This window comes from Falco punctatus (genome assembly GCF_963210335.1).
Source record: "Falco punctatus genome assembly, chromosome: Z".
NCBI lineage: Eukaryota > Metazoa > Chordata > Aves > Falconiformes > Falconidae > Falco > Falco punctatus.
The window spans coordinates 86364465-86505551 of record NC_137586.1 but is presented as its reverse complement, the minus strand read 5'-3'; the positions used below and the strand labels follow the sequence as shown (position 1 = coordinate 86505551).

Here is a 141087-nt window from a genome sequence, read left to right as displayed (position 1 = left end):
TAAGACTTAACCCTAAGTCTTAACCTTAAGACTTAACTTTAATATTCAAACTTAACACTCAACCTTAGGACTTAAACCTTAGACTTAACTTTATAACTTACCCCTAATACATAACATTAAGAGGTAACCATAAGACATAACTCTAAGACTTAACCTGACACTTAACATTAAGACTTAACCCTAAGAAATAATCCTAAAACTTAACCCTACGGGTTACCATAATGACATCACCTTAAGACTTGATCCTAAGACTTCCCCTTAAGACTTATCCCTAAGACATAACCCTAAGACTTAACCTTAATAGTTTACCCTAAGACTTAAGTCTAAGACTTAACTCTAAAGACTTAAGCCTAAGACTTAACCCTAAAGACTTAACTCTAAGACTTAACCCTAAGTCTTAACCTTAAGACTTAACTTTAATATTCAAACTTAACACTTACCCTTAGGACTTAAACCTTACACTTAACCTTATAACTTAAACCTAAGACATAACATTAAGAGGTAACCATAAGACATATCTCTAAGACTTAACCTGACACTTAACATCAAGACTTAACCCTAAGAAATAATCCTAAAACTTAACCCTACGGGTTACCATAATGACATCACCTTAAGACTTATCCCTAAGACATAACCCTAAGACTTAACCTTAATATTTTACCCTAAGACTTAACGCGAAAGCTTAAGCCTAAGACTTAACCCTAAAGACTTAACTCTAAGACTTAACCCTAAGTCTTATCGTTAAGACTTAACTTTAATATTCAAACTTAACACTCAACCTTAGGACTTAAACCTTAGACTTAACCTTATAACTTACCCCTAATACATAACATTAAGAGGTAACCATAAGACATAACTTTAAGACTTAACCTGACACTTAACATCAAGACTTAACCCTAAGAAATAATCCTAAAACTTAACCCTACGGGTTACCATAATGACATCACCTTAAGACTTGATCCTAAGACTTCACCTTAAGACTTATCCCTAAGACATAACCCCTAAGACTTAAATTTAGGACTTAACCATAAGACTTAACCCTAAGACTTCATACTAATACTTAAACTAAGACTTAACCCTGAGACTTAACCTTAAGACTTAACCCTAAGATTTAACTTTAAGACTTAACCCTAAGACTTATCCCCAAGACTTAACCTTAAGCCTTATTATTAAGACTTAAATTTAAGACTGAATCTTAAGACATAATACTGGGGCTTAACCTTAAGACTTATCCCTAAGATTTAACCCTGAGAATTTAATATAAGACTGAACCTTAGGACGTAACCCTAAGACTTAACACTATAACCTAACCGAAGACAACACTGAGACTTAAATTTAAGACTGAACTTTAAGACTTAACCCTAAGATTTAAACTTGAGAATTAAACATAACTCTTAACCCTGACACTTAACCCTAAGACGTATCCCAAAGACTTAAACTTAAGACTTAACCCTAAGACTCAAAGCCTAGGACTTAAGATTTAACCTTAAGACTTAACACAAAGACTTAACCTTAAGACATAACCAGAACACTTTAAATTTAAGACTTAACCGTACGACTTAACCTTAAGGTTTAACCCTAAGACTTAAATTTAAGACTTATCCTTAAGACTTAACCCTAAGTCTTAAATTTAGGTCTTAACCCTAAGACTTAACCCTGAGACTTAAACCTACGACTTAACCCTAAGACATAACCCTGAGTCTTAACCTTAAGACTTAACCCTTTAACCCTTAGGACTGATCCCTAAGTCTTAACCCTGAGACTACAGCTTTTAAAACATAACCTTAAGACTTAACCCTAAGACTTAACCTTAAGACAGAACCTAACGACTTAACCCTGGGTCGTAAGCCTAAGACTTAGCCGTGAGACTTAAATCTAAGACTTAACCTTAAGACTTAACCCTAAGACTTAACACTAAAACTTAACCTTAAGACATAACCATAAGACTCAACCATAAGATTTAAACGTAAGCATAACCAAAAGATTTAAACTTAAGATTTGACACTAAGAATTAACACTAAGATTTATCCCCAAGACTTAACCTTAAGACATAACCCTAACACATAAACCTGAGACTTTGGCATAAGACTTAACCTTAAGATTTACCATTTTGACTTAACCCCAACACTTAATCATAAGACTTATCCTTAAGACTTCACCGTAAGACTTAACCCTAAGACTTAACGCTAAGGCTTAACCTTAAGGATCAACCTGAAGACTTAACCCTAAGACTTAAACTTAAGACTTATCCCTGAGACTTAAACCTAAGACTTAATACCTAACCCTAAGATGTAACCTTAATATTTAAGATTAAGATTTAACCTTAAGACTTAAACCGAAGATATAACCGTAAGAATTAACCTTAAGACTTAACTTTAAGACTTAGCCCTATGACTCTAACCTTAGGACTCAACCCTGAGACTTAAACCTAAGACTTGTCCATAAAAATCAAGCCTAAGACTTAACCCTAAAACTTAACCTTAAGGCTAAACCTTAAGACTTGACGTTAAGACTTAAATATAAGACTTAACACTAAGACTTAACCTTAAGATTTTACCCTAAGACTTAAGCCTAAGACTTAACCCTAAAGACTTAACTGTAAGACTTAACCCTAAGTCTTAACCTTAAGACTTAACTTTAATATTCAAACTTAACACTCAACCTTAGGACTTAAACCTTAGACTTAACCTTATAACTTAACCCTAAGACATAACATTAAGAGGTAACCATAAGACATAACCCTAAGACATAAACCTGAGACTTTGGCATAAGACTTAACCTTAAGATTTACCATTTTGACTTAATCTTAACCCTGAGATTTACTTTGAGACTTAACCTTAAGTCTTATCCCCAAGACTTCAAATTAAGACTTAAACTTATGATTTAACCGTAAGACTAAACCCTGAGATTAAATCTTAAGTCTTTAACCCTAAGATTTAATAATAATACTTAACCTTAAGACAAAACCCTAAGACTTAACCCTAAGACATAAACCTAAGACGTAAACTTAAAGACGTAACTATAAGTCTTATCCTTAAGACTTAACCAGGAGACTTAAATCTAAGACTTAATCTTAAGTCTCAACCCTAAACTTAACCCTAAGACTTAACCCTAAGATTTAACCATAAATTTCACCTTAAGACTTAACCTTTAAGATTTAACCTTAAGACTTAACCCTAAGACATAACCCTGAGACTTAACATTGAAACTTAGCCTTGAAACTTAACCCTGAGACTTAACCGTAAGAATTATCCCCAAGACTTAACCCTAAGACTTAAACTACAGACTTAACCTTTAAGACCTAACCCTGACTCAACCTTAAGATTCAACCTTAAGTGTTAACCCTGAGATTAACCTTGAGACTTAAACCTGAGATTAAACCGTAAGACTTTAACCCTAAGTCTTAAACTTAAGACTTTAACTTAAGACGTAACCCTGAGATTTAATCTTAAAACTTTAACCCTAAGACTTAACCCTAGGACTTAACCCTAAAACTTAACCCTAAGACTTCACTGTAGGACAAGGCCTCAAGGACAGGAGTCCAAGTACTGATAGCCTGATGAATAGAGACTTGTTAGAACTTGTAGGGCACAAGCCCTGGGAACCAAGGAACAAGCTAACTGCAGACCCCTGAGCCGTTACAGCTGAGGAGGCAGCCAGACGGACAGAGAAACAAGTAGCCGGATAAGGGAACGGATGGCGCCGATATGTAACTTTGTTAATCAAGAAAGCCGCATAGAAAGAAACTCCCTAACTTTGGAATAGAAACTGTTGCTATGTCAAGGTAAACTAATAAGTTCCTATTATTTTAACGGTGTGCCTTAAATATCAACCAGTGTTTTTTATGCTTAAGATTTAAGCAATCAGTGTGTAATATGTAGAAGGTAGAAACGTATGCAAGTGTAAGAAAATCACTAATAAACCGACAACTTGCTTGCATCAAGCTGCGTCCTGTCTCTTCATTTGCCGCACTTCACCTTAAAATTTAAACCTAAGCCTGAACCCTAAGCCTGAACCCTAAGACTTAACCCTAAGACTTAACCTTAAGACTTAACCTTAAAACTTAACCTTAAGACTTAACCCTATAACATAACTCTGAGTCTTAACCCTAAGACTTAACCTTAAGACTTAACTCTAAGACTGAACCTTAAGACTAAACCTTAAGACATATCCCTGAGGCTTAACATTGAGCCTTATACTTGAGACTTCACCCTAAGACTTAACCCTGAGATTTAATCTTAAGACTTTAACCTTAAGACATAACCCTAAGACTTAACCCTGTCTTAACCTTAAAACTTAACCCTAGGACTTCACCCTAAAACTTAACCCTAAGACTTAAACCTTAAGATTTAACCTTAAGTCTTAACCCTAAGACATATGCCCTACAGAATAGGTTTTGTATTTGATGTTTTTTATATAAGTATTGCACTGATGACATGAATGAGAGTGGTATAAAAGCAGGAACCGTCCAATACACGAGGGCTGAGAAATGAAGATGCAGACAAGTGAAGTGGTTGGGGTTGGATTTATATGAAGCTTCTACAGAGGGGAAAAAATAGTTTCTTGTGGAAGAAGGGTTCGCCGGAGTCAAGATGACGCTCAATATGAGTTATGCATCTTGCTCAACTTTATTAGTTTCTAACACTACTTATATAGAACCGATACACATGCACATTCCTAAAGCAGAAATATAATTGGTTAGTAGTCTCTAAACGCGCACGGTTCTCACACCCCTAATTATCATGACTAAAATAAGCATTCTATCCATGTAGCTAATTGTGTTGCTGTGCTTCAGCCTTGTAGTTTGTTACTCCCTATTTTCCCATACCGCTCCCTATCTTTCTTGGCCTTGCACCTGCTTTCCCAGCAGCTGTAGCTTGTTACAGCCACGGCCTGTTGGCACAACATAATTACTTGGTCTCAGGATTCGAGAATAGCTCAAGGCTACCTTTCTTGTTAACTTCAGCACAGCAACTTCAGTACAATTCTGATTACAGGCCTGTTCTAATACCAGGCCTGGATTGTGCAGATCTTCAGAGATTCTAAGGCCACGCTTCTGCAGCCATTCTTCTACAATTCCCCCTTTTTTCTTTTGCACAAGCCAGGCCTGATTGGTTATGTTAAAAACTACTCTCTTTAAACAAGAAAAAGCACAGCTAAAAACTAAAAGCATTACAATAATGATTATGTCAAAGCGTATTCCTTCTGTCAATAATGTCTTTAACCAGCCTGTTATCCCCAGTCCTCTCAACCATTCATCAAAGGGATTATCATCAGCAAGAATATGCTTCATGTTTCCCTGTAGTTGTGACAACTTCTTGTGCATAGAGATGGAATGATCGGAAAAGTTCACACAACACATCCCTTCAAAATCCTCACAACCGTGTCCATGTGCTCATAACAAAAAATCTACTGCAGCTCTATTTTGTAATGTAGCATGCCTAACACTATCTACGTCAAGCGATAACGAACTTAAAATCTGCGATGTAAGATTAAATTGCTTCTCTCCCCAACATACTAACCTTCGTATATTCTTAGTGTTTAATGCAGTCATTGCTTCTGGCATAAATATGGAGGCTAAGACATTTGCTGTTACAGACTGCAGATCGACTCGGTCATTACATGTTTCATCAAAGGTGCGCAGTGCCCTCCGTGATCTATGAAATTGTGGAGTCATTTTCAATAAGCCTTTCATACGTGGAGCAAACAAAGTTAAACGCCCTAAATAACATGGTCCACCGACAGGATTCAAAGGAATCCCTGGCCATGCTCTATCTCCACATATCAAAAAGACTCCCTGTGGCACGTGATAGCCCCCTGATACATTTACATGTAAGCCTCCAGCTTTCCGTTCACCCCAATTAGGTGAACCAGTTAAATTTTGAAACCTTGTATCAAACTCCCACTCATTTTGATGTGCTAGCCACAATCGCCACGGTTCACCAAACTAAATTACTCCAGTGCCATTTACAGCTTGAAGTGGTGGTACCGTGTCCTCGCATTCTGGCATTCCCGTTGTGGTCACGTTAACGTATTTAATGGGCGTAATGCTACCTAATAGGTCTAACTCCTGAAATGGCAAATGATATGGTCGATTCAAATTCTCAATAACCGTTTTCTGCCACGCTGCATTACGCATAGAAGGCCAAACAAATTGCCCATTCAGATTCATACATGTACCATTCTGACTGGAAGTCAGATCCACTGTTTTAACATTTCAAAAAACCATCAAAATTTGTTTCATTCTCTTGCAGGGGAATACCAATTAAACAAGTTCTAAAGGGGTTGTCTGCTTGCTGCAAACTTAAACAAAAGTCTGTTACCCCTGTAATATTCGCCCACGTCACCCATATGTTTGTTCTAGGCAAGATGTTAAAAGTACTTTGGCCAATGGGTAAAAAAGTCATCAAGACCGTAAACCAAGTCCACCCCTTAAACATGTTTAGTCCTACAATTTCCACCTTTTTTTTTTTTTTCATTCCACCCCACAAATCTGTGCTTTCACAGCTTCTGACGATGTATACTGTCTCCAATCAGCATGGTATTACACTAGTCGTATGCTTTCTCTTGTTTCATGCCCAGTTACTAATCAAACACATACATTCTTTACACCATTTACATTTAAGCTTTGGCTTACAGAACCGTTTTACCCCACATAGCATACATCGGCACAATACCCACGGGTTACATCCGTTACAACATAGACAGTTTATTCCGTCTGCTTGCTCTGAGTCTTCTCTTCTGTCTTCTGATCTTGACATACAGGTCGCACAAACTTGCTAGGGACCCATATAGGTCCTTTACCTGTGGAGATACAAAAATAACCTCTACCGATAAATAACACCGGATTAGGTCCTTCCCATACACCTGAACCCCTATTTTTATACAGAACATTCAAACCAGGAACTGTAGTTGTTTGGTTCCCTCGTGCTGTTTGGTGATGTATAACAACAGGTGGTCCCTCTCTATCCTCCGTAAGGGATAGTTTAAGGTAAACAACACCTTAGTCAACCGTTTAGTTACGTCTATGTCCTGCAATACTTTCTGTCTCTGAAGATAATCCTTCAGGGTACGGTTTGCCCTTTCAACAACTGCTTTCAGTTCTAAGGTTTGAAGGTTGTCCCGTGGTTCACCGGTGATCACTTGTTTCTGCCACTGATAATCGGATTGCCAAACACACACAGCCTTCTTCATCTTTTGTCCTGCATCTGTAAACACCGTTGGCCCTTCAGCTGGTCTTTTTGAGCGTAACGGTCTCGCAATCCACTGATAATGTTCTAACATCTTCCAGAGAGGTCCTTTTGGCCGGTTGTTGTGTACAACACCTGTATAACCCATCAAGGCTTCCTGTATGGCTGTTGAATGTCTCAGAAGCCACTCATAATCATCACCACGGACTGGAATACTGATATCTGCTGGTTCAGTCCCATCAATTTCAACAATCCTGTCTCTTCCTTTTCTCACCAAGGCCGCTACTGCTTCAGGGCGACTTAAAATACGATGTCTGCGTTGCAATGGCAAAAACAACCACTCTAAAATGATCGACGTATTTTCCCTCTTTTTCTTTTGCCATTGCAAAATAAGGGCAAAAGGTGAAGTGGCAACATTACAAACCAAAAAAGATAACGGATGATTCACCATCCGGTGACCACACCAGCCAGTCTGAATCTTGCGGGATACAACACCTAGGGCAGCCGCTGTTCTGGTGAACAAGTTCGAGGACTGTTGGCTTTGGTGCCATGCAACCAGGATTGGAACGGCTGCAAATCATCATTAGTGAGTGTCATCAGGGTGTAAGGGAATCATGAAAAAGACAGAAAAAGTCTTTCAAGTCTATCACAACAATTTGCAAAATCATCATAAAAGGTGGAAGAGCAGGTTGCAACACTCCCATCACTAAAATCTGATCATTAATCTTCCATAAATCATGTCCCAGTCATGTGCATCAAAATTATTAATCAGTACTGGACAAGCTAACGAGCTGGTCACCTGCCATTCTCCCTCCAAAATAGCATCACGAGTAATACCAGACCAACACTGTAGAATTGGATCTTTTCTCGAGTTCAGCATCGGTGGGGTAGTTGGGCTAACTGGAGGAATTACAGGTATTGAAGTAGTAGGCAGGTTCATTTTAACTCGCTTTACCAAGTTTCTTAATTTATCTATTGCCTCCTGTAGGGATTTCTCTGTACTGTTATCACAAGGCTTCTCCCCGCCTTCCTCCCCAGACCCGTCCGATGACGTTCCAGGCCGAGGGGGTACATCACCGCACGGCGCCGCTGCCCGCCCTGACGTGACCTACGCGCTGCCGCCACCCGCCCTTTCGGCCTTGCTCCACCCACAGCTCCGATTGGTGCAGCAGGACTCGCTGCCCCGCCCTCCTGGGGGGGCTCGGCAGCCTCTTCCGGGTTCGGCTCAGTTACCGCAGGCTCCCGAGGAGGAACTCCCGGTCTGTCCGCTGTCTTATCTGAAAGCTCCGGCACCGTTGAACACGCAGGGCGGACATACCCTTCATAGGACGAGTACGCCCAACTCCGAAAAGTGTAGCCGAGAGAGAAGGCTTAGGTGAATCACCCTTCTGCTCCACCGGCTTTTCTACACATCTCTCCCCAACGCTTCTATGGCTGCCACCGCTACTTTTTTTTTTTTTTTTTTTTTCACTTTCATAATTTCCAGCTATCGGCCGCCACCCCAGAGGCAATTTCCCACTTCTCTCCATTCCGCAATACTAAACAATAACGCGGGCTCGGGGATCTTAGTCTTTTTTGTGACCAGCGAACCAAGGTCTCCACTTCCGTCTCTTTAACGCCCTCCCCTCTCCCAAGGAGGATGCCAGTTAACAGTTTAATTGCCGCGTCTAATTCCATCGCGGTCTTCTCAGAGCCCTCCCCTTTCACAGAAAGGGTATCAGCGCGGAGAAGCCCTGCCGCGATTTACTCATCGCGGCCTTCCGTGGTACCCCCCCCCTCCTCTCACAGAGAGGAATTTAGCGCAGAGTCCTGCCGCGATTTACTCTGCGCGGTCTTACCACCGGCGGGGGTGCGATCTGCAGCTCCACACCGAACTCTGGACTCCGCTTTTCGCCAGCAGCTGGAGGGATCCGTGGCGGTGGGTGGGTGGGCGAGCGGGGTGAGCCGCGGGGCACGGCACGGCACGCTGGCGGGGCGCGGGGAACTGCGCTGGTGTAAGAAGCAAACTGGCTAGCGAAGTACAGTCACTAAGTGTCATGATTTCAGAATCAAACAAGTAAGTCAACAAGTGTTTGACTGGTTCAGATTGTAATCCATATCGTGTAACGGCTTGTCGCAGCTGCTGCATAAATTTCCAAGCAAAAGGTTTCCACACAGCGGCTGCTGAACCAGCAGGTAAAGGAGCAGTCCGCACCGGACATGCAACAGCAGAAGCAGCTTCCACTCTCCCTCCAATATAGCGTCTCTTACAACACCAGACCAACGACTTTGGAGAGCGGCAGAGTGGAGGATAACACCTTCCTGGGTCAGGGTCTGAACATCACGACTGGCAGTAGGCAGATGGCATTCAGTCAATGGCTGCTGCAAGCGGTTTAGGGGCCGGACGGAGGGTTTGGTTCGGGGACGGGGGATCGGGGCAGGCGCAGGTGGGGTGGGTTCATTTTCTTTATCAGACTCCGTGTTCTCATTCAGAGGCGCACTCGGACCCGCCGTAGTACCCTCGTCCTCATCTAACAGGGGGGGCGGCTCTCCGTAGCTTTCAGGGCTGCGCAGAGCACCTGTTGCGGCGGCACCCTCCGGAGATGGTGTCGGGTGTAACAGCTCTGTGGCAGATTTTTTAATGGGCACAATTAGGCCTTTTGCAGACGGAGCGCCTAGACCAAATAATCGGGTAGACTGCGACTCGGTTTCCCAACCGAGGAGGTCTGAGGCAGCCATAGCCATTTTTTTCTCTGCAACCAGGGATCGTAAATGGTTTATGACATCCCGGCAGGCAGTCCCCAAGTCCTTGGCCAACTTGCTGCCGCTAAGGATCGCATCGCAAAGGGAATCCCCGACCGCTCGCTACTCAGTCACACTAAACAGCAGTTGCGGGTCTTTTAAGTGTCCGTTTTCAGCCGCCCACCTACAGAGCTCATGGAGCTTCTTAGTGCTCACGCTAGCCTCTCGCTTAGCAAGAATATCAGTTAATAGCGTGAGTGCCTCTTCCCTTTCCATTATCGAGGGAAAAACGGTCTTACCGGTGCAGGTCCATGCACGACATCAATGCCAGATTCAGATGCCTTTACTCCTTATGGACGTCTTCCTGCTCAAACTCTTCACAGCGACTCTCAATTTTGCAAAGCCCACCGTCGCGATGCAAAGGCAGAGTTTTTGCAGCAATTTTCAGCTTTCCCATCGTTCGGGCGCCAATTGTTGGAAGAAGGGTTCGCCGGAGTCAAGAAGACGCTCAATATGAGTTATGCATCTTGCTCAACTTTATTAGTTTCTAACACTACTTATATAGAACCGATACACATGCACATTCCTAAAGCAGAAATATAATTGGTTAGTAGTCTCTAAACGCGCACGGTTCTCACACCCCTAATTATCATGACTAAAATAAGCATTCTATCCATGTAGCTAATTGTGTTGCTGTGCTTCAGCCTTGTAGTTTGTTACTCCCTATTTTCCCATACCGCTCCCTATCTTTCTTGGCCTTGCACCTGCTTTCCCAGCAGCTGTAGCTTGTTACAGCCACGGCCTGTTGGCACAACATAATTACTTGGTCTCAGGATTCGAGAATAGCTCAAGGCTACCTTTCTTGTTAACTTCAGCACAGCAACTTCAGTACAATTCTGATTACAGGCCTGTTCTAATACCAGGCCTGGATTGTGCAGATCTTCAGAGATTCTAAGGCCACGCTTCTGCAGCCATTCTTCTACAGTTTCTCTTTTAGTGGCTATCTAGATTGAAGAGTATTAGTAATGTTCAGCTGTTAATTTCTGTACATGTTTTGAGGATTCTGAGGGGCCTGCCTGTTCCTCAAAGTTTATGTCAGACAGTGACCTTAAGCTTTCCCTTCTCTTTTATGATAAGTAGCCACATTCCAGCAGTACTGTCAATCATTTTAATCTGTGACTTGCTTTGTATTCTTACTACCAAAATAACAGGCTCCTTTTGAAGATTGTGTGTGTGTGTGTATATATATATATATATATGAGCTATCCAGAATTTTGTAAACCTAATCTATCAGTATAAAGGCATTTGTTATTCTAAAACGAGCTCAGTAAGAAGACTACAAGAGGATGTGATTCAACATACTCTTAAAGTGTATCTCAAACGAGCTTTCAGATATTTGCATTCATTTAATTGTATTTGTATAGTGAAGAAACAGAACAAAGAACAATCTAATACAAAGTCCTGCCTTCAGTTACCAGAGTAATATTTGCAGTCAAACTATGGCTCTTAGATCACAACAGATTTCTTTGGGTTTTGTTAGAAAAAAATACATGATTGCAGTGTGTGCTTGTGTATTGTTCAAGGAAGAACAATACTTGAGCCTTTTTTATGTGTTAGGAAACAGAAATCCTCATGAACAGCTGCTGATAGTTGAAGGTGCTCAGCTGAGAAAGATCACGAGAGGTTCATCATCTGCGCAGATGCCTGCTGGTGGCAGGCAAAATTTCATACCTTTGGGTTCAATCTAAAGACAGGTCTAATTGTATAATAAAATAAGTTAAAGGCGTATTTCATGTTCTTAGAACTTTCTTCATGCTCATTTAACTGTTTTGTTAGGGCATGGTTGGACAACTGCAGCAGGAGCTTGCTGATGCACTTAAAAAGCAATCTACGTCAGAAGCTTCACTTGAAGTTACTACACGCTACCACAGTGACCTGGAGAGAGACAAGCTGCACTTGCAAAAGGAGTTGGAAAAAAAGTTGAAAACTAAGGTACTTAATGTCTGTAACTATATGAAGAAATCTGACTGTAGCTGTTGAAAGTAGGAGCAAATGTTGTACTTTTGCACCATGTTTTGCAGTGCTCTTATGAAAACTGAAGTATAGAGGGAACCAGAGGAGCTTGGCAGGAAAGCTGTAGGGTGATTTTGTGTGTGCGTGGACATGTCATCTTGTTCTCCAAAGTTGTAACCTCATCCTGTCACTTCTAGAGTATTCCTTCTTCCCACCAGCTCCAGCTGCTCTTCTTGGTTATGGTTCCTAAGGTGTGTTTTACACTCCACATCAACCTTGGCCATAGGTCTTGGATGGGTGGAGGAGAGCTTAGGCCTGTTTCTGTGTAAGTTACTGCATTCTCCTGCACTCTTGTCTTTTCCGGCCACCTTACTTTTTTCTTCTGCCACTGTTGCTTTCACAGACGCAGAAGCAGAACATGCTGGCTCTGACATCCAAGGACTTGCACAGCACGTGGGAGGAGCACTTGAAGTCAAGATCCCACCTTGAAGAGCACGTTGCTCATCTTGACAAGGAAAAGGCTGAACTGTTGGAACAGGTGAGCCCAGAAAATTCTCCGGGCACCGAGCCAATACCCAGGAGAACCACATGCACCTTCTGGTCAGGTTCTTACATACTCATTGTTTTCTGTTATCCCTGCCATTCAGGCTGTGAGTACCTTATCGTTTGGGGGTCATGGAGGAAGCAAATAAAAGCTAGATGGGTATCTTTGTGTAAGTTCTGGAGTGGCTCTGTTGGGAAGAGTTCCCAGTTACTCCCTCTCGGAAGAGAGGGGAGTAACGCAACCATCACTCAGAACAACTCTGTGCAGTTGGCCTTGCCCAAGGTCACCCCCTGAAGCCTGTCTCAGGCACGAGTTGAACAGGAGGCAGGTGGGGGTTTGCTTTTCGGAATGGTGTCTTTGCTTCCCAGGGCACAATGCAGTGTGAGGTGATGCAGAAAAAATGAATGCAGTAACTTATTGCTTACTAGTAGCTGACTCAGTCCATCTTTCCTGGTCTTGGAGACCCAGAAGCAGATTTCCCAGAAGTGCTTTTGAGGTTGCTCTGGGTGATAGATTCTAGTTTTTAGTTTTGCATCCTTTCTGGCTAATAATAAACAAATAGTGCCCGTTGTGCCCATAATACTATATCCACAGGACCCATCAGCACCCTCTTATCTTCAAAGCCTGAAACTGAATTTCAGCCCAGCCAGCTACCAAGTCCTGCCAACTAAAACTGGGTAATCACGGGGGGGAGGGTAATACCATTCTGAAACATTTAATATTGCACAGGAACTGTAGAGTCTCCTGGTCTTGGCTGGGGAGTGACCTGTAAAAAACCCAAGTTTTTGTGGCTGAGCATGCGTGCACTTGAAAAAGGACTGGAGAAGAAATACTTCCTCCTGGAAAGAGCAGAGATGGATTGTGTTTACTCTGTATTGCCACCTTGTAAATAAAATCCTGCCTTTCTTCTAATGTCTGGAAGAAAACAAATACACTCAATTAAAAAATGCATTTTGCTCTCCATTCCCCCATTAAATGGTCAGACTGATTACAGAGGTACTCTTGAAATGGCTAAATGGCTGCTGCTGATAGCCATTTCCCAAAACTCATAGAATTCAGGTTTTGCAACCTGAATTTACTTGGATGTGTTTTCAGCAAAAGTCTTTTTTTGGTCTTTTTTTTTTTAAATATAATAATAATAATAATAATAATAATATTATAGTTCTTCCTTCTAGAGATCACGTCTGCAATAACGGAATGCTGCTAATATACTGAGCATCAACTAAGGAAAGTGACTGTACATCAGCCACTTTGGTCGGCGAGAACACTGCCAGAGCGAAGGCTTGATAAAGCTGTGAAGGCTCATTCCAGAAAGGAAAAGGAAGGTTCTAGAAGCTGTACCATTATTAGCAATGAAGGAAAAGAAGGTATTTCAAAGGGCTGAATCTCCTCCCTAAAAAGTGATACTAGATTCCTGTCCTGTTGTAATCAATATTTTCAGCGCTAATCACAGTGAAGTGTGTCCCTCTCTCTGATTTAGGTTTTCTTTGCCATCTCTCCCATTTTTCACAAACTCATTGGCAAGAGGCAGTTTCTAATAGGAAGTAGTGTGCTGGCAAGGTGTTCCATGAGTCAAACCATCTAGGGTATACTGGACTGTGACATCACCCCAAAACCATATGGTACTTATGGGAAGGTTTCACCACGCTGAACTACTTCGTGCCATCACCGCAGCAGTACAACACGGAGGATGGTTCCCAACTTATCTATACCAAAGGCACGACCTGTCTTGATTTCTGGACCGCGTTTCCATACACTCAGTGCACGTTTGTGTTCTTTTGTGGCAGTGCCAGCTCGGCCACGTTTACTGGAAAGTAACTTTCTGACCCTGTCCTGGCAAGGCAGGTAACTAGATGATGCCTACCGGCCCCCCCCCCGCCCCCCTCCCGCTATATTAACCCTTGCTGTTTGTTCCTTTGGCATCCATTTGCCCAGGGCTAACGATGGCACACAAGCAGGACTGCTCAACAAACTAGGAGGCGAATTGCGTCGAGAACTGTTTCGGCCATAACTCCCTGACGAGATTTCCTTGCCCTGAACGACAAGCGCTTTCCCAGTTTGAGCCATTTTCTTTTAAAACCAACTCGCCCGAGCCGCCCCGCGAGCTCACAGCGCGGGCCCCGCAGGGCCAGCGGGGAGCTGCTGCTGCCCGGTACGCCGGCACCCCCCCGGGCTTCCCGACAGCGGCCCGAGTGCTCTGCGGGGGGCGCAGCGCCGCCGCCACCCGCCGGGCCTCTCGCTGACCCCGGCCCCGCTCCGCAGCGCCGCGGCCGGGCACCGCGCGGGAGCCGCCGGGCACCGCGGGGCAGGAAGTGACGTCACTCGCGCTGCGACACGCGCCGGAGCAGACCCCGCCCCCGCCAGCAGAGCCCGCGCTGAGGGAGGCGCTGTCCGCCGCTGCCGCGCTGAGGAGCAGCCTGTGCGCTCGGCTTCCCGCCCTCTGGTGGTTCGCTCCGTAGAAAACCGTACCGGGCCGCTGCCCGGGGCCCCGATCCCCCGTCCCTGCCCCGGGGGCCCCCCGATCCCCCGATGCCCAGCCCCGGGACCCCCGATCCCCGGGGCCTGCCGCAGCCCGCCGCGTGCCTCCCGCCATCTCTTCCCTGAGGCGGGACCGTGCCGCGGGATGAAGAGGTTTTTCGGGTTCGGGAGGAAGAAGAAGGGGCGGCCGGCAGCGTCCGGCAGCTCCGCCAAGCCCTTCCCCACCGGTGCCTACGAGCTCCGGCTGAAGGACCTGGGCAAGCTGCACCGTGCGGCCGCCCGTGGCGACCTGGGTCAGGTGCGGCAGAGACTGAAGAAATGCGGCATCGACGAGCGGGACGCGGCGGAGCGGTAAGCGGCGGGGGGCAGCAGCGCCGGGCGGTGCTGGGGCGGGGTGTGGGGGGGTTGCGGGCAGCGCCGGGACCCGCAGGTGCAGCTCAAGGGCGCTGGGAGCGAACGGCAGCATCGCTGCGAGGAGCCTCAGCCTGGGCGGGGAGCCAGGCCTGTGCTGCCAGGAGCCCTTGGAGTCGGCCGAGCATCCCCCGTCTTGCCCCGGCCCCCTCCGTGCCCTCGTTCCCGGGGGTGTTGCCTTGCCTGGGGGCGCAGGAGCGGCAGGGGGCCGGCAGCAGCCTGGCCAGAGCGGGTTGCAGAAGGAGCCTCAGGGCCATTCTCCAGGCACGCTTGGAAGGCAGAGTGCATTGCACCTCGGAGGCCTCAGCGTGCGGGGTTAGTAGTTGAGCTGAGCAAGCTGCACTGCCTCAGCTGGGAGTAAAAGAGGGGTAAGCACTGCGTTTAGGAAAGGGTAAATGTGCTGTGTATTGGTGCTGTGTGGACGGTTGCCTGATGTGCCTTTTGTGACTGTGATGTTGCAGCCAAAAGCAACATCAGTCTGATTTTAGGTGGCAGTTACTTTGCTGTTTGCTCTGTGGCCTTGGTACAGCTAATTAGTGCCTTGGTTTGGAAGATCTGGGCAGTGCCATGCAGAGGAAGCTGCTGCTTCTGGCAGGTGTTAGGATGTGTGCTTTTGAGTCAAGCACAGCAAGTACTTGGCAGTTATATCTTAGGGAGAAGCCCTGGGCTGCAGCATAGCTCCTCATGATCCACCATAAGCGTAAGGGAATCAGCTGAAGTTTTTGGGTCTTGGATGTGTCGAGCTGTTAATGCCTTTTCTGAAAAGACTGAGTCAAAACATCCATGACATTCAGAGGAGATGCTGGTTTAATCAGAGTACTTCAGCATCCTGGGCTGTCTTTTCTGAAGACGGGACTTTTGCCAGCCAGCTAGCTTATTGCCCTGAAAACACCTGAAACTGTCTAGATTTGTAGGAAGGCAATGAAGAGTGCAGTCAGTCAGCACGTGGGCTGTGTGCCTGAGTGTTGCCAGCCAGTATTTGTTTATGCAGCTGCAGGTGGGGGATGCCATTTAAGGTGGCTTGAGTGCGCTTTTGTGCATAATTCAGCTGCCAGAGTCAAGGTGCCCGATGGCATTTATGGAAATAGTTCGGAAAGTTTCTCTCTTTTTCTTCTTACTGCTTACTGATTCACTCAGCAGTCAGTCACCAGCTCTTAGCAGACCCTGGTATGAAATTTCGCTAGTTTTTGCATTTCAAGTTCATCTTGTCTAGAAAGCTTTTTTTCCTCTGAAGGGTTTCCTTCTGTGTGCCAGGCAATTAGCAGTGTTATAACAGGACAAATACAGTCACAAACTAAAAAACAAGCCGGGGGCAGGGGGGGAGAGGGAGGGAAGAAAGAAAAGGCAGCATACTATGATGAGCACTGTGGTGGTTTTGCCATGATAATGCCCAGTGCTGAAAAGCGAGGCTGAGAGCAATTGGGTGGACAGAGCCTGCCTACTTGCTGCAGCCACTGCACCCTGTACCAGCCATGAGGGTTGCAAGGCCACCTGTGCCCTCTTAGTGCTTGTGGGTGTGATGTGTGTTGTGAGTGACCACCAGATGCAGTTGCATTTCAGGGCTTCGTGTTGGAAGACTTGGTATCATTGGAAATAGAGGTGAAGAATAGGAAATAATGCAAAGTAACGGCATAATGTGTGCATTGGTTGTATGAATATCTCAGTTTTGCTGCTCAGGATTTCCAAAAGCAAAATCCTGCACCAGGAGCATGGCAAGGATCACACCAACAGGTTCCTTCCATGAAGTGGGTCCTGTAGCCCATAAGACCTCCCGAAAGTGTGCTTGATACAGCATCAGTTAGGAGCAGGCAGCTTTCAGAGGTGGTCTAGCCAAACCTTCAGCCTCACTGACAGAGACGGGCAAAAGTCAGCACAGAGTTGGAAGCACTGTAGGCACAATGCCAGCTAGTCATGGATCCTGGGTCAGAGCTCATCGCTAAGGGAGATTTACCCTGTCAGCTGCCTGTCAGACTGAACTCCAGCACTTTCATTGCTTGGCTTGTAGCTGCTGGGTTGTCGGCTCAAGCGCCGTTCAAAGTGCGTACTGCCAACCTGCTGTTTCCCAGTGGGGTTGTTTCGTGGCGGCTCAGCATCAGCAGTTCTCTTCTACTCTGTAGGTGATCAGCGTAGCAGCAGCAGGAGCAGGAACAGAATCTGGGCAGTGTCCCCAGGGCTGGGTGGCGGAAGAACTTCGGTGTTACTGGAGGCCTCTTGCAGGGACAGGCAACCCTGAACACTGGTGTTCTCTGCCAGCCTGTTCCCTGAAGTGGATCTTCCGTGGAGCACAGCAGGCCTTGCTCCAAGCAGAGCCGTCTCCTGTTGACAGACTGAGAGGCTTGGTTGAGGAGGACAGCAACAAGTCCACAAGTTTTCTGAAGGCTTTTCTGTTTGCAGAGCTGATCGTGACTACTTCATGTCTGTCATGCTTCCTAGTGGTTGGTAGTAGCAGCTTTCAGATGATTGTGGACTCCTTCATAACCAGTCCTGGTTAGCTTTCAGATAATCTCAGTCAGTCATTTCTTCAGAGATGAAGAATCCTGCATGTTTCTGTGGAAATTTCTCAAAAAGTGGCGGTAGTTGCTCTTGAGCTACTCCTCTGTCAATGCTCCAGTCTGTTCCCTGTCTGTAGCAAGACATTACAAATTCTTTGAAGTTTTCTGTATTTCTCTCATCCTCATCTTTGTTGCAGTGGAGGAGGATGTCAGCTGCCCTGTAACAACTATCTGTGTTACAGATTACTGTGTTTCTGCATCACCTGCCACTGCATTTGTGTATCTCTCCCTTTCCATTCCCACTTAGCCAGGGAGCTGTTGTGCTCCTGTCTCAGCAAGGTACCAAAACAATTGCAAGGCTAGTTGAGCTTTCCTAAATACAGAGAAGGACCTACCTACAGCGATGTGGTTCAGAACCAGTGCTGGTGTTCCCCTCAGTTCTTGAGGAACTGTGGGATTGTTACTGCATCACCTTCAAGGGAGGAAGGTCCCAGCTGTTTTCTGGCTTGTCTTCTGCTCTCTTGGGACAGGTGTCCTGCAGAGCAGGAGGTGCTTTGCTTTTGCACAGAGTGAAGCTTGTGCTGATTTGTGCCTCTGATTTAGGGGGAAAACACATGCAAGGACTTTCTGGGCAATTTCTTTCAGTATAAGTAGGCTGGTTAATTGACATCAGACCTAAGATGTTCTGTGGTTTGAAGGAGTGTTTTGGTTTTTGTTGTTGTTGTTGTTGGTTGTTTTTTTTTCCCTCTGGCAAGGCTTTAACTTGAAGAAAAGAGTTTCATTTTCTTATGCTGGTCATGTATTATGGAAACACAGTATTCCCTCCCTGGAGAGGACTTCCTCTGTAGTAGGCTTATTATGACTGTTGTAGTTATACATATCTGAAGGATCAGGTATTACTTTCCTGTACTCAGGATTACAGTGTTCTGTCTGGTTTGCTGCATGTTATGGGGGGCACTTTGGTGCAAGTGAGTACTTGCTTTTGTTGCAGTAGTAAGCAAGCTAGAGAAAAAGCAGAAATTCTTGAAGTGTAGGGAAATGCTAATACTCTTTATATAAAGCCCATCTACATCTCTGATACTTCTGGCACATGAATAATTATAGAACTTAGAGGGTTGCTTGCCATAGTTCTCAGATTCCCAAACTTTGGTCTTTTTTGCTGCACCACAGGTGTAGTCCTGCTGGAGGCAGTGACCAACGCCTGGGCACAGGAATCTGTGCAGATTAAGTTCTAGAGTGAAGGAAATGGCACCTTACTAAGCAGATGCTGCAGAGGGGTTTTGCTGGCCAGTCTCGGGTGTTTGGTGCGCAACTGCTGTTACTGGTAACGGAATGAGAAATCATTTCTTAAGCTTGCTTTGTGCAAAGTGAAACTTGTGGTCATATCAATTTATCAGAGCCTGAAATTATTTCTCTAGTTGTCTGTTTGTGCTAATTTAATATGTTTAATTTTTAGGACACCTCTGCATCTTGCTTCTGCGAATGGCCATGTGAATGTTGTTACATATCTCGTAGAAAACAAGTGTAAACTAAATCTTACTGACAGTGATAACAGATCGCCGCTGATGAAGGTATGTGGAATATGTTATGCTCTTTCAAGTGGGGCTTGTCAACTGTGCATTAAATGAGAGGTGGCTGGTAGGATTCTTTACACAGCTCTGCGTAGAAGCATGCATCTGGTAATCAGCGTGGAATAGGCATATGTTAGCTCAGCTTTGAAGGTGCTCTTATTTTCCAGCATTGGGAAGCTGGGGCAATTGTAGCAGAGTGCTGGCAGTTCTTCCTTTTTTGCGTGTTGTTCCCAGGCAGTACAGTGCCAGCAAGAAGAATGTGTAGCTATTCTGCTAGAGCACGGTGCCAACCCACATCTGGCAGATGCTGACAGCAACACTGCCCTTCACCTTGCTGTCTGATCTCCTAATACAACTGTAGCGGGGCTGTTACTTGAGCATAATGCCAATATTGATGCTCGGAATAAGGTAAATTTTTGTGTTTGTTGAAGAAGTTCTTTCAAGAAGTTGTATTAGTCTTTCTCTTGTAGGGTTGTTTTTTTTTTTTACTTTTATTTTTAAATGTATTTATCTGCCCTTTCAGGAGGGAAACACTCTGCTTATTCTTGCTATCTCTGAACATCATGAAGATATAGCAGAGTTTCTTCTGCAGAAAGGAGCTGATGTGCATGCTCGAGATCACTGTGAAAGGTGAGTGGTTTGTCAAAACTGCATGGGTCTCTTTAGTATTCTTTAGGTTGGATTAATCAGAGGCATGAGAGTGAGCTCTGAAAAAAACCCAGGGAGCCACATAGCAGCTATTTCTGTGTGACTTGTGAAAGCACATCTGCTACTTGGCTGTTGTCATACCTCAGTGGGTGCTTTCCTCGTTGAGGATTACAAGAAGGCATTGTCTGTGGTGGCCCTTCTGGCAGGAAACATGCTGTTAGCTCAGCAGCGCTGCCTCAATTTGAAAAAACATCTCCTGCATAGTGGCATAGTTTGTATGTGAGTGTTGTCTACATGGAAGCTTTGTCTGAAGATTGAAGGTTTGGTTGTTTTGACTCCCTCTTGTATTTTATGGTTGCTCTTAATATTTAATGAAAACTTCTTTTTCTTTTGCTCATTCAATAATGAGGAAAGTAGTTTTTGAGAGCAAATAGGAATAAAAATAATTACAGTGTCTGTGTCAAATGATCTACTTCATAACATATTTTTGGTGTTTCAGAACCCCACTTATGACTGCAGCATCTGGTGGACAGCTTAATTTAATAAAAGTTCTTTTTCGATACGGTGCTGATCTTTTCCATAAAGACACTAACGGATGGACAGCTGAGGATTATGCTGTTACTCATGGATATTCTAGGTAAATTTTTGACTTTATTGTTAGAATAGGTTGTCAGTTGTCAGTGTGGCTTTTGAATGTTTTCGGTAATAGCAGCAAGGTTTAATGGTGTGTTGAAAGCTGTCCTGAAGCTGTGCTCAGTGACGTCTTCTGATACGTATCGTTCCCTGTGTCTAGTATTAATCTGGATGTTGAAGAAAATTTCCGCCCCGAATTGTCTGTTAGATTTCAAGTTTTGATGCTAAACTTGCACCTGCCCAATACAAACTCTAAAACATGTCTGTATCCTACAGTTACCCAGAGGTAGAACGTGGCAAACTGAAACGCATGTCAGTCCTCTCCTCAGACCAGCACCATTGTCCTTACTGACTTCCACTACAATCACCAGGAACTACCATCCTTTTGTTTTCCGAGATCTAACATATCCCTTTTGTTAAAATCTGGAGCGGTTTCACCCCTCTTATGGATAGCTTTGTACCTGTGCGTATCCCTTCTCTGAGGTGGTTATGTGGGCTTAACAGCTAAGCTGAAAATACTGTGCCGAGCTGGAGCTAATAGCTTCGTAGGTGTGGATATGCACCTCTGGAGTGAACATGACTGTAGTGAATATTGAAGTATGTAGTAGTCGTGCAGTAAGTTCTGTGTTACTCTCAGTGAATGCATACAAGTATATGAATTCATACGGCTATGAATACGTGTAGGGTGGATAAGTGGCTGTTAACTGTTCTATTAAACTGTATAAGCAAGTATGTGGTTGTTTTTACCAAATATGGTTCTTCTCTTTCCCTATATAGTCTTTGTAAACAACCGGTGGCATACGCATTCCGGGGAGGCAGAGACGAAGGTGGTGCACAAGGCGACACAGTACCTGGCATTCCTCACCGGGCCAGAGCTGCTGGCTTGACGTTGGGTGCACCTGCTGTGGACAGAGGAGGTAGGATCTTTAATCACGCAGGAGCTCACGAGGAAAATCACTGTGGCCTTTTCTTTAGGGGGTTTGTGTTGTCAGCGCTCACTGTGTTTGCCGTTGACTTTAGTGGAGGCATCAGGTGGGGTAGCGCAAGAAGCTTTGTGAATATGCTGACTTGTTGCTGGTTGGAGGTGCTTCTTGTCAGGGGTGAAGGCAGCTGCGGTTTGTGTGCTACGGGCCCACTTACCGGGTTGTTGTGTTCTGCCTGCCAGATTGCCCATCTGTATAGGTTTTCATACAGAGAGAGAAGGGGGACAGGGAAGGAACTAGGTGAGAGTGGTTTTGGTTTTGGGGTGTGTACTTGTACCTATAGATGGCCATTCAGATTGTGAAAACGAATTGCAAAAGCAGTAGGTTCATCCTGAGTAGTTGTTCATCTTCCTGTAGTTGGGAAGCAACAGATGAGTTAGCAGGACTGTACATGTCTTGTTGATATCCACTGAGTTTGTGCAGTGGTGTTCTAATATTAATAGTTTCACCTGCACTAAGCTGCTTTTAGTGAGTTGTCTTATTTCTCAGCATCAGTTACGATTGTTTCTGTGTAGGTGCTGTAGAGACATACTTAGGAAAAATCGTCTTGGAAAAGTCACTTTGTTAGAAACAATAATGCAACTTCTGTGTGTACTGTATCTTCATGGACGTAGTTTGATTTCCAGTAAAAATAAATAACACCTTTACTTCCAGTAATTTTATGAAATAAACGTTAAAAAGTCCACATTAACCTGTGATCCAGAAAAACAATTGAATTGCCTTGTTATCAAAAAATCAGCTCCTTCAGTGAGTTCATTTTAAATTTAAAAAAAACCAACCACTCCTTAATTTTTAAGATCCAGTCTATGCTTATGAGCTCATATAGCCCTAGAGGAATCTTAGAAAACTAATCTTTTAATATAGAATGAACTGTCTTGTACTTTACATCTCAGGCCCTATGGTGGGAAGTTCTATCCTTTCTGGTTTTTTTAAGGGTGTTACATCAGAACTTTGTGGCAAATGGGCAGCAGACAGTGTTCAAACACAGTTTATTACTCCTTTTTTAAATATCCCGTGTTTTGCTCATATTTCATGACATATTTTTCCAAATTCACTTTTCCCAGATAGGGGAATTTAATTTAGAGCCAAACTTCGTTCCTTTGACTTAGGAATAGTTATTTTGATCTAGTCAGCGATGTGTAAAGTTTCTTGATAGACCGAAGGAAGATGCGGAGGTTTTTATATTTTATTTTGTTTTTGGAAAGGGCTTGGTACAGGTAGTTTAATCAACAAAATGTTGCTTTTACCCAAACAGCACTCTGTGGCTGCCTCCTGTGCACATAGATAATTGCTGTGGTACCACATTGTGATGACTGACAGGCCTGGGTTATTTTAAAATATGTGGCTTGAAGAATAATACTGTTGTGTGATTCCAAAATTAATATGCCCTCAGGGAAATACGGGTTCTTGAACCAAGTAATTTGCTCAGTTCCTTGAAGACAGTAATACTACTAGCATAAGTCCACAATGTTATGGGAAATCCTCACTTGAAGAGGCCTAGTAAGTGTGAAGAGAATATTTATGTGGGTTAAGGACTTGGGAGGAGAAAGAGTGTGCTGTGGTCTCAAACTGTTTATAGTAGGGCTTGTTTTTCTTGAGTGGTACGAATCTTTTTCTCCTTGTGCTCAGTCTCCTAGAAAATGACCCCGGCCTGTTGAGTGAGAGGGATTAGTAGCATGCAGGGAGCACTTGGTGGCATTGATTCTGCAGTCTCTTGCTTGCACCCACAAAGCGCAGGTCCTGCATCCTGAGTCCCTTTGACAGGCTGCAGTAAAAGCTTTGAAGCCCCTGTTAGAGGAGAAGCTAGACTGATCTTGAGACAACGGAGGAATACCCACTTTGAATTCTTTGTTTTAATCTTGCTCTTCATTCCTGTTTTTCTGGGATCTTCAATGTAGTCCTTATTCCTTTTGCACTTGTTGAACATTCTTCAAAATACTCGCTTCTAGTGAGCAAGTCAGTATATTTAAGAGGTTGGCTCATGCTTATTTGAGTGTTTACTTTTTGTCAGAACATGAACCTTTTTGTTGATTGCAGACAGACTTGCAAAAACCTCCAAATGAATGGCTTCCACCTCTAGTATATCGAAAGACAGACTTTTCAGATTTGAAGTTGGAATTTCTTTGGCAAAAAGTAATTATGCATTTTTTCTAAAAGCGAGGGTTCAGATTTCTAGTATGTCTTCAGTGGCAGCTTTTTTTAGCTGCTGCACTGCGTATTGGTGTATTGTTCCTACAGAAACCATTGGTTTTTTGTCTTTGAGCTCTTGGAAAAGAAACGAGTTCTTCAGTGTGCTTTATATCTGCTGTATCACCTTTTAAGAAAATTGAGAAATGGAGAAGGAATGAGAAACAATCTTGAGGTCCTTTTTTTAACTCTTACATGTGTGTTTTTGATAGGAGTCCTCTTGCCACATCCATTCCATATATTTGTGGTAACATCAATATAAGCAGGACTCCCTGTTGCTCTGAGGCAAATGTTACGGCCTTGTCACAAAGACATGTGGTGTTGGGTAGCTGCAATAACAACCACACCATTCATTGATATAAAAAATAAAATTTTACTAAGTAGGATGGGTAGAGCAGGCGGATGGTGATTTATATTCTAAAGCTTCTGTTCCACAACACATAGACACGCGTACACACACAAGCACACATGCATGACACTCACACCAGTCAGTGCACCCGTTTTGGTCCAGTTGTGGCCTGCCCTATAGCCCTGGGGGAACAGGGTATTCACTCTGACTGCTTGTCATGCCTGCGTTCTGGCTGGTAGCGTAGCTTCTCTATGTGAACAGTTCAGCATGGTCAAATCAATATATGCAGGGCTTTTACCTTCAAACTGAGGTAGGAGGGGGCTGTGTTTGCATCCGGCACCATCGACACAACTGGCTAGTGTATCTCCAAAGTTTGTTGGCACCTACAGATTTTTGGGATGCTTAGACAGAGGGATTTTAAGTGTGCCGTACGTATAAAACACTCTACAAATATGAAGGAATTGCATTGGCAGTCAGTGCTGAGCAAGGACTAGTCAAGCTGAGAGAAATACAAAGTTGGCAGTACAGTAAACTGCCAAGAATCTGTTTCAGTGTTTCAAAAGATTGGAATATAGGTATTTTACAATGGAGCAAGTAAATTAAGTTACACTGTTTGACACTGTCCCTTAAGAGTAGAGTTCTGTAGGTTGTGATAGGTTTGGCTTCTACTTCTTGTAACTGTAGAGTAGGCTGATGGTCACAGTACATTCTCCCCTTGCTATAGCTTTGTTAATGTACTGGTTATGTTTTCCAGATTTCTGGGAATTCACATTTATTCTGGTGCCCTTGTTTGGTCTGTCCTTGACACGCCTTTCCCTAAATGGATATAGGAATGCCACAATCTCCTAGCCAGACATCAAGAACAGGAAAACCAAAGAAAGGTATTCTATACAGTAGCATTTCAACTATGGAACATGTTGTGTGATGTACATATACTAACACACCTGTGATGTTTATTATCTTGGAGGTCTCTATTCTGATGGTTTTGGTTTTATAAATTAGGTTTGAGAGCAGGCTTTGGGTGCTTTTTGTTTACGTGTTTTGCATGGGTCCTTTATTACTGAATTGAGTGATAGCTTTGTGTCATTAGTGATAGTAAATAATATTAAAAAAAAAATGCTCTTCTGCTACTCCAAAATGAAAATGGACTTCAATTAAAGCAGAAACAAGTGATCCCTAGACACTACTTTTCTAGATCCCATTTCTACAGTAGGGCATCAAGATCTGTCTGAAAACTAGCTCATAAACTTTCTCTCTTGCTTTTTAAAGGAGAATGGGAACTGGTTTTGATCATTGCTTAAAGTTACTATCCATGGAAAGCAAAAGTTCAGATAACTTACTCAACACGATATGCCCTTTGTTTTCTTTTCCTTTTAATGATTTTGTCTAAGACCTCGGTTTGGCTGTCATCATACAACTTTATGGAAGGCCACCAATCTCCTATTTATAAGCAACTTCATTTTGTGATGATAGTTAACGAGAACTAATTATCGAGGAATTGAGGAATGCTGAAATGGATACGATGTGGAGGCTCTATTTGGTTTTTTCCTTTCTGTCCAGGGAATTGAAGAGGCCTTTTATTTCATCTTAGTTGTTGATAATTGAGAGGTTTTCGCACTCTTCAGGCTGGATTCCTAGAGTTCAGATTTCTTTAGTACATCAGTGGTGTGCTAGAGTGCGCTGTCGTTGAGTTTGCAACATGTGCATCTGGGCCACGCTGCCATTCAGAGGGATCTTGACAAGCTGGGTAAATGGACTGTCAGGCCTGTCTTAACAGAATTCAGCAAGGGCAAATGCCAAGTCCTGCACATGGAAAGGAACAACCGTTTGCTACAGCACGTGCTGGAGCTGCCTGGCTGGAGAGCTGCTTTGCTGGGAATAGCCAGAGGGTCTTGGCAGAAAGTGAGCTGAGAATGAGCCAGCAGGGTGCCCTGCCGGCTGAGAAGGTTAACGGTGTCCTGGGCTGTATGAAGAGCAGCATAGCCAGGGGACTGAGGGAGGGGATTGTACACCGCTACTTGGCAGTCCCTGGGTTGTGTCCAGCTCCCTGGGTATAATTTTGAGCCCCCAGTGCAAGAGAGAGTGGTCTTTCATCCGTGAGCGAGTTCAGTGGAGGGCCATCAGACTCTGCCAGCAACAGGACTACTTGCCTTTTGGGGAGAGACTGGGGGAACTGGGCTTGTTCAGTGTAGAGAAGAGATGACTTTGAAGGGGACCCAGCAGCAGCTTCCAGTACGTGTAAAGAGAAGACAGAGACAGGTGCCTCCCAGTGGTGCGTCACATGAAGCAAAGGTACAAGAGGCATAAATGGAAACAAGAGAATTTCTAATGGAATGTGGGCAGCTTCACCATGGTGAGAACAGTAAAACAGAGAGGTTGTGCAGTCTCCCTCCTTGAATGGTTCAAGATCAGAGTGGAAAAAGCCCTGTGAGCCTTATCTGACCTCAGAGCCGAGTCTGCTTTGAGGAGGCGGTTGGCTGAGAAACTTGCCGAGGTCCCTTGTGACCTGATTTATCCTGTGATCCTATGGGCAAGTTGCTGTCTTAACATGGATGAAAGCTTGGAGCGTAGCATAGAATGCCCTGGTTACGCCTGTCTTGCCTGTTGAATACCCTTTTTGGTGCAGCGTACAGAACTGCTGGGGATTCTTCTACCTGAGGATAAGCTTTAGATCTTGGTTATGCTTTTTGATGTTTTTTACCTTTTCAGGATAACCTGTAAGTGGGTAGAGCACCAGCTAGTATAGTATATAAACCAGTAAAATCTCTGTCAATAGTGTGTGCTTGTGTGTGCAGTATGAGTACTTCAGCAGTTCATTTATTTACTGTCTTGCTAAAGCACCAGTATTTTGTTAACTGTTTATTAACGTAGCATATTCATGCTATGCTGTTTTTTTTTTAGTTTAGAGGTAGTTCTTAAACTTTTAGGTATAAAAGTTCAAAGGAGATAAAACTCTAGTCTTTTTTGTTTTGTCAATTCAGTGTGACTTGAAAAAGCAGTTGTTTGGAAATGCATGCATTCATTCATGCTGTCTTACGTTAAGTTGACTCCCCAAAGTTTCATTCTGTTATGACATGTACATGTTAATGACATGTCCAGGTTAAATGTTTCTATGTGCTGTTTAATTTTTAGCATGCCAAATCTAATTTCAACATGTCAATTTGTGTTTGAACAGCAATAGATGACTTGTCGCAAGGAGACTCAGGTAAGACTTTAAACATACCCAGCACATACCTGAGGAATGATTGGAGAGACACAGTACTCATTTTGCTTTACTTTTTAAGAAGCTTGGAGAAAGAGGGGAGTGATGTCTGTTGGCACACTTCTGAGGAAGAACTCGATTTTACTCCCAAGGTATGGTGTACTTACAGTAAATGTCCTATAAAAATAAGTGATCTGAAGGCAAGTTTTCTGGGGGATTGAAAGAAACTACAGTTCTAGCCAGTATTGTTTTCTCCTTAGAAGCAGTCTCTGACCTGCCAGCCTTTCTTCTGCTGTGAGTTTTTCCTAAAAGACCTGTAGCTGTGGCAGATCATGCAGTAGATTTGTGATTTGAGGCAAAAGAGCAATAGGCGACAAGATAAACCACCACAGTATTATTTGTTCTTGGTCATTTGTGTCGGATTTTAAGTTTATAAGTTACTAATATAACCTGTTCTGTTCTTCCCCAAACACTGTTAATGTTTCCTGTAAATTTTGTGATAGAATCCTAACTGATAAAGGGCACTTTTTAATGAAGTTGTACTGAAATCCTTCATCACCTAGTTCTCCTTTCCTTCTCATCAGGTTACTCAAGAGTGCTCAGTGGATGAGTTACTCAAATGGGTCATCTTTTTTTCTTCTATTGAGATGGCATTCTGTGCTTGCATGTAATTTCACACTGCATGTTTTCCCTCTTTTTTTGAATGCTTAGGTAGTATTCTTTTTGTCAGCTACAAGCTCTCAGGCCTACTTTTTTTGCTAGTGTTCTGAAGAACTATTAACTTCTGCAGTGATGTGTGGAGCATCTGTTCTGTTGCTCTGGGATTCTGCAGCGATGAGGAACCAGTGTTCTAGTTCAACCTACTCTGTAATACTGGAGGTGCAAGCATGTTTAGTTTTAACATGATTTCATTTTCTTGCACTGATTTAAATATAAATTATGCATTTTTATGGCATGTTTTTGAAATTTAAGGATATTCTGGTAAGTGTACTTGCAGGGACTAATTAATGCATTAAACCTAGGGTTCTTAACAGTTACTTCCCTTGTGCACACTTGCAAGTAAGCATCCAGAAGCTGCGATCTTAAATATAACTGAATTTTACTGAAGTACTACAAATACTAAACCCAGATTTTTAAAACTGCTATGCATGTAACCATATTTTTGGAAACAATTTTCAGAAGGGTGCCTGCATGGTATTTTGGGGGTGAAATACTTACTGAATTGCATATGTGAGGAGTGTTTTTGTAGTTAGAAGTATAGGATGGAGCCAACACCTGACCACTATCAAAAGGACAGCCTGATTACATTTAGTGTTCAAGATTTGATGTGACCAAAGGATTTGTTGTTGTCGTTAGTGTTCTAAAAAAAAAAAATCATTTATTTACAGAAGCTGCAGAAGCCAAATTTGACATTGTTAATGAATGTTTCCCAGCAGTTCAGGAAAAACAGTAAGCTATTTGGAAAAGATTGCATAGTATACTAATATATAAAAGTAGATTTGCTAAGTAGTTTCTTAAACAATTCTTTTCCTTTAGTAAATGAGAAAAGTAGCATTTTGAAAACACAGCACTTGGTCACTTCAGAAAAAATAAGTCATGTTGTTAAAATGAAGGTATTAATCCCCTCCTAAGCCTTTGTCCCTGGCCAAGTCCTTCCTCCATCCTGCCCATCCTTGACTTGGTTCCTTTTCCAGACATTCCCAGATTACTCCATTCATCTGGTAACATGCCTGTTGCCATTTACATAACTCCTTTTGTTGTTTTGACATAACTGCCATGTCTCCAAAGACGGTGAATAATGAAGTATCTTGCAAGTCAGTACCAAAGCAAACTGTCTTTCAAAATCTAAATAATTTGCAAGATAAACAAGAAAGTTGGAACAAGAAAAGCATGATTCAGGTGAAGTTTCACAGAAATGATGACTCCCTTTTTGCAGAATCTAAGATGACAAACTGGAAAAAAGACAAGGTGAAGTTTCACAGAAATGATGACTCCCTTTTTGCAGAATCTAAGATGACAAACTGGAAAAAAGACACTTCAGCTTCTCTCAGATAGTTGTGGTCTTAAGGAGAAAAAGTCAAGCTTCAGTAATGGCTTTGAAAGTGATAATAGTTCTTTGTCAGCAGGAAAAAACCCAAGGCTTGAAAGTCAAAGACCAAACTCTGTCTTTCTTGAACATGTGGATGATGAAGATACAGAAGAAGAGCAATGTGAAGTAGATAATAAAGTCTGTGAAGCACTGAAACAAGAAAGTGAAAACTTGTGCTTGAATAGGCATGAAGAAAATGTAAGAGCAGCATTTCACTCAGGCACCAAAGTAAGTTATATAAGGATGATTCAATCACAAAGGTATTTTCTAAGGGTGATAAAGGTAAGAACCAAAAGGTAAACTGGATTTCTGTTAATATTTCACGTATATCCATCTTTTGATCATCCTTTTTTTTATATTAGAAAATGCCTTTACTCCTAACCAAAGCAGTTTCTTAGGTATAAGAATAATATTGGGCAGTATTTTCAATATTATTTTATTGGTTGCAGTGGTTTTGCAGGAAAACAAATAGGCAGTATAATTTTTCTGAAATAAATTCATTTTTTCTCAGTTGTATGTACAGTTTTTATCTGTCAAGATTTATTGCCATTTAGTAAAATACCTGGTGTGATGGCTGAAAGTGAGGAACCAAAAAGTTTGAGTAAGATTGAGAGCAGGAAGTTAGTGATTTTCCTGGAGCAAAGTACAGGAAAAGGAGCGTGTTCCAAAACAATGTAACTGAAATGAAAGCTAGAATTAGGCTGACATGAAGAATTGCTTCTCAGGAGCTTTGCAGAGCCAGGGCTAATGACTTAGGGCTAATGTCATTGCTATCTCCTCAGAGATTCCCATGGAAAAACTGAAGGCCTTGTAAAACAAAGCTCAACAAAATTTCCCTGTTGTCTTACACAGGAAAAGCATTTTTAAAGTTGTCGATGGGTGGCTAAGAAGGTGCTTGTTTCTGCTATTTCCAGCTGTTTGGTCAATCTCTTTTAGGAAAAATCACCTGAACAGGAAGAAGAGGAGAAGGAGCAGGAAAAGGAAGACACTGGTGAAGAGCTACAAACTGCAGTTGTTGAGGGTGTGAAAAACTCTATTTGTAATGATAGCCATCAAGTCCACAGTGCTTCCAAAGACAACACTGGTGAGAGAAGTGAGTTAGTGAATACTGATCCCAGTTCTTCCTCTATAAATATTAATGCACAGTAAATGAACTGAAATGGTGATTGACTTCTGAAACAGTAAGTTTTTCCCTTGCCTGTGAACCCTAGTGGGCATTGGCAAGGAGGAAAGTAGCTTTTGTTCCTTTTCATTCGTTCCTGAAGAACAAATTGTGGCCTTGGATTCCAAACGATGCTACATGGAGCAGGTGTCATTCTTGGTTTTGTTGCTGTGTTCTCCTTGAACCAATCAGAACAAAACGCACAGTTGAAAAAGAGGAGGATTAGAGAGTCTTGGGTGTGACAGTAGTATTCCCCTTTCTGGCCCGTACTGTCAGACTGAAAAGTTGTGATTGCTCTTGGCTGAAGCCTGGGAAAGATTTGAGTCAATCTGAGAGAAAGCTGTTCTGTTCCAGTGCCTCACCTTGTCCAGTTTTAAAACGTAGAAAGTCTCTCCAGTGCCACGCTTGTGTGTGCTCGAAAGCATTGCCATGTCAGTCAGGGCTGAGCACTCTGGTACTCACCTCAGGTCTTGGAGCAGGAGGAGAAGGCACACTTTCCATCGTCTGTCTCCAGAGAGTAGAGTGGTGTGGTAGATGTTACCAGAGCGTGTGTAGCTGCTGATCGAATGCTACAGAGCGGGCCTGGCAGAACCTGCTGTATTCCAGGTGTTGTGCCTATACATGCTCTTCTGTCTGTGCATTTTGCCATAAGCCTGCATTTGGCACAGTGTGAGTAGTCCTAGCTGAGGCTGGAACCAGCAGTTCCCCTCTGCTAGGACGGGTGCCCTCGCTGGTCTCTAGCTCCTTTCCCGGTTTTTGTGTGCATGTCTCCACAAGAGCGAATCCTGAATCAGTTTTACCTAACGGACTAGCTTAAAACAGAGAAATGAAGATAGTTTAATCTGGCCAGGAACCTACTGAGACTGAGCCTTGCGTGTGCCTAGTAGAGAAGAGATTCGGATGTTAGCCCCCTGGGATAGAGACAAGTTGTGTGTTTGGGGTGAGTTTTTGGGCTGTGAGCCTCTCCTCTTTTTCAATGGCAATGCTTAGGTGTCTACCTTCTGGGAAGGTGCAGGGTAAAAACTGCTAGTCAAGGAAGGTCTTTTCTGGTAGTGCTACAAAAGGAGCATTGTTTCTTGGTGATTTTAGCGTGAAGATGTGTCGGGTGGTGTTTCTATGGTACTTCTTGTACAGTGGATGGTGGTAGTCAGTGGCCATTTCTGGAGCTGTGGACTGGAGAGCAGGTGACCTAAACTCTGTATGCCACAGGGCTGCAGCGTGCTGGAGCCTTTTCCTGAGTGTGACCCAAACACGTCTTCAGTGCTGCTTGTAGCTGTGTCAGCTGTTGTGCATAGCCATCTCCTGCTGGAGAGGTGGCGATCCAAAGGAAGTACCGTGGTATGTTGTGCGCTGGGTGTGAAGAAACCCTTGAATTCAACACTCACTGCTTAGTTTGTCCTCAGCAACAGAACCGCTGTGCATCTTTTGGGCGCAGGGGTGATGGGGAAAAGCAGAGTGAAATAGAAGGGCTCAGTGTCTCACCTCTTACTGCCTTTGTAGGTGCCCTGACTGCGGTGGGAGCAGAGGAAGAGGAAGATGCTGAATCTCCCTGGGATTCTGAGGTATTTCCCGTGAAGGACACCGGGGTTCCCAGTGGGGCGGGGGTGGGGAGTGAGATCCAGAAGCACTCGGAGCTTGGGCCCTGCCGTGGCTGAGGCTTATTTCCCCTTCTCCTGGTTCTGCTGTATGTTTGTAACTGGGGGCCCTTGAAATACTTGTGCTGTGTGCTAGCTGTTCAGCGAGGCTTGGGGTGAAGGTAGGTCGAGCTAATGATTTGGGTCTCATGGCAACTGGCCCTTGGAGTTGGGTTTCTGGTACAGTATTGCGGCAGTGAAGTTTCTTGCTGCTTAAAATAGTCTGAGCTCCTCACGGGGGCTGGCGGGATTGTTGCTTTTTCACCACACAACTCTGTTCCGCTGACGTGTTCAGTGGTTGCCCTTAGGGTCTGCAGCCTAGATGATGAGCTGCTTCGGAAAAGAGCCTTTCTACCTTTTTGGCCCTTTTTGAGAGTAGCGTTCAACAGAAATACCACACGTGCTGGCTGTGTTTGCCCTTTTAGTTCTGTCTGTGGTAATGGGTTAAGAAGAAAACGGGCAGAGTCTGTAGCTTACGCCCTCTGACTTTTCTTGTGAGGAAGAAGGAACTCTTCCCCATCTCCTTCTTAAAAATACAAGGCTAAAATATTATTGGGTGGTTTTAGGTAGCCTTGGTTTCCGTAAGCTTTGTCTTGCTCGTCTTTGTTCAGCCCAAATAGTCTTTGTTCAGCCCGTGCAACTGGGAGTAGCAATGTGTTCGCTCCCCACTGCAGGATGTGTGCCTGGGGACCACCAGCACAAATTTGAGTATGGGGTACCAGTTCAGTCCGAAAGTTGGGTCCCCCACAGACCTGCAGTTACAACCCACAGCTCGAGTTACCATGTTAATTCTCTCTTGCGGCTGTGCAGTTTGCCAGCGTGACAGAATAGTTTAGATGAGTTGTGAGTTTTTTGCCTAAGATCTGAAAACACACAAGTCTGCTGTGATTTTCCAATATACTGTGTCCTGATGTGCCCTTTCCAAGGGGCTGATCAAAGGCTTTTGTGATTCCATGCTGTGCAAGTTGGCTTAGCAGGAACATTTTGCATAGAAATGAGTTGAGAATTTGTACCGATGCTCACGCCCGTGTTTTATGTTACACAGACAGATTCTGAAAGTCCGGAAGAAGGATCACCTGGTGTGTTGCTTCCAGCTGCAGACAGACACGGAGCGCGCTCACGGATTGTTTCAGGGGAGCGCCACACTGGTAACTTCCTGGTGGACTAAATGTTTGTCTGTAAACACGTATAGGCTGAAGTGAGCTTTTATCGATGTCTGCCTTAAGAATGCACTTACGGTGTGGGTGCGCGCTATAGCAATGAAGTGCTTAGTATTTGTTAATGAACACCAGCTGTCACGGCGCTTTCTGGCAAGCTGTAAAGGAAGTTACCTTGTTTGCATGATGTGTGTTCTTTGGATGTGATTGTATTTTTTTGGATTCAGGTTCTTGTGGCATAGTGATGAAAGTGTATGTGGTTTAGGGCTGACCTGTCTGAACACCTAAACATTCTTGGATGATAATGTAGCAGGAGAAAGGTATGATCTGGCTAAGCATTTTTCCCCCTCGCCTTAATGTTTTTTATACCTTTCTGTTATGCTTTGCCTAGGAGCTAAAATGTGACTAAAAGTTCAGGGTTTCTGCCTGTACTTTGTGATGCTGTCTCTTGAGCATCTGCAGTGTAGAATGGCAGGGAAGTTTTGCTGTTGGGGTAGAACTCTTATCTGAAGGATTTCTTTTTACTAAATGGTCAGTCCTGCTTGTAGTGTAAGTACAATAGAATAGCTGAAGAAGCTAATCCAGTTTTAGTTTAGTAAGCTGGAAGCAAAACTTTAAAAGCTCTTGGGAGTTTGTAAATCTACTTGTCGAGTAGTTGTCATGAAAGTCTGCTTTGTATGAATCTACTAAGATGAGTTTAAAATCAGTGTAAAAAGGGGATAAAAGGTGACTATGATAATCTTGCTAAGGTATTTCCATACTGCTAGACCACCAAGTTTCCTGAAATCAAATGCTGTTTGTTTTTTAATTATTTTTTTAAATACAAAAGTTTTGCTATGGAGCCATTCTTAATAACATTCCATACGCTTCTTTCATGAGAGGACTCAAACTGTTATGATGACTAAAGCAGAGGACTTGAGAAATGTAGGTGGGCCAGTAGATTGTGTGGGTTTGTAAGTGATTTAATGTTGGAAAAAAATCTTTAAAAAAATGAAACTATTTGGAACTGTGCTATAAATGCAGATTACAACCAATTGTAATTTGGGTTTTTTCTTTCCTTGCAAGCTGAACCAGAACAACCTGATAAGAACTAGTTTGATTCTTCCTCATTGAATGATGTGTATGAGATTTCTATGTCTGCACCCATGTTTTCTCTGTCCTATTGATGGAAAGGAAAATATCCCTCAACATCACGGTCATAGAGCTGTTATTTTATATAACTTGTAGTGTTATTTTATGGTAATTCATTACAGCAGACCAGCTTTGGCTTTTGAAATAATCTTTGTAGAAAGCAGGATTCAGCTCCTCAAAATAAGTATTTTGATCTTGTTTTGTTAACAAGCAAATCCTTATTGCTGCCTATGGATTGTCCTAGTTCTGTGAGTATTATTTCTTAAATCCAAGGTCACGATGGGAAGCGTGCATTGTCCATTTCTTGTATACTGATACAAATGCTGGATGATGAGGTAAATTGAATGTTAAGTATTGCAGTCTCGATGAAATAATGCTTGCAACTAATACTTAGTTGTAGAAACTACTGATGTTGAATGGAGTAAAAATTTTATGAATTAAATAAAAATTAAATAAAATAACACTTTCTAAAACATTTTTCACTTCCAGGCTTTTTGGAGAAACCCAACAATTCCCAGGTAAGTATTTGTTCATGTCAGACTGACTACTTGTTCTGCTCATTAAATATTATGTAGTTACTTTAAGTGTGATATTTTTTTTTTGTCATTGGATTGTCTTTCATAGCTGAAGACCTCTGAATCTGTTTTGGAAAGGAATGAAACCTCTCCTAACAAAAAGCAACAGAAATCAGGTAATGTTCACTTCATGTGGTTCTGGGTTTAGCTTCATAGTCTTTCTAGATAGGAGTATTTATTAAAGCATCTGATTTGTTTTGCAGATCTATTGGAGGAATTTGGCTTAGGAGATGCAGAAGGTGTTGAAGGTATTCATAACAATCTCTTTGTAGTGTTCTTTTATGGACAGACACTTTGTACTTGCAATTTTCTTTCTAATATTAAATGAATGGCTCTAGCAAGGCATCCCGGGAGCAGAAGGAGTACTGAAATATACCTCTGTGTATGTGTTTGCTCCCTCCTCTAGTCTGCTGTTCAGCACTGTCCATACCCTTCCGTGATGTACGCTTCCTACACCGTACTTGCTGTCATTTCCCCTTTTCAGGCAGTCCTGAAGTTTGCTTTTCTTTCAGTTTCTCAAAACCCCCCCTTCCTGACTTTCCTGGTTCTCTGAGCATGTGCTGTGGCTGATTCCAGGCTAGGGATCTGTAGGCTAGGCTGTCCAGGAGCTGCAGGTGAGCCACAGAGGGTAATTCTTGGGCTTGTGCTGTAGCTGTAGTTTTCAGGAATTATTACTTGCCTGGCTTTTCTCTACCTGCCTGGCAGTTGTTTTGAAACATGTACAAACACATTCTTCTGAGGCTTCCCTCTCTTGTTTGATGGAAAATGACCAGCAGGCTCAGAGGCAGGGGAAGGAAGTGAGGAAGAGAGACAAGATGGGAGGAAATTAGTGGCAGCGTGTTTCAGGAATTCTCTTTTCTTCGGAAACAAGGCTAAAGTTGAAGCGGCTAGCTGGTTGGCTATGTATTGGAGAGAGGATATGTAACCTTAATGGGTTTTGAATGTCTTTGTTCTAATGTTTATCAATTTGCATATTTGATAATTTGTGTTGTATTTTGTATTAATCACACTTGTTAATCAGATGAGAAACAATTTGCCACTCAGGTTTTAGAGTTTCTACAATTAGCTATTGACAATATAAACCAGAGAGAGGTGAACAGATATGTAGACAAGTAAGTGGACTTGTAACTTCTAAGTATAGAATACAAATAGTTCCAAGTTCTTTGGCATCTTTGCTTTAGGGGAAGAAAAGAAAAGTGTTGTTGTTCGTTGGACAATAATAGAGATGCAACTTCTCTCTAGAAGTATCTCCCTCCTTCTCCTCTCGCTCTTCTCCCTTTCATGTGTTTGCAATGGGTAAGCAACAGGTCCCCTTTTGCCCTTTATTTTGCAGTGACGGTGTTCTGGTAAGACACAGATATTTGTTACAGGTTGTTCAGTTAAAACGTGAGTTTTGGTTATGTCTGTATTCCACAGTAATGTGGAGTGTAGCCCCATAATGGACCAGTACATTACAATTTTACAAACACAGAAAGGAAAGGTTGCCTTTTCATGGCTCGTTTCATGTCAGCTGTTTTTCCTGTGTGGCTTTATTCATTTGCGTCATGCTGGTTTTTACCCATATGTTATCTTGAAGGTCAGGTGCTAAGAAGTAGATGTAAAAATTTCTTTCTTTCAAACATTTTATGTTTGGATTTGGGTTTAAGCAATTTAGATTGCTTCAGCAAAGCATCGTGATTCCTGCAGCACAAATATTTCTGACTCTAAAGGGGTTGAATGCCATCCTTGACAACTTGATTTCATAAATCTGGAGAACAGGTACAGTATCTTGCATAATTAAATATCCAATGAGAGATGGAATTTCCTATTCTATTTACTTTGTTACTGACTCATAGTAATACATTCTTAAAATTATTTTTGAGTCAAAATAAAATAGCGGTGTTCTCATGTTTTCTGTATAGCAAAGTAGCTGCTGTCCACTGTAATCTGCAAAAAGTCGTTATGTAGATTATGTACAATTTATGAGGAGGGAAGTCTCAGAATAGAGTGGAGAGGTAAAGACTAATTGGAAAGAACTACGATGACTAGAAGTCATCTTTCAATGCTAGCTAGAGAGCAGACAGAGTAAAAGGTGGGGGAATGACAGGCAAAAATACTGGAATCTGGTTTACCCTGTGAATTTTTTACATACATTTTTTTGAATGACGGGCTCTTCAGAAGCCTTGGAGTAGGGTTCTGCCAGTGTTTTAACTAAGAATTTCTCCCTGTGCTAAAAGTGAAGAACTCTTGACAATGAAGAGTCATCCTCTTTCACAGTGTTGACAGAAGCCAATAACACAGAAAATAGACTCATGAATTACTGCTCCAAGAAAAGAAGAAATTTTACTTGCAACAGCTAATGGGAGAAGTCCTTAGCTTTTTAGTTGATTTTTTTGAGTTATTTTTCCAGTGGTTGGAAAAATAATTACTGACTAGAGTTACTGACAGGATGAGAACTGGAATTTTGCAGATAGAAGAACACTGTAGCCTTTCATCTTTCCTGCTTCTTCCTTGTTCTGTACCCATCATACAGAAATGTCAAGATTGATTAAACCCTATGGAAAAGGATTCTTAGGGGCTCCAATGTTATTAAAATCTTATCTAAAAAGGGAGACTTCAGACTCAAATAGCTGCTGCGGAAATCTTTCCTGTTGACCGTGATGGGCAAGGCTGAACAGGAGTTAGGGTTGCTTTTCATTCTAGCAGCATGGCGCCTAATTTTAAAGTGACTGCACTCTGAAACAGAATCCAAAAGACGAAGGCACCTATGTACTCTGAACAGAGAATGTGACTTGCATCCTTAGAAGGGCAGTACAAACCTCTGGGTGCTCGCAGGTCTGCTTTTATCCAGTTTTCAGGCAGATACAGTTGACCAGAAAAGCTTATTCAGTCTGTGTTGTGCAGACAGGAGAGGTGTCACAGCTCTCCTGCATACACAAAATATTCAAGTCTATCTTCTAAGCAAAATTGTGGTGCCCATGTTACATGACGGGGGTGATGACGCATATCAAATTATATGGCAGGAAGCTGCCTGCATTTTGCTGTTTGTGACCTGAGTGAGCATTGGTGAAGTGACAGAAGAAGTCTGGTAAGCGTACCTTCATGGAAGCAGAGTAGGAGCAGCCCCGTCTGTCTGACCGACTGACCACCTGCTGCTGTACTTGGGTGGAGAGGCTTCTAGGAGTAGCACATAGACAATGAAAGTTTGTAAAAGGAGTCACCTACAGGAGAAAATGCCAAGAGTGAGGTTGGCCCTGTGACTCATAAATAGTAAACCCTTTTGTATTTTTATGATTTTATCTATGTTCTTCCTGTCTTGCTTGCTTTTCTTGTGGGAAGAATGTTGTGTCCCTCTCCAGCAGCGAAGCTTTGTGTATTGAAAGGCTATTAGGTAGAAGCCATAGGATTATGGAGCAGGAAAGGAGATTAAGTGATTGAGGTGAAAAGAATCCATCTCTGGTTTTAGATGCCACACTTGACCTGCTGGGACTTGTTTCTTTCTGAATACTTGTTCCTTCAAAATGTTCAGTGTGCCTTCCACACAAACAATACAATGAGTTGCTGCTTCTAAATTGTGTCTGGAACTATCTGGAGTCCAGTTCTCAGATATAACAGAGATTCAAGGTAGGCACCCCATAATGGGGAGCCCAGACTGAGTGAGTGCCTGCTTCCGAGGAGTTTGTGACCTGTCCAGTATTACGTAGAAATTCTGAGAGAGGAGAGGATGGAATCCAGTTTTCAACAGTAAAAACATCCGGATCATGGGTTATTTCTCCACACTTCACAAGCCTGTCTTTCATTCAGTGGCCCGTCCATGTCTTCTGGAACAGATGGGGCAGCAGTTTGACTGAAATACTCTGTCTAGATCCGTGTCTAGAGACACATTTGTGTTGTGCAAGGAATAAAGCTGGGGTCTTCAAGATTTCAAGCCTGTGACTTTGTTGTTCATGATTTTCTGTGCGCAACACATAGGGAAACTGAAATTGCTGGAGGAATACTGTGTGGTGCACAGTGTGTCAGAGATACAGGGGTGTATATCTATGTATGAGAGACGTTGTGCGTGTTTAAGAAACAGGAATGGCCTAGTTGTGACCATATATAGTGATTTTCAGCAAATTTCCCTTATACATTAAAAAGTAGAATGCCTTGGAAGAAAGGAATTCACCCAGATGCATCTTAAATCTGTATTATGATAATTTTCTCTCGGAGTGCACAAATTTGAGGGGATTGATTTTATGTTAAGATTTTTGTCACAAGTAGGATGATTCAAGATGCACTCTAGGTGTAAATAAGTAGTATTAAGTCATGCTGGTTATAAAAATGTGTGGATTTTCACTGCAGGTGAGAACTCGGGGTCTACCTTTCATATGTCATCATCAGCTGAAAAAGACGACGTGAAGGATGCCATTGAATATTGTGGGGTGCAGGTATGTAAGCCCAAATATTTTGGATTACAGTCTGATTCAGTAAGTTGTATTATACACTAAGGTAAAGAAAACTTACCAGTCAGTGAATAATGCTGAAGGGAGAGTCCTGTAGGTGAAGGCTGCGTTACAGTCTGAAGGAGAGTTGGATACAGTCGTCTTATGGTGGGGTAAAATCCTTGTCACTATGTCGGATGCTTGCTGTTACACTAATTTGTTTTCGGTTGGTGTGCTTACATTTTGAGGGGTGTTTTTCCTCTTGTGCACTGCTAAGAAACAAATGTGCGGCCACATGTGGGGTTTTTTTGCCTGTGCAAAATGCACATTCAAGTGAAGAGGGAGATTTGTCTATAATATGCTGATCTGTTTGATGAAACATGCCGGTCTTCCTCTTTGTAAGACAAAGGTCAAAGAGAACACCTTGAAATGTGGTGACCTTTCTGATGCTTCCCCAGCCTCTGCAAAATGTGCTCTTGTTTGGCCACTTGAAGTGTTTGAAAAGGCTTTTCTCAGAGGGTATCCTGGAGGGGAATAAGGCAGGCGTCCTGCTTGTGGCGGGTGTGCGGGGCAGGGCTGCACAGCGGGGTCTGGCGTCCTCTGGAACACCCGAAGGGACAGCGTAGCAAATGATTTCCACCCCACAGCCGGGCATCATGAGAGAGGGACGTGCCTAATTCCAACAGGCAAAGCGCAGGACTTAAGCCTGTTGCAAGGTGGTAGTAGTTGGCCAGTGAGCTTGGGAAGGGGGAGGGTGAGACAGGTGGTGGCTGGCTGAGGTGCTCCTTCCCTCTTGTGAGCGGAGGGGTCTTTGCCGCGGGAGAACAGGGCCTGGCTGACAAGAGAGGAGCGCGAGGAGCATGACGGTCTCAGCCCGCTGGGACACCAAGGCTGCAGGCCCTGTTCAGGAGGCACCACGAGGGGAAGGGGCGTGTGGGCAGGACTGTGACACGGGGCAGAAGCAGTTGGAGCTGTTGAGAAACAGAGCATGGGGACTGGGACTTGAGGGGGCTGGGTAGGGTTAAGGCATGGTGCGGTTTTCCTGCGAGCTTGAGTTCCTGATTTCTGGGATGAGGGCAGGAGCAGGCAGGTTCCCCTAATAAATCCTTTCCTTTGCACCTTGGAGTGGAATTTATTATTTCTGAAGCTTGGGTGAAGAAATAATCCTCCCTTAGCCAGTTCTCTGTGTGGTGAATGGTAAGAAGCTTGTCATGTTCATTCCCGTTGGGTTAGCTTAGGTGGCCGGGGACTGTACAATGCCAGACGGTAGAGCACGATGGAGGGAGGAGGGTGGGTGAGAAAAATGTTGACAGTTTTAATGAAAAATGGTATTAAAGCAATAAAACATGAAAAATAAACATGCTTTCTGACAAGCGCCAGCAGTTACAGAAAGCAAGCAGGCTAAAAGGTAAAAGCAACCCTAATGCCTAGGCAAACCTAACCCAAGAAACTGCTGTCTCTGAGTCCTTCTCTTGTTAAGAAGATGGTGTGCAGTGAACCTTTCATTTAGTGTCCCTTGATTTTTCTTATAAAAATGGCTTTCAAAATGCCTTATTTCTATTATATGATGAGTTTGCAACAGAAATTGCATACATCAACAGTAATTTTTTTTTTCTTGATAATCTTTCTGTCTGTACCTGTTTACTTAAGGATAAATGTATTTTAGAAACTATCAACTTGATAGAAAAAACAGCACATGAAAATCACACTGATAAGGCAGAAATTTCACATCAGAAAATGAGGAATTGCACAGTGCTGACAAGCAGTTCTAAGTCCAAAACCTTGGAAAGAAAGAGATGCAAGAATGTGGGTTGAAAATGAGAAGAGGGAATTGAAAACAAGTTTTAAAAACGTTACAGCAGAGCTAAAGCAGCTGCTTGGTGAAATTAATGAAACTGGGAAAACTCCTTCCCTTGTGGAAGAAATGTCAGAAGATGCCTTCAGTGCTGAGCTGAAGAGTTCTCACGTTTCGTCTCATGCAACAGAATCAAGTAACAGCTTAGAAAGTAAAGGTGAATTTGGAGACATTAAACTTACGCTAGGTGGAAAAGTACCCAAAATGGAAACAGTAATCCGAGTCTTGGTGTCCTTTCTGATCAAGATAAGTGAAATGCAAACACGGAAGATACCTGGAGTACAGATGAAGGAGATTGCACAAATAATATGGATGATACAAAGGTGCCTCTAGCAAATGGAAGTAGTAGAAACGTAGTGGGAGGTCCTGAATACTCCCTGAGATACAGCTTAAAACCCAGTCTTTTGGATGACATTTCTAATATTATTCCTACAATAAGACAGTTTCTCCACGTTGTGAAAATGCACTTTTTGTAACAGAGAGGGAACTTGGAAAAGACTCTGGATTTAGTGATGATTTTCCCAGGGACTGCTTTATCAACAACAAAATAGGAGAAGCAGAAATGGAAAGTCTTTTTGCAAATGCTCAGCAATCATACGTCGTGCTGGTCTTGATGAAGAACTAAAACAAGATACGGGAAGATTTAAGGGTAAGGTAGGAATGCTGCAAATAGTATTCCTGGCTTTGGAGAAAGAGAAGGTACAGCTGCCAAAAGAGGTAGTTCACCTGCTACTCTTTAATCTCGCTCCAGATCAATGGTCCTGTTCACTTTAGCTATTCATCATTAAAGGAAGATGCTTCCTACAAATTGGGTTTTGTTCTAATGGAAATATGTTACTTGTGAACAAAGAGGGCAGTGGAGAGTTGTCTTTTTCCCCATTTTTGGAAAACGGAATGTGTTATTGCTCCAGTTTTACAGTAGGTGGCACTCGGTTCCAGTGCAAGTAGTTATCACTACATTGCCTTAAAAAGAAATCCATACAATTCTATCGGTTCTGATTCTGAATCAAAGAATGAAAAAAGATTCTGAACAGGGTCTTGACTAATAATTCACGTGCTGTGATATCTGCATGGTGTGTCTCCATTGCCTTTCACTAAAATTCCTCTTCTCTGTAAAACCATTTGTGTTTGTGGGATCTTTTTTTTTTTTTTTTTCCTCCCCTTGTTCAGGGAGCAGTAGCCCAGCACAGTTCCACTGGATATTTTTTCTGGCGGTGTTACAACTGACATTGTGCAGTCCTCCTAACTCTTTGTCCATCAGTAATGCTTTCACTTTTTTGTTGTTCTCATGTTTTAAGATATACTATTGTTTTCTTTCTAAGGGCTGTATTCTTGTTATCTTTAATCATGAGTGAATTCAAAGTACTTTCAATGACATAATACGCTTTGTAGTGTAATTTTGTGAAAATGCTTCTCTAATTTTATATTATTTCAGGGGTAAATCCTGAATTAATCAATCTTGGATGCGGTGTTTCTGTCTTTTAGAAATACTAAGAAATACATGAAGCTTAACTTTCTTTTTATAGGTTGAGAAGGAAAAAAGCAAACAAAGAATTTCAAAAGTGCAGGCGGTGGCAAAACAGGAATATCTTGGTAAATTAAATATACCATCAGACAACATCACTAATCAGCAAATGAAACAAAAGATTACTGTAAGGAAGAATGACTGTTTGAAAATGGAGAATGAAAACACTATAGAAGAAAAAGGCAAAAAGAATTTTTCATCTGAGGAGAGCTCAAAATTGATTAAAATGCCAATGAAATGGTAAGCTAAGGAAATAATCTCTAATTCTTATTTGTAGTACTATGTAAGTGTCTTAGGTTTTCTAATACTGTAGTAGTTGAAGTAGTTTCCCCAGTGGTGAAAGCCATAGTGAGTAGTCCACTGCTTCTCAAAAAGTGAAGAAAATGTCTTTTTAGAAAACATGATGCTCACGATATTCAAATTTATTGCCTGCTCTAAAAAAAGAAAAGGAAAAAAAATAAAAACCCCACCCCAATTCCTGTGATTTCCTTGTCAATACTGCGGCAAAATGCATCTTCACAACCAGAACTGAAGACTGGAAAAAGCAGTTATTTTTGTAGGAAATGGCCACCTAGAAAAGAAAAGTAGGAACTTGCAGTTTGCTACTACTCCCTTTTCTAGGTGATTTTAGTGATCTCCGTGCAGTTGGTGTTTATCTTTTCATTAAGATAATATGCCTTTTGTCAGGAGAAGATGATATTACCAAACCAATCTCAAAAGTCTAAAGGAGGCTCACATATTTTTATGTAAACCTAAGCAGGAGTTTTTTCCTGTCTGTCCTTCAAAGGAGTCTCTGCTCTAGATTTTCTGTAACATGGATACTATAGGTATTCCAGCTTAACCTGCATCTAGCTCAGATTCCAGGTGTCCCCCTCACTCCTAGGGGCAGGTTTTTTAAGTACTTGGGTATCTTCCACGATCTTTGCAGTCAAGTCTGTCATTTTATAGTAGATATTTTTTGTCTCAGTCATTTCTGGACATCATCTTAAGTATGTCTGTTTCACAGAAATATTTTTTGTAAGCCTACTCACTTGGTGATTTTTTTTTCCCCTTTTCTGTTTAATGCAGTAAAATTGCCCTGAATGCCAAAGTTGCAAAGAAAAGTAGAAGGCAGCCTTCAAAGCAGAAGGCTCATCATCAGATGAGCTCTTCCAGTGGCAATCATGGTCAAGTACTGGATGATAGCACTTCCAGTGAAACATCTCAGGATGAAGGAAGGTATGCATATAAGGAATGTTGAAAACAAAACTTACTTAATGATGCAAATTGACCTAAGAGCTAGAGGCAAGTTTGGGTTTTTGTTGTGTGTTGAGGTTTTTTGTAACCCTGATGCATATGAAGATTCTTGTTCTTTGGTGTGACCAGGCTACCTGGTGCACTTGGTGTTGACAAAAACTTCCCTTTTGTTTAGAGTGCTTTGAGCATGCTGGCCAAGTTACCCATAAGGTCACGTGCACAAATTCTGATTAATTACATGAGCATGTGCACAGGCATAGAAGTATTACCTGTGTTTAAAAAGGGCGAGGAGAGACTTACAGAAAAGCAACATCACTCTTTCACTGCAGGTATCTCGGGATTTTTTGCCCTGCTCCCCGCTCCACCTTTTCTCTTGCAGCTGTGTACCCTCCTGACTTCTTGCCCACCCTGAACTTACTTGTGTGGGTTGTGGCAAAGTGAGAAAGAGAAGTTGTTGACACTGTTCAGCACTAGCTAAAAATGTGGTGTGTTATCAACGCTGTTTTGGTCAGAAATCTAACACACAGCGCTGTGTGGGCTGCTGCGAAGCAAATAAGCTGCATCCCAGCCAGACCCAGGACACCAGAGAATCCAAAATTACAGTTCTTTGACCTGTAGGAGGATTGTCGGTGCTGAAGAGAGCTGAACCCCTGGTATTAAACAGGGAATGCACATAACCGTATAGCTACATATCTGTACCTGTAAGATTTCTGTCACTTTGTGTGAAGTTGAGAGAACAGTTATTTCAACTATTTGCTTAATATCTTGCGGAAAACTTAGCCTTCCAATAGACATAATAGCACACAATAATTGTTTCAGTCTTGAACTATATCTAGCAAAGTTACTATACTAGATTTTCGTTTAATTCACTTCTGAAATGAAGTTTTCAAACGAACTTCAGGTATTATTCATACTGCAATGTAAGCATTCCAGTACTGAAATATATTTCTGTTTTCTAGACCTGCAGCAACAACTGGGAGTGAAAAGAACAAGGTACTGTAAAACTAAGTTATTGATAAACAGTTTCTATCAACTTTTAATCACTTAGATGGGAGCAGTGTTTATGTAGTGATCAACCAGATGTACAAATTGCTGCTGGTATGCAGCTTTATTGTATTTGAGACAAATCTGTGGGCTGTGAAGGAGAGAATGAATCATTCATGCATTTGTAATGGTCTGTAATACTAGACAGTGGAATTACAGAAAGTACTGTATTTTTTGTAGGTCAGCAGACAAATGGAAGTAACTGATGACCCTGGTTTAACTCACTCATCTGACCCAACTTCAGAGAATGTGGAATTATGAACTTCAACCTACAAGGAGGCTATGCTGCGGTTAGAACAGCTTTGTGTGGATCATACAGGTATGTTTTCAAGTCACCGTCTTCAGCTGTTACAAGTTCCCCTTAAAACATGGTTTCTTTGCATGCACTCCTAAGTATTTTAGTTTCATATTTTGATATAATATCTCTTTATGATTAGAGATCCCCCTCAAAAGCTGTGAAACTGTCACCTAACCTGAGATGTTGCCTGCATTACCAGCCGATGTGCCTTACGTTATCATTGGTTCTCTGTCTAGTCAGAGCTGGAGAAGCAGTTTCTTGCAAAGTACAGTTCAGCTCCTTCTAATGGGGTCATCAAAAGTCAGCAAGAGCTTTTTCTTCTTTATATCCCCTTGATGTGGTTTAAGCCCAGCCACACCTAAACACCTAAGCACCACACAGCCGCTCACTTGTTCCACCCCAGTGGGGTGGGGGAGAGCATCGGAAAGGGAAAAGTGAGAAAACTCATGGGTCGGCATGATGACAGTTTAATAGCAAAAGCCACGCACGCAAGCAAAGCAAAGCAAGGAATTCATCCAGCACATCCCATGGGCAGGGGTGTTCAGCCATCTCCAGGACAGCAGGGCTCCGTCACGCATAACAAATACTTGGGAAGACAAAGTGCCATCACTCTGAATGTCCCTCCCTTCCTTCGTCCTCCCCCCAGCTTTATATGCTGAGCATGATGCCGCGTGGCATGGCACATCCCTTGGGTCAGCTGGGGTCAGCTGTCCCAGCTGTGTCCCGGCCCGGCTCCTTGCATACCCCCAGCCTGCTGGCTGGTGGGGTGTGGTGAGGAGCAGAAAAGGCCTTGGCTCTGTGTGAGCGCTGCTGGGCCATAAGGAACACATCCCCGTGCTACCAACCCTGTTTGCGGCACAAATGCAAAACATGGCCCGTACCAGCGACTGTGAAGAAAATTAACACTATCCCAGCCACAACCAGCACACCCCTCAACAGCTAATGACAAAGAGTACAGCAAAATAATGGCTTTGCTTAAAAATAACAAATAAATAAATGTATAACAGAAATCAAGATGCTTGCATATATGCACATAGCATTATATAAACATAAGCATCACTTACTAGGGCTATTAAACTATGCTAAAATTTCATTAGGCAAGTGTTAACCTTGGCCGAAGGCCAGACTCCCCCCCCAGTGCTGCCACTGCCCCTCCTTGACAAAACGGGGTGAAAAAGCTTGTGGGTCAGTGTGAAGGCAGGGCTGTCACTTCCCAGTGACCGTCACTGGCAAAACAGACTCCACCAATTAAAATACATTTGGATAGTGAGAAACAAAGACCCAAAAACCGAAAAGGACACGTCGGCACCCCCCCTGCTCAAGCTCTGCTGCGCTCCTTCCCTGCCACCTCCCCAGGCAGCACGGGGAGGCTGCGGTCTGCAGTCGGGACGTAGCAGTTTCTCTCTGCTGCTCCTTCCTCGTCCCTTTTCCCTGCTCCAGTGTGAGTCCTCCCCCAGGCTGCAGTCCTTCGGGGAAAATCTCCTCCAGACTGGGCCCTCCATGGGTCCTTCGGGAAAGATCCGCCTGCTCTGGCACGGGGTCCTCCGCAGCACTGCGCTGTGGGTATCTGCTCCAGCATGGTTCTCTCAGGGGCTGCAGTCGCTGACCTGGGTGTTCGTTTGCGGGGCTGGTTTTCGCATGCTTTTCCCCTTCTCTGCCCGTTTTGCCCTTTCCTACATTTGTTTTTCCTGAGGAGCTGCCAGCACGGCTGAGAGGCTCAGTTGTGCCCTGCGGTGGGTCCATCGAAACCGTCCATGTCCAGCACGGGATGACCCCTGGCTCCTTCTCACAGGGACCTTCCCGCTACCGAGACCTGCCACCTGCACCTAATGCAGCAAAGCATTGAACAGCTTATACATTGGGCAGTATTTGTGCAGCTTTGTGTCTTTTCTATCTCAAAACAGGTTCTGCTATTCTGTTGAAACTGCAAAACATACTTCTTGAATATGAACAGAGAATAGAACGTGGGAAAAATCGGTATACAGCTCTCTTGCGCAAAGTAAGGGAATTGGAAGATGAAAAGAGGGAGTCACGGTTCAGAGCGGAGAAGACTCAAAGATTTGAAATCCATATTGGCTCACCAAGAAGCAGAATGGAAAAGTGATATCCAAAGCCTTAAGTATGTAAACTTGTGGTCTGATAATGTATTATCTTGTCAGTGGTTTTATTCCAAAAGACTCTGATGGTGCAGGCAACAGGATGAGAAGTTTCCAGTCTTTTGGGTTTGGGTTTTTGGAATCCCGTGGGCCAGTTATGCTATGAAGTACATAATGTGAGAGGGGAAAATGTCCAGATATCAGCTCCATGTACAATGTTCTGGATGTTGTTTTAACTTTGTTTTCTAGCAAGAGAAGAAAACAAGAGAGTGTGTATGGGGAAATCAGATTTATAAGAGAGATTTGAGATACGGGTTGTTGCTGATTTTTCGTTTTGTCCTTGTGGCTTCTGATGGCCTATAATACTAGGATTTCTGGTAACTCCACCCAGTGCAAGTCAAACCAGAGCTTAGAGCATTTGTTTGCTTACCTGTTTGTTTGTTGGAAAGGTCAAGTTTGGGATTGCCCCTTTCCCCACACTCCTGAGCTAGACCCGGAGGCGTGAGGTTTCTCATCGCTGTTGACATCACGTCAGACAGGGGTGGCCAGCAGGCACCGTAGGCAGTTCAGCAAGGACAACTGCAGAGCCCTGGCCTGGGAGGGGAGATCTCCTTGTGGTGATCCCCGGTGGGATGGCGTGGCTGGGGAGCGGCCCAGGCAGAGAGCGAGCTCAGCAGGAGCCACCGTGAGCTGGCAGCTGGGGCGGCCCACAGCGGCCTGGGCTGTATGGAGGGCAGCAGTGCCAGGGCACTGGGGGCAGTGAGTGCCCACCCCTCCGCAGGGCTTGCTGAGCTGTGTCTCGAGCCCGGGGCCCGGTGTTTGGCCACCCAGCCCAGGAGATCTTGCCCAGTCCGTGTGAGGTCGGCAGGGAGATGCCGGGCTGGCCCGGGGGCAGGAGCACCAGCCCTGTGAGGGGAGGCTGCAGGAGCTGGGCCTGGGGGAGTTGGGCCTCCCAGCACGGGGGAGGGGGGTACGAGGAAGACGAGGCCGGTCCCAGCTTGGCCTGGGTTTGACTTCAGCAGGTGTTCAAAATCCTCAAACATCTATCAAGTATAAAGAAGTAATATTTTCCTTCTAAATGAATTCTCCAAGCAGCGTTAATTTATACTTTCAAAAGTTACACTTTTTATGAAATTACACTAGAAATTATATGTAAAGCTTTTTCCTTGCAATATACGCCATTCAAATACAAATGTTTGTCAGTCTTTCAAGTAATTTTAGTGGTGGTTGATTCTTGTTTTGCAGAATTTCTAAAGCAGGCTTTCAAATGGCAGTTCTTCCCTTACATTGATACTTGGTTTTTATTTTTTTCTTCATCATTGCAAGTATATCGGAAAAAATAGTCAAGATAAGGATCAAAGGCAAAGCTGCTTTCTTGTTTGGGTACCGTGGGTACACCATGGACCGTTTTTTACCATGTCAGTGCTCATTGCTGATTGTTTCAGTTGGTAAAGAAGCTGACCTTCCATAAGGCTTTCCTTATAAATCACCTTCAAAATGAAATTGCTGTAGTTTCTCCCAGAGGTAGATCCACTGAGGTTTAAAACTGGTTTTAATCGTATTCAGCTTAACCCCCATGCATTTCTGAATCTGGTTTTGAACACTGACATCCTTCTTGAGTAAACAGAAGCTGCTTGTTCTGTCTGTGGGCAGCCTTACAGAAGGCTTGCTAAAAAATTGTTGGGTCTGCCATAGATAAGTGGCGTGCTGATTCACCAGTATTACTTCTAGTCACTGAATCCGTAGTATGTAGGCTCAGTATACAAAGAAAATGTATATTAACCATAGTAAAAGTTTATGATGCTTTGATCTGATGAGACAAAAAACTCCTTTTTCAACAAAATGGCTTTAATATGAAGATGATTTATTTTTTTTATTATAGAAGTGTACACACTAGTGTGCATTTCCCTATGTAAACTTACAAAAACCTGGTAAATCAATCAATGGTTTATTTCCATATCTTGTACAACTGATACCATGGACAGTGGAATGAAGTTAGAATTCTTTAAAAAGTTGAAAAGTACAGTAAAAATATGGAATCTGAAAACATTTAACATTTTTTTTATCATTTGAGTTGTCTCTGCAAGTTCATCATGTGGAACATCTACTTTTATATCGGTGCTTTTGTTTCTCAAATACTCTGTTAAATCCCAGATGTTCTTTGAAACAAGAAGCAAAGAGACTTAGAGTAGAAGTGCTCTGTGAGAAAATGAGAGAAAAACTCCAAAGGAAAGAAGATCAATATTGTAAAGAAAGGGAGGAGAAACAGAAACTTGAGTTACACTCAAGGAATTTAGAAATGGAGATAAGAACACTGAGAAAGCTCTTGAAACAGGTATATTAAATGATGAATTAAACACTTTCTTTTCTGCTTCTTTTCACTTGTATTCCAGTATGCCTAGAGAAGGAGGTGCTTTGTTCATGGGAGAGGCATTGGATAACTATTGCCAAATTTTGAGAGCAGTAGGGAACAGTTGGTTCACAATTGGTCTGTTGTTCTTTTTTTTTGCTTTGCCAGTTTATTATTCCTTTTTTCCTTTTTCAGAATTTAGGTTTCATTTGTATTTCAGGCAAAGCCTGACTTTTTTCTAAATTACTACAAAACATCCTGTATTTCTTCTCAAATTTTCAGAAGAAAATTAAAATGTATTCTTTATAGGTGGATTATCATAGCTGTGGGGAATCAAAAATATTTTCAAGTATTCTGGGGAGAGTGGGAAGATGTATTGCTAGCTCTGATTTTTCTCGAGATGCAAGCAGTTGTGTTACTGTAGGTTGAAGAGGAACATGATGAAACACAGACACAGCTCTCTCAGGAAAAGAGTGCCAGAGCCCTTCAAGAAGGAATTTTGAACAACCACCTTGGGAGACAAAAGGAACTAGAAGAAGAGACAAGAAGATCTATTGGAAAAAATTCAGAGGTAAGCAGATTTTTTTTCTAATAAGTCAGATTTCACCATATTTGTTTTAAAGTCATAATAAATCTTATATAACTTTTCCTGTTTCTTGACGGTTTATTTACAGTTTACCAGTGTAACTTAACTGTGTAAATACCTTTCCTGTTTTCTCTTATGTCTTTAAAAGTTCTGGAAAGCAGCATCACTCCTTTATGTACCTGAATTACTCGTGCAAGTCGGAAACTAATAGAACACACTATTTACCCCGTTTCTTAACCTATCTGTTATTTGTCATTTCACAGACATTTTATTATCACTTTTTAGGGTTTCTGGCAATGAAACACCTAGCTACCTATGTCAAGGTTGACCAGGAAGAAAGTTGTTTGACAGTGTTTGTGTTTCCATTGCTTTTTTTTTTAAATTAGTTATTCCCTTATTGAACTTACTTACTTCAAGTATGCCTTTCTTTTCCACCTCCACATACTGAAATTTTATGATCGAATATCAGCAATGAATTCAACTCTCTGTAGGAGTTAGAGTAACTGGAGGAGAAAAAGCAACCATAAACACTGTATTCAAAAAGATCTTGAAAAGAGTTTACCGAATTTCCTAAGAATGTGCGGTGCTTGGAAGCCTTGTTTGCTCTTGGCTGTGCTGCCCAGTAAATATAGGGTGAATGTGTTTAGGTGGAAAAAAGTTATACATATAATAAAGAGGAAATATACAGGACTATTGCATTCTGGGGGTGATTGAGTTTTATAGCTAACTTCCAGTAACACAAAAGGGTAAGTGTTCAGAAGACATTTGAGAAGGAAAATACCCTTTCTAGCCTTGTTTTTATCAGATCTGTAGCACAACTAATTCAACCTTAAAGGCAATATTATAAAGGCATGCACATACAAGGAAGCACTGTCATTTTAAAGCTTTACACTTGAGATATTTTAAATAATTTTATTATTTGGTTGTTGGTTTAAGGGGGTATTGTGTATTTGGGATGTTCACTTAGGTTTTAAGGATATGTTACACTTCTGTTGTGTACGTACATTGTACATGTGCGTGGGTTCACAGAGTAGCTTATTGCCTGAAACTTCATCTTTGAAGTCATGCTTCAGTATTAGAAATGTTAAAATGCAGTTTATTGCTGAAGTTTTTTTGTAGAGTCATTTCCCAATTGGCTATTTATTCATGTTCCCTGTCATTCAGGAATCCAACACTGAGAGAGAACAGGATCTGTTGTACAAGAATCAGTTACTACAAGATGAGATTGCTGTGCTAAGGCTAGAAATCAATCAAGTAAGACTTAGGCACCGGGAGGAGGAAGGAAAATCTTTAGAGGAAAATGAGACCTTGAAAGAAAAAAATGAAGATCTCAAAAAGGAACTTAAACTGAACAAGGAAGCATTAACACAAATGGTTCTTCAGTACAATACAGAGCTGGACTTACTAAAGACAGAATCTGCAGTGCTGACTTCCAGACTTGAGCAGACAAACGAAAGTAAAGACAGACTAGAGACAGAAATCGAATCATTTCATTCCTGCCTGAATGCTGCTGTTCAAGAACTTGAACGTCATCGGTCATCAGAAAAGGATGCTGAACAAAGATTTCACAGAGAACGTGATGAATGGCATCGCTTGCAAGACAAGCTCCATCGTGACCTCTCCGACACGCAAGAAACCAACAAGAGCTTGTCTCAGCAGCTGTGTAAAGCTGAAAGCAAAGCTAATAGGCTAGAAAATGAGCTTCACCAGTTGGAGCAAACCCTCAGAGAAAAAACTTTGCTTGTAGAAATGACACAAAAAGAATTAAGTCAAGCCCAGCATCAGGCAAAGGAATGTGATCATGTTCAACAACTTGAGAAAGATCCAGTAAGCGAACTTGTAATAAAACAGGAGTCCTTGCAGGAGCGATTGGCTCAGCTCCAGAGTGAAAACCTTTTACTGCGTCAGCAGCTGGAAGATACACAGAGCAAGAGGATCATGAAAGAAGAAGTAGTGAATGATGTGCAGGACCGGTTTAATGATACTCTGAAGAAACTCAGAGCTGATAGAGAAAAGCAAGTTTATCTCATAGAAGAGCAAAACAAGGATTTAAATGCCAAGAGTACTGATTTAAGGGAACAAGTCTTCAAATAAGAGACCGACAAAGTAGAAAGAGAGGTAAAGGATATGCTTAGAAAGAACAATTTAAAGTTTGTCCGTTCTTGAAATTATTTTGTTTCTACAGTGTACCTGGTATGTTATGTGCATGGGACCAAAGAATACTGATTTGTTCTGGTTTGTTATGTTTCTCTCGGAATTGTGGAAGGTTTTGGCAAACGGGATATTAGCCCTCAGATCTAAGCAGAGAACAGAAAAAAGGTATCCAAGTCTAAGCTTTGATCAAGAAAGGTGATTCTTCTTACTTAGTTCATAAAATGTTGAAGAACTCCAAAAGATCAGATTCCTCCAGTAGCCCCTGCCTGCTGGTTGGTGGAAGATCCCATGAAAGCTTTAGATGGGTCAGTGTTGTCCCATGAAGTGCATACCTACGTAATCCCTACTGTGAGCAGATGAAAAGATGAACACTGCCAAAAGTGTTCTCCATCATCTTTTCCACCTTTTTGTCTAGAAGAGGATGGCCTTTGCTTCAGCGAGGGCATCTGTTTCTGTAGTTACGTATTGGTCTGTTTGATGTGAAACCTGAAGTGATGGAATATCCTCAGGAATTCTGTCCCATGCCATTCTGTGGAACGTGGCTAACGGATAGAGACGTCCAGCAGCTTCTCTGTGGAGAACGCTAGATGCACAGACTCTACGTAGGTATTTTTCCTGTGCTCTGTGTGTGTGATACATCTTTCTTTTCTCTTTTGAAAGTGCGAGAGTGAAAGAAAGGAAGTGAAGAAGCTGGTAGAGTTGAAACACCCAGTTGAACTATGTCTGGACCAAGAAATTAAAAGAAACCTCGATCTGCAGAAAGACTGTAAGAGGTACGGCTTTTTAGCGTGGTGAAGAGGTATCCCTGAGTAGAAGTCATGCTTTATTGAACTGTAATGTAAAAAACAGGTGTACCTAACTGTGAGCAGATGCCGGCCTCATGTTAGGTTCTTGCAAGGTACTTCTGTACACCAGCCCCTAGTTTTCAATAGCTGCCAAAACAACTGCAGATGCAGGTTGCCCTGCAGTTCTCTGGGGAAAAAGGGAGTCTTTCATTCCTCTTTTCAGGTGAAATCTGGACTCTCCAAGTGTATGTGGCACAGGAATACTGGTTTTTCCTGGTAATTCCTGGTGTGTCAAGCATGTTAAAGATGAAGCAAGCGGTGTCTGTGCTGTTTACATGAGAGTATGTGAAAAAGTCCAGTTTTGTTCCTTTGCTTCATTGTTTTTGTGACTAATTTGCTGTGCAGGTTGAAGAGGCTGCTGAGCAGAGCTATGAAGAAACTAAGGGTGTATGAGGAGAGAGGGGGACTGTCCCAGCTTAATTTGCAGGGAGAAATGAAGAACAGGTGTTCTGAAATGGTCAATGAAGCTGACAGATTAAGAACAAAGGTGAGCTTTGCTTTGTTTGGGTTATTTTGGTGGTGGTGGTTTTTCTTTTGGAACCTCTGTTCTTTCTTCATACTTCTTTTCATGTTGTTGATTTTGACTTTTGTTTTCTTGGCTGTATTTCTGAATTGATTTGACTGGTTTTTGACGTTCCTTCTATGGCCACAGTAGTAGACGACTGTAATACTGATGTAGTTCTTAAGGGTAAAGGTGGAAGTGTTACGTACACAGCAGTATCTGCGAGGGCACGTCAAGGGCAGGCTGTCCTGCAGAGGAAGAGCAAAGCAAGAGCCACAGCAAGGCTGGCAGGGTCTGTGACCACACAAGCCAGGGATCAGCCCCACAGGCCCTCACCAAGAAGAGCAGAAGAGTTCTGGGGACAGTAAGCAGAGTGTGCCAAGAGTGCAGATCACCAGGCCAGTCCATAGGGATGGGCAGGTCTGCAGTCCTACTGGGACGCCACGTCCATGGGTGAGGGTCAGGGCTGAGAGCAGTGAAGGCCCAGCACAGGCCTGGCTGCAGCTTGAGGCCGTGGCAGCATCGTTGGGCTCCGACAGATGCATTCCCTCTCGGAAGAGAGGGGAGTAACGCCACCATCACTCGGAACAACTCTATGAAGTTGGCCTTGCCCAAGGTCACCCCCTGAAGCCTGTCTCGGGCGCGAGTTGAGCAGGAGGCAGGTGGGGGTTTGCTTTTCGGAATGGTGTCTTTGCTTCTCAGGGCACAATGCAGTGTGAGGTGATGCAGAAAAAATGCAGTAACTTATTGCTTACTAGTAGCTGACTCAGTCCGTCTTTCCTGGTCTTGGAGACCCAGAAACGCTTTTGAGGTTGCTCTGGCTGTTTGGTAGCATGGAACCTATCTGCTTCTCTGCTCATTACTGAGATTTGTTGCTAAAGTAGCTGTGTTTCAAAATTATGCTCCTTTTTAGAAGATATTATTGTAGAATGAGTCAACTGCCATGACAGTGGCTCATTTTTAGTTCACAGGTTAGCAGCATATTTGTGTTCCTGTTGGAAGAGTTATTTTGAATGACAGGGAATGGAATTACGTTTGGGCAATTTTAAATAAGTGTAAGTTTCTACTTATTTTAAAGACTCTTTCAAGTGTTGATTCTGCTGGTTTCCCCCACTTTTTTAAAAACAAAAGATGATGGGATATCGTGTTTTATGGTTAATAGGTATAGACAATGGATGTTTCTGGAGGGGGAAAGAAGGGGACAGAAGCTGTAGTTGACCATTGGGACCTATGGGAAGTCTGATATTTCCTGGAAATCTTTTGAAAACAAATGGTAGCTTTGACCTAAAGAGACTGTCTTCTGCCACCAGTGCTGTAAAAGCTGTGTTCTGAACCACTATTTCCAGATCTATTAGCGTAATGGAAGGAAAGGGTATCAGTTTCTTGTCTTGTCAGTTCTGTGACGAAGCTTTGACCGTGTGACAGCATGTGACAATTCCTCTGAAGCGTGACACATGTTTTTTTTTTTCTGATGAAACCAGAAGGTGGCTGTGATGTAACTGGCTATGGGTGTGTTTGATTTCCTATGATCGTATGAACATCTCGCAGAAGAATAGCCCTAGTGCTTTTCAGCCTAGCCCTGCGGGTGTAATGCCGCTGGTTTGGTACCTCTTGGTCTGTGACCCACTGCAGAACTGAGGAAGGATGGGAACCTGAGGAATGCTGTCAGAAATGATGTGAAAGCTGTTCTTGTTTTAAAAGAAGAGCCTGGTTTCACTTTTGTTTTAACACTGAATCAGCAGATGGTAAATACAGTGTTGATGGCCAACTCCTTTACCAATTTTCACAGATTTGACTAATTTTAGATCCCTCTGAGTTCCCTGTTTTTTTCCCCTTTCCTGTCTACAGGTTGATGAACTTTCCCAGCAGCTGGAGATAAAGTCTAAAAAAGGCATGCAGCTAGAAGCACAAAATCATGATTTGTGAGAGGAGTTGTCCACCATGCGTGGGAGCCATGAAAAACTGGAAAAGAGCAAAAGCCAGCTGAAAGAAGAGGTGGCTAATCTCAAACACCATATGGAGACAAACGTGGTGGATCGCAGCCAAATAGAACTATACAAAAGAGAGGTGGAAGAACAAGCTGCACAAGAAATAAGACAAAAACTACAAGAAGTCAATCTGATTTTGCAGGTAAGTTAATTTCTTATGTGTGTCTGTTAGAGACTTCTGTTTTGGTTGTCATTTTTGGGGGTGGTGGTGGTGCCTGATTCCATGTGTTACGCTGTACTTCTGTTTTTCCTGAAGGGCAGTGGGAGAAGAGAATATGGTTGGGCAAGATGCTTTCATGTGTGTGCAGTGTGCCTGCAGGCCCTGAATCAAAAACTTGCCCAAGGTGGATTTTCATTTTGCAGTTCTTGGAGGGGTATCACTGTCCACTGGTCTTGTTCTCATTGTTTAGCCTTGAACGGGTATTGCAACTTAGAGTTGTCACAGCCAGGCATACACATCTTCCTTAGTCATTGCACAAGGGGCAATGCTCAGAAAAGAAGTCACCAAAGCTGCAGGGTGGGGGCTGGGGGTGCGGCATCTCCGTAATTTCTTTGAGGAATGCTATGCCCTGTCCTACAGAGATAGTGTTCCTTCATCAGTAGCTTTGATGAGTAATAGTGCTAAGATGGGGGTTCTTTCTGAATGAAAAGACTCATTTGGTGTGGTAGTTCCAGGGTTCTGCCCTGGTCGCTGATGGCAGTGAGGAGGCACAGTTGCCTCGCTGAATAGAGCTGGGCCCTTGAAATTGGGTACACGCAATTGACTGGCGAGGAGAGTTCTCTTTTTCTTTGCGGTGGTTGAAAGTGTGTATCTACTTCAGATGCAGGCAGCCTCCCAGGACAGATTAGAACAAATCAGAGCCAGTCGTCATGCTTTGCTGACAAACCAGCTAGAACACAGAATTGGAGACCTCGAACGTGAATTGGACAGGATAAAAAATACCCAACGAGACAGTAATTTTCAAAAAGAATCCGCACAGGCAGAAGTGGAAAAGTACAAAGACCTGTATCTGGAGGAGGTAAAAAATGGAAGATGCCTAGCAAAAAAACTGGAAAGGTTTTTTTTTCACCCTGCTTTTTTGGGGTGATAATAAGATACTACTTTTTCCTCAAGCAGTTTTCTTCATTAAATACCTTTTCTACATCTGGTCAGCATTATGCATAAGATAGCATATTTGTGATGAAAGTACCTTAAGGCTCCCCCCTGTTCATTGGAACTATCTTCATTTCTCTTCGGTGTTCCAGCAGTAACACCACTGATCATGGGCGTTAATAGGATATTTTTGAAGTTGAGTTTGTTTTAACAGGCAGCCTTTTTGCCAGTCTCTAATCTCCTCTTCTTATTCTAAGTATGGCAGAAAAGATAATGTCATGTCCTTTACTGCTTGAATAAGGATAGGCCCTTCAGAGAACGGCATTTGATGCTATGAAGAAGAACAACAAAAATCTTTTGGCTTCCATTTTAGCAGCATGTCATAGGTTTCAGCTTTCTTTGGGAAAGGAAGGGTAGCCCGGAGTTTTCCTGTTCTCCAGTAAAGAAACAGTTGCAGCTCTCAGCCTCTCCATATAGCTCACAAGGTCCAAGCCCTGCAGCATCTTCATGGCCATCGTAGCCCTGGAAGCTGTATGATATCAGTTTGGAAATTCACTTCTGTGTGTCACAAACTTGATGGAAAAAAAATGTAGGAGTAACAAGTATCATCAAATGTAAACAACAGCATATAGCGCTTGGACTGTGACTCTTAAATTAAGAGATGTGATTCCTTCTTGTGAAGACTTCTGAAAGCGGAATCATAAGTGAGAATAACTTAATTGGTAACAATACCCACTTCTAGGGGAGAAAAGGCGTAAGTGCTCCTTTGTAGTGATCCAGGCTGATTCCAGCTACATAATAAACCCCAGAGCACTTGCTGCCTAGAAGCTGTAGCTGTGGTTGTTTTTCTTAGTACACAGTTTGCAAGAAAAAATTGTGTGTGCTTTTATATTTTTATAAATGTGTGTCATGGTATTTGCAATAACAATAAAGAAAAGTTTTGGCATCATCTGTAGGAGCTCTTTCAATTTCCCATCTTAAGGTGGAGAAAAGAATATTGGCACACGCTTTTTTCTATACAAATGGTGTATGTCAGTCCTGCAGCAGCTGCTGGTGCAGCTCTTCTCTCTGTGAAGTTGCAGAAGCCAGCCTCAACTGGCTGATTTGTCCCTGTGGGTGGCATTTGTACCTATCTCAGCCTGTAGCTGACATTCTGTTCGTGTGTTAGATGGTTAGATGATAAACTTCAGCCATACCTTCACTGCAATAACTGCGCTAGGCTTTCTTGCTTTCTTCCTGTGTATTTTGTTAAATGCCCAGTAATAATCCAGCTGGTGAGTTACAAATTGTTTTGTTAACGTTGCTGAGCAATGAGGCAGCTGCAGCCCGACTGACCAGAAGTTTCTCTTCAGTAAAAATCAAACCCCAAACCAAGGTGTGTCTATTTGGCATTATATTTTTAGGTTTTCTCTCATTATGTGTGGATTTTAAGAATGTTTTAGAAGTTTAATATTAGAAAAACCTAACTGTTAAAATATTAACTGTATTTTCTGTATAATTCTAGGTACGGCAGGAACTAGATGAAAAAATCGCTAAAGAACTTAAACAAGGTAATGTGTCACTATGTTAGGGGCATTTTTAAGGAAAAAGAAGAGTGTTCCTAACTCTTGAAAGTAATGGCTTGAAAGCTGTCAAGTTCCTGTGCTAAGCACAGGGAGGTTTTTCTGCTAGCTTTCCAGTTTAGACTTGAATGTGAACATTTCCTGCTTACCAAAAGATTGTGTAGAATGTTATGCAGTTGCCTGAAAAAGACAAGTGCAGAGAAAACTAACCCACTTCCTCTACACGGGTTGCACTTGGCTTAAGCTGAAGTCACGTTTTTCTAGAGTGAATCCTTGAGCACAAACGTCAAACATAAAAGAAGCCCTGAGATAAGATGTTTATAGACTTCAGCCATCACTACTTCTTCCATGTGCATCAGTTGCATTCCGCACTAAATCATACCGTGCACATTCTCTGCTGTTGGACCTTGATTTTTGCTGTTTCTTATTCATTGCTTGTATTTGTAGCTTATATGTTGCAGTCTTTTTTGAATAAGCAAGAAAAATATAATCAGTGATGAAAGATACCCTTTCTTTAGGAAAAAATCATTTAGTAGCACTTAGGCAAACATAAGATGAGTTGAATGCTTTTAACACATAGCATGAAACATGCTCTATAATATGAGGCCAGGTGTCGAAAGAGGAATTCCACCTGTTTCAGGGTAGTCGTTCCTCCAGAGTCACTGCTTTGCTTTGCAGTGACTGGTGCTATTTCAAAGCAGGTGGCCCCTGCGAGAATTTCCTTCTGTTCCTGCATGCTTTTAGTAATACAGAAGTGTTCAGCTGTAGCTTCACAGCTCTTTCCGTGTGTCTGAATGGACACAAAGCCGTTGCATTTCATCCGGGTGCATTTTGAACCTGATTGTGCATCTGCTAGGTGTCATAGAGTGCGTTTGGTTTCAGGACCTTGACTGAAAAACGTGGCTGGAGAAGAATAGTAAAGGTGGGCTTGCTGTCATTGAGTATGTGTTTTTGTGGAGGAAAGAGGGTTTTGCCAGGGTGAGTTACAAAGACGCCCCTCAAAGAAAGTGCCAGGCTAGGAGACTTGTCCTGGCCTGACTGCATTGCAAAGGTGTTTGCGTTTTCACCGGCGGATTCTTTTTAAGTTTGTCACAGAGAAGGCAGAAGCTGGTTTTTAGGAGTAGAGTTCCAATAAATCACTGCTTTGAACATTCAAGGAAAACAGATATTTGAGGTTCGAGAGGTCCGCAGGGGGGCTCAGTTCAGCACTGCTGTAAGCAGGAGTCATTTGTGGATTCCCTGAAGATGTTCAATGTGTAGCCTATAAAATTTCTTTCACTGGCTTTAGAAATACTGTTGACTGGTAAGCAAATGTGGAAAAAGATTGTTTCTTCCTTTGTGCCTAGCCCTTTGATTGTTACGATCCCTTGGAAGTTTTTAAATCTCTTTCTGGACTGTAGTCTCTCCAGTTATCCATGATGTTTTCATAGTGACTGATTTGGCCCTGTCTAGTGTAAAAGCAACACCAGAATCTTGTTTCTCTTCTCCCTAGTCACTGCTGAATTTGAAGCTGGATCTGCTGGAGCTTCTCCCATGGTATTTTCTGATGGATCTTCAAAAAGTATCCACGTTGACCAGGATCCCCTTTGCAGGGCAGTACAGGAGTACCGTGATGTTTTAACCAAAAATTACCTGATTTGAACAAAATGCTGGGAAAAAAGCTCCGGAAAGGATTTTGTTTACATAGTGTATCTATAGTTTCTCATCCCACAGTTCAGATGTGAAAATGTGTTTATTGCAGTCCGAATGTGAATTCTATTAAATGGATGTCAAGCACGTTGCACTTGCCTGTTGGTTTATTGATACATAGGTGTTCTATTTTGCACTCACCATGAGAAGCACACCTATTTTTGTCTGACTAGCAGAATGACTCACCTTGATTCTTGAGCTTGACAGAATTGTCAAAATGTTTCTTATTAACGTAGAAGCATTATTTTTTCTCCACTGATGTTCTGTGTTTTAACAAAAGCATTCCCTTTGTTCTGCGTAATCCTTTCACCCTATGTGTTTTTAATGTTTCCAGTGTTACTTTAATGCTTAGGACATCGTTTGATGTGATTTGAGCCTGCTGCTTCAGTCCAGATGCCGTGACTGTTTCTGCCGATAAAGTGAAATCTTTACCAGTGGTCATGCTGGAGGACAGGGCACTTTACGTTGCTGTCACCTTATGCGCCTTAGGTTTAACATTACTGTGAGTGTGTAGCAGTGCCAAGAGAGTTATGTGGTGGGTTTGGTATGTTTGTTTTGGATCACAGAACCACAGAACGGGTGAGGTTGAAAGGGACCTCTGGAGGTCATCCGTTCTAGCTCCCCTGCTCAGGGAAGACCACCCAGAGCTGGTTGCCCAGGACCATGCTGGCTTTTGAGTATCTCCCAGGATGGAGCCTCCATGGGCAGCCTGTGCCAGTGCCCAGTCACCCTGATCGGAAAGAAGCATTTCCTGGTGTTCAGCCCCAACGCTCTGTGTTTCAGTTTGTGCCCATGGCCCCTCACGGTATTCATCTTGGGGTTCGTATTAAAGGTCGCTGCAGCTGTAGACATTCCCAGTTACTACATCAGCAGCTGTGCTGTACCTGAAACACTTCATGTGTGGGAAAAATGAATGTTAAAATATTAACTTCCAGTCTCCTCAGTACTTTCCAAACCTTGTATGATAGGACAGCCAATCTTTTTGTTGCTGCTAGCAGCTGATGATATGGTGGCGGTAGCCCAGTTGGTAGCCAGTGTTCTGGGACATTTGTGTCAATAAAAGAAGCAGGTTTACTTATTTCAGGGAGTTACCTGTTACTGAAGATCTGCGTTGTCATTTCCTGTCCACAGAAGTCAGCAGTGATCAGAAGAGGATAGAACAAAGTCCCAGTTCTGGGAAAGGAAGAATAGTTGTCCCAAGATCAATTAAGACTGGAAAAATTTGGGGGTTTTACCCACTAATTCAAGGACTTGAGTTAACAGGCAGTGAGGAAAGCAATGAATGTTGCTGTGACGCTGTTCCTTTTTATATGAATACATATTTGTGAAGTTAATATACTGTATTTAATTCAGATATTGTTTCAATTTGAAATTTAATAAACTTCGTCATCTAGTATATGTCTTTGTTTTATCGTTCCCCTTCTTGACATCGCTTTCTACCCTTTCCCCAACCGTACAGCTCTCCAGAGCGCCCTGCTCCTTTCAGCTCTGGAGGCCAGGCAAAAGGCCAGCATGTGTGTATGTCCTTTTCCACAATTGTGTTAACACCACGGACTGGTGTTGTGGTATTGCTCATGATCAGTTCCCAGACTTTTCCTGTATTTTAGAGCAATCCTCCTTGTGGTTTGGGCAGAAGGTAGCAGGTGAGCTTCTGGTGGCCGTGAAACGCTGGGAAATCCCACAGGTTTTGATCCCATGGGGAGCCAGCCAATTTGTAGCTGCAAAGGAAAAAGGTGTAACGAGATTTCTCCAGCCTGCACCAGAGTGGTCAAAGAGAAGTTCAGCTTTTGCCACTTTCTAGTGTCTCTCCACAGAGGAAGCAGGGACAGAACATCTTGACATTCACGTTGTGTTGTCAGTCACTGTGATAAACTCAGACGTGGCCTGTGCTCAAGTTTCTTCACCCGCTCTCTGCTGCCAGCTCTTAGTGAGAGGGGAGAGCTCTTGGCTGGTGGAGCAGCAGAACAGAAATTCGGTGTTGGCATCTGCCATAACCGGCATTGATAGCAGTTATGATGAGGTGTGAGGGGGGTACAGAGAAGTCCAGGCAATTCCTGCACTCGAAAGTCCATCCCCAGTGTCACTGTGGGGACACTCCTGATGAAGCAGGAGAGGGCATGGCACTTAGGGGAGGCTCTGAGGCCTGGAAGACAGGGAATGTCTGTCCCATCTTCAAGAAGGGCAAGACCGAGGAGCTGGGAACTGCAGCCTCACCGTGCTGCCTGGGAAGGTGGCGGAGCACGTACTCTGGGAGCCGTTTCCAAAGATGCTGGGGACAAGAAGTTGGTAGGGAGGAGTCAGCATGGGTTTGCAAAGGGTGAAATCGTGCCGCACTGACCTGGTACCTTTCTAGCGATGTGTGAGTAACTGAGTGGACAGAGGAAGAGCAGTGCGTGTTGCTTACCTTGACTTTAGCAAGGCTTTCTCTGGCTTGTGCCCGAACAGTCAAGTTCAGGTTCAGGAACTTCCTGATCTCTTTCCAAAGAAGAAAGCAAGGGCGTTTCTTGATTTCTTTGCTCAGGTACATTAGAAACCCTTTGGGGTCAGTAGCTACAAGCAGGTTGCAGATCTTTGCAATCAGTTGTATGGAATAAACAATTCTGTTTCAGAAAATCTTATTATGCCAGCTGCTTTTTCCTCATGAGCAAATGTGTCAGAAGTTTCCCACATTTTGCTGTCTTCAATATACCATGTTGAATTGTTGCTACAAAACATTAGTTTTTCAGTTTCTCATTGGCAGAGTAGTGGTTGAGTAGTGCTGCTGGAGCACTAGTATGTCTACCCAGTGAGTCCTGACTTCTGAAACATCCAGGCTTTTGCTTATAATTCATTGCTGATCGCTGCCACTCCGTTCCACTGATGCTCTGCAGAGGGAACATAACTCTGGGAGTGTCCGTTCATTGCCAAGAAGTTGCTCCATGCAGCGGGGAGCCCACCGGAGTCCTAGAGGTGCCAATTAGTTCTCTGGACAGGGGTCTCCAGGGTCTGGTGCCAGCCCAGCATTCATTTTCCTCCATAAGCATGTATCTCTGCATCTCAAGGCTTCTTGCACAGGTTCCAGCAGTAATAGCTGCTGCTGCCATGGGCTGTGTCTGTTCACTGTGTTTGCAGCTGGCTGCGGCTGCTGTCAGAGTGCTGGTGCCATGGCAGCGCTGCTGCTGTCTTGGTTCAGCATCCGCATTGTTTGTCTTCAAGCCCAGGGTTGGGGCTATGGCCATGGCTGCTGAGCAGTGGGTGTTGGGGAGAGTACTTAACTAAAGCGTGGGTGGCGAATTTTAATTATGAGACATGACCAAGGCTGTGCATAGTGGGTGAACCGCCCTATTCCGCGTAACTGTTATTTGCATATTTAAGCAATAACTGCTATTTAAGCAATATTGCTAATTATACATTGCAGCAAGCCATTTTCCTGATTATTCTGATTCTGTAGGTAATCTGAATTAGAATTACTAGTATATGAATGCATGACAGTCTAGTAAGAAAACTGTAAAAATAACAAGTATTAGCATTGTCACGGCAGTATTAAATGGACTACTCCATGAGAGCAATTAATTCATTTCTTGTATTTCATCTAATTATTTAATGAGATAATTTTATATTATTTAAACAGCCCAATTAAATAGTTTAATATTATAAAATACAATGAACAGTCTGCACCCAAAGTGTATTTCATTTACTACTGCTGTAGGAAAAATGGAAAGAGAAAGCACAAAGACCAGAAACTGACATAAAGAGAAAGTTAATTACTATTCTAGATCAGGATTTCAGCGTATGAATTAGAAGCCTACTTAGGAATATTTTAATTACCATAATTGCAATAAGATATTGTAATAAAATATTCCCAAATAGAATTCTATTTCTACTTCACAGCTGGGAATTTTTGTTATAATACTGCTTGGGCATCATAGATTTAACATTGCTATTATTAAATAACAGGCTGTCCTGGTTTTGGCTGGGATGGAGTTAACTCTCCTCCCAGTAGCTGGTGCAGCGCTGTGTTTTGGATTTGGTGTGAGAATAATGTTGATAACACAATGACGTTGCCAGTTGTTGCTAATTAAGTCAAAGACTTTTCAGTTTCTTAGGCCCTGCCAGCAAGAGGGCTGGAGGAGCACAATAAACTGGGACAGCTGACCTGAACTGGCCAAAGGGATATTCCATACCATAGACCGTCACGCTTAGTACAGAAGGTGGCAGGGAGTTGGCTGGGGTGGGTCAACCACTGCTGGGGGACTGGCTGGACATCAGTCAGCGGGTGGAGGGCAATGGTATTGTGCATCACTTGTTGGGTTTTTTTCTCCCTTGGGTTTTATTTCTCTCTCCCACCCCTCTCCTTTTCATTACAATTATTATTGTTGTTGTTATTATTATTGTTATTATTATTATTAGTGGTGGTGGTGGTATTCTATTTCAATTATTAAACCGTTCTTATCTCAGCCCATGGGTTTTACCTTTTTCCAATTCTTCTCCCCATCCCACCAGGAGGGGCACAGGGGAATAAGCGAGTGCCTGTGAGGTAGGTACTTAGTTGCTGGCTGGGGTTAAACCATGACACAGGCATTAATGATGCCCAATCAGTGTTCTGAAAGTTTTAAAATTCTTTTTAGCATTTTATTAATCAAATTTAATTTGCACTATTTTATTATAGCTCTACTTGGCAGTTAGTAGTACCTCTACTTGGAAGTTAGTAGTACCTGTGACTATTCCACCACACACACACCACACACCCCCAAATGGCTATATTTAAATTTAGGCAGTCGTGAAACACTGATGATTTTCTAATTTTAATTTTATTTTAAATCTAAATATTTTAATGTTATGTTAGTTCTGGTTTGGAATTTTTTTTTTTTTTTTTAATTAAGGAAAATGCTATTTCAACTCTGAAGTCCAACCTACCAGGAAAAACAAACCACATGTACAGGGCTAGATGCATTTAGTACCCAAAACTCAATCAGCAACCACTGGCATCACATCCACTCAGTGGCTGCCCAACCTGCCAAGCGCTCACCACCACACGTACAAGGCTAGACACATTCACGTATATCAATGAACTTGTACCAGCACTACATTCTGGATAGGACTGAATGACAATGCAGAATTAAATCCTGTAAGAATCTTTCTCCAAAATATCTTTAGTTGCAAGGTGAATTATATACTGTAAATCATCATCAATGGCTCTACATCGCCAAGACTTTAGGTGTCTCCATCTGACTCTCTTAACAGAAATAAACAACTCGGAAAGAACAGAAACCACCAGAACAGGGTTGAAACAAACAGAAGCATCAGAAAGTGTACCAAGCACCTTAAGTAACACTTACGCAGCCTGAACAACAATAAATGACAAAAAAAAAGACACCTCAAGAGAGATGTTGAGAAAGACAAATTAGTCCACACAGAGCAAAACAGAAGTCCTCCTGAGAGGCCTGTGCAGGCAAGAGAGGACCCTTCCCTTCTCTCAGAACTCAGGAGGACGTCTGGGCTGACAATGTCCTCAGGGTGCCAGGGACTGAACAGAGGCATCCATTAAGATCAGTAACTCTTTGTCGTATTATATATATAATTTAATGGCTAGGAACTTATGTTTCAAAGATATAACAATTTATCATCTCTGAAGCCTTCCTGAGGGGCTGGGGCACTCAGAAGGACGGTGGGATGCTCCCTGGGTGTTGGCAAAGTCTGGCAAAAGCCCCAGGGTAGTCTGGAGAGAAGCGGGGTCCTGCCAACACACAGTAAAGCCTGCTAAATGCCAAGGGGAACTCTGGAGGGCAGCAGGGCCCCTTACCAGCCATGGCAAAGCCCCTCCGAAGGCCTCAGGACACCCTGGAGCGAGGCAGGGACCCACCAGGGCATCTGCAAAGTTCAGCCATGGCCCTGGGCCTCTCTCGAGGACAGCTGGGCCATGCCCAGGAGCTGGCAAAGGCCCCAGGGAGCTCTGGAGGAAACCAGGGCTCTGCCTGGGCCCCGGCAAGGCCTGGCAAAGGTCCCAGGGACATGGGAAGGGCAGCAGGGCCCTCTCTGTGCCCCAGCAAACCCAGCGAAGGCCCTGGAGCAGTCTGCGGGGGAGCAGGGCCCCACCGGGGTGTCTACGAAGGAGCCAAATGCACCAGTGTGCTCCAAAGAGCAGCAGGGCCCTTTGTGCGCCTCATCAAAGCTGGCTAAGACCCCGGAGTAGTCTCCAGCAGTGTGAATGCAGGGGTAGCGGTGGGTTTGAGGTGCGCCACTGTGGTGGTTTCACCCCGGCCTGCAACCAAGCACCACGCAGCCACTCGCTCACTCTCCCTGCAGCGGGGTAGGGGAAAACTTGTGGGCAGAGATAAAGAGTGAAGCAAAAGTTGTGCATGCAAGCAAAGCAAAGCAAGGAACAAATTCACCATATCCCATCAGCAGGGAGGTGTTTAGAGCCGTTTCCAGGGAGGCAGGTCTTCATCATGCATAACAGCTACTTGAGAATACAAATGTCACCACTCCAAATGTGCTCCCCCTTCCTTCTTCTTCCCTCAGCTTTATATGCTGAGTGTGATGGCATATTGTTTGGAATGTCCTTCGGATCAGTTGGAAACAGCTGTCCCAGCTGTGTCCCTTCCCAAATTCTGGTGCACTCTCAGCCTGTTTGCTGGTGGGGTGAGGCGAGCAGCAGAAAAGGCCTTGATGTTGGGTGAGCACTGTTCAGCAGCGACTAAAACATCCCTGTATTATCAACACTGTCTTCAGTGCAAATCCAGAACGTAGCTTCATACATGTTGCAGAATGGCTGTGTGATCACGGCCATGACTCCCTTAAAGATGTTTGTGAAACAAAGTTAGCGTAAGTTAGCTGAAGCAGGCCTTGCAGCTGTGCTGAGGCATGCTGATAAGGAAGCTGAGAAAGGCACTGACCTTGTGACTAATGTTGTAAATAACTTTGAGGAATTCACGTAGACAAGAGAGAAAAAAATATATGTAGCTAGCTATCCGCAGAAACCGCAAGTAGGAGGACGTATGAAAATGTAACCCTTTAGAGCTTAGCCAATTAGCAGATGACTAGTAGGCATAATTAACTGGAACTGTATATAAGACATAATCGTGCCGTAATAAATCGAAGCTTGCTTTATCACTCACATTGAGTCGGCTGCTTGCTTCCCCTCGCTCGTCGCAAGTGGCGCCCGAACAAAGGACCCCCAATCCTTGTTCTTCACCGGACAGCGAGGACGGAGAAGCACTGGTAGCAGTGACCAGGGAGCGAAGATCGACTGATGCAGGCATCGTAACTCGATCCGTGCTTGAACCGACGACTAATCAAGGAAAGGTTCGCCGTCCGTGAGTGTCTACCCAGAGAAAAGGCTGCATCTTAATCAAGGAAAAGGACTGTTTTAAGCGTGCTATGGAAAAAGAGGTAGCACTTTTACGATGCTTTTTAGAAAAGCGGGGAGTAGGCCCTTTAAAAGATCTGGCCGATTTAATTACTATGGGAAAAGCGAAAGGGTTTTTTACAGACCCCGAAAAAATGTTTGAAGTAGAGGAGTGGCGTGTGTTTAGGGACTGCTTGTGGGACTTAGTTATAGATGACGATAAGGCAGCAAAAGAATTGATGAAATCATGGCGTGAAGTAACTAATTGTGTAAAAAGATATCAAGCAGAATGCCTTGCTGCGGCAGTAATAAGCCGACTTGCAAGCGCAGATCCTAATGCAGGAAAAATTATGCTATGTGAAAATCACATTCCAATACCACCTTTATCACAAACAGTGCTCTCTGTACCACCTATAGAGCCCACTGTACCACCTATAGACCCTTCGTGTCCTTCGCCCCCCCCCCCCCCCCCCTTTTTTTCGTCGCAGTAGCCTCGGGGGGCCAGAGGGCGGGGACACATTTGACGAAAGTGCTGCTGAGGAAGAAAATAGCAGTGGGCAGTCAATACAAAATTCTAAAAAAAAAAAAAAAAGAGGAACAAAAAAAAAAAATACAGTAAAGAAACTGGTGCGTTCTACGCACATTAATTGGCAAAATATAGCACAAGAAGCGGCTGCTCAGGGAATATTTGATATTGCTGATCAAGTCAACCCCCTACAAGCTTTCCCTGTAACGTATCAGATGAATGCCGCTAACCAAAGACAGGGAACCTGGGAGGCTTTGATTGGAAAATATTAAGTCAGTTACGTAGTACAGTGAATGAGTCAGGCCTCCACAGTGAGCCCACCAGATATACCTAACTTTATGAAAGGGCCGTTATTGCGCCAATGTATTTTGGAGAATACTAACAGTGACACCAAAGGCATTTTAGTAACCCTGCCCTTAGATTCTTCTGTAGAAACAATGCTGAAGCGAATGAGTCGGGTGCCAGTAGGTCAGCAAGCCTTGCTAGTGGAAGCAATCCAAGCAGTAGGGAGAGATTTAGTGCAAGCCCAAAGTCAGGCATTTGCAGTGCTTGCGCCTCTGCGCCCCCCTGGGGCTACCGCGCCCCCGAAGCCAGTGACCACCACGCGCCGAGACTTCCTCTGCTATCGATGCGGGAAGCCAGGACATACCCGTGACCGATGTCGACAACGTCAAGTGTGGTGCCAAAATTGTCAGCAAGGAACCCACAAGACCAACGTCTGTCGGCAGACGGGAAACGAGAAACCGAGCGCGAGGAGCCGCAGCGCATCGACCCCAATCGCGACTCCTGTCACCTTCACGACACCCCCTCCAGGAGACATGACCAACTCTTCATCGACTCAGGAGAAGGCTGGGCTCGTGCCACTGCTTCCCAGCAGCCTCCCGCTCGCCACTGCTTGAGCCCAAGGCACGCGAGGGCAGTCGCAGCCTCCCTAGCGCTGCTTGCCTCTCTCCCTCGTCGAGCAGAAGGCAGGGCAAGTGCCGGGCTGCTGCGGCACGTGGCTGCGCTCCCTCTGAGCCCTCTCTCCATCTGCCTTCCAGGGACATCACCGTCTTGCGCGTGGTGCTCGGTGTCACCCAGCTGACTCAGCTGGGCCCTGAGGCTCAGGTGCGCGCCGTCAGGCGGCTGCTGGTTCACCAGCACTACTGGAACGTCACGCAGCGGAATGACATTGCCTTGCTGGAGCTGGACCAGCCTGTCCAGTGCAACAGCTACGTACAGCTTGCCTGTGTGCCCGACGCCTCGCTGAGAGTCTCAGAGCTGACAGCCTGCTACATCAGTGGCTGGGGTGCCAGGAAAGCAAGAGGTGAGTGGCCCAAACGCAGCGGCGGTGCCAGTGCAAGCTTGGCCAGCTTGGGGAAGCAGGATGCGCTTCCTGATGGCAGAGGCGAAAGCCAGAGTCAGGCTGGGGGGGCGTATGCCTCTCTCTTCCAGAGAGGGGCCCGAGCCATTGACCCAGAGCAAGGCAGAAAGGCAAGAGCGGTCCAGCGCCTGTCGGCATGCAAAGCCGAGCCCCGGGGGAGGGCTTCAGCCAGACGGGGGAGGAGAACTGGCAATGAGCTGCTGGGTGTTCATTCCTTTCTGTGCTCTTCACAGCTGGAGGATCGGCATACGCGCTGCAGGAGGCCCAGGTCCACCTCATTGATGCCAGGGTCTGTAACAGCAGCGGCTGGTACAGGGGGGCCATCCACACCCACAACATCTGTGCCGGCTATCCGCAGGGCGGCACCGACACCTGCCAGGTAGGAGCGTGCTACAAGCCAAGCCCCGGCAGCACAGGCAGCCCCGCCACAACCGCCCAAACGTGCGCCATCACAGCCTTTTGCTGGCCACTCACACTCCCATGGCTGGGTCCCCACCGCTGGGGGCCTTACCCGCCCTTCCCCATGGGCAGGCCCTTGCCCAGGGCCTGCCCGCCTTGTCCCACAGGCCTGGCACGCTGCCCAGAAGGCCCACCCGGTGCCCTTGGCAGCCCACAGCTCCACCATCCCAGCCCTCTGACACACCTTCACCACCACCGTGAAGAGCGGTGAGAGCGAGCCCTGCCTTACAGGCCCACCGCCCCCTGCCAGGCAAGCTTCTGCAGAGCTTGGCTGGCCACTGAATGCAGCTCTGGCAGGTGCCGTGAGAGAGAAGGAGCCAGCCACCGGGCTGACGGTGGCCACCCAACAACCCCTTCATCCTCTCTCCTGCGCTGCAGGGGGACAGCGGTGGGCCTCTCGTGTGCCAAGACAAGAGCGCCGACTACTTCTGGCTTGTTGGCGTGACCAGCTGGGGGACGGGCTGTGCGAGAGCAAGGAAGCCCGGAGTCTACACCTCCACCCAGCACTTCTACGACTGGATCCTGGTGCAGATGGGCCTGCGCCCAGCAGTAACCACTACTGCAAGGCCACAGCCCGTCTTCACCTACACCCCCGTTCAGAGGCCAAGGCCAAGGCCAACAGAATCGAGCCGGTTTCCACCCTGCCCGTTTCCAGTCCAGAAGCTGCTGGACTTCTTTACTCGGCTGCAGGAGCTCCTGCAGTACCTAAGGGCGAAATAGCTTGGAGCAGCACCATGAGGAGCATCCAGGGCAGGCTGCAGCGCACGACGACCGTTTCCTGCTGGGGCAATTCCTGCTGATGAAAGGCAGCCTCAGTGACAAAGGCCTGCTCTGTCCTGCCCGCGCTGCTCACAACGGCAGAACTCAGCAGGCTGCCTTCTTGCAATAAAGTGTTTCCCTTGGCATGGCTAACCATGCGCCAGTGCACTGCAGTCTCCTGTGTGAGGCAAGGGCTTCCAGAGCCGGCACCTGCCGAAGGAGGCAGGCTGCCAAGTCGGGCACAAAGGGTCACCGCAAAGGGCTGAAGCTCTGCCTGCTCCGAGAGAAGCATGAGGGAACAGTGGAAGGAAGGCAGGCACGTCATAGGAGGGCTCAGGGCCTTGGGGGTGGCAGTTGGAAGCAGAGAATGCCTTGGGCTGGCTCCTGCTGGCATCCCTGTGGGCTTCTGTACGAGGCGCAAGCCAGCTTGAAAGTGGCCTCTCAGGGCCAGCTGGGCTTCAGGGGAAATCCACGAGCTGGGGCCTTTGCTCATGCCACGGAGTTCCTGGGCTTCCCCAGCCTGCTCTGCTTTCACAGCTGCACCATGTTTCCAAGCCCAAGCCTACGGCTGCAGTGGCTGCAGGGAGCGCCATGAGCTTTGAGTGGGAGCAAAGAGGCTGCTGCTGCTGCTGCTCCCCGGCTGCCTCCTGGCTGTAGTATCTATCGGCCACGCTAGAGGAGCAACCGGAGGCCTGGGGCATACCAGACACCTATGGAGGGGTGCGGCGGGGACTCGAGTGGAATGGTCGAGCCTAGGGGACCGGGCCCCCAGTCCGGTGGGCTTTTTTTGAGGGCTTGAGGCTCTGCAGAGGGGTCTGGGGTGCAAGGAAGGCCTCAGAAGGGGGCCTGAGTGGACTAGAGAGAGCCTAAGGCAGCCTCCGGGTAGGCAGGGGAAAGGGTGCCCAGTGCCAGGTGGCCTCCACAGCCACCAGGGACCTGGGCACAGGCACTGTCACGTGGGGAGGCAGGGAGCGTGGCATGGGCTTGTTGTGCTCATCATCTCCTTGCCCCTTTGCAGTGCCTTGATCTTGCAGCTAGTCCAGGCACTGCCCCCCACCAGCACAGGGACCCTTGCACAGCACTCCAGCTTAAGATCACTGGCACCGGCTGCCCAGAGAGGCCTCTGGAAACATTCCAGCACCACCTGCACAGGATGTTGTGCAACCTGCTCTAGCACAGCCTGCTTTTGCAGGGCGCTGGACTGCATAATCTCCAGAGGTTCCCTCCAACAACGACCATTGTGTGATTCTGGGACTCGCGGCACTTTGGCTGAGGAAGAAGAGGTCAGGACCCTCAGCCCACCCGACACCTGACTGCCTTCCCAGTGCCTGTCCAAGAAACCTGCCAGTCCTCACTAACGGAAGTTGGGCCTGCACACGTGGGCTTGCACATGTGCATGAGCACTGCAGGGCAACAGCCTTCTCTCTCTCTTCCCCGTCCTCTACCGCAGGGCGAGCGCAGACGTTCTGCCAAGGGAGCACCAGTCTGCACAGGCCCCGCTCCTGTCGCTGTCATGCAGCGGCTCTTCTACCCCGGGCTCCCTCTACTGTGTCCCACACCACTGGCCTGGTGTGATGGCAGAGCCAGTGGCACTCCCCTGTTGACGCAGAAGGCTCGCACACAACTGATACGACCAGTGTGATCAAGTTGGTGCCACTTTATTAAGGGATACACAGCAATTTATACTCTACAGATGCTATTAACAGACGCACAGCCATTTATACCCCCAGCTAAAAATACACACTCTACGCAGGCTTTGGTATGGAAAAGGTGATAGGTTAAAACGACTCGTTCACACGCTTCCACCTCCCCTAGGATTGGTCCCAGTGTGGTGCCCACACGCTGCTCCCCCCTTGTGCAGGCATCCGGTTTTTCCTCACCTTTCTGTCCAGCTCTCTTATCTCTCTGCGAGTACACAGTCTCTTTGTCTCTCTTGGCCTTGCATATGTCCTTCACAACACCTGCAGCTTGTTACAGCTGCGGCCTGCTCGGCCTGCTAGTACAACAAACTTACGTGGTCTGCATTGCTCATAATATGTCCGTTGTCTTCAGGCCACTCCACAAATCCCCCTTTTTGTTTTTGAGCGATCCAGACCCCTTTTATCAATCTGTTCATCATTCTCATAAAGCAATTCCACACGCAGCCCATTATCATTGTAAAGAGATTACAATGGCAAATAACATCGTTATCCCCTGCAGAAACAAGTCTTTTAACCCTCCGGGAATTCCTAAACCCTGTAGCCAGTCCGTTAACCCGTTCTCAACCTTTATGGCCTGTACGTTTTTTCTCAACTCTGTGAGCTGCTTATGAATGGAGTTTGAGTGATCAGTCAAATTCATACAACACGTTCCTTAGCGCTCTTCACTATAGGCTACTCTCTACTGTTCGTGCTGTTTCCTTATCTTCTAGAGGTGAGATCACATTCCTCCTTTCTTTCTGTTGCACCCTAGTTTCTTCTCATACTCCCTCAAAGTTATGAACTCTTTGCTGCAGGATCTCAGCTGCACATCGCCAAAGCAAGGCCACAACTGCACATTATCCCACTGTCTCTGTTCTGTACGATTCTCCAATTACCGGGGGCCCCCTCCCCCTCCCCCCCCCCCTTTTTTTTTTTTTTTTGAACAGCTAGTACCAGGTTTTCCATGTTCTGCAGGGCCCTTGCAAACATGACGGCAACCAAGGCAATAGCAAACAAACGATACCGCCAATTGAGTGAATGGATGCCAAAAAGGCTGACATGTTCTCAGGTTTTGATAACATGTTGCTGCAATGGGGCGCCTAAAATCCACGCAGCATGTACCATCCAAATCCTCACAGCCATGTCCTTGAGCCAACAACAAAAAGCCAATACTTGCTCTGTTTTGTATGTAATAGTGGCCAATTTGACTCACGTTCTTAACTGCCTAACAAACAAGGTGACTTAACTCTTGAATGCTTTCCCTGCTGTTACTCCGCATAAGAGAAGAACCACTGCAATATGTTCCCGTCAGTTCCATAAATCAACTACATCATTACCTGCTTCATCCAAAGCTATATTGCCTTTAAGGGCATTATGCTTATCAGCAGGTTCACGTGTTGATTTATGTGGGTGTCATGGTCCCATCATAGCCTCCTACTACAAGAGCATCTACGTAAAGACAACTATCGACATTCAAAGTGCAAACAATATCAGCTGCTTTTGGATTAACATCATACAGAGGTAATCACTTATCCCCGATATCAAGGCTTTCAGTAAGATTCTTCATTCCCCACATACATTCACTTGTTTGCAACAATGTTGGCAAGTCAGGAAGGGCACACCACGCCAGGATGTGCTCAGTTGCTGTGCTAAGGAGACCCACACATCAGTTGTTGGGTTGACTGGCGGCAGCAGCGCTCCCACGGTCCGGCACGCTAAGCTCAGGCCGCACACAGCCAGCAGGTATCCCATCGCGGACCTTCCTCTGTAGAAACACAAGCATCACCTCTCCCCCAAGTTAACAATCCATGCGGTCCTGACCAATGCCTGGTATGAGGGTCTTTCCCGCGTACTAAGACACCTTGGTGCTTTTGCTGCTTGTCACCAGTTGACACAAAATATCGTACAATGGGAGGCACCGCATGGTCGACAGAGATTTTCAAAAACTTCAAAATATAGCATGCTTTCTCGGAACGTGCCTCTGGGTCATTCCCCTCATTCCCCTTCTCTGTTTTTCAAGCAGGCGTTTAAGAGTATCATTCATGCATTCAACGATGGCTTGGCCCGCAGGGGAATGGGGAATACCAAATTGCTGGGGATCCCCCACCGGCATTGTAATGAGTTACATCTGTTGTAACACCAGCGTTGGAAAGCTTGAAGGCCTCTGCCATTAACTCCAAAACTGGGCACGGGGATACCCTTTGGACAGGCTGGACAGGCTGCAACAATGCTGCGTGCAGCAGCCTGAGAGAGACTCTTTTGGCCAAACTGTTGATACAAGAATCGCCAAATCTGATGATAAAATTGGTGGGCTAACACGACCTGCAGGTGGGCCTCAGGAACAGGCACCGACAGAGCCACAGAAACTGGAGCATCAGCTCCAGCGTTGCCATCGATTGCAGAACCGCGTAGGGAAGTGTGGCCGTAACATGCATAACGTAGAATGGAGAAGGGCGTTTCCAAGTCCCTTCCCGAACTACAGTCAAAATTGCCAAAAAGCTTCGCATGGTTGATATGGCCATGGACAGCCATCTCCAACTGGGAAAGGAGGGCTGCCACACAGGCTGAATCAGTCATGAGATTAACAGGGCCTGGGAAATAAAGAAATGCCAAGGCCGCAGCCCGCAACGCCATGACTTGCGATGATCCTTCCTGATGCACAATTTGGGAAGGCCATTGCCCATTTTTTTCCAAGCCACTGCGGCTTTTCCCACTTTTCCAGACCCATCTGTAAATACCGTATCACCTTTGATTGGTCGTCTCCAACTCAGTTGCCGTGGCTGCAAAGTTAGATCTACAGTCATTGTCCAAAGTGGATGAGGTAGATGATGGTACTGAACTTGCCCTTGAAAATTGCCAAGAGCCACTTGAAGGGCAGTAGAGTCTGACAGCGCCCATTCAGCGCCAAATTGTTGTACAGGGGCTATCACAACATGTGGAACACCTCCAGTCCACTCTAAATATCTTTGGGGGATTTTTATCATCAATTCGGTAACAAGTTTGTACCATCAAACCAGCAGATTTCATAGACTGCAAAGGCAAAGTGATCCCAGCTTCTGCCTCCAATCCTGCTTGGAACCCCTCCTATTGCCTCCCCTCCCTACCCTCCCCCCCCGCCCCACCCCCCCTGCCCCACCCCACCCCACCCCACCCCCCGACACCACCACGCCCAGCACCCAGAACCAGGCACTCTGTGACATCAGTCCCACGTCCAAGGGAACCCCGGGCAACGGGAATCCTGCGGGCAGTCCGTCGGCAGCCGTACTGGTGGCGACAAGCCCTCGTCCTTGCAGCTGCCACATGTCGCTGGCAGCGATGGATTTTCTGCGTCTCCTCCTTGTCCTGCTGGCCGTGTGCTGTCCTGTGCACGGCACATGGGACAGCTGTGGGTAAGTGGCCCGAGGCTCTGGGAGGGAGCTTGGGCAAGCCTTGTGGGCTTCACTGGAGGGGGCCTGCTTGTCCCCCGTGGCCACCCCCCAGGTTCCTGAAAGCCATGTGGGAGGCTCAGTGCCTTGGCAGCAGCCAGGCCGCCGGCACAACTCGTCTGCGGGCTGAAGCAGAAAGCGGGGCGAGGGGAGCGGGTTTTGGCCCCACGGGTTTCCTCGGCCCTTCTGGCCATGCCTTGTGGGGAGGGAAGACGGCTGGCCTTCAGCCGCAACGGCGCAAGCCATCCAGCAGCACAGTAAGGAGTTTCCGGTTACAGAGGGAGCTGCGGGCTTCGTCCCATGGCTTTGCACTACGGCATGTCACGCGTCGTGGGTGGCACAGATGCCCTGCCAGGGGCCTGGCCCTGGATCGTCAGCATCCAGGCTCTCGTGGAAGGAGGCACGGTGCACATCTGCGGGGGCTCCCTCATCAGCCCACAGTGGGTCCTCACCGCAGCCCACTGCTTCATCGAGGTCAGGTAAGGAGGACCAGGGGTCGGGGCTAGCCCCACAACACTAGCAGGTGCCCTGAGCGCAGCGGCACGTGCTCCTGCCGTCCCGTTGCCCTGCAGCACGCCCAGTGCCTGGGCACTCCGGAGCCCCGCCGAGAGGCTGCTCAGGAGAAGGCTGGGCTCGTGCCACTGCTTCCCAGCAGCCTCCCGCTCGCCACTGCTTGAGCCCAAGGCACGCGAGGGCAGTCGCAGCCTCCCTAGCGCTGCTTGCCTCTCTCCCTCGTCGAGCAGAAGGCAGGGCAAGTGCCGGGCTGCTGCGGCACGTGGCTGCGCTCCCTCTGAGCCCTCTCTCCATCTGCCTTCCAGGGACATCACCGTCTTGCGCGTGGTGCTCGGTGTCACCCAGCTGACTCAGCTGGGCCCTGAGGCTCAGGTGCGCGCCGTCAGGCGGCTGCTGGTTCACCAGCACTACTGGAACGTCACGCAGCGGAATGACATTGCCTTGCTGGAGCTGGACCAGCCTGTCCAGTGCAACAGCTACGTACAGCTTGCCTGTGTGCCCGACGCCTCGCTGAGAGTCTCAGAGCTGACAGCCTGCTACATCAGTGGCTGGGGTGCCAGGAAAGCAAGAGGTGAGTGGCCCAAACGCAGCGGCGGTGCCAGTGCAAGCTTGGCCAGCTTGGGGAAGCAGGATGCGCTTCCTGATGGCAGAGGCGAAAGCCAGAGTCAGGCTGGGGGGGCGTATGCCTCTCTCTTCCAGAGAGGGGCCCGAGCCATTGACCCAGAGCAAGGCAGAAAGGCAAGAGCGGTCCAGCGCCTGTCGGCATGCAAAGCCGAGCCCCGGGGGAGGGCTTCAGCCAGACGGGGGAGGAGAAGTGGCAATGAGCTGCTGGGTGTTCATTCCTTTCTGTGCTCTTCACAGCTGGAGGATCGGCATACGCGCTGCAGGAGGCCCAGGTCCACCTCATTGATGCCAGGGTCTGTAACAGCAGCGGCTGGTACAGGGGGGCCATCCACACCCACAACATCTGTGCCGGCTATCCGCAGGGCGGCACCGACACCTGCCAGGTAGGAGCGTGCTACAAGCCAAGCCCCGGCAGCACAGGCAGCCCCGCCACAACCGCCCAAACGTGCGCCATCACGGCCTTTTGCTGGCCACTCACACTCCCATGGCTGGGTCCCCACCGCTGGGGGCCTTACCCGCCCTTCCCCATGGGCAGGCCCTTGCCCAGGGCCTGCCCGCCTTGTCCCACAGGCCTGGCACGCGGCCCAGAAGGCCCACCCGGTGCCCTTGGCAGCCCACAGCTCCACCATCCCAGCCCTCTGACACACCTTCACCACCACCGTGAAGAGCGGTGAGAGCGAGCCCTGCCTTACAGGCCCACCGCCCCCTGCCAGGCAAGCTTCTGCAGAGCTTGGCTGGCCACTGAATGCAGCTCTGGCAGGTGCCGTGAGAGAGAAGGAGCCAGCCACCGGGCTGACGGTGGCCACCCAACAACCCCTTCATCCTCTCTCCTGTGCTGCAGGGGGACAGCGGTGGGCCTCTCGTGTGCCAAGACAAGAGCGCCGACTACTTCTGGCTTGTTGGCGTGACCAGCTGGGGGACGGGCTGTGCGAGAGCAAGGAAGCCCGGAGTCTACACCTCCACCCAGCACTTCTACGACTGGATCCTGGTGCAGATGGGCCTGCGCCCAGCAGTAACCACTACTGCAAGGCCACAGCCAGCCTTCACCTACACCCCCGTTCAGAGGCCAAGGCCAAGGCCAACAGAATCGAGCCGGTTTCCACCCTGCCCGTTTCCAGTCCAGAAGCTGCTGGACTTCTTTACTCGGCTGCAGGAGCTCCTGCAGTACCTAAGGGCGAAATAGCTTGGAGCAGCACCATGAGGAGCATCCAGGGCAGGCTGCAGCGCACGACGACCGTTTCCTGCTGGGGCAATTCCTGCTGATGAAAGGCAGCCTCAGTGACAAAGGCCTGCTCTGTCCTGCCCGCGCTGCTCACAACGGCAGAACTCAGCAGGCTGCCTTCTTGCAATAAAGTGTTTCCCTTGGCATGGCTAACCATGCGCCAGTGCACTGCAGTCTCCTGTGTGAGGCAAGGGCTTCCAGAGCCGGCACCTGCCGAAGGAGGCAGGCTGCCAAGTCGGGCACAAAGGGTCACCGCAAAGGGCTGAAGCTCTGCCTGCTCCGAGAGAAGCATGAGGGAACAGTGGAAGGAAGGCAGGCACGTCATAGGAGGGCTCAGGGCCTTGGGGGTGGCAGTTGGAAGCAGAGAATGCCTTGGGCTGGCTCCTGCTGGCATCCCTGTGGGCTTCTGTACGAGGCGCAAGCCAGCTTGAAAGTGGCCTCTCAGGGCCAGCTGGGCTTCAGGGGAAATCCACGAGCTGGGGCCTTTGCTCATGCCACGGAGTTCCTGGGCTTCCCCAGCCTGCTCTGCTTTCACAGCTGCACCATGTTTCCAAGCCCAAGCCTACGGCTGCAGTGGCTGCAGGGAGCGCCATGAGCTTTGAGTGGGAGCAAAGAGGCTGCTGCTGCTGCTGCTCCCCGGCTGCCTCCTGGCTGTAGTATCTATCGGCCACGCTAGAGGAGCAACCGGAGGCCTGGGGCATACCAGACACCTATGGAGGGGTGCGGCAGGGACTCGAGTGGAATGGTCGAGCCTAGGGGACCGGGCCCCCAGTCCGGTGGGCTTTTTTTGAGGGCTTGAGGCTCTGCAGAGGGGTCTGGGGTGCAAGGAAGGCCTCAGAAGGGGGCCTGAGTGGACTAGAGAGAGCCTAAGGCAGCCTCCGGGTAGGCAGGGGAAAGGGTGCCCAGTGCCAGGTGGCCTCCACAGCCACCAGGGACCTGGGCACAGGCACTGTCACGTGGGGAGGCAGGGAGCGTGGCATGGGCTTGTTGTGCTCATCATCTCCTTGCCCCTTTGCAGTGCCTTGATCTTGCAGCTAGTCCAGGCACTGCCCCCCACCAGCACAGGGACCCTTGCACAGCACTCCAGCTTAAGATCACTGGCACCGGCTGCCCAGAGAGGCCTCTGGAAACATTCCAGCACCACCTGCACAGGATGTTGTGCAACCTGCTCTAGCACAGCCTGCTTTTGCAGGGCGCTGGACTGCATAATCTCCAGAGGTTCCCTCCAACAACGACCATTGTGTGATTCTGGGACTCGCGGCACTTTGGCTGAGGAAGAAGAGGTCAGGACCCTCAGCCCACCCGACACCTGACTGCCTTCCCAGTGCCTGTCCAAGAAACCTGCCAGTCCTCACTAACGGAAGTTGGGCCTGCACACGTGGGCTTGCACATGTGCATGAGCACTGCAGGGCAACAGCCTTCTCTCTCTCTTCCCCGTCCTCTACCGCAGGGCGAGCGCAGACGTTCTGCCAAGGGAGCACCAGTCTGCACAGGCCCCGCTGCTGTCGCTGTCATGCAGCGGCTCTTCTACCCCGCGCTCCCTCTACTGTGTCCCACACCACTGGCCTGGTGTGATGGCAGAGCCAGTGGCACTCCCCTGTTGACGCAGAAGGCTCGCACACAACTGATACGACCAGTGTGATCAAGTTGGTGCCACTTTATTAAGGGATACACAGCAATTTATACTCTACAGATGCTATTAACAGACGCACAGCCATTTATCCCGCCAGCTAAAAATACACACTCTACGCAGGCTTTGGTATGGAAAAGGTGATAGGTTAAAACGACTCGTTCACACGCTTCCACCTCCCCTAGGATTGGTCCCAGTGTGGTGCCCACACGCTGCTCCCCCCTTGTGCAGGCATCCGGTTTTTCCTCACCTTTCTGTCCAGCTCTCTTATCTCTCTGCGAGTACACAGTCTCTTTGTCTCTCTTGGCCTTGCATATGTCCTTCACAACACCTGCAGCTTGTTACAGCTGCGGCCTGCTCGGCCTGCTAGTACAACAAACTTACGTGGTCTGCATTGCTCATAATATGTCCGTTGTCTTCAGGCCACTCCACAAATCCCCCTTTTTGTTTTTGAGTGATCCAGACCCCTTTTATCAATCTGTTCGTCATTCTCATAAAGCAATTCCACACGCAGCCCATTATCATTGTAAAGAGATTACAATGGCAAATAACATCGTTATCCCCTGCAGAAACAAGTCTTTTAACCCTCCGGGAATTCCTAAACCCTGTAGCCAGTCCGTTAACCCGTTCTCAACCTTTATGGCCTGTACGTTTTTTCTCAGCTCTGTGAGCTGCTTATGAATGGAGTTTGAGCGATCAGTCAAATTCATACAACACGTTCCTTAGCGCTCTTCACTATAGGCTACTCTCTACTGTTCGTGCTGTTTCCTTATCTTCTAGAGGTGAGATCACATTCCTCCTTTCTTTCTGTTGCACCCTAGTTTCTTCTCATACTCCCTCAAAGTTATGAACTCTTTGCTGCAGGATCTCAGCTGCACATCGCCAAAGCAAGGCCACAACTGCACATTATCCCACTGTCTCTGTTCTGTACGATTCTCCAATTACCGGGGGCCCCCTCCCCCTCCCCCCCCCTTTTTTTCTTTTTTTTTGAACAGCTAGTACCAGGTTTTCCATGTTCTGCAGGGCCCTTGCAAACATGACGGCAACCAAGGCAATAGCAAACAAACGATACCGCCAATTGAGTGAATGGATGCCAAAAAGGCTGACATGTTCTCAGGTTTTGATAACATGTTGCTGCAATGGGGCGCCTAAAATCCACGCAGCATGTACCATCCAAATCCTCACAGCCATGTCCTTGAGCCAACAACAAAAAGCCAATACTTGCTCTGTTTTGTATGTAATAGTGGCCAATTTGACTCACGTTCTTAACTGCCTAACAAACAAGGTGACTTAACTCTTGAATGCTTTCCCTGCTGTTACTCCGCATAAGAGAAGAACCACTGCAATACGTTCCCGTCAGTTCCATAAATCAACTACATCATTACCTGCTTCATCCAAAGCTATATTGCCTTTAAGGGCATTATGCTTATCAGCAGGTTCACGTGTTGATTTATGTGGGTGTCATGGTCCCATCATAGCCTCCTACTACAAGAGCATCTACGTAAAGACAACTATCGACATTCAAAGTGCAAACAATATCAGCTCCTTTTGGATTAACATCATACAGAGGTAATCGCTTATCCCCGATATCAAGGCTTTCAGTAAGATTCTTCATTCCCCACATACATTCACTTGTTTGCAACAATGTTGGCAAGTCAGGAAGGGCACACCACGCCAGGATGTGCTCAGTTGCTGTGCTAAGGAGACCCACACATCAGTTGTTGGGTTGACTGGCGGCAGCAGCGCTCCCACGGTCCGGCACGCTAAGCTCAGGCCGCACACAGCCAGCAGGTATCCCATCGCGGACCTTCCTCTGTAGAAACACAAGCATCACCTCTCCCCCAAGTTAACAATCCATGCGGTCCTGACCAATGCCTGGTATGAGGGTCTTTCCCGCGTACTAAGACACCTTGGTGCTTTTGCTGCTTGTCACCAGTTGACACAAAATATCGTACAATGGGAGGCACCGCATGGTCGACAGAGATTTTCAAAAACTTCAAAATATAGCATGCTTTCTCGGAACGTGCCTCTGGGTCATTCCCCTCATTCCCCTTCTCTGTTTTTCAAGCAGGCGTTTAAGAGTATCATTCATGCATTCAACGATGGCTTGGCCCGCAGGGGAATGGGGAATACCAAATTGCTGGGGATCCCCCACCGGCATTGTAATGAGTTACATCTGTTGTAACACCAGCGTTGGAAAGCTTGAAGGCCTCTGCCATTAACTCCAAAACTGGGCACGGGGATACCCTTTGGACAGGCTGGACAGGCTGCAACAATGCTGCGTGCAGCAGCCTGAGAGAGACTCTTTTGGCCAAACTGTTGATACAAGAATCGCCAAATCTGATGATAAAATTGGTGGGCTAACACGACCTGCAGGTGGGCCTCAGGAACAGGCACCGACAGAGCCACAGAAACTGGAGCATCAGCTCCAGCGTTGCCATCGATTGCAGAACCGCGTAGGGAAGTGTGGCCGTAACATGCATAACGTAGAATGGAGAAGGGCGTTTCCAAGTCCCTTCCCGAACTACAGTCAAAATTGCCAAAAAGCTTCGCATGGTTGATATGGCCATGGACAGCCATCTCCAACTGGGAAAGGAGGGCTGCCACACAGGCTGAATCAGTAATGAGATTAACAGGGCCTGGGAAATAAAGAAATGCCAAGGCCGCAGCCCGCAACGCCATGACTTGCGATGATCCTTCCTGATGCACAATTTGGGAAGGCCATTGCCCATTTTTTTCCAAGCCACTGCGGCTTTTCCCACTTTTCCAGACCCATCTGTAAATACCGTATCACCTTTGATTGGTCGTCTCCAACTCAGTTGCCGTGGCTGCAAAGTTAGATCTACAGTCATTGTCCAAAGTGGATGAGGTGGATGATGGTACTGAACTTGCCCTTGAAACTTGCCAAGAGCCACTTGAAGGGCAGTAGAGTCTGACAGCGCCCATTCAGCGCCAAATTGTTGTACAGGGGCTATCACAACATGTGGAACACCTCCAGTCCACTCTAAATATCTTTGGGGGATTTTTATCATCAATTCAGTAACAAGTTTGTACCATCAAACCAGCAGATTTCATAGACTGCAAAGGCAAAGTGATCCCAGCTTCTGCCTCCAATCCTGCTTGGAACCCCTCCTATTGCCTCTCCTCCCTACCCTCACCCCCCCGCCCCACCCCCCCTGCCCCACCCCACCCCACCCCCCCCGACACCACCACGCCCAGCACCCGGAACCAGGCACTCTGTGACATCAGTCCCACGTCCAAGGGAACCCCGGGCAACGGGAATCCTGCGGGCAGTCCGTCGGCAGCCGTACTGGTGGCGACAAGCCCTCGTCCTTGCAGCTGCCACATGTCGCTGGCAGCGATGGATTTTCTGCGTCTCCTCCTTGTCCTGCTGGCCGTGTGCTGTCCTGTGCACGGCACATGGGACAGCTGTGGGTAAGTGGCCCGAGGCTCTGGGAGGGAGCTTGGGCAAGCCTTGTGGGCTTCACTGGAGGGGGCCTGCTTGTCCCCCGTGGCCACCCCCCAGGTTCCTGAAAGCCATGTGGGAGGCTCAGTGCCTTGGCAGCAGCCAGGCCGCCGGCACAACTCGTCTGCGGGCTGAAGCAGAAAGCGGGGCGAGGGGAGCGGGTTTTGGCCCCACGGGTTTCCTCGGCCCTTCTGGCCATGCCTTGTGGGGAGGGAAGACGGCTGGCCTTCAGCCGCAACGGCGCAAGCCATCCAGCAGCACAGTAAGGAGTTTCCGGTTACAGAGGGAGCTGCGGGCTTCGTCCCATGGCTTTGCACTACGGCATGTCACGCGTCGTGGGTGGCACAGATGCCCTGCCAGGGGCCTGGCCCTGGATCGTCAGCATCCAGGCTCTCGTGGAAGGAGGCACGGTGCACATCTGCGGGGGCTCCCTCATCAGCCCACAGTGGGTCCTCACCGCAGCCCACTGCTTCATCGAGGTCAGGTAAGGAGGACCAGGGGTCGGGGCTAGCCCCACAACACTAGCAGGTGCCCTGAGCGCAGCGGCACGTGCTCCTGCCGTCCCGTTGCCCTGCAGCACGCCCAGTGCCTGGGCACTCCGGAGCCCCGCCGAGAGGCTGCTCAGGAGAAGGCTGGGCTCGTGCCACTGCTTCCCAGCAGCCTCCCGCTCGCCACTGCTTGAGCCCAAGGCACGCGAGGGCAGTCGCAGCCTCCCTAGCGCTGCTTGCCTCTCTCCCTCGTCGAGCAGAAGGCAGGGCAAGTGCCGGGCTGCTGCGGCACGTGGCTGCGCTCCCTCTGAGCCCTCTCTCCATCTGCCTTCCAGGGACATCACCGTCTTGCGCGTGGTGCTCGGTGTCACCCAGCTGACTCAGCTGGGCCCTGAGGCTCAGGTGCGCGCCGTCAGGCGGCTGCTGGTTCACCAGCACTACTGGAACGTCACGCAGCGGAATGACATTGCCTTGCTGGAGCTGGACCAGCCTGTCCAGTGCAACAGCTACGTACAGCTTGCCTGTGTGCCCGACGCCTCGCTGAGAGTCTCAGAGCTGACAGCCTGCTACATCAGTGGCTGGGGTGCCAGGAAAGCAAGAGGTGAGTGGCCCAAACGCAGCGGCGGTGCCAGTGCAAGCTTGGCCAGCTTGGGGAAGCAGGATGCGCTTTCTGATGGCAGAGGCGAAAGCCAGAGTCAGGCTGGGGGGGCGTATGCCTCTCTCTTCCAGAGAGGGGCCCGAGCCATTGACCCAGAGCAAGGCAGAAAGGCAAGAGCGGTCCAGCGCCTGTCGGCATGCAAAGCCGAGCCCCGGGGGAGGGCTTCAGCCAGATGGGGGAGGAGAACTGGCAATGAGCTGCTGGGTGTTCATTCCTTTCTGTGCTCTTCACAGCTGGAGGATCGGCATACGCGCTGCAGGAGGCCCAGGTCCACCTCATTGATGCCAGGGTCTGTAACAGCAGCGGCTGGTACAGGGGGGCCATCCACACCCACAACATCTGTGCCGGCTATCCGCAGGGCGGCACTGACACCTGCCAGGTAGGAGCATGCTACAAGCCAAGCCCCGGCAGCACAGGCAGCCCCGCCACAACCGCCCAAACGTGCGCCATCACGGCCTTTTGCTGGCCACTCACACTCCCATGGCTGGGTCCCCACCGCTGGGGGCCTTACCCGCCCTTCCCCATGGGCAGGCCCTTGCCCAGGGCCTGCCCGCCTTGTCCCAGAGGCCTGGCACGCTGCCCAGAAGGCCCACCCGGTGCCCTTGGCAGCCCACAGCTCCACCATCCCAGCCCTCTGACACACCTTCACCACCACCGTGAAGAGCGGTGAGAGCGAGCCCTGCCTTACAGGCCCACCGCCCCCTGCCAGGCAAGCTTCTGCAGAGCTTGGCTGGCCACTGAATGCAGCTCTGGCAGGTGCCGTGAGAGAGAAGGAGCCAGCCACCGGGCTGACGGTGGCCACCCAACAACCCCTTCATCCTCTCTCCTGTGCTGCAGGGGGACAGCGGTGGGCCTCTCGTGTGCCAAGACAAGAGCGCCGACTACTTCTGGCTTGTTGGCGTGACCAGCTGGGGGACGGGCTGTGCGAGAGCAAGGAAGCCCGGAGTCTACACCTCCACCCAGCACTTCTACGACTGGATCCTGGTGCAGATGGGCCTGCGCCCAGCAGTAACCACTACTGCAAGGCCACAGCCAGCCTTCACCTACACCCCCGTTCAGAGGCCAAGGCCAAGGCCAACAGAATCGAGCCGGTTTCCACCCTGCCCGTTTCCAGTCCAGAAGCTGCTGGACTTCTTTACTCGGCTGCAGGAGCTCCTGCAGTACCTAAGGGCGAAATAGCTTGGAGCAGCACCATGAGGAGCATCCAGGGCAGGCTGCAGCGCACGACGACCGTTTCCTGCTGGGGCAACTCCTGCTGATGAAAGGCAGCCTCAGTGACAAAGGCCTGCTCTGTCCTGCCCGCGCTGCTCACAACGGCAGAACTCAGCAGGCTGCCTTCTTGCAATAAAGTGTTTCCCTTGGCATGGCTAACCATGCGCCAGTGCACTGCAGTCTCCTGTGTGAGGCAAGGGCTTCCAGAGCCGGCACCTGCCGAAGGAGGCAGGCTGCCAAGTCGGGCACAAAGGGTCACCGCAAAGGGCTGAAGCTCTGCCTGCTCCGAGAGAAGCATGAGGGAACAGTGGAAGGAAGGCAGGCACGTCATAGGAGGGCTCAGGGCCTTGGGGGTGGCAGTTGGAAGCAGAGAATGCCTTGGGCTGGCTCCTGCTGGCATCCCTGTGGGCTTCTGTACGAGGCGCAAGCCAGCTTGAAAGTGGCCTCTCAGGGCCAGCTGGGCTTCAGGGGAAATCCACGAGCTGGGGCCTTTGCTCATGCCACGGAGTTCCTGGGCTTCCCCAGCCTGCTCTGCTTTCACAGCTGCACCATGTTTCCAAGCCCAAGCCTACGGCTGCAGTGGCTGCAGGGAGCGCCATGAGCTTTGAGTGGGAGCAAAGAGGCTGCTGCTGCTGCTGCTCCCCGGCTGCCTCCTGGCTGTAGTATCTATCGGCCACGCTAGAGGAGCAACCGGAGGCCTGGGGCATACCAGACACCTATGGAGGGGTGCGGCGGGGACTCGAGTGGAATGGTCGAGCCTAGGGGACCGGGCCCCCAGTCCGGTGGGCTTTTTTTGAGGGCTTGAGGCTCTGCAGAGGGGTCTGGGGTGCAAGGAAGGCCTCAGAAGGGGGCCTGAGTGGACTAGAGAGAGCCTAAGGCAGCCTCCGGGTAGGCAGGGGAAAGGGTGCCCAGTGCCAGGTGGCCTCCACAGCCACCAGGGACCTGGGCACAGGCACTGTCACGTGGGGAGGCAGGGAGCGTGGCATGGGCTTGTTGTGCTCATCATCTCCTTGCCCCTTTGCAGTGCCTTGATCTTGCAGCTAGTCCAGGCACTGCCCCCCACCAGCACAGGGACCCTTGCACAGCACTCCAGCTTAAGATCACTGGCACCGGCTGCCCAGAGAGGCCTCTGGAAACATTCCAGCACCACCTGCACAGGATGTTGCGCAACCTGCTCTAGCACAGCCTGCTTTTGCAGGGCGCTGGACTGCATAATCTCCAGAGGTTCCCTCCAACAACGACCATTGTGTGATTCTGGGACTCGCGGCACTTTGGCTGAGGAAGAAGAGGTCAGGACCCTCAGCCCACCCGACACCTGACTGCCTTCCCAGTGCCTGTCCAAGAAACCTGCCAGTCCTCACTAACGGAAGTTGGGCCTGCACACGTGGGCTTGCACATGTGCATGAGCACTGCAGGGCAACAGCCTTCTCTCTCTCTTCCCCGTCCTCTACCGCAGGGCGAGCGCAGACGTTCTGCCAAGGGAGCACCAGTCTGCACAGGCCCCGCTGCTGTCGCTGTCATGCAGCGGCTCTTCTACCCCGCGCTCCCTCTACTGTGTCCCACACCACTGGCCTGGTGTGATGGCAGAGCCAGTGGCACTCCCCTGTTGACGCAGAAGGCTCGCACACAACTGATACGACCAGTGTGATCAAGTTGGTGCCACTTTATTAAGGGATACACAGCAATTTATACTCTACAGATGCTATTAACAGACGCACAGCCATTTATCCCGCCAGCTAAAAATACACACTCTACGCAGGCTTTGGTATGGAAAAGGTGATAGGTTAAAACGACTCGTTCACACGCTTCCACCTCCCCTAGGATTGGTCCCAGTGTGGTGCCCACACGCTGCTCCCCCCTTGTGCAGGCATCCGGTTTTTCCTCACCTTTCTGTCCAGCTCTCTTATCTCTCTGCGAGTACACAGTCTCTTTGTCTCTCTTGGCCTTGCATATGTCCTTCACAATACCTGCAGCTTGTTACAGCTGCGGCCTGCTCGGCCTGCTAGTACAACAAACTTACGTGGTCTGCATTGCTCATAATATGTCCGTTGTCTTCAGGCCACTCCACAAATCCCCCTTTTTGTTTTTGAGTGATCCAGACCCCTTTTATCAATCTGTTCGTCATTCTCATAAAGCAATTCCACACGCAGCCCATTATCATTGTAAAGAGATTACAATGGCAAATAACATCGTTATCCCCTGCAGAAACAAGTCTTTTAACCCTCCGGGAATTCCTAAACCCTGTAGCCAGTCCGTTAACCCGTTCTCAACCTTTATGGCCTGTACGTTTTTTCTCAACTCTGTGAGCTGCTTATGAATGGAGTTTGAGCGATCAGTCAAATTCATACAACACGTTCCTTAGCGCTCTTCACTCTAGGCTACTCTCTACTGTTCGTGCTGTTTCCTTATCTTCTAGAGGTGAGATCACATTCCTCCTTTCTTTCTGTTGCACCCTAGTTTCTTCTCATACTCCCTCAAAGTTATGAACTCTTTGCTGCAGGATCTCAGCTGCACATCGCCAAAGCAAGGCCACAACTGCACATTATCCCACTGTCTCTGTTCTGTATGATTCTCCAATTACCGGGGGCCCCCTCCCCCTCCCCCCCCCTTTTTTTTTTTTTTTTTGAACAGCTAGTACCAGGTTTTCCATGTTCTGCAGGGCCCTTGCAAACATGACGGCAACCAAGGCAATAGCAAACAAACGATACCGCCAATTGAGTGAATGGATGCCAAAAAGGCTGACATGTTCTCAGGTTTTGATAACATGTTGCTGCAATGGGGCGCCTAAAATCCACGCAGCATGTACCATCCAAATCCTCACAGCCATGTCCTTGAGCCAACAACAAAAAGCCAATACTTGCTCTGTTTTGTATGTAATAGTGGCCAATTTGACTCACGTTCTTAACTGCCTAACAAACAAGGTGACTTAACTCTTGAATGCTTTCCCTGCTGTTACTCCGCATAAGAGAAGAACCACTGCAATATGTTCCCGTCAGTTCCATAAATCAACTACATCATTACCTGCTTCATCCAAAGCTATATTGCCTTTAAGGGCATTATGCTTATCAGCAGGTTCACGTGTTGATTTATGTGGGTGTCATGGTCCCATCATAGCCTCCTACTACAAGAGCATCTACGTAAAGACAACTATCGACATTCAAAGTGCAAACAATATCAGCTGCTTTTGGATTAACATCATACAGAGGTAATCACTTATCCCCGATATCAAGGCTTTCAGTAAGATTCTTCATTCCCCACATACATTCACTTGTTTGCAACAATGTTGGCAAGTCAGGAAGGGCACACCACGCCAGGATGTGCTCAGTTGCTGTGCTAAGGAGACCCACACATCAGTTGTTGGGTTGACTGGCGGCAGCAGCGCTCCCACGGTCCGGCACGCTAAGCTCAGGCCGCACACAGCCAGCAGGTATCCCATCGCGGACCTTCCTCTGTAGAAACACAAGCATCACCTCTCCCCCAAGTTAACAATCCATGCGGTCCTGACCAATGCCTGGTATGAGGGTCTTTCCCGCGTACTAAGACACCTTGGTGCTTTTGCTGCTTGTCACCAGTTGACACAAAATATCGTACAATGGGAGGCACCGCATGGTCGACAGAGATTTTCAAAAACTTCAAAATATAGCATGCTTTCTCGGAACGTGCCTCTGGGTCATTCCCCTCATTCCCCTTCTCTGTTTTTCAAGCAGGCGTTTAAGAGTATCATTCATGCATTCAACGATGGCTTGGCCCGCAGGGGAATGGGGAATACCAAATTGCTGGGGATCCCCCACCGGCATTGTAATGAGTTACATCTGTTGTAACACCAGCGTTGGAAAGCTTGAAGGCCTCTGCCATTAACTCCAAAACTGGGCACGGGGATACCCTTTGGACAGGCTGGACAGGCTGCAACAATGCTGCGTGCAGCAGCCTGAGAGAGACTCTTTTGGCCAAACTGTTGATACAAGAATCGCCAAATCTGATGATAAAATTGGTGGGCTAACACGACCTGCAGGTGGGCCTCAGGAACAGGCACCGACAGAGCCACAGAAACTGGAGCATCAGCTCCAGCGTTGCCATCGATTGCAGAACCACGTAGGGAAGTGTGGCCGTAACATGCATAACGTAGAATGGAGAAGGGCGTTTCCAAGTCCCTTCCCGAACTACAGTCAAAATTGCCAAAAAGCTTAGCATGGTTGATATGGCCATGGACAGCCATCTCCAACTGGGAAAGGAGGGCTGCCACACAGGCTGAATCAGTAATGAGATTAACAGGGCCTGGGAAATAAAGAAATGCCAAGGCCGCAGCCCGCAACGCCATGACTTGCGATGATCCTTCCTGATGCACAATTTGGGAAGGCCATTGCCCATTTTTTTCCAAGCCACTGCGGCTTTTCCCACTTTTCCAGACCCATCTGTAAATACCGTATCACCTTTGATTGGTCGTCTCCAACTCAGTTGCCGTGGCTGCAAAGTTAGATCTACAGTCATTGTCCAAAGTGGATGAGGTAGATGATGGTACTGAACTTGCCCTTGAAACTTGCCAAGAGCCACTTGAAGGGCAGTAGAGTCTGACAGCGCCCATTCAGCGCCAAATTGTTGTACAGGGGCTATCACAACATGTGGAACACCTCCAGTCCACTCTAAATATCTTTGGGGGATTTTTATCATCAATTCGGTAACAAGTTTGTACCATCAAACCAGCAGATTTCATAGACTGCAAAGGCAAAGTGATCCCAGCTTCTGCCTCCAATCCTGCTTGGAACCCCTCCTATTGCCTCCCCTCCCTACCCTCACCCCCCCGCCCCACCCCCCCTGCCCCACCCCACCCCACCCCACCCCCCGACACCACCACGCCCAGCACCCAGAACCAGGCACTCTGTGACATCAGTCCCACGTCCAAGGGAACCACGGGCAACGGGAATCCTGCGGGCAGTCCGTCGGCAGCCGTACTGGTGGCGACAAGCCCTCGTCCTTGCAGCTGCCACATGTCGCTGGCAGCGATGGATTTTCTGCGTCTCCTCCTTGTCCTGCTGGCCGTGTGCTGTCCTGTGCACGGCACATGGGACAGCTGTGGGTAAGTGGCCCGAGGCTCTGGGAGGGAGCTTGGGCAAGCCTTGTGGGCTTCACTGGAGGGGGCCTGCTTGTCCCCCGTGGCCACCCCCCAGGTTCCTGAAAGCCATGTGGGAGGCTCAGTGCCTTGGCAGCAGCCAGGCCGCCGGCACAACTCGTCTGCGGGCTGAAGCAGAAAGCGGGGAGAGGGGAGCGGGTTTTGGCCCCACGGGTTTCCTCGGCCCTTCTGGCCATGCCTTGTGGGGAGGGAAGACGGCTGGCCTTCAGCCGCAACGGCGCAAGCCATCCAGCAGCACAGTAAGGAGTTTCTGGTTACAGAGGGAGCTGCGGGCTTCGTCCCATGGCTTTGCACTACGGCATGTCACGCGTCGTGGGTGGCACAGATGCCCTGCCAGGGGCCTGGCCCTGGATCGTCAGCATCCAGGCTCTCGTGGAAGGAGGCACGGTGCACATCTGCGGGGGCTCCCTCATCAGCCCACAGTGGGTCCTCACCGCAGCCCACTGCTTCATCAAGGTCAGGTAAGGAGGACCAGGGGTCGGGGCTAGCCCCACAACACTAGCAGGTGCCCTGAGCGCAGCGGCACGTGCTCCTGCCGTCCCGTTGCCCTGCAGCACGCCCAGTGCCTGGGCACTCCGGAGCCCCGCCGAGAGGCTGCTCAGGAGAAGGCTGGGCTCGTGCCACTGCTTCCCAGCAGCCTCCCGCTCGACACTGCTTGAGCCCAAGGCACGCGAGGGCAGTCGCAGCCTCCCTAGCGCTGCTTGCCTCTCTCCCTCGTCGAGCAGAAGGCAGGGCAAGTGCCGGGCTGCTGCGGCACGTGGCTGCGCTCCCTCTGAGCCCTCTCTCCATCTGCCTTCCAGGGACATCACCGTCTTGCGCGTGGTGCTCGGTGTCACCCAGCTGACTCAGCTGGGCCCTGAGGCTCAGGTGCGCGCCGTCAGGCGGCTGCTGGTTCACCAGCACTACTGGAACGTCACGCAGCGGAATGACATTGCCTTGCTGGAGCTGGACCAGCCTGTCCAGTGCAACAGCTACGTACAGCTTGCCTGTGTGCCCGACGCCTCGCTGAGAGTCTCAGAGCTGACAGCCTGCTACATCAGTGGCTGGGGTGCCAGGAAAGCAAGAGGTGAGTGGCCCAAACGCAGCGGCGGTGCCAGTGCAAGCTTGGCCAGCTTGGGGAAGCAGGATGCGCTTCCTGATGGCAGAGGCGAAAGCCAGAGTCAGGCTGGGGGGGCGTATGCCTCTCTCTTCCAGAGAGGGGCCCGAGCCATTGACCCAGAGCAAGGCAGAAAGGCAAGAGCGGTCCAGCGCCTGTCGGCATGCAAAGCCGAGCCCCGGGGGAGGGCTTCAGCCAGACGGGGGAGGAGAAGTGGCAATGAGCTGCTGGGTGTTCATTCCTTTCTGTGCTCTTCACAGCTGGAGGATCGGCATACGCGCTGCAGGAGGCCCAGGTCCACCTCATTGATGCCAGGGTCTGTAACAGCAGCGGCTGGTACAGGGGGGCCATCCACACCCACAACATCTGTGCCGGCTATCCGCAGGGCGGCACCGACACCTGCCAGGTAGGAGCGTGCTACAAGCCAAGCCCCGGCAGCACAGGCAGCCCCGCCACAACCGCCCAAACGTGCGCCATCACGGCCTTTTGCTGGCCACTCACACTCCCATGGCTGGGTCCCCACCACTGGGGGCCTTACCCGCCCTTCCCCATGGGCAGGCCCTTGCCCAGGGCCTGCCCGCCTTGTCCCACAGGCCTGGCACGCGGCCCAGAAGGCCCACCCGGTGCCCTTGGCAGCCCACAGCTCCACCATCCCAGCCCTCTGACACACCTTCACCACCACCGTGAAGAGCGGTGAGAGCGAGCCCTGCCTTACAGGCCCACCGCCCCCTGCCAGGCAAGCTTCTGCAGAGCTTGGCTGGCCACTGAATGCAGCTCTGGCAGGTGCCGTGAGAGAGAAGGAGCCAGCCACCGGGCTGACGGTGGCCACCCAACAACCCCTTCATCCTCTCTCCTGTGCTGCAGGGGGACAGCGGTGGGCCTCTCGTGTGCCAAGACAAGAGCGCCGACTACTTCTGGCTTGTTGGCGTGACCAGCTGGGGGACGGGCTGTGCGAGAGCAAGGAAGCCCGGAGTCTACACCTCCACCCAGCACTTCTACAACTGGATCCTGGTGCAGATGGGCCTGCGCCCAGCAGTAACCACTACTGCAAGGCCACAGCCAGCCTTCACCTACACCCCCGTTCAGAGGCCAAGGCCAAGGCCAACAGAATCGAGCCGGTTTCCACCCTGCCCGTTTCCAGTCCAGAAGCTGCTGGACTTCTTTACTCGGCTGCAGGAGCTCCTGCAGTACCTAAGGGCGAAATAGCTTGGAGCAGCACCATGAGGAGCATCCAGGGCAGGCTGCAGCGCACGACGACCGTTTCCTGCTGGGGCAATTCCTGCTGATGAAAGGCAGCCTCAGTGACAAAGGCCTGCTCTGTCCTGCCCGCGCTGCTCACAACGGCAGAACTCAGCAGGCTGCCTTCTTGCAATAAAGTGTTTCCCTTGGCATGGCTAACCATGCGCCAGTGCACTGCAGTCTCCTGTGTGAGGCAAGGGCTTCCAGAGCCGGCACCTGCCGAAGGAGGCAGGCTGCCAAGTCGGGCACAAAGGGTCACCGCAAAGGGCTGAAGCTCTGCCTGCTCCGAGAGAAGCATGAGGGAACAGTGGAAGGAAGGCAGGCACGTCATAGGAGGGCTCAGGGCCTTGGGGGTGGCAGTTGGAAGCAGAGAATGCCTTGGGCTGGCTCCTGCTGGCATCCCTGTGGGCTTCTGTACGAGGCGCAAGCCAGCTTGAAAGTGGCCTCTCAGGGCCAGCTGGGCTTCAGGGGAAATCCACGAGCTGGGGCCTTTGCTCATGCCACGGAGTTCCTGGGCTTCCCCAGCCTGCTCTGCTTTCACAGCTGCACCATGTTTCCAAGCCCAAGCCTACGGCTGCAGTGGCTGCAGGGAGCGCCATGAGCTTTGAGTGGGAGCAAAGAGGCTGCTGCTGCTGCTGCTCCCCGTCTGCCTCCTGGCTGTAGTATCTATCGGCCACGCTAGAGGAGCAACCGGAGGCCTGGGGCATACCAGACACCTATGGAGGGGTGCGGCGGGGACTCGAGTGGAATGGTCGAGCCTAGGGGACCGGGCCCCCAGTCCGGTGGGCTTTTTTTGAGGGCTTGAGGCTCTGCAGAGGGGTCTGGGGTGCAAGGAAGGCCTCAGAAGGGGGCCTGAGTGGACTAGAGAGAGCCTAAGGCAGCCTCCGGGTAGGCAGGGGAAAGGGTGCCCAGTGCCAGGTGGCCTCCACAGCCACCAGGGACCTGGGCACAGGCACTGTCACGTGGGGAGGCAGGGAGCGTGGCATGGGCTTGTTGTGCTCATCATCTCCTTGCCCCTTTGCAGTGCCTTGATCTTGCAGCTAGTCCAGGCACTGCCCCCCACCAGCACAGGGACCCTTGCACAGCACTCCAGCTTAAGATCACTGGCACCGGCTGCCCAGAGAGGCCTCTGGAAACATTCCAGCACCACCTGCACAGGATGTTGCGCAACCTGCTCTAGCACAGCCTGCTTTTGCAGGGCGCTGGACTGCATAATCTCCAGAGGTTCCCTCCAACAACGACCATTGTGTGATTCTGGGACTCGCGGCACTTTGGCTGAGGAAGAAGAGGTCAGGACCCTCAGCCCACCCGACACCTGACTGCCTTCCCAGTGCCTGTCCAAGAAACCTGCCAGTCCTCACTAACGGAAGTTGGGCCTGCACACGTGGGCTTGCACATGTGCATGAGCACTGCAGGGCAACAGCCTTCTCTCTCTCTTCCCCGTCCTCTACCGCAGGGCGAGCGCAGACGTTCTGCCAAGGGAGCACCAGTCTGCACAGGCCCCGCTCCTGTCGCTGTCATGCAGCGGCTCTTCTACCCCGCGCTCCCTCTACTGTGTCCCACACCACTGGCCTGGTGTGATGGCAGAGCCAGTGGCACTCCCCTGTTGACGCAGAAGGCTCGCACACAACTGATACGACCAGTGTGATCAAGTTGGTGCCACTTTATTAAGGGATACACAGCAATTTATACTCTACAGATGCTATTAACAGACGCACAGCCATTTATACCCCCGGCTAAAAATACACACTCTACGCAGGCTTTGGTATGGAAAAGGTGATAGGTTAAAACGACTCGTTCACACGCTTCCACCTCCCCTAGGATTGGTCCCAGTGTGGTGCCCACACGCTGCTCCCCCCTTGTGCAGGCATCCGGTTTTTCCTCACCTTTCTGTCCAGCTCTCTTATCTCTCTGCGAGTACACAGTCTCTTTGTCTCTCTTGGCCTTGCATATGTCCTTCACAACACCTGCAGCTTGTTACAGCTGCGGCCTGCTCGGCCTGCTAGTACAACAAACTTACGTGGTCTGCATTGCTCATAATATGTCCGTTGTCTTCAGGCCACTCCACAAATCCCCCTTTTTGTTTTTGAGTGATCCAGACCCCTTTTATCAATCTGTTCGTCATTCTCATAAAGCAATTCCACACGCAGCCCATTATCATTGTAAAGAGATTACAATGGCAAATAACATCGTTATCCCCTGCAGAAACAAGTCTTTTAACCCTCCGGGAATTCCTAAACCCTGTAGCCAGTCCGTTAACCCGTTCTCAACCTTTATGGCCTGTACGTTTTTTCTCAACTCTGTGAGCTGCTTATGAATGGAGTTTGAGCGATCAGTCAAATTCATACAACACGTTCCTTAGCGCTCTTCACTCTAGGCTACTCTCTACTGTTCGTGCTGTTTCCTTATCTTCTAGAGGTGAGATCACATTCCTCCTTTCTTTCTGTTGCACCCTAGTTTCTTCTCATACTCCCTCAAAGTTATGAACTCTTTGCTGCAGGATCTCAGCTGCACATCGCCAAAGCAAGGCCACAACTGCACATTATCCCACTGTCTCTGTTCTGTACGATTCTCCAATTACCGGGGGCCCCCTCCCCCTCCCCCCCCCTTTTTTTCTTTTTTTTTGAACAGCTAGTACCAGGTTTTCCATGTTCTGCAGGGCCCTTGCAAACATGACGGCAACCAAGGCAATAGCAAACAAACGATACCGCCAATTGAGTGAATGGATGCCAAAAAGGCTGACATGTTCTCAGGTTTTGATAACATGTTGCTGCAATGGGGCGCCTAAAATCCACGCAGCATGTACCATCCAAATCCTCACAGCCATGTCCTTGAGCCAACAACAAAAAGCCAATACTTGCTCTGTTTTGTATGTAATAGTGGCCAATTTGACTCACGTTCTTAACTGCCTAACAAACAAGGTGACTTAACTCTTGAATGCTTTCCCTGCTGTTACTCCGCATAAGAGAAGAACCACTGCAATACGTTCCCGTCAGTTCCATAAATCAACTACATCATTACCTGCTTCATCCAAAGCTATATTGCCTTTAAGGGCATTATGCTTATCAGCAGGTTCACGTGTTGATTTATGTGGGTGTCATGGTCCCATCATAGCCTCCTACTACAAGAGCATCTACGTAAAGACAACTATCGACATTCAAAGTGCAAACAATATCAGCTCCTTTTGGATTAACATCATACAGAGGTAATCACTTATCCCCGATATCAAGGCTTTCAGTAAGATTCTTCATTCCCCACATACATTCACTTGTTTGCAACAATGTTGGCAAGTCAGGAAGGGCACACCACGCCAGGATGTGCTCAGTTGCTGTGCTAAGGAGACCCACACATCAGTTGTTGGGTTGACTGGCGGCAGCAGCGCTCCCACGGTCCGGCACGCTAAGCTCAGGCCGCACACAGCCAGCAGGTATCCCATCGCGGACCTTCCTCTGTAGAAACACAAGCATCACCTCTCCCCCAAGTTAACAATCCATGCGGTCCTGACCAATGCCTGGTATGAGGGTCTTTCCCGCGTACTAAGACACCTTGGTGCTTTTGCTGCTTGTCACCAGTTGACACAAAATATCGTACAATGGGAGGCACCGCATGGTCGACAGAGATTTTCAAAAACTTCAAAATATAGCATGCTTTCTCGGAACGTGCCTCTGGGTCATTCCCCTCATTCCCCTTCTCTGTTTTTCAAGCAGGCGTTTAAGAGTATCATTCATGCATTCAACGATGGCTTGGCCCGCAGGGGAATGGGGAATACCAAATTGCTGGGGATCCCCCACCGGCATTGTAATGAGTTACATCTGTTGTAACACCAGCGTTGGAAAGCTTGAAGGCCTCTGCCATTAACTCCAAAACTGGGCACGGGGATACCCTTTGGACAGGCTGGACAGGCTGCAACAATGCTGCGTGCAGCAGCCTGAGAGAGACTCTTTTGGCCAAACTGTTGATACAAGAATCGCCAAATCTGATGATAAAATTGGTGGGCTAACACGACCTGCAGGTGGGCCTCAGGAACAGGCACCGACAGAGCCACAGAAACTGGAGCATCAGCTCCAGCGTTGCCATCGATTGCAGAACCGCGTAGGGAAGTGTGGCCGTAACATGCATAACGTAGAATGGAGAAGGGCGTTTCCAAGTCCCTTCCCGAACTACAGTCAAAATTGCCAAAAAGCTTAGCATGGTTGATATGGCCATGGACAGCCATCTCCAACTGGGAAAGGAGGGCTGCCACACAGGCTGAATCAGTAATGAGATTAACAGGGCCTGGGAAATAAAGAAATGCCAAGGCCGCAGCCCGCAACGCCATGACTTGCGATGATCCTTCCTGATGCACAATTTGGGAAGGCCATTGCCCATTTTTTTCCAAGCCACTGCGGCTTTTCCCACTTTTCCAGACCCATCTGTAAATACCGTATCACCTTTGATTGGTCGTCTCCAACTCAGTTGCCGTGGCTGCAAAGTTAGATCTACAGTCATTGTCCAAAGTGGATGAGGTAGATGATGGTACTGAACTTGCCCTTGAAACTTGCCAAGAGCCACTTGAAGGGCAGTAGAGTCTGACAGCGCCCATTCAGCGCCAAATTGTTGTACAGGGGCTATCACAACATGTGGAACACCTCCAGTCCACTCTAAATATCTTTGGGGGATTTTTATCATCAATTCGGTAACAAGTTTGTACCATCAAACCAGCAGATTTCATAGACTGCAAAGGCAAAGTGATCCCAGCTTCTGCCTCCAATCCTGCTTGGAACCCCTCCTATTGCCTCCCCTCCCTACCCTCACCCCCCCGCCCCACCCCCCCTGCCCCACCCCACCCCACCCCACCCCCCGACACCACCACGCCCAGCACCCAGAACCAGGCACTCTGTGACATCAGTCCCACGTCCAAGGGAACCCCGGGCAACAGGAATCCTGCGGGCAGTCCGTCGGCAGCCGTACTGGTGGCGACAAGCCCTCGTCCTTGCAGCTGCCACATGTCGCTGGCAGCGATGGATTTTCTGCGTCTCCTCCTTGTCCTGCTGGCCGTGTGCTGTCCTGTGCACGGCACATGGGACAGCTGTGGGTAAGTGGCCCGAGGCTCTGGGAGGGAGCTTGGGCAAGCCTTGTGGGCTTCACTGGAGGGGGCCTGCTTGTCCCCCGTGGCCACCCCCCAGGTTCCTGAAAGCCATGTGGGAGGCTCAGTGCCTTGGCAGCAGCCAGGCCGCCGGCACAACTCGTCTGCGGGCTGAAGCAGAAAGCGGGGCGAGGGGAGCGGGTTTTGGCCCCACGGGTTTCCTCGGCCCTTCTGGCCATGCCTTGTGGGGAGGGAAGACGGCTGGCCTTCAGCCGCAACGGCGCAAGCCATCCAGCAGCACAGTAAGGAGTTTCCGGTTACAGAGGGAGCTGCGGGCTTCGTCCCATGGCTTTGCACTACGGCATGTCACGCGTCGTGGGTGGCACAGATGCCCTGCCAGGGGCCTGGCCCTGGATCGTCAGCATCCAGGCTCTCGTGGAAGGAGGCACGGTGCACATCTGCGGGGGCTCCCTCATCAGCCCACAGTGGGTCCTCACCGCAGCCCACTGCTTCATCGAGGTCAGGTAAGGAGGACCAGGGGTCGGGGCTAGCCCCACAACACTAGCAGGTGCCCTGAGCGCAGCGGCACGTGCTCCTGCCGTCCCGTTGCCCTGCAGCACGCCCAGTGCCTGGGCACTCCGGAGCCCCGCCGAGAGGCTGCTCAGGAGAAGGCTGGGCTCGTGCCACTGCTTCCCAGCAGCCTCCCGCTCGACACTGCTTGAGCCCAAGGCACGCGAGGGCAGTCGCAGCCTCCCTAGCGCTGCTTGCCTCTCTCCCTCGTCGAGCAGAAGGCAGGGCAAGTGCCGGGCTGCTGCGGCACGTGGCTGCGCTCCCTCTGAGCCCTCTCTCCATCTGCCTTCCAGGGACATCACCGTCTTGCGCGTGGTGCTCGGTGTCACCCAGCTGACTCAGCTGGGCCCTGAGGCTCAGGTGCGCGCCGTCAGGCGGCTGCTGGTTCACCAGCACTACTGGAACGTCACGCAGCGGAATGACATTGCCTTGCTGGAGCTGGACCAGCCTGTCCAGTGCAACAGCTACGTACAGCTTGCCTGTGTGCCCGACGCCTCGCTGAGAGTCTCAGAGCTGACAGCCTGCTACATCAGTGGCTGGGGTGCCAGGAAAGCAAGAGGTGAGTGGCCCAAACGCAGCGGCGGTGCCAGTGCAAGCTTGGCCAGCTTGGGGAAGCAGGATGCGCTTCCTGATGGCAGAGGCGAAAGCCAGAGTCAGGCTGGGGGGGCGTATGCCTCTCTCTTCCAGAGAGGGGCCCGAGCCATTGACCCAGAGCAAGGCAGAAAGGCAAGAGCGGTCCAGCGCCTGTCGGCATGCAAAGCCGAGCCCCGGGGGAGGGCTTCAGCCAGACGGGGGAGGAGAACTGGCAATGAGCTGCTGGGTGTTCATTCCTTTCTGTGCTCTTCACAGCTGGAGGATCGGCATACGCGCTGCAGGAGGCCCAGGTCCACCTCATTGATGCCAGGGTCTGTAACAGCAGCGGCTGGTACAGGGGGGCCATCCACACCCACAACATCTGTGCCGGCTATCCGCAGGGCGGCACCGACACCTGCCAGGTAGGAGCGTGCTACAAGCCAAGCCCCGGCAGCACAGGCAGCCCCGCCACAACCGCCCAAACGTGCGCCATCACGGCCTTTTGCTGGCCACTCACACTCCCATGGCTGGGTCCCCACCACTGGGGGCCTTACCCGCCCTTCCCCATGGGCAGGCCCTTGCCCAGGGCCTGCCCGCCTTGTCCCACAGGCCTGGCACGCGGCCCAGAAGGCCCACCCGGTGCCCTTGGCAGCCCACAGCTCCACCATCCCAGCCCTCTGACACACCTTCACCACCACCGTGAAGAGCGGTGAGAGCGAGCCCTGCCTTACAGGCCCACCGCCCCCTGCCAGGCAAGCTTCTGCAGAGCTTGGCTGGCCACTGAATGCAGCTCTGGCAGGTGCCGTGAGAGAGAAGGAGCCAGCCACCGGGCTGACGGTGGCCACCCAACAACCCCTTCATCCTCTCTCCTGTGCTGCAGGGGGACAGCGGTGGGCCTCTCGTGTGCCAAGACAAGAGCGCCGACTACTTCTGGCTTGTTGGCGTGACCAGCTGGGGGACGGGCTGTGCGAGAGCAAGGAAGCCCGGAGTCTACACCTCCACCCAGCACTTCTACAACTGGATCCTGGTGCAGATGGGCCTGCGCCCAGCAGTAACCACTACTGCAAGGCCACAGCCAGCCTTCACCTACACCCCCGTTCAGAGGCCAAGGCCAAGGCCAACAGAATCGAGCCGGTTTCCACCCTGCCCGTTTCCAGTCCAGAAGCTGCTGGACTTCTTTACTCGGCTGCAGGAGCTCCTGCAGTACCTAAGGGCGAAATAGCTTGGAGCAGCACCATGAGGAGCATCCAGGGCAGGCTGCAGCGCACGACGACCGTTTCCTGCTGGGGCAATTCCTGCTGATGAAAGGCAGCCTCAGTGACAAAGGCCTGCTCTGTCCTGCCCGCGCTGCTCACAACGGCAGAACTCAGCAGGCTGCCTTCTTGCAATAAAGTGTTTCCCTTGGCATGGCTAACCATGCGCCAGTGCACTGCAGTCTCCTGTGTGAGGCAAGGGCTTCCAGAGCTGGCACCTGCCGAAGGAGGCAGGCTGCCAAGTCGGGCACAAAGGGTCACCGCAAAGGGCTGAAGCTCTGCCTGCTCCGAGAGAAGCATGAGGGAACAGTGGAAGGAAGGCAGGCACGTCATAGGAGGGCTCAGGGCCTTGGGGGTGGCAGTTGGAAGCAGAGAATGCCTTGGGCTGGCTCCTGCTGGCATCCCTGTGGGCTTCTGTACGAGGCGCAAGCCAGCTTGAAAGTGGCCTCTCAGGGCCAGCTGGGCTTCAGGGGAAATCCACGAGCTGGGGCCTTTGCTCATGCCACGGAGTTCCTGGGCTTCCCCAGCCTGCTCTGCTTTCACAGCTGCACCATGTTTCCAAGCCCAAGCCTACGGCTGCAGTGGCTGCAGGGAGCGCCATGAGCTTTGAGTGGGAGCAAAGAGGCTGCTGCTGCTGCTGCTCCCCGGCTGCCTCCTGGCTGTAGTATCTATCGGCCACGCTAGAGGAGCAACCGGAGGCCTGGGGCATACCAGACACCTATGGAGGGGTGCGGCGGGGACTCGAGTGGAATGGTCGAGCCTAGGGGACCGGGCCCCCAGTCCGGTGGGCTTTTTTTGAGGGCTTGAGGCTCTGCAGAGGGGTCTGGGGTGCAAGGAAGGCCTCAGAAGGGGGCCTGAGTGGACTAGAGAGAGCCTAAGGCAGCCTCCGGGTAGGCAGGGGAAAGGGTGCCCAGTGCCAGGTGGCCTCCACAGCCACCAGGGACCTGGGCACAGGCACTGTCACGTGGGGAGGCAGGGAGCGTGGCATGGGCTTGTTGTGCTCATCATCTCCTTGCCCCTTTGCAGTGCCTTGATCTTGCAGCTAGTCCAGGCACTGCCCCCCACCAGCACAGGGACCCTTGCACAGCACTCCAGCTTAAGATCACTGGCACTGGCTGCCCAGAGAGGCCTCTGGAAACATTCCAGCACCACCTGCACAGGATGTTGTGCAACCTGCTCTAGCACAGCCTGCTTTTGCAGGGCGCTGGACTGCATAATCTCCAGAGGTTCCCTCCAACAACGACCATTGTGTGATTCTGGGACTCGCGGCACTTTGGCTGAGGAAGAAGAGGTCAGGACCCTCAGCCCACCCGACACCTGACTGCCTTCCCAGTGCCTGTCCAAGAAACCTGCCAGTCCTCACTAACGGAAGTTGGGCCTGCACACGTGGGCTTGCACATGTGCATGAGCACTGCAGGGCAACAGCCTTCTCTCTCTCTTCCCCGTCCTCTACCGCAGGGCGAGCGCAGACGTTCTGCCAAGGGAGCACCAGTCTGCACAGGCCCCGCTGCTGTCGCTGTCATGCAGCGGCTCTTCTACCCCGCGCTCCCTCTACTGTGTCCCACACCACTGGCCTGGTGTGATGGCAGAGCCAGTGGCACTCCCCTGTTGACGCAGAAGGCTCGCACACAACTGATACGACCAGTGTGATCAAGTTGGTGCCACTTTATTAAGGGATACACAGCAATTTATACTCTACAGATGCTATTAACAGACGCACAGCCATTTATCCCGCCAGCTAAAAATACACACTCTACGCAGGCTTTGGTATGGAAAAGGTGATAGGTTAAAACGACTCGTTCACACGCTTCCACCTCCCCTAGGATTGGTCCCAGTGTGGTGCCCACACGCTGCTCCCCCCTTGTGCAGGCATCCGGTTTTTCCTCACCTTTCTGTCCAGCTCTCTTATCTCTCTGCGAGTACACAGTCTCTTTGTCTCTCTTGGCCTTGCATATGTCCTTCACAACACCTGCAGCTTGTTACAGCTGCGGCCTGCTCGGCCTGCTAGTACAACAAACTTACGTGGTCTGCATTGCTCATAATATGTCCGTTGTCTTCAGGCCACTCCACAAATCCCCCTTTTTGTTTTTGAGTGATCCAGACCCCTTTTATCAATCTGTTCGTCATTCTCATAAAGCAATTCCACACGCAGCCCATTATCATTGTAAAGAGATTACAATGGCAAATAACATCGTTATCCCCTGCAGAAACAAGTCTTTTAACCCTCCGGGAATTCCTAAACCCTGTAGCCAGTCCGTTAACCCGTTCTCAACCTTTATGGCCTGTACGTTTTTTCTCAACTCTGTGAGCTGCTTATGAATGGAGTTTGAGCGATCAGTCAAATTCATACAACACGTTCCTTAGCGCTCTTCACTCTAGGCTACTCTCTACTGTTCGTGCTGTTTCCTTATCTTCTAGAGGTGAGATCACATTCCTCCTTTCTTTCTGTTGCACCCTAGTTTCTTCTCATACTCCCTCAAAGTTATGAACTCTTTGCTGCAGGATCTCAGCTGCACATCGCCAAAGCAAGGCCACAACTGCACATTATCCCACTGTCTCTGTTCTGTACGATTCTCCAATTACCGGGGGCCCCCTCCCCCTCCCCCCCCCTTTTTTTTTTTTTTTTTGAACAGCTAGTACCAGGTTTTCCATGTTCTGCAGGGCCCTTGCAAACATGACGGCAACCAAGGCAATAGCAAACAAACGATACCGCCAATTGAGTGAATGGATGCCAAAAAGGCTGACATGTTCTCAGGTTTTGATAACATGTTGCTGCAATGGGGCGCCTAAAATCCACGCAGCATGTACCATCCAAATCCTCACAGCCATGTCCTTGAGCCAACAACAAAAAGCCAATACTTGCTCTGTTTTGTATGTAATAGTGGCCAATTTGACTCACGTTCTTAACTGCCTAACAAACAAGGTGACTTAACTCTTGAATGCTTTCCCTGCTGTTACTCCGCATAAGAGAAGAACCACTGCAATACGTTCCCGTCAGTTCCATAAATCAACTACATCATTACCTGCTTCATCCAAAGCTATATTGCCTTTAAGGGCATTATGCTTATCAGCAGGTTCACGTGTTGATTTATGTGGGTGTCATGGTCCCATCATAGCCTCCTACTACAAGAGCATCTACGTAAAGACAACTATCGACATTCAAAGTGCAAACAATATCAGCTGCTTTTGGATTAACATCATACAGAGGTAATCGCTTATCCCCGATATCAAGGCTTTCAGTAAGATTCTTCATTCCCCACATACATTCACTTGTTTGCAACAATGTTGGCAAGTCAGGAAGGGCACACCACGCCAGGATGTGCTCAGTTGCTGTGCTAAGGAGACCCACACATCAGTTGTTGGGTTGACTGGCGGCAGCAGCGCTCCCACGGTCCGGCACGCTAAGCTCAGGCCGCACACAGCCAGCAGGTATCCCATCGCGGAACTTCCTCTGTAGAAACACAAGCATCACCTCTCCCCCAAGTTAACAATCCATGCGGTCCTGACCAATGCCTGGTATGAGGGTCTTTCCCGCGTACTAAGACACCTTGGTGCTTTTGCTGCTTGTCACCAGTTGACACAAAATATCGTACAATGGGAGGCACCGCATGGTCGACAGAGATTTTCAAAAACTTCAAAATATAGCATGCTTTCTCGGAACGTGCCTCTGGGTCATTCCCCTCATTCCCCTTCTCTGTTTTTCAAGCAGGCGTTTAAGAGTATCATTCATGCATTCAACGATGGCTTGGCCCGCAGGGGAATGGGGAATACCAAATTGCTGGGGATCCCCCACCGGCATTGTAATGAGTTACATCTGTTGTAACACCAGCGTTGGAAAGCTTGAAGGCCTCTGCCATTAACTCCAAAACTGGGCACGGGGATACCCTTTGGACAGGCTGGACAGGCTGCAACAATGCTGCGTGCAGCAGCCTGAGAGAGACTCTTTTGGCCAAACTGTTGATACAAGAATCGCCAAATCTGATGATAAAATTGGTGGGCTAACACGACCTGCAGGTGGGCCTCAGGAACAGGCACCGACAGAGCCACAGAAACTGGAGCATCAGCTCCAGCGTTGCCATCGATTGCAGAACCGCGTAGGGAAGTGTGGCCGTAACATGCATAACGTAGAATGGAGAAGGGCGTTTCCAAGTCCCTTCCCGAACTACAGTCAAAATTGCCAAAAAGCTTAGCATGGTTGATATGGCCATGGACAGCCATCTCCAACTGGGAAAGGAGGGCTGCCACACAGGCTGAATCAGTCATGAGATTAACAGGGCCTGGGAAATAAAGAAATGCCAAGGCCGCAGCCCGCAACGCCATGACTTGCGATGATCCTTCCTGATGCACAATTTGGGAAGGCCATTGCCCATTTTTTTCCAAGCCACTGCGGCTTTTCCCACTTTTCCAGACCCATCTGTAAATACCGTATCACCTTTGATTGGTCGTCTCCAACTCAGTTGCCGTGGCTGCAAAGTTAGATCTACAGTCATTGTCCAAAGTGGATGAGGTAGATGATGGTACTGAACTTGCCCTTGAAAATTGCCAAGAGCCTCTTGAAGGGCAGTAGAGTCTGACAGCGCCCATTCAGCGCCAAATTGTTGTACAGGGGCTATCACAACATGTGGAACACCTCCAGTCCACTCTAAATATCTTTGGGGGATTTTTATCATCAATTCAGTAACAAGTTTGTACCATCAAACCAGCAGATTTCATAGACTGCAAAGGCAAAGTGATCCCAGCTTCTGCCTCCAATCCTGCTTGGAACCCCTCCTATTGCCTCCCCTCCCTACCCTCACCCCCCCGCCCCACCCCCCCTGCCCCACCCCACCCCACCCCACCCCCCGACACCACCACGCCCAGCACCCAGAACCAGGCACTCTGTGACATCAGTCCCACGTCCAAGGGAACCCCGGGCAACGGGAATCCTGCGGGCAGTCCGTCGGCAGCCGTACTGGTGGCGACAAGCCCTCGTCCTTGCAGCTGCCACATGTCGCTGGCAGCGATGGATTTTCTGCGTCTCCTCCTTGTCCTGCTGGCCGTGTGCTGTCCTGTGCACGGCACATGGGACAGCTGTGGGTAAGTGGCCCGAGGCTCTGGGAGGGAGCTTGGGCAAGCCTTGTGGGCTTCACTGGAGGGGGCCTGCTTGTCCCCCGTGGCCACCCCCCAGGTTCCTGAAAGCCATGTGGGAGGCTCAGTGCCTTGGCAGCAGCCAGGCCGCCGGCACAACTCGTCTGCGGGCTGAAGCAGAAAGCGGGGCGAGGGGAGCGGGTTTTGGCCCCACGGGTTTCCTCGGCCCTTCTGGCCATGCCTTGTGGGGAGGGAAGACGGCTGGCCTTCAGCCGCAACGGCGCAAGCCATCCAGCAGCACAGTAAGGAGTTTCTGGTTACAGAGGGAGCTGCGGGCTTCGTCCCATGGCTTTTCACTACGGCATGTCACGCGTCGTGGGTGGCACAGATGCCCTGCCAGGGGCCTGGCCCTGGATCGTCAGCATCCAGGCTCTCGTGGAAGGAGGCACGGTGCACATCTGCGGGGGCTCCCTCATCAGCCCACAGTGGGTCCTCACCGCAGCCCACTGCTTCATCGAGGTCAGGTAAGGAGGACCAGGGGTCGGGGCTAGCCCCACAACACTAGCAGGTGCCCTGAGCGCAGCGGCACGTGCTCCTGCCGTCCCGTTGCCCTGCAGCACGCCCAGTGCCTGGGCACTCCAGAGCCCCGCCGAGAGGCTGCTCAGGAGAAGGCTGGGCTCGTGCCACTGCTTCCCAGCAGCCTCCCGCTCGCCACTGCTTGAGCCCAAGGCACGCGAGGGCAGTCGCAGCCTCCCTAGCGCTGCTTGCCTCTCTCCCTCGTCGAGCAGAAGGCAGGGCAAGTGCCGGGCTGCTGCGGCACGTGGCTGCGCTCCCTCTGAGCCCTCTCTCCATCTGCCTTCCAGGGACATCACCGTCTTGCGCGTGGTGCTCGGTGTCACCCAGCTGACTCAGCTGGGCCCTGAGGCTCAGGTGCGCGCCGTCAGGCGGCTGCTGGTTCACCAGCACTACTGGAACGTCACGCAGCGGAATGACATTGCCTTGCTGGAGCTGGACCAGCCTGTCCAGTGCAACAGCTACGTACAGCTTGCCTGTGTGCCCGACGCCTCGCTGAGAGTCTCAGAGCTGACAGCCTGCTACATCAGTGGCTGGGGTGCCAGGAAAGCAAGAGGTGAGTGGCCCAAACGCAGCGGCGGTGCCAGTGCAAGCTTGGCCAGCTTGGGGAAGCAGGATGCGCTTCCTGATGGCAGAGGCGAAAGCCAGAGTCAGGCTGGGGGGGCGTATGCCTCTCTCTTCCAGAGAGGGGCCCGAGCCATTGACCCAGAGCAAGGCAGAAAGGCAAGAGCGGTCCAGCGCCTGTCGGCATGCAAAGCCGAGCCCCGGGGGAGGGCTTCAGCCAGACGGGGGAGGAGAACTGGCAATGAGCTGCTGGGTGTTCATTCCTTTCTGTGCTCTTCACAGCTGGAGGATCGGCATACGCGCTGCAGGAGGCCCAGGTCCACCTCATTGATGCCAGGGTCTGTAACAGCAGCGGCTGGTACAGGGGGGCCATCCACACCCACAACATCTGTGCCGGCTATCCGCAGGGCGGCACCGACACCTGCCAGGTAGGAGCGTGCTACAAGCCAAGCCCCGGCAGCACAGGCAGCCCCGCCACAACCGCCCAAACGTGCGCCATCACGGCCTTTTGCTGGCCACTCACACTCCCATGGCTGGGTCCCCACCGCTGGGGGCCTTACCCGCCCTTCCCCATGGGCAGGCCCTTGCCCAGGGCCTGCCCGCCTTGTCCCACAGGCCTGGCACGCGGCCCAGAAGGCCCACCCGGTGCCCTTGGCAGCCCACAGCTCCACCATCCCAGCCCTCTGACACACCTTCACCACCACCGTGAAGAACGGTGAGAGCGAGCCCTGCCTTACAGGCCCACCGCCCCCTGCCAGGCAAGCTTCTGCAGAGCTTGGCTGGCCACTGAATGCAGCTCTGGCAGGTGCCGTGAGAGAGAAGGAGCCAGCCACCGGGCTGACGGTGGCCACCCAACACCCCTTCATCCTCTCTCCTGTGCTGCAGGGGGACAGCGGTGGGCCTCTCGTGTGCCAAGACAAGAGCGCCGACTACTTCTGGCTTGTTGGCGTGACCAGCTGGGGGACGGGCTGTGCGAGAGCAAGGAAGCCCGGAGTCTACACCTCCACCCAGCACTTCTACGACTGGATCCTGGTGCAGATGGGCCTGCGCCCAGCAGTAACCACTACTGCAAGGCCACAGCCAGCCTTCACCTACACCCCCGTTCAGAGGCCAAGGCCAAGGCCAAGGCCAAGGCCAACAGAATCGAGCCGGTTTCCACCCTGCCCGTTTCCAGTCCAGAAGCTGCTGGACTTCTTTACTCGGCTGCAGGAGCTCCTGCAGTACCTAAGGGCGAAATAGCTTGGAGCAGCACCATGAGGAGCATCCAGGGCAGGCTGCAGCGCACGACGACCGTTTCCTGCTGGGGCAATTCCTGCTGATGAAAGGCAGCCTCAGTGACAAAGGCCTGCTCTGTCCTGCCCGCGCTGCTCACAACGGCAGAACTCAGCAGGCTGCCTTCTTGCAATAAAGTGTTTCCCTTGGCATGGCTAACCATGCGCCAGTGCACTGCAGTTTCCTGTGTGAGGCAAGGGCTTCCAGAGCCGGCACCTGCCGAAGGAGGCAGGCTGCCAAGTCGGGCACAAAGGGTCACCGCAAAGGGCTGAAGCTCTGCCTGCTCCGAGAGAAGCATGAGGGAACAGTGGAAGGAAGGCAGGCACGTCATAGGAGGGCTCAGGGCCTTGGGGGTGGCAGTTGGAAGCAGAGAATGCCTTGGGCTGGCTCCTGCTGGCATCCCTGTGGGCTTCTGTACGAGGCGCAAGCCAGCTTGAAAGTGGCCTCTCAGGGCCAGCTGGGCTTCAGGGGAAATCCACGAGCTGGGGCCTTTGCTCATGCCACGGAGTTCCTGGGCTTCCCCAGCCTGCTCTGCTTTCACAGCTGCACCATGTTTCCAAGCCCAAGCCTACGGCTGCAGTGGCTGCAGGGAGCGCCATGAGCTTTGAGTGGGAGCAAAGAGGCTGCTGCTGCTGCTGCTCCCCGTCTGCCTCCTGGCTGTAGTATCTATCGGCCACGCTAGAGGAGCAACCGGAGGCCTGGGGCATACCAGACACCTATGGAGGGGTGCGGCGGGGACTCGAGTGGAATGGTCGAGCCTAGGGGACCGGGCCCCCAGTCCGGTGGGCTTTTTTTGAGGGCTTGAGGCTCTGCAGAGGGGTCTGGGGTGCAAGGAAGGCCTCAGAAGGGGGCCTGAGTGGACTAGAGAGAGCCTAAGGCAGCCTCCGGGTAGGCAGGGGAAAGGGTGCCCAGTGCCAGGTGGCCTCCACAGCCACCAGGGACCTGGGCACAGGCACTGTCACGTGGGGAGGCAGGGAGCGTGGCATGGGCTTGTTGTGCTCATCATCTCCTTGCCCCTTTGCAGTGCCTTGATCTTGCAGCTAGTCCAGGCACTGCCCCCCACCAGCACAGGGACCCTTGCACAGCACTCCAGCTTAAGATCACTGGCACCGGCTGCCCAGAGAGGCCTCTGGAAACATTCCAGCACCACCTGCACAGGATGTTGCGCAACCTGCTCTAGCACAGCCTGCTTTTGCAGGGCGCTGGACTGCATAATCTCCAGAGGTTCCCTCCAACAACGACCATTGTGTGATTCTGGGACTCGCGGCACTTTGGCTGAGGAAGAAGAGGTCAGGACCCTCAGCCCACCCGACACCTGACTGCCTTCCCAGTGCCTGTCCAAGAAACCTGCCAGTCCTCACTAACGGAAGTTGGGCCTGCACACGTGGGCTTGCACATGTGCATGAGCACTGCAGGGCAACAGCCTTCTCTCTCTCTTCCCCGTCCTCTACCGCAGGGCGAGCGCAGACGTTCTGCCAAGGGAGCACCAGTCTGCACAGGCCCCGCTCCTGTCGCTGTCATGCAGCGGCTCTTCTACCCCGCGCTCCCTCTACTGTGTCCCACACCACTGGCCTGGTGTGATGGCAGAGCCAGTGGCACTCCCCTGTTGACGCAGAAGGCTCGCACACAACTGATACGACCAGTGTGATCAAGTTGGTGCCACTTTATTAAGGGATACACAGCAATTTATACTCTACAGATGCTATTAACAGACGCACAGCCATTTATACCCCCGGCTAAAAATACACACTCTACGCAGGCTTTGGTATGGAAAAGGTGATAGGTTAAAACGACTCGTTCACACGCTTCCACCTCCCCTAGGATTGGTCCCAGTGTGGTGCCCACACGCTGCTCCCCCCTTGTGCAGGCATCCGGTTTTTCCTCACCTTTCTGTCCAGCTCTCTTATCTCTCTGCGAGTACACAGTCTCTTTGTCTCTCTTGGCCTTGCATATGTCCTTCACAACACCTGCAGCTTGTTACAGCTGCGGCCTGCTCGGCCTGCTAGTACAACAAACTTACGTGGTCTGCATTGCTCATAATATGTCCGTTGTCTTCAGGCCACTCCACAAATCCCCCTTTTTGTTTTTGAGTGATCCAGACCCCTTTTATCAATCTGTTCGTCATTCTCATAAAGCAATTCCACACGCAGCCCATTATCATTGTAAAGAGATTACAATGGCAAATAACATCGTTATCCCCTGCAGAAACAAGTCTTTTAACCCTCCGGGAATTCCTAAACCCTGTAGCCAGTCCGTTAACCCGTTCTCAACCTTTATGGCCTGTACGTTTTTTCTCAACTCTGTGAGCTGCTTATGAATGGAGTTTGAGCGATCAGTCAAATTCATACAACACGTTCCTTAGCGCTCTTCACTATAGGCTACTCTCTACTGTTCGTGCTGTTTCCTTATCTTCTAGAGGTGAGATCACATTCCTCCTTTCTTTCTGTTGCACCCTAGTTTCTTCTCATACTCCCTCAAAGTTATGAACTCTTTGCTGCAGGATCTCAGCTGCACATCGCCAAAGCAAGGCCACAACTGCACATTATCCCACTGTCTCTGTTCTGTACGATTCTCCAATTACCGGGGGCCCCCTCCCCCTCCCCCCCCCTTTTTTTCTTTTTTTTTGAACAGCTAGTACCAGGTTTTCCATGTTCTGCAGGGCCCTTGCAAACATGACGGCAACCAAGGCAATAGCAAACAAACGATACCGCCAATTGAGTGAATGGATGCCAAAAAGGCTGACATGTTCTCAGGTTTTGATAACATGTTGCTGCAATGGGGCGCCTAAAATCCACGCAGCATGTACCATCCAAATCCTCACAGCCATGTCCTTGAGCCAACAACAAAAAGCCAATACTTGCTCTGTTTTGTATGTAATAGTGGCCAATTTGACTCACGTTCTTAACTGCCTAACAAACAAGGTGACTTAACTCTTGAATGCTTTCCCTGCTGTTACTCCGCATAAGAGAAGAACCACTGCAATACGTTCCCGTCAGTTCCATAAATCAACTACATCATTACCTGCTTCATCCAAAGCTATATTGCCTTTAAGGGCATTATGCTTATCAGCAGGTTCACGTGTTGATTTATGTGGGTGTCATGGTCCCATCATAGCCTCCTACTACAAGAGCATCTACGTAAAGACAACTATCGACATTCAAAGTGCAAACAATATCAGCTCCTTTTGGATTAACATCATACAGAGGTAATCGCTTATCCCCGATATCAAGGCTTTCAGTAAGATTCTTCATTCCCCACATACATTCACTTGTTTGCAACCATGTTGGCAAGTCAGGAAGGGCACACCACGCCAGGATGTGCTCAGTTGCTGTGCTAAGGAGACCCACACATCAGTTGTTGGGTTGACTGGCGGCAGCAGCGCTCCCACGGTCCGGCACGCTAAGCTCAGGCCGCACACAGCCAGCAGGTATCCCATCGCGGACCTTCCTCTGTAGAAACACAAGCATCACCTCTCCCCCAAGTTAACAATCCATGCGGTCCTGACCAATGCCTGGTATGAGGGTCTTTCCCGCGTACTAAGACACCTTGGTGCTTTTGCTGCTTGTCACCAGTTGACACAAAATATCGTACAATGGGAGGCACCGCATGGTCGACAGAGATTTTCAAAAACTTCAAAATATAGCATGCTTTCTCGGAACGTGCCTCTGGGTCATTCCCCTCATTCCCCTTCTCTGTTTTTCAAGCAGGCGTTTAAGAGTATCATTCATGCATTCAACGATGGCTTGGCCCGCAGGGGAATGGGGAATACCAAATTGCTGGGGATCCCCCACCGGCATTGTAATGAGTTACATCTGTTGTAACACCAGCGTTGGAAAGCTTGAAGGCCTCTGCCATTAACTCCAAAACTGGGCACGGGGATACCCTTTGGACAGGCTGGACAGGCTGCAACAATGCTGCGTGCAGCAGCCTGAGAGAGACTCTTTTGGCCAAACTGTTGATACAAGAATCGCCAAATCTGATGATAAAATTGGTGGGCTAACACGACCTGCAGGTGGGCCTCAGGAACAGGCACCGACAGAGCCACAGAAACTGGAGCATCAGCTCCAGCGTTGCCATCGATTGCAGAACCGCGTAGGGAAGTGTGGCCGTAACATGCATAACGTAGAATGGAGAAGGGCGTTTCCAAGTCCCTTCCCGAACTACAGTCAAAATTGCCAAAAAGCTTAGCATGGTTGATATGGCCATGGACAGCCATCTCCAACTGGGAAAGGAGGGCTGCCACACAGGCTGAATCAGTCATGAGATTAACAGGGCCTGGGAAATAAAGAAATGCCAAGGCCGCAGCCCGCAACGCCATGACTTGCGATGATCCTTCCTGATGCACAATTTGGGAAGGCCATTGCCCATTTTTTTCCAAGCCACTGCGGCTTTTCCCACTTTTCCAGACCCATCTGTAAATACCGTATCACCTTTGATTGGTCGTCTCCAACTCAGTTGCCGTGGCTGCAAAGTTAGATCTACAGTCATTGTCCAAAGTGGATGAGGTGGATGATGGTACTGAACTTGCCCTTGAAAATTGCCAAGAGCCACTTGAAGGGCAGTAGAGTCTGACAGCGCCCATTCAGCGCCAAATTGTTGTACAGGGGCTATCACAACATGTGGAACACCTCCAGTCCACTCTAAATATCTTTGGGGGATTTTTATCATCAATTCAGTAACAAGTTTGTACCATCAAACCAGCAGATTTCATAGACTGCAAAGGCAAAGTGATCCCAGCTTCTGCCTCCAATCCTGCTTGGAACCCCTCCTATTGCCTCCCCTCCCTACCCTCACCCCCCCGCCCCACCCCCCCTGCCCCACCCCACCCCACCCCACCCCCCGACACCACCACGCCCAGCACCCAGAACCAGGCACTCTGTGACATCAGTCCCACGTCCAAGGGAACCCCGGGCAACGGGAATCCTGCGGGCAGTCCGTCGGCAGCCGTACTGGTGGCGACAAGGCCTCGTCCTTGCAGCTGCCACATGTCGCTGGCAGCGATGGATTTTCTGCGTCTCCTCCTTGTCCTGCTGGCCGTGTGCTGTCCTGTGCACGGCACATGGGACAGCTGTGGGTAAGTGGCCCGAGGCTCTGGGAGGGAGCTTGGGCAAGCCTTGTGGGCTTCACTGGAGGGGGCCTGCTTGTCCCCCGTGGCCACCCCCCAGGTTCCTGAAAGCCATGTGGGAGGCTCAGTGCCTTGGCAGCAGCCAGGCCGCCGGCACAACTCGTCTGCGGGCTGAAGCAGAAAGCGGGGCGAGGGGAGCGGGTTTTGGCCCCACGGGTTTCCTCGGCCCTTCTGGCCATGCCTTGTGGGGAGGGAAGACGGCTGGCCTTCAGCCGCAACGGCGCAAGCCATCCAGCAGCACAGTAAGGAGTTTCTGGTTACAGAGGGAGCTGCGGGCTTCGTCCCATGGCTTTTCACTACGGCATGTCACGCGTCGTGGGTGGCACAGATGCCCTGCCAGGGGCCTGGCCCTGGATCGTCAGCATCCAGGCTCTCGTGGAAGGAGGCACGGTGCACATCTGCGGGGGCTCCCTCATCAGCCCACAGTGGGTCCTCACCGCAGCCCACTGCTTCATCGAGGTCAGGTAAGGAGGACCAGGGGTCGGGGCTAGCCCCACAACACTAGCAGGTGCCCTGAGCGCAGCGGCACGTGCTCCTGCCGTCCCGTTGCCCTGCAGCACGCCCAGTGCCTGGGCACTCCGGAGCCCCGCCGAGAGGCTGCTCAGGAGAAGGCTGGGCTCGTGCCACTGCTTCCCAGCAGCCTCCCGCTCGACACTGCTTGAGCCCAAGGCACGCGAGGGCAGTCGCAGCCTCCCTAGCGCTGCTTGCCTCTCTCCCTCGTCGAGCAGAAGGCAGGGCAAGTGCCGGGCTGCTGCGGCACGTGGCTGCGCTCCCTCTGAGCCCTCTCTCCATCTGCCTTCCAGGGACATCACCGTCTTGCGCGTGGTGCTCGGTGTCACCCAGCTGACTCAGCTGGGCCCTGAGGCTCAGGTGCGCGCCGTCAGGCGGCTGCTGGTTCACCAGCACTACTGGAACGTCACGCAGCGGAATGACATTGCCTTGCTGGAGCTGGACCAGCCTGTCCAGTGCAACAGCTACGTACAGCTTGCCTGTGTGCCCGACGCCTCGCTGAGAGTCTCAGAGCTGACAGCCTGCTACATCAGTGGCTGGGGTGCCAGGAAAGCAAGAGGTGAGTGGCCCAAACGCAGCGGCGGTGCCAGTGCAAGCTTGGCCAGCTTGGGGAAGCAGGATGCGCTTCCTGATGGCAGAGGCGAAAGCCAGAGTCAGGCTGGGGGGGCGTATGCCTCTCTCTTCCAGAGAGGGGCCCGAGCCATTGACCCAGAGCAAGGCAGAAAGGCAAGAGCGGTCCAGCGCCTGTCGGCATGCAAAGCCGAGCCCCGGGGGAGGGCTTCAGCCAGACGGGGGAGGAGAAGTGGCAATGAGCTGCTGGGTGTTCATTCCTTTCTGTGCTCTTCACAGCTGGAGGATCGGCATACGCGCTGCAGGAGGCCCAGGTCCACCTCATTGATGCCAGGGTCTGTAACAGCAGCGGCTGGTACAGGGGGGCCATCCACACCCACAACATCTGTGCCGGCTATCCGCAGGGCGGCACCGACACCTGCCAGGTAGGAGCGTGCTACAAGCCAAGCCCCGGCAGCACAGGCAGCCCCGCCACAACCGCCCAAACGTGCGCCATCACGGCCTTTTGCTGGCCACTCACACTCCCATGGCTGGGTCCCCACCGCTGGGGGCCTTACCCGCCCTTCCCCATGGGCAGGCCCTTGCCCAGGGCCTGCCCGCCTTGTCCCACAGGCCTGGCACGCGGCCCAGAAGGCCCACCCGGTGCCCTTGGCAGCCCACAGCTCCACCATCCCAGCCCTCTGACACACCTTCACCACCACCGTGAAGAGCGGTGAGAGCGAGCCCTGCCTTACAGGCCCACCGCCCCCTGCCAGGCAAGCTTCTGCAGAGCTTGGCTGGCCACTGAATGCAGCTCTGGCAGGTGCCGTGAGAGAGAAGGAGCCAGCCACCGGGCTGACGGTGGCCACCCAACAACCCCTTCATCCTCTCTCCTGTGCTGCAGGGGGACAGCGGTGGGCCTCTCGTGTGCCAAGACAAGAGCGCCGACTACTTCTGGCTTGTTGGCGTGACCAGCTGGGGGACGGGCTGTGCGAGAGCAAGGAAGCCCGGAGTCTACACCTCCACCCAGCACTTCTACGACTGGATCCTGGTGCAGATGGGCCTGCGCCCAGCAGTAACCACTACTGCAAGGCCACAGCCCGTCTTCACCTACACCCCCGTTCAGAGGCCAAGGCCAAGGCCAACAGAATCGAGCCGGTTTCCACCCTGCCCGTTTCCAGTCCAGAAGCTGCTGGACTTCTTTACTCGGCTGCAGGAGCTCCTGCAGTACCTAAGGGCGAAATAGCTTGGAGCAGCACCATGAGGAGCATCCAGGGCAGGCTGCAGCGCACGACGACCGTTTCCTGCTGGGGCAATTCCTGCTGATGAAAGGCAGCCTCAGTGACAAAGGCCTGCTCTGTCCTGCCCGCGCTGCTCACAACGGCAGAACTCAGCAGGCTGCCTTCTTGCAATAAAGTGTTTCCCTTGGCATGGCTAACCATGCGCCAGTGCACTGCAGTCTCCTGTGTGAGGCAAGGGCTTCCAGAGCCGGCACCTGCCGAAGGAGGCAGGCTGCCAAGTCGGGCACAAAGGGTCACCGCAAAGGGCTGAAGCTCTGCCTGCTCCGAGAGAAGCATGAGGGAACAGTGGAAGGAAGGCAGGCACGTCATAGGAGGGCTCAGGGCCTTGGGGGTGGCAGTTGGAAGCAGAGAATGCCTTGGGCTGGCTCCTGCTGGCATCCCTGTGGGCTTCTGTACGAGGCGCAAGCCAGCTTGAAAGTGGCCTCTCAGGGCCAGCTGGGCTTCAGGGGAAATCCACGAGCTGGGGCCTTTGCTCATGCCACGGAGTTCCTGGGCTTCCCCAGCCTGCTCTGCTTTCACAGCTGCACCATGTTTCCAAGCCCAAGCCTACGGCTGCAGTGGCTGCAGGGAGCGCCATGAGCTTTGAGTGGGAGCAAAGAGGCTGCTGCTGCTGCTGCTCCCCGGCTGCCTCCTGGCTGTAGTATCTATCGGCCACGCTAGAGGAGCAACCGGAGGCCTGGGGCATACCAGACACCTATGGAGGGGTGCGGCGGGGACTCGAGTGGAATGGTCGAGCCTAGGGGACCGGGCCCCCAGTCCGGTGGGCTTTTTTTGAGGGCTTGAGGCTCTGCAGAGGGGTCTGGGGTGCAAGGAAGGCCTCAGAAGGGGGCCTGAGTGGACTAGAGAGAGCCTAAGGCAGCCTCCGGGTAGGCAGGGGAAAGGGTGCCCAGTGCCAGGTGGCCTCCACAGCCACCAGGGACCTGGGCACAGGCACTGTCACGTGGGGAGGCAGGGAGCGTGGCATGGGCTTGTTGTGCTCATCATCTCCTTGCCCCTTTGCAGTGCCTTGATCTTGCAGCTAGTCCAGGCACTGCCCCCCACCAGCACAGGGACCCTTGCACAGCACTCCAGCTTAAGATCACTGGCACCGGCTGCCCAGAGAGGCCTCTGGAAACATTCCAGCACCACCTGCACAGGATGTTGCGCAACCTGCTCTAGCACAGCCTGCTTTTGCAGGGCGCTGGACTGCATAATCTCCAGAGGTTCCCTCCAACAACGACCATTGTGTGATTCTGGGACTCGCGGCACTTTGGCTGAGGAAGAAGAGGTCAGGACCCTCAGCCCACCCGACACCTGACTGCCTTCCCAGTGCCTGTCCAAGAAACCTGCCAGTCCTCACTAACGGAAGTTGGGCCTGCACACGTGGGCTTGCACATGTGCATGAGCACTGCAGGGCAACAGCCTTCTCTCTCTCTTCCCCGTCCTCTACCGCAGGGCGAGCGCAGACGTTCTGCCAAGGGAGCACCAGTCTGCACAGGCCCCGCTGCTGTCGCTGTCATGCAGCGGCTCTTCTACCCCGCGCTCCCTCTACTGTGTCCCACACCACTGGCCTGGTGTGATGGCAGAGCCAGTGGCACTCCCCTGTTGACGCAGAAGGCTCGCACACAACTGATACGACCAGTGTGATCAAGTTGGTGCCACTTTATTAAGGGATACACAGCAATTTATACTCTACAGATGCTATTAACAGACGCACAGCCATTTATCCCCCCAGCTAAAAATACACACTCTACGCAGGCTTTGGTATGGAAAAGGTGATAGGTTAAAACGACTCGTTCACACGCTTCCACCTCCCCTAGGATTGGTCCCAGTGTGGTGCCCACACGCTGCTCCCCCCTTGTGCAGGCATCCGGTTTTTCCTCACCTTTCTGTCCAGCTCTCTTATCTCTCTGCGAGTACACAGTCTCTTTGTCTCTCTTGGCCTTGCATATGTCCTTCACAACACCTGCAGCTTGTTACAGCTGCGGCCTGCTCGGCCTGCTAGTACAACAAACTTACGTGGTCTGCATTGCTCATAATATGTCCGTTGTCTTCAGGCCACTCCACAAATCCCCCTTTTTGTTTTTGAGTGATCCAGACCCCTTTTATCAATCTGTTCGTCATTCTCATAAAGCAATTCCACACGCAGCCCATTATCATTGTAAAGAGATTACAATGGCAAATAACATCGTTATCCCCTGCAGAAACAAGTCTTTTAACCCTCCGGGAATTCCTAAACCCTGTAGCCAGTCCGTTAACCCGTTCTCAACCTTTATGGCCTGTACGTTTTTTCTCAACTCTGTGAGCTGCTTATGAATGGAGTTTGAGCGATCAGTCAAATTCATACAACACGTTCCTTAGCGCTCTTCACTCTAGGCTACTCTCTACTGTTCGTGCTGTTTCCTTATCTTCTAGAGGTGAGATCACATTCCTCCTTTCTTTCTGTTGCACCCTAGTTTCTTCTCATACTCCCTCAAAGTTATGAACTCTTTGCTGCAGGATCTCAGCTGCACATCGCCAAAGCAAGGCCACAACTGCACATTATCCCACTGTCTCTGTTCTGTACGATTCTCCAATTACCGGGGGCCCCCTCCCCCTCCCCCCCCCCTTTTTTTTTTTTTTTTGAACAGCTAGTACCAGGTTTTCCATGTTCTGCAGGGCCCTTGCAAACATGACGGCAACCAAGGCAATAGCAAACAAACGATACCGCCAATTGAGTGAATGGATGCCAAAAAGGCTGACATGTTCTCAGGTTTTGATAACATGTTGCTGCAATGGGGCGCCTAAAATCCACGCAGCATGTACCATCCAAATCCTCACAGCCATGTCCTTGAGCCAACAACAAAAAGCCAATACTTGCTCTGTTTTGTATGTAATAGTGGCCAATTTGACTCACGTTCTTAACTGCCTAACAAACAAGGTGACTTAACTCTTGAATGCTTTCCCTGCTGTTACTCCGCATAAGAGAAGAACCACTGCAATACGTTCCCGTCAGTTCCATAAATCAACTACATCATTACCTGCTTCATCCAAAGCTATATTGCCTTTAAGGGCATTATGCTTATCAGCAGGTTCACGTGTTGATTTATGTGGGTGTCATGGTCCCATCATAGCCTCCTACTACAAGAGCATCTACGTAAAGACAACTATCGACATTCAAAGTGCAAACAATATCAGCTGCTTTTGGATTAACATCATACAGAGGTAATCGCTTATCCCCGATATCAAGGCTTTCAGTAAGATTCTTCATTCCCCACATACATTCACTTGTTTGCAACAATGTTGGCAAGTCAGGAAGGGCACACCACGCCAGGATGTGCTCAGTTGCTGTGCTAAGGAGACCCACACATCAGTTGTTGGGTTGACTGGCGGCAGCAGCGCTCCCACGGTCCGGCACGCTAAGCTCAGGCCGCACACAGCCAGCAGGTATCCCATCGCGGACCTTCCTCTGTAGAAACACAAGCATCACCTCTCCCCCAAGTTAACAATCCATGCGGTCCTGACCAATGCCTGGTATGAGGGTCTTTCCCGCGTACTAAGACACCTTGGTGCTTTTGCTGCTTGTCACCAGTTGACACAAAATATCGTACAATGGGAGGCACCGCATGGTCGACAGAGATTTTCAAAAACTTCAAAATATAGCATGCTTTCTCGGAACGTGCCTCTGGGTCATTCCCCTCATTCCCCTTCTCTGTTTTTCAAGCAGGCGTTTAAGAGTATCATTCATGCATTCAACGATGGCTTGGCCCGCAGGGGAATGGGGAATACCAAATTGCTGGGGATCCCCCACCGGCATTGTAATGAGTTACATCTGTTGTAACACCAGCGTTGGAAAGCTTGAAGGCCTCTGCCATTAACTCCAAAACTGGGCACGGGGATACCCTTTGGACAGGCTGGACAGGCTGCAACAATGCTGCGTGCAGCAGCCTGAGAGAGACTCTTTTGGCCAAACTGTTGATACAAGAATCGCCAAATCTGATGATAAAATTGGTGGGCTAACACGACCTGCAGGTGGGCCTCAGGAACAGGCACCGACAGAGCCACAGAAACTGGAGCATCAGCTCCAGCGTTGCCATCGATTGCAGAACCGCGTAGGGAAGTGTGGCCGTAACATGCATAACGTAGAATGGAGAACGGCGTTTCCAAGTCCCTTCCCGAACTACAGTCAAAATTGCCAAAAAGCTTAGCATGGTTGATATGGCCATGGACAGCCATCTCCAACTGGGAAAGGAGGGCTGCCACACAGGCTGAATCAGTCATGAGATTAACAGGGCCTGGGAAATAAAGAAATGCCAAGGCCGCAGCCCGCAACGCCATGACTTGCGATGATCCTTCCTGATGCACAATTTGGGAAGGCCATTGCCCATTTTTTTCCAAGCCACTGCGGCTTTTCCCACTTTTCCAGACCCATCTGTAAATACCGTATCACCTTTGATTGGTCGTCTCCAACTCAGTTGCCGTGGCTGCAAAGTTAGATCTACAGTCATTGTCCAAAGTGGATGAGGTGGATGATGGTACTGAACTTGCCCTTGAAAATTGCCAAGAGCCACTTGAAGGGCAGTAGAGTCTGACAGCGCCCATTCAGCGCCAAATTGTTGTACAGGGGCTATCACAACATGTGGAACACCTCCAGTCCACTCTAAATATCTTTGGGGGATTTTTATCATCAATTCAGTAACAAGTTTGTACCATCAAACCAGCAGATTTCATAGACTGCAAAGGCAAAGTGATCCCAGCTTCTGCCTCCAATCCTGCTTGGAACCCCTCCTATTGCCTCCCCTCCCTACCCTCACCCCCCCGCCCCACCCCCCCTGCCCCACCCCACCCCACCCCACCCCCCGACACCACCACGCCCAGCACCCAGAACCAGGCACTCTGTGACATCAGTCCCACGTCCAAGGGAACCCCGGGCAACGGGAATCCTGCGGGCAGTCCGTCGGCAGCCGTACTGGTGGCGACAAGCCCTCGTCCTTGCAGCTGCCACATGTCGCTGGCAGCGATGGATTTTCTGCGTCTCCTCCTTGTCCTGCTGGCCGTGTGCTGTCCTGTGCACGGCACATGGGACAGCTGTGGGTAAGTGGCCCGAGGCTCTGGGAGGGAGCTTGGGCAAGCCTTGTGGGCTTCACTGGAGGGGGCCTGCTTGTCCCCCGTGGCCACCCCCCAGGTTCCTGAAAGCCATGTGGGAGGCTCAGTGCCTTGGCAGCAGCCAGGCCGCCGGCACAACTCGTCTGCGGGCTGAAGCAGAAAGCGGGGCGAGGGGAGCGGGTTTTGGCCCCACGGGTTTCCTCGGCCCTTCTGGCCATGCCTTGTGGGGAGGGAAGACGGCTGGCCTTCAGCCGCAACGGCGCAAGCCATCCAGCAGCACAGTAAGGAGTTTCTGGTTACAGAGGGAGCTGCGGGCTTCGTCCCATGGCTTTTCACTACGGCATGTCACGCGTCGTGGGTGGCACAGATGCCCTGCCAGGGGCCTGGCCCTGGATCGTCAGCATCCAGGCTCTCGTGGAAGGAGGCACGGTGCACATCTGCGGGGGCTCCCTCATCAGCCCACAGTGGGTCCTCACCGCAGCCCACTGCTTCATCGAGGTCAGGTAAGGAGGACCAGGGGTCGGGGCTAGCCCCACAACACTAGCAGGTGCCCTGAGTGCAGCGGCACGTGCTCCTGCCGTCCCGTTGCCCTGCAGCACGCCCAGTGCCTGGGCACTCCGGAGCCCCGCCGAGAGGCTGCTCAGGAGAAGGCTGGGCTCGTGCCACTGCTTCCCAGCAGCCTCCCGCTCGACACTGCTTGAGCCCAAGGCACGCGAGGGCAGTCGCAGCCTCCCTAGCGCTGCTTGCCTCTCTCCCTCGTCGAGCAGAAGGCAGGGCAAGTGCCGGGCTGCTGCGGCACGTGGCTGCGCTCCCTCTGAGCCCTCTCTCCATCTGCCTTCCAGGGACATCACCGTCTTGCGCGTGGTGCTCGGTGTCACCCAGCTGACTCAGCTGGGCCCTGAGGCTCAGGTGCGCGCCGTCAGGCGGCTGCTGGTTCACCAGCACTACTGGAACGTCACGCAGCGGAATGACATTGCCTTGCTGGAGCTGGACCAGCCTGTCCAGTGCAACAGCTACGTACAGCTTGCCTGTGTGCCCGACGCCTCGCTGAGAGTCTCAGAGCTGACAGCCTGCTACATCAGTGGCTGGGGTGCCAGGAAAGCAAGAGGTGAGTGGCCCAAACGCAGCGGCGGTGCCAGTGCAAGCTTGGCCAGCTTGGGGAAGCAGGATGCGCTTCCTGATGGCAGAGGCGAAAGCCAGAGTCAGGCTGGGGGGGCGTATGCCTCTCTCTTCCAGAGAGGGGCCCGAGCCATTGACCCAGAGCAAGGCAGAAAGGCAAGAGCGGTCCAGCGCCTGTCGGCATGCAAAGCCGAGCCCCGGGGGAGGGCTTCAGCCAGACGGGGGAGGAGAAGTGGCAATGAGCTGCTGGGTGTTCATTCCTTTCTGTGCTCTTCACAGCTGGAGGATCGGCATACGCGCTGCAGGAGGCCCAGGTCCACCTCATTGATGCCAGGGTCTGTAACAGCAGCGGCTGGTACAGGGGGGCCATCCACACCCACAACATCTGTGCCGGCTATCCGCAGGGCGGCACCGACACCTGCCAGGTAGGAGCGTGCTACAAGCCAAGCCCCGGCAGCACAGGCAGCCCCGCCACAACCGCCCAAACGTGCGCCATCACGGCCTTTTGCTGGCCACTCACACTCCCATGGCTGGGTCCCCACCGCTGGGGGCCTTACCCGCCCTTCCCCATGGGCAGGCCCTTGCCCAGGGCCTGCCCGCCTTGTCCCACAGGCCTGGCACGCGGCCCAGAAGGCCCACCCGGTGCCCTTGGCAGCCCACAGCTCCACCATCCCAGCCCTCTGACACACCTTCACCACCACCGTGAAGAGCGGTGAGAGCGAGCCCTGCCTTACAGGCCCACCGCCCCCTGCCAGGCAAGCTTCTGCAGAGCTTGGCTGGCCACTGAATGCAGCTCTGGCAGGTGCCGTGAGAGAGAAGGAGCCAGCCACCGGGCTGACGGTGGCCACCCAACAACCCCTTCATCCTCTCTCCTGCGCTGCAGGGGGACAGCGGTGGGCCTCTCGTGTGCCAAGACAAGAGCGCCGACTACTTCTGGCTTGTTGGCGTGACCAGCTGGGGGACGGGCTGTGCGAGAGCAAGGAAGCCCGGAGTCTACACCTCCACCCAGCACTTCTACGACTGGATCCTGGTGCAGATGGGCCTGCGCCCAGCAGTAACCACTACTGCAAGGCCACAGCCCGTCTTCACCTACACCCCCGTTCAGAGGCCAAGGCCAAGGCCAACAGAATCGAGCCGGTTTCCACCCTGCCCGTTTCCAGTCCAGAAGCTGCTGGACTTCTTTACTCGGCTGCAGGAGCTCCTGCAGTACCTAAGGGCGAAATAGCTTGGAGCAGCACCATGAGGAGCATCCAGGGCAGGCTGCAGCGCACGACGACCGTTTCCTGCTGGGGCAATTCCTGCTGATGAAAGGCAGCCTCAGTGACAAAGGCCTGCTCTGTCCTGCCCGCGCTGCTCACAACGGCAGAACTCAGCAGGCTGCCTTCTTGCAATAAAGTGTTTCCCTTGGCATGGCTAACCATGCGCCAGTGCACTGCAGTCTCCTGTGTGAGGCAAGGGCTTCCAGAGCCGGCACCTGCCGAAGGAGGCAGGCTGCCAAGTCGGGCACAAAGGGTCACCGCAAAGGGCTGAAGCTCTGCCTGCTCCGAGAGAAGCATGAGGGAACAGTGGAAGGAAGGCAGGCACGTCATAGGAGGGCTCAGGGCCTTGGGGGTGGCAGTTGGAAGCAGAGAATGCCTTGGGCTGGCTCCTGCTGGCATCCCTGTGGGCTTCTGTACGAGGCGCAAGCCAGCTTGAAAGTGGCCTCTCAGGGCCAGCTGGGCTTCAGGGGAAATCCACGAGCTGGGGCCTTTGCTCATGCCACGGAGTTCCTGGGCTTCCCCAGCCTGCTCTGCTTTCACAGCTGCACCATGTTTCCAAGCCCAAGCCTACGGCTGCAGTGGCTGCAGGGAGCGCCATGAGCTTTGAGTGGGAGCAAAGAGGCTGCTGCTGCTGCTGCTCCCCGGCTGCCTCCTGGCTGTAGTATCTATCGGCCACGCTAGAGGAGCAACCGGAGGCCTGGGGCATACCAGACACCTATGGAGGGGTGCGGCGGGGACTCGAGTGGAATGGTCGAGCCTAGGGGACCGGGCCCCCAGTCCGGTGGGCTTTTTTTGAGGGCTTGAGGCTCTGCAGAGGGGTCTGGGGTGCAAGGAAGGCCTCAGAAGGGGGCCTGAGTGGACTAGAGAGAGCCTAAGGCAGCCTCCGGGTAGGCAGGGGAAAGGGTGCCCAGTGCCAGGTGGCCTCCACAGCCACCAGGGACCTGGGCACAGGCACTGTCACGTGGGGAGGCAGGGAGCGTGGCATGGGCTTGTTGTGCTCATCATCTCCTTGCCCCTTTGCAGTGCCTTGATCTTGCAGCTAGTCCAGGCACTGCCCCCCACCAGCACAGGGACCCTTGCACAGCACTCCAGCTTAAGATCACTGGCACCGGCTGCCCAGAGAGGCCTCTGGAAACATTCCAGCACCACCTGCACAGGATGTTGCGCAACCTGCTCTAGCACAGCCTGCTTTTGCAGGGCGCTGGACTGCATAATCTCCAGAGGTTCCCTCCAACAACGACCATTGTGTGATTCTGGGACTCGCGGCACTTTGGCTGAGGAAGAAGAGGTCAGGACCCTCAGCCCACCCGACACCTGACTGCCTTCCCAGTGCCTGTCCAAGAAACCTGCCAGTCCTCACTAACGGAAGTTGGGCCTGCACACGTGGGCTTGCACATGTGCATGAGCACTGCAGGGCAACAGCCTTCTCTCTCTCTTCCCCGTCCTCTACCGCAGGGCGAGCGCAGACGTTCTGCCAAGGGAGCACCAGTCTGCACAGGCCCCGCTCCTGTCGCTGTCATGCAGCGGCTCTTCTACCCCGCGCTCCCTCTACTGTGTCCCACACCACTGGCCTGGTGTGATGGCAGAGCCAGTGGCACTCCCCTGTTGACGCAGAAGGCTCGCACACAACTGATACGACCAGTGTGATCAAGTTGGTGCCACTTTATTAAGGGATACACAGCAATTTATACTCTACAGATGCTATTAACAGACGCACAGCCATTTATACCCCCGGCTAAAAATACACACTCTACGCAGGCTTTGGTATGGAAAAGGTGATAGGTTAAAACGACTCGTTCACACGCTTCCACCTCCCCTAGGATTGGTCCCAGTGTGGTGCCCACACGCTGCTCCCCCCTTGTGCAGGCATCCGGTTTTTCCTCACCTTTCTGTCCAGCTCTCTTATCTCTCTGCGAGTACACAGTCTCTTTGTCTCTCTTGGCCTTGCATATGTCCTTCACAACACCTGCAGCTTGTTACAGCTGCGGCCTGCTCGGCCTGCTAGTACAACAAACTTACGTGGTCTGCATTGCTCATAATATGTCCGTTGTCTTCAGGCCACTCCACAAATCCCCCTTTTTGTTTTTGAGTGATCTAGACCCCTTTTATCAATCTGTTCGTCATTCTCATAAAGCAATTCCACACGCAGCCCATTATCATTGTAAAGAGATTACAATGGCAAATAACATCGTTATCCCCTGCAGAAACAAGTCTTTTAACCCTCCGGGAATTCCTAAACCCTGTAGCCAGTCCGTTAACCCGTTCTCAACCTTTATGGCCTGTACGTTTTTTCTCAACTCTGTGAGCTGCTTATGAATGGAGTTTGAGCGATCAGTCAAATTCATACAACACGTTCCTTAGCGCTCTTCACTCTAGGCTACTCTCTACTGTTCGTGCTGTTTCCTTATCTTCTAGAGGTGAGATCACATTCCTCCTTTCTTTCTGTTGCACCCTAGTTTCTTCTCATACTCCCTCAAAGTTATGAACTCTTTGCTGCAGGATCTCAGCTGCACATCGCCAAAGCAAGGCCACAACTGCACATTATCCCACTGTCTCTGTTCCGTACGATTCTCCAATTACCGGGGGCCCCCTCCCCCTCCCCCCCCCTTTTTTTTTTTTTTTTTGAACAGCTAGTACCAGGTTTTCCATGTTCTGCAGGGCCCTTGCAAACATGACGGCAACCAAGGCAATAGCAAACAAACGATACCGCCAATTGAGTGAATGGATGCCAAAAAGGCTGACATGTTCTCAGGTTTTGATAACATGTTGCTGCAATGGGGCGCCTAAAATCCACGCAGCATGTACCATCCAAATCCTCACAGCCATGTCCTTGAGCCAACAACAAAAAGCCAATACTTGCTCTGTTTTGTATGTAATAGTGGCCAATTTGACTCACGTTCTTAACTGCCTAACAAACAAGGTGACTTAACTCTTGAATGCTTTCCCTGCTGTTACTCCGCATAAGAGAAGAACCACTGCAATACGTTCCCGTCAGTTCCATAAATCAACTACATCATTACCTGCTTCATCCAAAGCTATATTGCCTTTAAGGGCATTATGCTTATCAGCAGGTTCACGTGTTGATTTATGTGGGTGTCATGGTCCCATCATAGCCTCCTACTACAAGAGCATCTACGTAAAGACAACTATCGACATTCAAAGTGCAAACAATATCAGCTCCTTTTGGATTAACATCATACAGAGGTAATCACTTATCCCCGATATCAAGGCTTTCAGTAAGATTCTTCATTCCCCACATACATTCACTTGTTTGCAACAATGTTGGCAAGTCAGGAAGGGCACACCAAGCCAGGATGTGCTCAGTTGCTGTGCTAAGGAGACCCACACATCAGTTGTTGGGTTGACTGGCGGCAGCAGCGCTCCCACGGTCCGGCACGCTAAGCTCAGGCCGCACACACAGCCAGCAGGTATCCCATCGCGGACCTTCCTCTGTAGAAACACAAGCATCACCTCTCCCCCAAGTTAACAATCCATGCGGTCCTGACCAATGCCTGGTATGAGGGTCTTTCCCGCGTACTAAGACACCTTGGTGCTTTTGCTGCTTGTCACCAGTTGACACAAAATATCGTACAATGGGAGGCACCGCATGGTCGACAGAGATTTTCAAAAACTTCAAAATATAGCATGCTTTCTCGGAACGTGCCTCTGGGTCATTCCCCTCATTCCCCTTCTCTGTTTTTCAAGCAGGCGTTTAAGAGTATCATTCATGCATTCAACGATGGCTTGGCCCGCAGGGGAATGGGGAATACCAAATTGCTGGGGATCCCCCACCGGCATTGTAATGAGTTACATCTGTTGTAACACCAGCGTTGGAAAGCTTGAAGGCCTCTGCCATTAACTCCAAAACTGGGCACGGGGATACCCTTTGGACAGGCTGGACAGGCTGCAACAATGCTGCGTGCAGCAGCCTGAGAGAGACTCTTTTGGCCAAACTGTTGATACAAGAATCGCCAAATCTGATGATAAAATTGGTGGGCTAACACGACCTGCAGGTGGGCCTCAGGAACAGGCACCGACAGAGCCACAGAAACTGGAGCATCAGCTCCAGCGTTGCCATCGATTGCAGAACCGCGTAGGGAAGTGTGGCCGTAACATGCATAACGTAGAATGGAGAACGGCGTTTCCAAGTCCCTTCCCGAACTACAGTCAAAATTGCCAAAAAGCTTAGCATGGTTGATATGGCCATGGACAGCCATCTCCAACTGGGAAAGGAGGGCTGCCACACAGGCTGAATCAGTCATGAGATTAACAGGGCCTGGGAAATAAAGAAATGCCAAGGCCGCAGCCCGCAACGCCATGACTTGCGATGATCCTTCCTGATGCACAATTTGGGAAGGCCATTGCCCATTTTTTTCCAAGCCACTGCGGCTTTTCCCACTTTTCCAGACCCATCTGTAAATACCGTATCACCTTTGATTGGTCGTCTCCAACTCAGTTGCCGTGGCTGCAAAGTTAGATCTACAGTCATTGTCCAAAGTGGATGAGGTAGATGATGGTACTGAACTTGCCCTTGAAAATTGCCAAGAGCCACTTGAAGGGCAGTAGAGTCTGACAGCGCCCATTCAGCGCCAAATTGTTGTACAGGGGCTATCACAACATGTGGAACACCTCCAGTCCACTCTAAATATCTTTGGGGGATTTTTATCATCAATTCAGTAACAAGTTTGTACCATCAAACCAGCAGATTTCATAGACTGCAAAGGCAAAGTGATCCCAGCTTCTGCCTCCAATCCTGCTTGGAACCCCTCCTATTGCCTCCCCTCCCTACCCACACCCCCCCGCCCCACCCCCCCTGCCCCACCCCACCCCACCCCACCCCCCGACACCACCACGCCCAGCACCCAGAACCAGGCACTCTGTGACATCAGTCCCACGTCCAAGGGAACCCTGGGCAACGGGAATCCTGCGGGCAGTCCGACGGCAGCCGTACTGGTGGCGACAAGGCCTCGTCCTTGCAGCTGCCACATGTCGCTGGCAGCGATGGATTTTCTGCGTCTCCTCCTTGTCCTGCTGGCCGTGTGCTGTCCTGTGCACGGCACATGGGACAGCTGTGGGTAAGTGGCCCGAGGCTCTGGGAGGGAGCTTGGGCAAGCCTTGTGGGCTTCACTGGAGGGGGCCTGCTTGTCCCCCGTGGCCACCCCCCAGGTTCCTGAAAGCCATGTGGGAGGCTCAGTGCCTTGGCAGCAGCCAGGCCGCCGGCACAACTCGTCTGCGGGCTGAAGCAGAAAGCGGGGCGAGGGGAGCGGGTTTTGGCCCCACGGGTTTCCTCGGCCCTTCTGGCCATGCCTTGTGGGGAGGGAAGACGGCTGGCCTTCAGCCGCAACGGCGCAAGCCATCCAGCAGCACAGTAAGGAGTTTCTGGTTACAGAGGGAGCTGCGGGCTTCGTCCCATGGCTTTTCACTACGGCATGTCACGCGTCGTGGGTGGCACAGATGCCCTGCCAGGGGCCTGGCCCTGGATCGTCAGCATCCAGGCTCTCGTGGAAGGAGGCACGGTGCACATCTGCGGGGGCTCCCTCATCAGCCCACAGTGGGTCCTCACCGCAGCCCACTGCTTCATCGAGGTCAGGTAAGGAGGACCAGGGGTCGGGGCTAGCCCCACAACACTAGCAGGTGCCCTGAGCGCAGCGGCACGTGCTCCTGCCGTCCCGTTGCCCTGCAGCACGCCCAGTGCCTGGGCACTCCGGAGCCCCGCCGAGAGGCTGCTCAGGAGAAGGCTGGGCTCGTGCCACTGCTTCCCAGCAGCCTCCCGCTCGCCACTGCTTGAGCCCAAGGCACGCGAGGGCAGTCGCAGCCTCCCTAGCGCTGCTTGCCTCTCTCCCTCGTCGAGCAGAAGGCAGGGCAAGTGCCGGGCTGCTGCGGCACGTGGCTGCGCTCCCTCTGAGCCCTCTCTCCATCTGCCTTCCAGGGACATCACCGTCTTGCGCGTGGTGCTCGGTGTCACCCAGCTGACTCAGCTGGGCCCTGAGGCTCAGGTGCGCGCCGTCAGGCGGCTGCTGGTTCACCAGCACTACTGGAACGTCACGCAGCGGAATGACATTGCCTTGCTGGAGCTGGACCAGCCTGTCCAGTGCAACAGCTACGTACAGCTTGCCTGTGTGCCCGACGCCTCGCTGAGAGTCTCAGAGCTGACAGCCTGCTACATCAGTGGCTGGGGTGCCAGGAAAGCAAGAGGTGAGTGGCCCAAACGCAGCGGCGGTGCCAGTGCAAGCTTGGCCAGCTTGGGGAAGCAGGATGCGCTTCCTGATGGCAGAGGCGAAAGCCAGAGTCAGGCTGGGGGGGCGTATGCCTCTCTCTTCCAGAGAGGGGCCCGAGCCATTGACCCAGAGCAAGGCAGAAAGGCAAGAGCGGTCCAGCGCCTGTCGGCATGCAAAGCCGAGCCCCGGGGGAGGGCTTCAGCCAGACGGGGGAGGAGAACTGGCAATGAGCTGCTGGGTGTTCATTCCTTTCTGTGCTCTTCACAGCTGGAGGATCGGCATACGCGCTGCAGGAGGCCCAGGTCCACCTCATTGATGCCAGGGTCTGTAACAGCAGCGGCTGGTACAGGGGGGCCATCCACACCCACAACATCTGTGCCGGCTATCCGCAGGGCGGCACCGACACCTGCCAGGTAGGAGCGTGCTACAAGCCAAGCCCCGGCAGCACAGGCAGCCCCGCCACAACCGCCCAAACGTGCGCCATCACGGCCTTTTGCTGGCCACTCACACTCCCATGGCTGGGTCCCCACCGCTGGGGGCCTTACCCGCCCTTCCCCATGGGCAGGCCCTTGCCCAGGGCCTGCCCGCCTTGTCCCACAGGCCTGGCACGCGGCCCAGAAGGCCCACCCGGTGCCCTTGGCAGCCCACAGCTCCACCATCCCAGCCCTCTGACACACCTTCACCACCACCGTGAAGAGCGGTGAGAGCGAGCCCTGCCTTACAGGCCCACCGCCCCCTGCCAGGCAAGCTTCTGCAGAGCTTGGCTGGCCACTGAATGCAGCTCTGGCAGGTGCCGTGAGAGAGAAGGAGCCAGCCACCGGGCTGACGGTGGCCACCCAACAACCCCTTCATCCTCTCTCCTGTGCTGCAGGGGGACAGCGGTGGGCCTCTCGTGTGCCAAGACAAGAGCGCCGACTACTTCTGGCTTGTTGGCGTGACCAGCTGGGGGACGGGCTGTGCGAGAGCAAGGAAGCCCGGAGTCTACACCTCCACCCAGCACTTCTACGACTGGATCCTGGTGCAGATGGGCCTGCGCCCAGCAGTAACCACTACTGCAAGGCCACAGCCAGCCTTCACCTACACCCCCGTTCAGAGGCCAAGGCCAAGGCCAAGGCCAAGGCCAACAGAATCGAGCCGGTTTCCACCCTGCCCGTTTCCAGTCCAGAAGCTGCTGGACTTCTTTACTCGGCTGCAGGAGCTCCTGCAGTACCTAAGGGCGAAATAGCTTGGAGCAGCACCATGAGGAGCATCCAGGGCAGGCTGCAGCGCACGACGACCGTTTCCTGCTGGGGCAATTCCTGCTGATGAAAGGCAGCCTCAGTGACAAAGGCCTGCTCTGTCCTGCCCGCGCTGCTCACAACGGCAGAACTCAGCAGGCTGCCTTCTTGCAATAAAGTGTTTCCCTTGGCATGGCTAACCATGCGCCAGTGCACTGCAGTCTCCTGTGTGAGGCAAGGGCTTCCAGAGCCGGCACCTGCCGAAGGAGGCAGGCTGCCAAGTCGGGCACAAAGGGTCACCGCAAAGGGCTGAAGCTCTGCCTGCTCCGAGAGAAGCATGAGGGAACAGTGGAAGGAAGGCAGGCACGTCATAGGAGGGCTCAGGGCCTTGGGGGTGGCAGTTGGAAGCAGAGAATGCCTTGGGCTGGCTCCTGCTGGCATCCCTGTGGGCTTCTGTACGAGGCGCAAGCCAGCTTGAAAGTGGCCTCTCAGGGCCAGCTGGGCTTCAGGGGAAATCCACGAGCTGGGGCCTTTGCTCATGCCACGGAGTTCCTGGGCTTCCCCAGCCTGCTCTGCTTTCACAGCTGCACCATGTTTCCAAGCCCAAGCCTACGGCTGCAGTGGCTGCAGGGAGCGCCATGAGCTTTGAGTGGGAGCAAAGAGGCTGCTGCTGCTGCTGCTCCCCGGCTGCCTCCTGGCTGTAGTATCTATCGGCCACGCTAGAGGAGCAACCGGAGGCCTGGGGCATACCAGACACCTATGGAGGGGTGCGGCGGGGACTCGAGTGGAATGGTCGAGCCTAGGGGACCGGGCCCCCAGTCCGGTGGGCTTTTTTTGAGGGCTTGAGGCTCTGCAGAGGGGTCTGGGGTGCAAGGAAGGCCTCAGAAGGGGGCCTGAGTGGACTAGAGAGAGCCTAAGGCAGCCTCCGGGTAGGCAGGGGAAAGGGTGCCCAGTGCCAGGTGGCCTCCACAGCCACCAGGGACCTGGGCACAGGCACTGTCACGTGGGGAGGCAGGGAGCGTGGCATGGGCTTGTTGTGCTCATCATCTCCTTGCCCCTTTGCAGTGCCTTGATCTTGCAGCTAGTCCAGGCACTGCCCCCCACCAGCACAGGGACCCTTGCACAGCACTCCAGCTTAAGATCACTGGCACCGGCTGCCCAGAGAGGCCTCTGGAAACATTCCAGCACCACCTGCACAGGATGTTGCGCAACCTGCTCTAGCACAGCCTGCTTTTGCAGGGCGCTGGACTGCATAATCTCCAGAGGTTCCCTCCAACAACGACCATTGTGTGATTCTGGGACTCGCGGCACTTTGGCTGAGGAAGAAGAGGTCAGGACCCTCAGCCCACCCGACACCTGACTGCCTTCCCAGTGCCTGTCCAAGAAACCTGCCAGTCCTCACTAACGGAAGTTGGGCCTGCACACGTGGGCTTGCACATGTGCATGAGCACTGCAGGGCAACAGCCTTCTCTCTCTCTTCCCTGTCCTCTACCGCAGGGCGAGCGCAGACGTTCTGCCAAGGGAGCACCAGTCTGCACAGGCCCCGCTGCTGTCGCTGTCATGCAGCGGCTCTTCTACCCCGCGCTCCCTCTACTGTGTCCCACACCACTGGCCTGGTGTGATGGCAGAGCCAGTGGCACTCCCCTGTTGACGCAGAAGGCTCGCACACAACTGATATGACCAGTGTGATCAAGTTGGTGCCACTTTATTAAGGGATACACAGCAATTTATACTCTACAGATGCTATTAACAGACGCACAGCCATTTATCCCGCCAGCTAAAAATACACACTCTACGCAGGCTTTGGTATGGAAAAGGTGATAGGTTAAAACGACTCGTTCACACGCTTCCACCTCCCCTAGGATTGGTCCCAGTGTGGTGCCCACACGCTGCTCCCCCCTTGTGCAGGCATCCGGTTTTTCCTCACCTTTCTGTCCAGCTCTCTTATCTCTCTGCGAGTACACAGTCTCTTTGTCTCTCTTGGCCTTGCATATGTCCTTCACAACACCTGCAGCTTGTTACAGCTGCGGCCTGCTCGGCCTGCTAGTACAACAAACTTACGTGGTCTGCATTGCTCATAATATGTCCGTTGTCTTCAGGCCACTCCACAAATCCCCCTTTTTGTTTTTGAGCGATCCAGACCCCTTTTATCAATCTGTTCGTCATTCTCATAAAGCAATTCCACACGCAGCCCATTATCATTGTAAAGAGATTACAATGGCAAATAACATCGTTATCCCCTGCAGAAACAAGTCTTTTAACCCTCCGGGAATTCCTAAACCCTGTAGCCAGTCCGTTAACCCGTTCTCAACCTTTATGGCCTGTACGTTTTTTCTCAACTCTGTGAGCTGCTTATGAATGGAGTTTGAGCGATCAGTCAAATTCATACAACACGTTCCTTAGCGCTCTTCACTCTAGGCTACTCTCTACTGTTCGTGCTGTTTCCTTATCTTCTAGAGGTGAGATCACATTCCTCCTTTCTTTCTGTTGCACCCTAGTTTCTTCTCATACTCCCTCAAAGTTATGAACTCTTTGCTGCAGGATCTCAGCTGCACATCGCCAAAGCAAGGCCACAACTGCACATTATCCCACTGTCTCTGTTCTGTACGATTCTCCAATTACCGGGGGCCCCCTCCCCCTCCCCCCCCCTTTTTTTCTTTTTTTTTGAACAGCTAGTACCAGGTTTTCCATGTTCTGCAGGGCCCTTGCAAACATGACGGCAACCAAGGCAATAGCAAACAAACGATACCGCCAATTGAGTGAATGGATGCCAAAAAGGCTGACATGTTCTCAGGTTTTGATAACATGTTGCTGCAATGGGGCGCCTAAAATCCACGCAGCATGTACCATCCAAATCCTCACAGCCATGTCCTTGAGCCAACAACAAAAAGCCAATACTTGCTCTGTTTTGTATGTAATAGTGGCCAATTTGACTCACGTTCTTAACTGCCTAACAAACAAGGTGACTTAACTCTTGAATGCTTTCCCTGCTGTTACTCCGCATAAGAGAAGAACCACTGCAATACGTTCCCGTCAGTTCCATAAATCAACTACATCATTACCTGCTTCATCCAAAGCTATATTGCCTTTAAGGGCATTATGCTTATCAGCAGGTTCACGTGTTGATTTATGTGGGTGTCATGGTCCCATCATAGCCTCCTACTACAAGAGCATCTACGTAAAGACAACTATCGACATTCAAAGTGCAAACAATATCAGCTGCTTTTGGATTAACATCATACAGAGGTAATCACTTATCCCCGATATCAAGGCTTTCAGTAAGATTCTTCATTCCCCACATACATTCACTTGTTTGCAACAATGTTGGCAAGTCAGGAAGGGCACACCACGCCAGGATGTGCTCAGTTGCTGTGCTAAGGAGACCCACACATCAGTTGTTGGGTTGACTGGCGGCAGCAGCGCTCCCACGGTCCGGCACGCTAAGCTCAGGCCGCACACAGCCAGCAGGTATCCCATCGCGGACCTTCCTCTGTAGAAACACAAGCATCACCTCTCCCCCAAGTTAACAATCCATGCGGTCCTGACCAATGCCTGGTATGAGGGTCTTTCCCGCGTACTAAGACACCTTGGTGCTTTTGCTGCTTGTCACCAGTTGACACAAAATATCGTACAATGGGAGGCACCGCATGGTCGACAGAGATTTTCAAAAACTTCAAAATATAGCATGCTTTCTCGGAACGTGCCTCTGGGTCATTCCCCTCATTCCCCTTCTCTGTTTTTCAAGCAGGCGTTTAAGAGTATCATTCATGCATTCAACGATGGCTTGGCTCGCAGGGGAATGGGGAATACCAAATTGCTGGGGATCCCCCACCGGCATTGTAATGAGTTACATCTGTTGTAACACCAGCGTTGGAAAGCTTGAAGGCCTCTGCCATTAACTCCAAAACTGGGCACGGGGATACCCTTTGGACAGGCTGGACAGGCTGCAACAATGCTGCGTGCAGCAGCCTGAGAGAGACTCTTTTGGCCAAACTGTTGATACAAGAATCACCAAATCTGATGATAAAATTGGTGGGCTAACACGACCTGCAGGTGGGCCTCAGGAACAGGCACCGACAGAGCCACAGAAACTGGAGCATCAGCTCCAGCGTTGCCATCGATTGCAGAACCGCGTAGGGAAGTGTGGCCGTAACATGCATAACGTAGAATGGAGAACGGCGTTTCCAAGTCCCTTCCCGAACTACAGTCAAAATTGCCAAAAAGCTTAGCATGGTTGATATGGCCATGGACAGCCATCTCCAACTGGGAAAGGAGGGCTGCCACACAGGCTGAATCAGTCATGAGATTAACAGGGCCTGGGAAATAAAGAAATGCCAAGGCCGCAGCCCGCAACGCCATGACTTGCGATGATCCTTCCTGATGCACAATTTGGGAAGGCCATTGCCCATTTTTTTCCAAGCCACTGCGGCTTTTCCCACTTTTCCAGACCCATCTGTAAATACCGTATCACCTTTGATTGGTCGTCTCCAACTCAGTTGCCGTGGCTGCAAAGTTAGATCTACAGTCATTGTCCAAAGTGGATGAGGTAGATGATGGTACTGAACTTGCCCTTGAAAATTGCCAAGAGCCACTTGAAGGGCAGTAGAGTCTGACAGCGCCCATTCAGCGCCAAATTGTTGTACAGGGGCTATCACAACATGTGGAACACCTCCAGTCCACTCTAAATATCTTTGGGGGATTTTTATCATCAATTCAGTAACAAGTTTGTACCATCAAACCAGCAGATTTCATAGACTGCAAAGGCAAAGTGATCCCAGCTTCTGCCTCCAATCCTGCTTGGAACCCCTCCTATTGCCTCCCCTCCCTACCCTCACCCCCCCGCCCCACCCCCCCTGCCCCACCCCACCCCACCCCACCCCCCGACACCACCACGCCCAGCACCCAGAACCAGGCACTCTGTGACATCAGTCCCACGTCCAAGGGAACCCCGGGCAACGGGAATCCTGCGGGCAGTCCGTCGGCAGCCGTACTGGTGGCGACAAGGCCTCGTCCTTGCAGCTGCCACATGTCGCTGGCAGCGATGGATTTTCTGCGTCTCCTCCTTGTCCTGCTGGCCGTGTGCTGTCCTGTGCACGGCACATGGGACAGCTGTGGGTAAGTGGCCCGAGGCTCTGGGAGGGAGCTTGGGCAAGCCTTGTGGGCTTCACTGGAGGGGGCCTGCTTGTCCCCCGTGGCCACCCCCCAGGTTCCTGAAAGCCATGTGGGAGGCTCAGTGCCTTGGCAGCAGCCAGGCCGCCGGCACAACTCGTCTGCGGGCTGAAGCAGAAAGCGGGGCGAGGGGAGCGGGTTTTGGCCCCACGGGTTTCCTCGGCCCTTCTGGCCATGCCTTGTGGGGAGGGAAGACGGCTGGCCTTCAGCCGCAACGGCGCAAGCCATCCAGCAGCACAGTAAGGAGTTTCTGGTTACAGAGGGAGCTGCGGGCTTCGTCCCATGGCTTTTCACTACGGCATGTCACGCGTCGTGGGTGGCACAGATGCCCTGCCAGGGGCCTGGCCCTGGATCGTCAGCATCCAGGCTCTCGTGGAAGGAGGCACGGTGCACATCTGCGGGGGCTCCCTCATCAGCCCACAGTGGGTCCTCACCGCAGCCCACTGCTTCATCGAGGTCAGGTAAGGAGGACCAGGGGTCGGGGCTAGCCCCACAACACTAGCAGGTGCCCTGAGCGCAGCGGCACGTGCTCCTGCCGTCCCGTTGCCCTGCAGCACGCCCAGTGCCTGGGCACTCCGGAGCCCCGCCGAGAGGCTGCTCAGGAGAAGGCTGGGCTCGTGCCACTGCTTCCCAGCAGCCTCCCGCTCGACACTGCTTGAGCCCAAGGCACGCGAGGGCAGTCGCAGCCTCCCTAGCGCTGCTTGCCTCTCTCCCTCGTCGAGCAGAAGGCAGGGCAAGTGCCGGGCTGCTGCGGCACGTGGCTGCGCTCCCTCTGAGCCCTCTCTCCATCTGCCTTCCAGGGACATCACCGTCTTGCGCGTGGTGCTCGGTGTCACCCAGCTGACTCAGCTGGGCCCTGAGGCTCAGGTGCGCGCCGTCAGGCGGCTGCTGGTTCACCAGCACTACTGGAACGTCACGCAGCGGAATGACATTGCCTTGCTGGAGCTGGACCAGCCTGTCCAGTGCAACAGCTACGTACAGCTTGCCTGTGTGCCCGACGCCTCGCTGAGAGTCTCAGAGCTGACAGCCTGCTACATCAGTGGCTGGGGTGCCAGGAAAGCAAGAGGTGAGTGGCCCAAACGCAGCGGCGGTGCCAGTGCAAGCTTGGCCAGCTTGGGGAAGCAGGATGCACTTCCTGATGGCAGAGGCGAAAGCCAGAGTCAGGCTGGGGGGGCGTATGCCTCTCTCTTCCAGAGAGGGGCCCGAGCCATTGACCCAGAGCAAGGCAGAAAGGCAAGAGCGGTCCAGCGCCTGTCGGCATGCAAAGCCGAGCCCCGGGGGAGGGCTTCAGCCAGACGGGGGAGGAGAACTGGCAATGAGCTGCTGGGTGTTCATTCCTTTCTGTGCTCTTCACAGCTGGAGGATCGGCATACGCGCTGCAGGAGGCCCAGGTCCACCTCATTGATGCCAGGGTCTGTAACAGCAGCGGCTGGTACAGGGGGGCCATCCACACCCACAACATCTGTGCCGGCTATCCGCAGGGCGGCACCGACACCTGCCAGGTAGGAGCGTGCTACAAGCCAAGCCCCGGCAGCACAGGCAGCCCCGCCACAACCGCCCAAACATGCGCCATCACGGCCTTTTGCTGGCCACTCACACTCCCATGGCTGGGTCCCCACCGCTGGGGGCCTTACCCGCCCTTCCCCATGGGCAGGCCCTTGCCCAGGGCCTGCCCGCCTTGTCCCAGAGGCCTGGCACGCGGCCCAGAAGGCCCACCCGGTGCCCTTGGCAGCCCACAGCTCCACCATCCCAGCCCTCTGACACACCTTCACCACCACCGTGAAGAGCGGTGAGAGCGAGCCCTGCCTTACAGGCCCACCGCCCCCTGCCAGGCAAGCTTCTGCAGAGCTTGGCTGGCCACTGAATGCAGCTCTGGCAGGTGCCGTGAGAGAGAAGGAGCCAGCCACCGGGCTGACGGTGGCCACCCAACAACCCCTTCATCCTCTCTCCTGTGCTGCAGGGGGACAGCGGTGGGCCTCTCGTGTGCCAAGACAAGAGCGCCGACTACTTCTGGCTTGTTGGCGTGACCAGCTGGGGGACGGGCTGTGCGAGAGCAAGGAAGCCCGGAGTCTACACCTCCACCCAGCACTTCTACGACTGGATCCTGGTGCAGATGGGCCTGCGCCCAGCAGTAACCACTACTGCAAGGCCACAGCCCGTCTTCACCTACACCCCCGTTCAGAGGCCAAGGCCAAGGCCAAGGCCAAGGCCAACAGAATCGAGCCGGTTTCCACCCTGCCCGTTTCCAGTCCAGAAGCTGCTGGACTTCTTTACTCGGCTGCAGGAGCTCCTGCAGTACCTAAGGGCGAAATAGCTTGGAGCAGCACCATGAGGAGCATCCAGGGCAGGCTGCAGCGCACGACGACCGTTTCCTGCTGGGGCAATTCCTGCTGATGAAAGGCAGCCTCAGTGACAAAGGCCTGCTCTGTCCTGCCCGCGCTGCTCACAACGGCAGAACTCAGCAGGCTGCCTTCTTGCAATAAAGTGTTTCCCTTGGCATGGCTAACCATGCGCCAGTGCACTGCAGTCTCCTGTGTGAGGCAAGGGCTTCCAGAGCCGGCACCTGCCGAAGGAGGCAGGCTGCCAAGTCGGGCACAAAGGGTCACCGCAAAGGGCTGAAGCTCTGCCTGCTCCGAGAGAAGCATGAGGGAACAGTGGAAGGAAGGCAGGCACGTCATAGGAGGGCTCAGGGCCTTGGGGGTGGCAGTTGGAAGCAGAGAATGCCTTGGGCTGGCTCCTGCTGGCATCCCTGTGGGCTTCTGTACGAGGCGCAAGCCAGCTTGAAAGTGGCCTCTCAGGGCCAGCTGGGCTTCAGGGGAAATCCACGAGCTGGGGCCTTTGCTCATGCCACGGAGTTCCTGGGCTTCCCCAGCCTGCTCTGCTTTCACAGCTGCACCATGTTTCCAAGCCCAAGCCTACGGCTGCAGTGGCTGCAGGGAGCGCCATGAGCTTTGAGTGGGAGCAAAGAGGCTGCTGCTGCTGCTGCTCCCCGGCTGCCTCCTGGCTGTAGTATCTATCGGCCACGCTAGAGGAGCAACCGGAGGCCTGGGGCATACCAGACACCTATGGAGGGGTGCGGCGGGGACTCGAGTGGAATGGTCGAGCCTAGGGGACCGGGCCCCCAGTCCGGTGGGCTTTTTTTGAGGGCTTGAGGCTCTGCAGAGGGGTCTGGGGTGCAAGGAAGGCCTCAGAAGGGGGCCTGAGTGGACTAGAGAGAGCCTAAGGCAGCCTCCGGGTAGGCAGGGGAAAGGGTGCCCAGTGCCAGGTGGCCTCCACAGCCACCAGGGACCTGGGCACAGGCACTGTCACGTGGGGAGGCAGGGAGCGTGGCATGGGCTTGTTGTGCTCATCATCTCCTTGCCCCTTTGCAGTGCCTTGATCTTGCAGCTAGTCCAGGCACTGCCCCCCACCAGCACAGGGACCCTTGCACAGCACTCCAGCTTAAGATCACTGGCACCGGCTGCCCAGAGAGGCCTCTGGAAACATTCCAGCACCACCTGCACAGGATGTTGTGCAACCTGCTCTAGCACAGCCTGCTTTTGCAGGGCGCTGGACTGCATAATCTCCAGAGGTTCCCTCCAACAACGACCATTGTGTGATTCTGGGACTCGCGGCACTTTGGCTGAGGAAGAAGAGGTCAGGACCCTCAGGCCACCCGACACCTGACTGCCTTCCCAGTGCCTGTCCAAGAAACCTGCCAGTCCTCACTAACGGAAGTTGGGCCTGCACACGTGGGCTTGCACATGTGCATGAGCACTGCAGGGCAACAGCCTTCTCTCTCTCTTCCCCGTCCTCTACCGCAGGGCGAGCGCAGACGTTCTGCCAAGGGAGCACCAGTCTGCACAGGCCCCGCTCCTGTCGCTGTCATGCAGCGGCTCTTCTACCCCGCGCTCCCTCTACTGTGTCCCACACCACTGGCCTGGTGTGATGGCAGAGCCAGTGGCACTCCCCTGTTGACGCAGAAGGCTCGCACACAACTGATACGACCAGTGTGATCAAGTTGGTGCCACTTTATTAAGGGATACACAGCAATTTATACTCTACAGATGCTATTAACAGACGCACAGCCATTTATACCCCCAGCTAAAAATACACACTCTACGCAGGCTTTGGTATGGAAAAGGTGATAGGTTAAAACGACTCGTTCACACGCTTCCACCTCCCCTAGGATTGGTCCCAGTGTGGTGCCCACACGCTGCTCCCCCCTTGTGCAGGCATCCGGTTTTTCCTCACCTTTCTGTCCAGCTCTCTTATCTCTCTGCGAGTACACAGTCTCTTTGTCTCTCTTGGCCTTGCATATGTCCTTCACAACACCTGCAGCTTGTTACAGCTGCGGCCTGCTCGGCCTGCTAGTACAACAAACTTACGTGGTCTGCATTGCTCATAATATGTCCGTTGTCTTCAGGCCACTCCACAAATCCCCCTTTTTGTTTTTGAGTGATCCAGACCCCTTTTATCAATCTGTTCGTCATTCTCATAAAGCAATTCCACACGCAGCCCATTATCATTGTAAAGAGATTACAATGGCAAATAACATCGTTATCCCCTGCAGAAACAAGTCTTTTAACCCTCCGGGAATTCCTAAACCCTGTAGCCAGTCCGTTAACCCGTTCTCAACCTTTATGGCCTGTACGTTTTTTCTCAACTCTGTGAGCTGCTTATGAATGGAGTTTGAGCGATCAGTCAAATTCATACAACACGTTCCTTAGCGCTCTTCACTATAGGCTACTCTCTACTGTTCGTGCTGTTTCCTTATCTTCTAGAGGTGAGATCACATTCCTCCTTTCTTTCTGTTGCACCCTAGTTTCTTCTCATACTCCCTCAAAGTTATGAACTCTTTGCTGCAGGATCTCAGCTGCACATCGCCAAAGCAAGGCCACAACTGCACATTATCCCACTGTCTCTGTTCTGTACGATTCTCCAATTACCGGGGGCCCCCTCCCCCTCCCCCCCCCTTTTTTTCTTTTTTTTTGAACAGCTAGTACCAGGTTTTCCATGTTCTGCAGGGCCCTTGCAAACATGACGGCAACCAAGGCAATAGCAAACAAACGATACCGCCAATTGAGTGAATGGATGCCAAAAAGGCTGACATGTTCTCAGGTTTTGATAACATGTTGCTGCAATGGGGCGCCTAAAATCCACGCAGCATGTACCATCCAAATCCTCACAGCCATGTCCTTGAGCCAACAACAAAAAGCCAATACTTGCTCTGTTTTGTATGTAATAGTGGCCAATTTGACTCACGTTCTTAACTGCCTAACAAACAAGGTGACTTAACTCTTGAATGCTTTCCCTGCTGTTACTCCGCATAAGAGAAGAACCACTGCAATACGTTCCCGTCAGTTCCATAAATCAACTACATCATTACCTGCTTCATCCAAAGCTATATTGCCTTTAAGGGCATTATGCTTA

General features: G+C 50.3%; 3 protein-coding genes and 1 long non-coding RNA gene across 9 annotated transcripts in view; 3 read left to right on the top strand and 1 right to left on the bottom strand.

The window, feature by feature from the left end:
- The window catches only part of LOC308056741, an 11911-nt gene extending 3645 nt beyond the window's left edge, over nucleotides 1-8266 (bottom strand). The window contains exons 1-2 of the long non-coding RNA XR_013924952.1: nucleotides 3390-8266; nucleotides 358-383 (exon numbers count right to left, since the gene is read on the bottom strand). This is a non-coding gene — a long non-coding RNA (uncharacterized lncRNA). The remainder of the gene's footprint in view (nucleotides 1-357; nucleotides 384-3389) is intronic.
- Nucleotides 8267-14736: 6470 nt separating this feature from the next.
- On the top strand, nucleotides 14737-27575 carry LOC308056738 (ankyrin repeat domain-containing protein 7-like). Its single transcript, XM_080372549.1, has 8 exons — nucleotides 14737-15297; nucleotides 19306-19420; nucleotides 19655-20050; nucleotides 20568-20705; nucleotides 21479-21618; nucleotides 24975-25101; nucleotides 27396-27425; nucleotides 27505-27575. Exons 1-3 carry the CDS (start codon nucleotides 15092-15094, stop codon nucleotides 19760-19762), a joined length of 429 nt encoding a protein of 142 aa, XP_080228675.1. The 5' UTR covers nucleotides 14737-15091; the 3' UTR covers nucleotides 19763-20050; nucleotides 20568-20705; nucleotides 21479-21618; nucleotides 24975-25101; nucleotides 27396-27425; nucleotides 27505-27575.
- A 4412-nt stretch (nucleotides 27576-31987) lies between these two features.
- Nucleotides 31988-60655, top strand: LOC308056725 (ankyrin repeat domain-containing protein 26-like). Of its 6 annotated transcripts, XM_080372500.1 has the most exons (15): nucleotides 31988-33455; nucleotides 35085-35113; nucleotides 35220-35286; nucleotides 35374-35418; nucleotides 39491-39576; nucleotides 42952-43190; nucleotides 44019-44168; nucleotides 45146-45179; nucleotides 45411-45549; nucleotides 47433-47647; nucleotides 50399-50545; nucleotides 53375-54046; nucleotides 55910-56191; nucleotides 56871-57068; nucleotides 58647-60655. In XM_080372500.1, exons 1-9 carry the CDS (start codon nucleotides 33323-33325, stop codon nucleotides 45489-45491), a joined length of 864 nt encoding a protein of 287 aa, XP_080228626.1. In that variant the 5' UTR covers nucleotides 31988-33322; the 3' UTR covers nucleotides 45492-45549; nucleotides 47433-47647; nucleotides 50399-50545; nucleotides 53375-54046; nucleotides 55910-56191; nucleotides 56871-57068; nucleotides 58647-60655. The 6 variants fall into 6 exon arrangements, with proteins under 6 accessions (XP_080228626.1, XP_080228625.1, XP_080228623.1 ...); XM_080372499.1 differs by lacking the exons at nucleotides 31988-33455; nucleotides 35085-35113; nucleotides 35220-35286; ... (2 more) ...; nucleotides 42952-43190; nucleotides 44019-44168 and adding an exon at nucleotides 49779-49959 and having other exon boundaries at nucleotides 44829-45549; nucleotides 51725-53487; nucleotides 53905-54046; XM_080372497.1 differs by lacking the exons at nucleotides 31988-33455; nucleotides 35085-35113; nucleotides 35220-35286; ... (2 more) ...; nucleotides 42952-43190; nucleotides 44019-44168 and adding an exon at nucleotides 49779-49959 and having other exon boundaries at nucleotides 44829-45549; nucleotides 51725-54046; nucleotides 58647-58692; nucleotides 60197-60655.
- LOC308056160 (acrosin-like) lies at nucleotides 56078-130514 on the top strand (the record flags this gene model as incomplete). The annotated part of the gene is made up of 4 exons (XM_080371077.1): nucleotides 56078-56191; nucleotides 58647-58692; nucleotides 129557-129702; nucleotides 130161-130514. 4 exons carry the CDS (start codon nucleotides 56078-56080, stop codon nucleotides 130512-130514), a joined length of 660 nt encoding a protein of 219 aa, XP_080227203.1.
- Between the last annotated feature and the right edge of the window lie 10573 nt (nucleotides 130515-141087).

Coding starts and splice junctions, on each gene's coding strand:
- LOC308056738 (XM_080372549.1), top strand. CDS start 15,092: ATGAAGAGGTTTTTCGGGTTCGGGAGGAAGAAGAAGGGGCGGCCGGCA. Junction 15,298..19,305: donor GAGCGGGACGCGGCGGAGCG/GTAAGCGGCGGG, acceptor TTTAATTTTTAG/GACACCTCTGCATCTTGCTT. Junction 19,421..19,654: donor ACAGATCGCCGCTGATGAAG/GTATGTGGAATA, acceptor TGTTGTTCCCAG/GCAGTACAGTGCCAGCAAGA.
- LOC308056725 (XM_080372499.1), top strand. CDS start 47,544: ATGAAAAGAGGGAGTCACGGTTCAGAGCGGAGAAGACTCAAAGATTTG. Junction 49,960..50,398: donor TGAGAAAGCTCTTGAAACAG/GTATATTAAATG, acceptor GTGTTACTGTAG/GTTGAAGAGGAACATGATGA. Junction 50,546..51,724: donor CTATTGGAAAAAATTCAGAG/GTAAGCAGATTT, acceptor CCTGTCATTCAG/GAATCCAACACTGAGAGAGA.